This window comes from Tetrao urogallus, assembly GCF_951394365.1.
Source record: "Tetrao urogallus genome assembly, chromosome: 9".
Classification (NCBI taxonomy): domain Eukaryota; kingdom Metazoa; phylum Chordata; class Aves; order Galliformes; family Phasianidae; genus Tetrao; species Tetrao urogallus.
The window spans coordinates 1,132,166-1,276,344 of NC_136822.1; the positions used below are offsets into that span (position 1 = coordinate 1,132,166).

Sequence of the window (144,179 nt, forward strand, 5' to 3'; positions counted from 1 at the left end):
TTTCTCCTCTTGTGCTCACCTTCCCCCACCCTGACTGCCTGTGTGGGAGGAGCACTGCATTTCCTGCCTGGCCAGACAGCATGCGTTGGAAGGCAGGAGTCTTACATGACAAGCAATAGCTTCCTTGTGACAAGGCAAAGCAGTTGTGATGTGCCTCCGTGTTCTTGCTCAGTGGTGGTGGGGACACCTTGGACCTGTATGGTGGTGGCAGTGAAGACTGGGGAGCTCCGTTGCATCTTGCTGCTGGTTTACGTTGCAGAAATTGCTGGAACTGTAAAGTCTCTTCAGTCCCAGTGTCTGTGGCTAAGTGTGAGTTTTGGCTGATACAGCAAACTGATGAGTGAAAACTGAAGATTCCTTAAGAACTATTCTCCCATCTTTGGATATGAAAGGTTAGAGGATTTTTACAAGCCTGCTTTCAGCTGCCTCCTTCGAAGAAACAATGAAGAAGTTTTCAGGGCACGTGAAGCCCAGACAGAGCGTGGTATTACAGAGGTTTCAGTTCAGGCAGCGGGCGCAACAGCCAGGTGAGACTTTTATGACCTTTGCTTTGGCATTGCAAGAATTGGCATCAGCCTGTGATTTTGGCTGTTGGCAGGAGGAGCTGATCCTGGAGCAGCTAATTGACAAAGCAGCAGACTGGAGAATTCGGGAGAAGCTCTTGATGGAACTTGACAGCTTGACTCTGGCCCGGGCAGTGGAGCTGGGATCACAAATGGAGAGAATGTTGCAGAAGACTTACCCGAGGCTTATTTCTGCACTGACAAAGCAGTGGGAGGACTGGAGTGACAGGAGTAAAATCTGGAAGATAAGACCAGGTAATTGCTGTAAACTGTCGTACTGCTGGGAACAGAAAAGATTCCCAGCCCTCACAACAAAGTATCACCAAGAGAAGCGAAGCCAATTCATCCCATCTTATCACAGCCCAGTGTCATCTGCAGCAGTTATGGGGATGCAGCACTTGGGCCGGCAATTGAGTCCTGCCACTTCAAATACAACACACAGGAGAGCCGGGAACTGCAAGGTAGGCAGATGGTTGCAGAGGGACTGGAAAGGAGTGATGGAAAACTGGACAAGGGACTGGACAGTGGAAAATGTGGGTCTGATGCTTTTATACGGTACTGACTCTAGACCATGTTACAGTCGTAGCTTATATTCAATTACCTGAACACTTACATGAAAACCTTTCCCCTCTAGAATTAAGTTATTATCTGTGTGATGTTACATTCCACGCTTTTGACTTTTGTCATTTGCAAGAGTTAAATTTTGTGTGAAGGCTTTAGGTGAGATATTGACAATTGTGAAAGCAGTGCCTGCACTTGTGGTGTGTTGCTGTGTTGGCTGGAGACTTCTACTAGAAGCTGTCAGAGAAATATTGCTATTCATGGAGTGTTGGATTTCTACTAGACAAAGCTGTCTGCTGTCTTTGGAAAATATTTGTAGCCTGTAGGAGCAGAGTTCCCTTCTATAAGAGCTAGGATTTGTAGAAACCTCCATCACTTCATACCAGTGTGCTTTGGAATATAAAGGTTGTGTGATCAGATTTATACAGATATCTGTAAATGAAGAACATAATTAATAACATAAAAGGAGGAGACAGGCCAATGAGCATCATAGATTTGACTTTGTATCTAGCTGAGGTACCTGTGGAATAAGATCATAGAATCTTGGAATCATAGAATTGTTTGAGTTGGAAGGGCCCCTTAAAGTCATCCAGTCCAACTCCTGTGGAATAAACAGGGACATCTGCAGCTGGATCAGGTGCTCAGAGCCCCATCCAGCCTGGCCTTGAATGCCTCTAAGGATGGGGCATCCACCACATCTCTGGACAAACTGTGCCAACGTCTCACTGCCCTTATTGTAAAAATCTTTTTCTTTATATCCAACTTAAATCTCCACTCTTTTAATCTGAAATGATTTCCCCTTGTTCTGTCACAACAGACCCTGCTAAAGAGTCTGTCCCCTTCTTTCCTGTCACTCCCCTTTAGATGCTGACAGGCTGCCCTCAGCTCTCCCCCTGCCTTCTCTTCTCCATCTGCACAGCCCCAGCTCTCTCAGCCTGTCCTGTAGGAGAGCTGTTCCATCCCTGGCATCATTTCTGTGGCCCTCCTCTGGCTGTGCTCCAACAGCTCCATGTCTCTCCTGTGCTGAGGACTCCACATCTGGACGCAGTGCTCCAGGTGAGGCCTCAGAACAGAGCAGAGGGGCAGGACCACCTCCCTGACCTGCTGGCCATGCTTCTTTTGGTGCAGCCCAGGATATGGTTGGATTTGTGGAGCGTGAGGGCACAGTGCTGGTTCATGTCCAGCTGCCATCCACCAGTACCCCCAGGTCTTTTTCAGCAGGGCTGCTTTCTATCCTTACATCCTCCAGTGTGTACTGATAGTGGGAGGTGCCACAACCCAGGTTCAAGACCTTGCACTTATTCTAGTCATAGAAGTTCTGCTCAATGTATGTCTGTTCACAGTACTCTGCTCTACTTTAGTCTAAGAAGAAGACAGGAGGATCAGTTCCTCCTTCTGCCTCTCTTTTTAAATTTTTTTTTAAATTAAAAATGATGTGATTCTAACAACCACTCTTTGCTTGGTTTCTCTCTGTCAGTTAAGTGGAAATAGCCATGTGTGTAATAAAATCAAAGGGTTGGGAAGACAGTGTTAGTACTCCTAAAGGAAAATTTATGGAGCCAGATCTCAGGGTAGGACAGTTGTTTGCAGAAGTGAAAATGGAAGAAGAGAAGCCAAAGCACAGTCTGTGTGGAATTGGGCACTTTTTAAACAAAGTGATCATCAGTGGGCTGCACAGAAGCAACCTGAAGTGTTCTCTCTCTAATATCCTAAGAAGAAATAGGGTTTCTGTGTGGTTTTAAGAGGTATGTCAGTGCACTGCTTCCTTTGTTATTACTGAATTCCATGCTGTGAGCCAAAAGGCAAGCTGCATCCCCTTTCAGTTGCCCTGTCTTCGCCAAGGCAATTATCTGTGATAAGCTACCACATTGCAATTAAATGTTTAGACTGGCTTGAACAATACTGTACCTCTAACATGACCATGATATAATAATTCCTGTTGTTAGTGCTGCTCCTGACAGGTAATGAAAAAAATATTGAGGTTTACAATGACTGATGTACGTTGCATAGTCAGCAGTGAAACAAGCAAAAAGGCTGACTGCAGAGAAATGAGCAGCACTGAGGAGTGCTCTGACCCGGAGCAATGCCAGCCGGGATCTTCAAAGACATCAACACTTGTGATTTGCATCTTTTTGTTTCCTTTCAAATGCCAATCGAACTTTGTGGTTAAGACCAATGTTGAGGTCTGCTTTGTTAAGTGAAGTTTACAGCTTTTGGGATGTTCATGAGGTCTGTGTGCCATTTTTCTTGAAATGACCTTGAAAATAGTATCAAATGAGACACGACTTCTGCACGGCTTTCTTTTGGCCAAGTGATGATTTGGAATTAGTGCTGTGCTAAGTCAAATCACCTGGTGGGAGGCTGTAGCTGCTGTATTTGTGATTCTTCAGGGCTGAAAGCGGGCTTTGTGCTTACACAGCACACCTCCAAGGTTGAACTGGTAAGCTTCCAAATCTTTCTATGTGTTCAGATTAGCTGAAGTGAGGCACTGTGGAATGGATCGAGTGGCTGGAACTCAATCTCCTTTGGCTGTGTGTTCCCTAGCTCTTGGAATGGCTGCTTGCTGATCCCTAGGTAGATATGCAGGACATCTATGAGCCCAGGAACAGGTGAAGAACAAATACCTTGGTGTGACGCAGCCCTGCCTTTTGCTCACAGATCTATTGCACTGGGTTTTCTTCTGAAAGACCTTTTCCTCTTTTCTACACGTTGTCAAGTTGGAGAAATTGAGTGGGATGCGTTACTGCAGTTTGTCTCACCTCCCCCCATCCCATCCCCAGCCTTGTAATACTAAACACCAAATCCTTGTCACTGAGCTAATTAGTGAGTGGTCATCAAAGTAACACTTTTCAGGGACAGCAATTTCTATTCAGTTTTTATTCTGTCTATAAGAATCAAGCAAACAGCCAACCATACCCCACAAAAACTAGTAAAACTAGTACTTCTTTGGTAAAATTTAGGGAAACCAAAATAAACACTGCCATTTTGCATGAGATCCTTTCTGGACTAAGAAGTGGAGTGGTTCTTTCAGTCTTTCTTCATATGTTATTCTTTCTAAACCTTTCTTTTCTTTTCCAAGATGTTCTTGAGTTCTTTCTGAGCTCTGCAACTAGCACATGGTTACCTACATTTGCAGGGCAGCCCGGGTTACTCGTAGATCTGAACTGCTAAAGGACTTCTTTGCTAATGACTGTTCCTCCTTGTCACCTCTGTGTTACAATGACATATGAGTTCCACAGTAAAGCAAGCAAATAATCATCTGCAAGTTAGTAATTATTGAATTAGAGGGCTGCAAGGAGCCAGAAGGGGCCTTCTCATCTGTCTTTCCACTGGTGATCAGCTCTACCAATGTCATTCCTGCCAGATGGGCATCTAATCTGTACTTAAAGACTGAAAGTGATGGCTTCTCCATACTAGCCTCTAGACAATCCATGCCCATTCATATTTTGTCTTGTTTTAGCTTTTATCTAGCAAGAATCTACTTCAATTTTAGGTTCTCTATTTACCCTTCTTGTTTTATCCATTCCAAGAGATCACAACCTTGTAGCAGCAGTTAGTCTTTTCACATTGATTTCTCTCTATAGATTACTGCTGGTCTTTTCCCACAGTTTATTCACCTTGGTTCATTCTTGCTCTTTTGGGTATTGTCAGTTGCTTCTTGTATTCTGATGTAGGTTACACATCAAGCTTCCTTGAACAATTCCAGCTGAGGCCTTGCCCATCACAAGTTTTTCATGCCACTGTAACTTCTGTATGTGTTGTTTTAGCCATGTGTGCAGTTGGGAATGTCAGCAAATCCCTTGGAGACACTGACATGAATGAGGCATGAATCTCGTGGGAAAAGCTCAGCTGGTAGTTACACTGATTCAATGACATAGTGAGTGAGTATAAATGATTCAAGTCAAATCGTGTGACATCATCAAATGAATTCATGGATGGGATAAAAAGTTCCAAGGATAAGCAGAATCCCACAGGATTTTATGTGAAAGGCTTTTTGGTCATGAAGAATCACACATCCCTTGTGGGTCTTGAAGTATAAGGCAGGGCCTCAATTCATCTCATGAGTCAGGAGTCATGATTTCAGGAGTCAGGATTTCATTCTCCTCTGCCCAGTCACTTAAACTTGTATTTACGGCTTAGCCCTCAGGTAGGGAGGTGTTACCATTGTTTTACACAGGTGAAATCAAATGCTCTCGTAGTCAGAGCAGAAGCGAAGCATTATGTTGCACACTGAGCAACTATTCCAAAAAAGACAGTGGAATCATTTCCTGAGCCCCAGGAGCTAAAGGGCTTGTGCCCACAGGTCACAGTGTGCAGTACCCCTCATCTTCACTCCAGATCTGAAGCCCTGGCAAGCACTCAGTAGCAAAGGCTTGCTTTGATCCTTGCAGTGTGCCACATGGACACAGAAGGAGTTTGAGCCTGAGCAGCAGCAGTGCTGCCTGATTACGTTTCAGCTGCAGAGCAGGCCTAGAGCTGATGCAGTTCTCTTGCCTCCAATGATGGAGTTTAAAATACCTGTAAATAGCCCTTCTTCTTCCTGTCATGCGAGAAGAGCAGTGAAAACAGTGAGCAAAATAACTTTTTTCATGTGGAACAACTTCATGTGGCTGAGTCTGTGTCTTGCAACAGCCTTGCAACTAAGTTCTTGTTGAAGGTTATTACCCTGTGCTAACCGTCCTGTGTAACCCTGTTCTGCCTGTGAAAACTTGAGGAGGAGATTTTTCTCAGCCACTGTGTAGAGAGGAAGAAGGGAGCAAGCACACTGTTTGCCCTGGAAGATCTCACACTAGGCTGAGCTCAAATAAAGTGTGAGGATGCAAAGTTGTGCTGGATTCAAGTCCTTCCTGAACTCAGGAGGAAGAGAACTTTAATCTCATGTCACAAACTCATCCTTCCCATAGACTGCTGACACCAGATCTGATGCAGTCTGTTTATAAGAGCTGTCTCTGGCTGCAAAGCCTGTAAACTCAATTTCTGTGCAAGAGCCTCAGAAGAAGACAGATTATACTCTTCAGGGCAAGCATGTAAATGGCAGCTACTAAAGGTCATCAGGGGCTGCTGATGAGGAGAACTCCTCAGGAGTTTTATGCATATGGAGTGATGTGGACCAGGACTTAGCCTGAAGGTGAAGGGCAGTGACAAGAAAAGGGAGGAAAAACCTCACCTGACTGTCAAAAGGCAGGCTGACCTTATTAGCAAGCTATTACATAAAGTATCAAAAACATGCAATTAGTGATGGTAAGTCAGACTGAGACACGTGAAAGAATAATGCTTCTATTACTGACATCTCGTGACAGGGTGCAGGGTGCATACAGCATCCCACTGGGTCTCACTGAATTCATTCCAACTGATACAAAATCACAAATTTGGAGAAAAAAGGGTAGTATTCTCTGTCGTTCTATATACTTTATTCCCATCGATGCCCATCTCTTATCTGCTTTTTTGGGCCCATTCTTTCTTAGAATGCAGTTCAGAAACAACCTGAAAAGGTGCATTTCTTTTCTGTCACCCCTGTGAGTCCCTGGCTGACCTACATACATACATATCTTTTAGTTATTGTCTTTCCTTGCTGCCCTTGAAGTTTTTTTTCTCTGTTTACATAGTAATCTGTGTGAGGAGTGCAGTCCTCAGCCCTCGGAAAGACATTAGATTCAACTGAGAAATGAAGAGACAAAAATAATGAGCTGAGATGGGCTCAGCTGCAGATGCCTTTGTATGTCTTGAGAGAGTCATTTATGAATATGTAAAACAAAGGGATTACTTCCTCCCTCTCCCTATTCTCCTCCCTTTATCTTACATTGTAAACACTTTGGGGCAAAGGCTCCTGCCGTGTTTATCAAGCACATAGCACAATTAGGTCATAGGCTTCATAGCATCCAGGAACCCAGCAGCAAAATGTGTCAGCAAAAGAGTGTTTGGGGTTATTATATTGCGACTGGCCTGATCTAAAGGAGTGGCAAGACCACAGAGATAATAGTTCAAAAACAAACAGCTTAATGGAGAGGGAGATGTGGTGGCTGAGCGTAATGGGCAATCTGTGACGGTGCTTCCATCGCAAGGAGGTCAAGGCACATGAGGAGATCAAGACATGCACTATCAGACACAGCCTTGTGTCTCCCAGGCTTCACCGAGACCCTTTCCATCAAAGTGCTCTTTTAATTAAGTCTGACTTGAAGTATCTGCAGGCTGATCTTCTTGATCAAACAAAGAAAACCTATGGTTCTCAAAGCTGAGTGAGTGACTGGATTAATGTATAGAACAAACAAGCCCTGTATCTCAACCCTTTTCACCTGACCTCCAACTTCACTGCTTGGACACTGAATAGCTGGGCACTGGGGAGCATCAGCTCATGTCTTGTGGCTATGGTTGCACACAGGAAATTTCTTGGACCACACCTTATCTTTAATGAAGTTTTTTTATTCAGCAGCTTTCTTCTTCAGATGAAATTGTCTTGTCTGCAGAGTATTTAGTGCCTTCCTGCTCCTCAAATTCAGCATTCCTGGTATAATTTCTCAGTAGATTTAAATAAAGTGAATATGTTTGAGCTAAAGTGTACTTACAGAATGGATTGAAGCAAGTTTATGGAAAGACAGAAGTTAAGAAATACACGATACATGGCATGCTCTGCTGCCCCAGAGCTTTCCAGTTCTAGCAAGAATCTTACAGGTTCCCAGTCAGCAAATTACTCGTGCATGTCCTTAGATACTCTTGACATAGCAGTAACTGCGTTCTGTTCATCGAGCAGGACCAGTATCACTTTCCTTTGGTAGAAGGCTGGCAGTACTTCTTGCTATCTATCAGAATAGCTCAAGAGTTCAGTGTGTGCCCTGTCTTTCCAGAAGGATTCACAAAGTCCTTGTGCAGGACTTTTGGTCTGTACAGAGCTGACTGTTGCTTCTGGCAGGGAGTTTAAGCCTCACGTAAGTGTGTCTACCTTAGAGAATGAAGAATAATAGAATTATAGAAAAGCAGATGTACATTTGCTTCTGTAACTGTGAAGCAGGAGCTTCCCTGTGGCCAAGTACGTTGCATTTCTGTGTTGGCAGAAATCGTTTTCAGTGAGGCTTTGTTTCCTGGGAACTACCCATCTCTTCTCACTATATATTGTGATTATACATCACTGTGATATAACGTGATCATAGCAACTTCTGAGGTCTACCTTTTTCTTCTGAAGTACTTCCAAGCTTTTATCTGTTTGAAATGCAGGAAGGGTGGTAGAATATTAACTTGTAAGGCAAGCAAAACATACTCCTATTTTCATGAGAAGGAAATAAAATCTACCAACGTAGGCCTTCCGTGTGTCGATGCTAGTACAGCAAAGCAATGTACTCCTTTTCAAATCAGCCAGCAGAGGGAGTATTGCAATGCAACAAAAACAGAGTTTTGAAGTGCAGTGAAGCTGCTTGAGTCTTTATTTTTTGCTATTCAGATTCCAGATTGTATTCACCATCATATATTGGTGGGTTTTTTTTTAATAAAGAAATTATATATTTATATTTCAGAACTGTTACAGCATTAATAATTCATACGGTTTAATATTTTACATTTTGAGAGTGAGCCGATGCTGTTTGAGCTTTTGCTGAAATCCAGGATTTGCTTTCATGCAAATGAGCTGTCAGTTTTGAATGTGGTTGTGAGAACAAATCTGCAAATATTGTCACAATACTGGTGTCTGATATTGCCACACTGATAAAAATGTACTGCTGCTGCAAACAGTCTGCTTGCATATTTCTCTTCTACGTAACACAGTGAATCTTTAGCCCTCTTCAGTGCCTCATCTCCTCATCTGCTGGGCAGTCCTCCTGAAGCTAAAGCTAATTTCTTGTTGAGCTCTGTGACCTGCAGCGCAGTAAGAGACTGGAATGCAGTTTGCATTTATTGAAGGGAGTATGAATTTCTCTGTTGAGTCTGATCAGGCAGCCTCTAGATGGCACCCAGCCTACAAAGACACAACGGGTTGGCCAACATGTTTGATCTTGGCCAGAAATCCTGCTAAGCTGTTTGCACAGAAGTGTTAATGTCAAAGGAGGGAGGTAATGGCTTTGGCTTTGAGCTGTAGCAATGTTTTCATGTTGGATTGGCTTGCTGAAAGAAATCAGAGAAGCCGTGTGAAGTGCAGCAGGCCACCTGCTTGTGGCAGTGTTCTGCTGACCAAGTCCTGCACGATCCAAGTGTCAGGGAGACAACACTGCATTGGGCAGGTTCACCTCTGGGCCAGGAGCCTGGGCTGCAATGCAGAAGCACTCACTGAGCAGAAATGCCATGCTGCCCTCGAGCTGACGAGAGGGCAACGTGCACTGAGTTTTCCTCAGCTGCTCTCAGAGTATTCAGATACTTCACTGATTTTGCACGTTTCTTTTCACCTTCGGTTGCAACCCCTTCTCTCTCTTGCCTTCACTGGCTCTACCAACTCGAATAGCTGCCAGAGCCTTGTGCAATTCCTTGTATATTGCTGCTAATTTTTGGAATTGCTTAACCATTGGGAGGATTTCTGGTGAAGGCACTAAGCACAGCTAGAGCAAGACATCAGACAGAGGACATCTGTGTGTTGTTTCTTCCTGTTGCTAGCATAGTGCAAGTTCTCACAAATCAACAGAATTGGCTTTGAGGTCTTCTGTTTCAGCAAAAAGCAACAGTACTGTTTGGGAACAGCAGCAAGGTCACCTATCTCTTGCAAAAGAGTGAGATACGTTGTTGTATTGACTCCATATATGTATGGCTCCATATATAGAAATGTAACGGCTTATGAATTAAATATCCTACAGCAGAAGACGCATATAATGCAAATACAGAATCTGGTCTCAATAAACAATGATGCAAGACTTCATCTCGAAATAAAACACTTCCTGCTGCTCCAATGGGAGCAAATATCATTCGGCAGCATTGCCAGCCCTCAGTTTGCTTTGGTTTGTCATTGTAAAGTGGCAAAACCTTCTGTTTCGAAAGTGCTGTTATATAAAAGTCACTTCCTGTAGGTCAGCATGCTCAAATCAGAACAAAGTTTCAGGGAGAACGAATGCAATTAAAAGACCTGTTGCAAATCAAAACTCAGTTAGCAATTCTGACCTGGCTTTGATGGAGAGTGCTGTCAAGATTGTGATTGGTGTTCCAGGGGAAATGTAGTTTACTTTCAGGATTCAACATGTACACTGGAGGTGCAGACCTTCAGATCACTTCTGTAGCTCTGCTTTTGACTTGTCAAACCTGGCGAACAGCCCCTGTTTTTCAGTTTGAAGACCATTTCCCTTGCCTGGCTCAAGTTGTACATACTGTTTGAAGGTGAACAGTAGCAATCTGAGATATTCTTATTGTATACCCGCACAGCCATCCAGGGAATCAATGCCATCTTTACACATAGCAGACTTTGTGTGGATACTTGGTGGATATTTTGAAGCTTCCGGCTTTCTAATTGTAACTTCATGCAAATTAATGCTGATCAGCATCTTAGCTGAGAATCACTACCACATGTCTACTCATATCTCAGGCTCATGATTGTAAGGAGAGGACAGGGCTACATCAAAGGAGCTGTCTCCATTCCACAAATCCTATCAGTGTACACACATTGCCAGTCAGGAGAAAAACAAACTGTATGACAGCTGGCTGGAGCAAAGGTCTGTCCTAGAAGAGGCACTGAGAAGTGAGAGACAACAGATGAAAGTCAGGATGGCCCATGTTCAGGGCTGGGCCTGTCCCAGGGATGATGGCTGATGTTATTAACTGCTGTCCTTCATAGCTAGAACTAGATTTCTCCTCTCCCACAAGGTTGGGAGGCCTCCCTTTTGATTACATAAATTTTCCAAATACCCATAAAAAAAAAAAACAAATAATGAATTTGGTGGCGGGGTGGTCGCACTCTGAATATCCCAGCATAGCTCAGTTTGGAAAGATAGCTAGACTGCAAGAGATCTTTGCGTTATTTTTTTTATAATTTAATTCATAATTATCCTTGGGGACAGTTGGACATCTTCATTACTTTGTTCCTACTTGCCTGAACAGTTTTTATCTTAGTTCATTGCCATCTGTAAATCTGTGCACAGAACGCTGTTGGAGAGGCAGCGCTGTCGCCGTGGAACAGCTGCTGCTGTACTCACTGCTGGGTGAGCCAACTGCTCACAGTTTGTGCTGCTCACTCGTTATGGGAAATGCTGCTCTTTGCTGCCTTGATGCTGGTTCCTTGATGGCAGTGGGATTTGACATTCTTGAAGGACCTCAGCTCCATGTATTGCTGATAGCAAGCAGTAAAGGACACATTGCTGGTGACATGACTCAGGCTGCAGTTATCTGCACTTTGGCCAAGTTGATTTGTTTGATCTGTGAACCACTGAATCCTCCTCTCCCTCCTCCATTCAGTTCATATTTTTCTTTGTTTGTCAAGAGAAAACACCAGTCTTTTCATTGAGTCTTGACAGAGATGCCTCGAGTTTTCAAAACTGCATGAGAGAAAAAGGGTAAAAACACTCCCATGAAAGGCTCTCAGTGCTGTTGCAGATCTCCCTTCTCTCTCCAGCTTTTTATCTGTTTCGAATCTATTCTGTTTCCTCAGCTTATCACAACTCCCTTTGGAGGTAACCCTATTTTCCTAGCGCTTTCCTTTCTCTAATTTACCTTCTCTATTTTGGAGTCTAATAAATTCTGATTCTGATAAATATCATAAATTCTGTGATGTATCCTCTGATATGATTTGTAATTTGGCTTCCTGTGAGTGTGAAGACTCAGTTCTCTGGGATGAAGCATCCTGATGGGGGTGACATGCAACCGAGGCCAAGGGAGCTCGTGTTCTAACTTATGGCTGCTGCTTATTTGTGCTTTGTTCTTGATGGGTTGTTTTGTTTTCTTTCTTTCTGTGCTGTTGTTTGTTTGTTTGTTTTTAAATATCTTTCACTGCTCAGTATTTCATCTATTTTTGGATTTTGAAATGTGCTGAGCATTCTGGTGATGACTGTAATCACAAGCTGGTGAAAGAGGCCTCCAGCGTTAGGGTTCAAAGGCTACTGATAATATAACTTCTCAATCTGCATACTACTGGACTGGCTGGAGTCAGCTAAATATTTTAGTCCAACTTCTGTTGAACTTCCACAAGAGCTGTGCCTAAAGCTGACAGACTGCAAATGCTATTTTTACCTGAGGAAATATTGTGATTTCATTGTCTACTTTAAACTTAAGCAATATGCAGGCTTCTTTCTGATGGTTAAAGAACAGAAGGTCAATGCTCCCGCAGGATGGGACAAAGACGTTTCCTAAAGTTGACGGTGTGGCTTTCATCTTTTTGCTCACAGTAAATGATTTGTGTGTGCACTGATAACTTAAGCATGTGATGCTTAATCCTTCTCATAAATGAAATCAAAGATTTCTTTCACCTTTGGTTCAGGCTTTGGTATGGGTGGTATCCAGTTAGAACAGCTTTGCACCTGGATGTGTATGTGTAAGCACGTTTGTTTAATTTGGACAGTAACAACGGCTCTGGTTTATGGCAGAAACTGCCTCCTCAGATATGAAGATGGATTTTTAGATCTACTTGCAAGGGATGGTTTCCATTTGACTTTTTTGAATTAAGAAACATTAAGAAAAGAAAACTGTGGATTTAATACATGCTGATACCTTTGGAAGTTATACTTGACAATTTGCTTATTGATGGTCCTGAAGTCTTTTTATTTATTGTTTTTTTTCTAAGTCTCCTTTCTATAAATCACTGATAAATAATTCTTTGCTGTTTATTCATAGAGCCCAGAGCCAGCTGACAACTACGTCAGTGAAGGAGAGTTTGAAGATGATCTGAGTTCTTCTGCTCCAAGTACAATAGAGCTGGAGATACGTGGATCCAGCCAAGACACCGATGAAGACTATTTTGAGACCCTGTCACATCAGAGTGGATCTTTGTCAGATGTAAAAACTGAGCTTTATGAGAGTGCATCAGAGACAGAATCTGTTGCCAGTGATGTAACAGGAGAGACTTGCTTGGATTCAAACTGCCGTTTTACAGAAAAAACAAATCTGTCCTGTAGTGCTCCTACAGCCCTGTGTGAACTTAAGTGCTCAAGACAAGCAGAATTCAGTCAGCGGGTGCACTTAGACTTGTCTTCCAAAATAAAAGCAGCACCAAGCAAGAATGACTTTTGCACACACACTACAAAGTCAGAATGCAAAGCAGGTGTTAAAGATGTAGCATTAACCAGCAGTACTTCCAACACAGAGAACCAAGTGAGTGAAGAGAGCATTATATCACAGACGGATAGAAAGTTCATAGTAGGGTTGCAAAATAAAACAGAGTTTGACATCAGTAAAACACAGGCCTGTACCAATTCAGTATCTACCAAAGATGCTGTTACAAGACAGAAGGATTGTCCTGCAGTATTAAGCATTGCTTTTTTCAGAACTAACTCAGAAAGTTGTTTGATTTTACCTGAGGTACAGCAACTTTCCTTCCGGTCATATGTAGCATCAAGCTGTAGTTTGCCTAATCTCCATTTTGAAGCAAATGGACCTTACCATAAAAGTTCCACTGAGACATCCAACTATAAATGTGAACTAGAGTCCATGTCTAGTGTAAACTGCAACAGGAGGAGCCCCGCTGACAATGAGGAAACTACAAGTGAAAGGATAAGACATGGCAGTACAGAGGCCATGTTGTCGTCACATTCGTTTTTTTACCAGCACCACTTCAAATCAAAACCTTCAACTTGTGAAGATACAAGTTCAGAGACTATAGGAAGTAAAACATGGCACAGTGTACCTGAAAATATCAGTACTCAAAGCGAGGCAGAATATTTGGTGAACTACGTTCATCCAAAAGATAAATTTAGATGGTCTTGCTCCAGAGTACATCTTCAAGGACTTGATTTTGAATACACTTGGAAAAATTTAGGAAGGGTACCTGTCAGCTCTGAAAAGGCAGTCAGAGTAGAGGGCAAATTTGGCGTTGAAAGACTCCTTATTGAAACTAGCATAGACTCAGATGAGCTTTCTCAACCACCAGGCGCCTTCCAGTGCCCTGATCTTTATTTGCACCCTGAACAAGAGGGCAGTGGCCTTAGTCCAGAAGAAGCAGATACTGGTGGATCCTCATCCACCCAGACCGATGAACGTGAATGTAATCAGAAACAAAAGGAGACTTCATCTACCCTGGGCTGTGAACCAGTGATTTTAAATGCTCACGAACTTTCAAAAAATAATCAGTATAAAGTTGAAAGAGATCTGAAAGCAGACAGATTTCCTTCAGAAATTAATGTTGAATTTGGCACTGATGACACTGAGAACATAGCAACTTGTCATGTAGGTTTTCCTGCTGTTGTGGAAAATGGAGATTGTAATTGGGCTGTAAACTGTGCTGGTACTGGTAGAACACAGCAGAAATGTTCAAAGGAAAATGTTCTGGAATCAGAATTGTCACATATCGAGGTCGTGATAGGAGAAAGAAAGCTAGATGATCCTTCTAACCTTGACTTTGGTTGCAAAGTCCTGGAAACCACATTGCAACCAGGTGTCAGTAACACTGAGATAGAGCACACAGATACAGCACAGCAAAATACAAGTTGCCAGACTGGTGCCTTAAGGAGTCCCTCTGAACCAGTAGGAAATGAATATCCTACTCATCCAGGAGAAGATGGAGACAGTGTCTTTGCCGTGGAAATGACTCCCAGATTAGCTAGTGTGAACCAGGGAAGGCACTTGATGAATCAGTCTGAGTTAAAGCCTGCCCTGATTATAATATCTGTAGAACAGAAGGGATTACAGTCCAAGACTCTGAGTGATGACCTTTGTACTGAAACGGTAACTGGAACACTGAGAAATGCAGTGAGAAAGGATTTGGTGGATCCTCATATTGTCAGCAAAGCTCATCTTGAGCCAGAGAGAGTTCTGAGTGAGTACTGTAGCTGTGAGGAATCAGTTTTGGCCACCTCTACTGGTAATGCAGAACCACTCCATGATGGGGATACAGCTGAAGGAAAAACAGACATTTCACAAGAGCAGAGCAAGAAAGCAGTTTCCTCCTTTGCACTCACCTCTAGTAATTCCACAATAACGAGTGGAAAGGTAGAATTCAGCAGTGTCCCTGCTCCATTGAGCAATGACATGTTTATTGCAGAAAATCCTGCAGATAAATGTGAGGAAGTACTGCTAAAATCTGACAGCAGAAGTGGTGCTATGATCTTTGAGACAGAGCCACACAGAGCAAAGACTGATTTGGAATTAGAACAGTTCAGAAAGCCATGGGCTGAAACAAAGGATGACCAGGTGACTAAGGAAGAGGAATTCCAAGCACATCAAGGCAGAGAGGAAGATGATGGTTATGCAACTAGAGCCATAGTGCTGGAAACATGCAGTGCAAGCAACCTGAATGAGGGAGATGGTGCTTATGAGGACCTTCAGGGGCCCAGCAGCACCTCTGAACAAGTGGTAGGAGATGAAGGCTGCAGTCGTTCAAATGAACCAAGAGGTATTTGTGAAGAATCTCCTCCTAGGGAAGGAATGAAGGCCTCTCCTGCAGAAAACACAGCTAGCTCTAGAAAAGACAGTGCATGGAATCTAGACGTGTGTGACATCTTCAACTATTCTGTGAAAAGGGAGGCCCACAGTGCTTGTTGCATGGGCCTGGATAACATAAGCACCTGCAGCACTAACAGTGAGGAAATGGATGAGAATTCACTCCACGTCCTGGAAAGTAACAGCAGCCTCTATAAAACTGTGCAAAAGCCAACAAAGAATGGGAATAGTGGGAAAGCCTCCAGGTTTTTTGTTTTCTCAAAAATGACATCTTTCAGGAAAACTAAGCCTGTCACAGCTGAAAATCAGGGAAGCAGCAGCATCTTTGGAAGCGGGGCTAAGACAGAAGAACTGGATGGTGGGAAAGAAGATGAAGACACTGAAAGTCTACAGTCTTTCAAAAGTTGTTCGTCTGGTTCTGCTTTCCACAGGAAGGAAAGCTGTGCCTCTGAGTACTCAGACGACGATGATTTATTCTATGAGAGGCCTGCAGGATTATTCAGTAGAATGAGCCTGAGGAAGGCTTCTGGCTCTGGTCGAATACTGATGGAAGATACAGACACAAATTCAACTTCTCCCATATTGCCCGCTGTCAAATATGCAGATGGACTAATTCCAGGTTCATCTGAAAGCAATGACACTGAACCTGTGGAATACACCAGGATTAGAAAGTCCTTTCCTGAAAATGAATGTAAAAGAAACAAAAATCCTGAGGGCAAGAAGTTCAGAACAAGGTTGGCCTTGGCACACAAATCCCTCTCAAGTTTATTTGAGTCCAAATCGCCAGACAAGGAAAACACTGAGCAAAGCTCGAAAATATCACTGAAAAATGAAAAGGAGAAAGCCAAACTTCGCCAGAGCACCTGGAAAGCTTTTCTAAAGAGCAAGGAGACAGATGGACTAAAAAGACCTATCTTGGCAAATTTGTCACCAACACAGGAGAGCGTCAACACAACTAGAGGCCATCTGATGAGAACAGTGTCAGCAGAGCAACAGGATGGTTCTGATGGACATGCACTTTTGAAAACAGAAACAGCAAACGGTTCTTCACTAGACGCCAACTATTTTGACACCTCTGTGGAGCCTGTTGATGTCTCTTCACCTGCAGGTATGTGGAGGAAACGATTACAGTCCCATGACTTGGGCATCAGATACTCACAGAGTTCAGACTGTGATGAAATGCAAGAAGCTCTGGGGAACAGTTTTAATGCTTCTCTGGAGGAGTGCTGGACGAAATCTCCATTTAGCCCCTCTGATGTGCAGTTACCATTTAATCAATCAAGTCCATCGTGTCCCCAGCTTTCAAATTCGGAAGGTAAAGATATGCCTTGCAGGCCCATGAGTCCCAAACCACAGAGTCCAAGGTCTACTTCCCAACGCAAGAGCTTCCGTTATCCTGGAAGAATATGTGCCACGTCGATGATCTCTCTTGGGAACAGCTCTGCAGTTGACTGTGGATTGGAGGCTCCTGAGAGACCAAAGACACTGAAACCCAGAGGTAGTCTCTTGCTTTCTGTACATTCGTTGGACAACGAATACCAGAGGGATGACAGTGGGATAAGCAGTCAATCCCAGATCAGCTTAAACACAGCTTCTTCCATTAGTGACGTGCTCAGAGATGAGGTGAGTTGTCTGCAAATGATGAGGTGGTGCTTTGGTTTGCAGAATCTTTTGTTTCAATGTGGTTTATGAATACCAGTGAAACTTTAATGGCTAAGTGAACGCATTGGTTAGATTGGTGCATAAATATTTCTCTTTGTCTAAGGTAGGTGGCCCTACTTAGTCTGTCATAGACTACAGGGACTGATGTTTTATTTAAGGGAGGGTTTACCACAGAAATCTAAATGAATAGATTAATCACAGCGCTGCTGATGCAGAGTACATTTCTGACATGCTACATAGAAGTGACCTGTGACCCCAGGCTATTGGTGGAAAGGAAAGGAGGAATCAAGCATTGTAACTGTTATATATACTAAATAAGGATCTCAAAGTGAAAAACAATACAGAAATCAATTCTTGCAGTTACTGAGAAGAGAAGCCTTTGTTTCTTTAGACAGTGAGCAGCTGTTTTTCAAAGTATCACCAGACTTCTGAAGTCACCATAACTATCCTTGAGGAGCCACTAGGAATTGTGTTCTGCCTTTTCTACAGCAAATGGGAAAAAAACATGGACTCTCTCTGGCTCTCCTTGTGATACTGCATTATATTCTAATCCTGGTCACAAATTAGTTTCCCCTTGGTAGCTCAGATCTCAATGAAAAGAGTTTATCTCTAGTAGGGGTCTCTCAACTGATTGAGCCCTTTAAAAGCAGAGACTTCCTATTTCTGGAAAAAGGCTTTTAATCCCAGAGACAATTTCCCAAATCAGAAGTGGCCATGAGTTTAGGAATCTCAGTGGCTAAGCACAAACCACCAGAGTGACTGAGCTTGAGGTGAGATCCCAGGACCTGGCTTTTCTAGTATTGCTGCTGATGACTTTTGACACTATGAGGTTGGCAGCAGTATTTTGTTGAGCAAATTTTCAAAAATGTCATTTGAGATTCTCAGTCAGTTGCCTCTCCCCAACCAGGTACTTTTTCATGAATCTGGAGCTGCTCAATCAGTTCTGCGGCTGGGGGCTGGTTGTGTGCAGCTCACATGTGCCGTGCACAGCTTTTACAGTTGATGCTGCCTTTTGTTCGTCACATCCCAGCTTGTATTAGAAATTTAAGATACCCTTCAAAATGATCATGGCCTATGCTTACCCCTGTTGGTATATTACCCTTAAAAAAAAAAGGAAGAACAAGCTGAATTGATTGATTGGAACAGACTGTGGGAGGTCACCCAATTCCATGTACTTCTTCTGATAGGACTGGTGGCAACGCAGGGCAGATAAACTGTGACTTGTTTAACCAAGTCTTGAAAACCTCTCATGCTTGGGATTTCACCATCTCTTTGGGAAACGTGTTCCTGGAGAAATTCTTTTCCTGATTCCCAACCAGGACTTTCCAAGCTACAGTTCCTGGTTACTTCTGGCATCATAAAAGAATTCAGATTCATCATCCGTGTAACTACAAATTTCTTTCAGACTGCTCTCACATTGCCCTTAGTGCCATTTTTTCACCTTGAATAAACTCAGTTCCCTCAATTTCTCCTCACGTATTTCCAGTGAAAAGTTTTTGATTGTTTGTGGTGTTTTTTTGTTTTGTGGTGGTTTTTTGTTTTTGTTTGTGGTTTTTTTTTTTTTTTTTTTTTTGTGGCTAATGCTGTCTGGAATCCAAAGAAGATGTGGGTGGCAGTAAGGGCAGTGAGGGCTGCAGTTCTGGAATTGCTGTGGGCAGAAGGGGAAGAGAATTTGCTTGAAAATCTTTTGTTTTCATGGGCATCAACTTAACTTACAAACTTAATACCACCTTCTGAACAAGACGCCTGCAGTGTTACAGCAGCCTAGGGAAACGCAAGGTACTCAGCCTATGGAAAGTACTCTTAAAACATTGCCAACAGATGAGGCCTTTCAGAGGATGAATAAATAATTGACCTGTAAGTCATAACCAAAAAGGACATCTAGAAAAGAGTAGAAAGATGAGGCATGTATGAAGATTTCAAAAGGCAAGCTCAACTACGTGATCTTAAAGGTCCCTTCCAACCCAAACCATTCTATGATTCCAGGATGTGACCACTAGGAGCAAATAAATAGCCAGTTAAATTGATTGCTAGATGAAATAATTAAAACTGCGAAAAATGTAAATGGTGCCTCAGTCGTATAAAACCAGTTTAATTTTACTGATACATCTGGAGGCTGCAGAAAGCCATCTCAGACTGGATAAATGTAGCTGGCGCCTTGAACGAAAGCAAATGTCCCAGCTTTCAGGACACATCTTCTCATCTGTTTGAGTACATAGGGCTTTTTCCATTTTCATGACACTGTGAATGTCATGTGAAAGATCCTGATGATCTTTCTTATGTATGTGGATAAGTGAAAAAGTCATAAAATTAAGTTTAATGGTGAAATTAGAGAAATCCCTTTCTGTTCCACATCAGTAAAGGCATCATTGCTAGATGAAGGAGCAGGTGTGAACTTCCTTGAGGCTTTATCTGTGTTATAGTACTGTATCAGACTGCAATGGCTCAGCTCCCTCCTGAGATGTACCACGTAGGTAAGTAACCCTTCTCAGCATGATGGGGCACAGGACATCCCCTCTGTCATTATGTACTAATGGTTGTTAGCATTGTTCAGGTTGTAACCAGGACAAAGATTTTGTGCTGGAAACTTTGGGACAAAAGAACTCTATGGAATTACCATTTGCCCACTATTAAGGCAGGGCCTTAATTGCATGTTTGCAACATGGTTTCACTCAGGAGGCAAGAGCAAACTATTGTGTTATGTTTGATGTTTGGAGTCTGTGCAAGGTCTTCTTGCTTTTCTAGGCACAGAAAAGCCAGCAGGATACACTTCCATTTCTGCAGAGCATCTAATAGATAAGAAGCCTGCCTAGACTATGGCATCTCTTCCCAGTGGCAATAAAAAATTGATCTGGGATTGTTGGCTAATTGAAGAGGGAAGTGCCTGCTGTGGTTTAGGAGCCTCATTGTTTGGGTTCTTCAAATAAACTGTGAGAAACTGGAGATGTTGTCAGGATGCAGCATTTTCTTAGCAGAAAAGGAGACTCCATTCATTCCTTAATACTGTTATCTCCCACCAGTTCCAGTATAAAAGCTGTAGTTTTGTGCAAGCATGCTATAAAAGCAAGTGGGAATGAAAGATGAAACTGTGCAATTCCTTTATCTCAGGCCAACATCAAGCAAATATAATGGATGGCAAATAAAAAGAGCACCATCAGAAAGCACAGGGATTAATATATCAGACCTGCAGGCATCAAGGAAGCATTTTCACTTTGTGTAACTGAAGCGGGAGAAGCACAGATGAACAGGACTGGGAGTTACGATATTTTCAGAGACGCTATCTGTGTAAATAATATGCAGAGTGACCTAAATCCCAGTAATGTTACTGTAACATGCCATCTAGAATGAGGGTGAAAAGGGCATTGTGCTGTGCAGAGGGAGTGTGTATCAGCTGTCTCAAAGGGCAGCAGAGCTGCTGTTTCAGGGTAGGTACCCCTGAGCCCATAGAGGATGCTGAGGGTGGTTTCAGCCATACTTCTGTGGCAGCATTTTCCTTTGAGTGCTTCTGGGGCTACATGACTGAGTGTTGCATCTTCTGTTCAATCTGATTTGAAGCGGAGGACAGAATTTCCTGTGAACAAACTGTGTGTTTTCACCTGCTGTTTGTAAAACAGGACTCTAGACAGCAATGTCCAACACCGCCTGAAAAGAGGCCAAATGAAAAAGGGGTTCCCCATCGCAAAAGGAGGTCCCCCCAGGTTCCAACGTCCCCACGCCCTTTCTCCACCCATGAGAACAAAGCCTGGAGGCTTTCATTCCTTGCTCCAGATGAAAAAGCCAAGGAGATTCCGGAGAGGAGGAGGAAGAGACCTAAATCCCTCTATAAGTGCTTCAGCTTCGATGATATTTGGATGCAGAGGAACCAAAAAAGGAAGCTAGAGAAGGAGACACAGCCAGAGAGAGGGACTCAATTGCAACATTTCCCAGAGGACCAGTTAAAAGTAAGAGCCCACACACTGTCCTCCTCCTCCCCTGGCACTGTCTTCCTCTCTCTGCTCTGGCTGTTTTCTATCATTAATCATGTTCATGTCCTTCTGCTTTGTCTGGTACCAGTTCTCACTGCTTCTCTTTGGGTATGGCAGCTATGGATGGAGAGTGATTATTTAAACACTAAACTCTCCCATCTCTAGAGGAGGTGGGTTTTGTAGTCACTGCAAGCGAGCAGCTCCTGCCCTGAGCCCTGTTGGACAACGGGATTGCCCCTGCAAGTTGCAGGCACACTTGCATGTGCCTGCAAGACAGAGAGAGCAGGGACAAATCACAGTTGCCTTAAATCAGTGTAAATGAAACTTGAAATCTCCTTCAGTGCCCTGTGGTATTGCTGTATAACTTCAAAAAGAGATTTCAACATCAGATTTCCCTTGGAGGCCAACTCCACGCATCTTACTGGGTTAAGTTCCCACTATGAAGTGCCTGAGAGAGTACTGTCATTGGAGTTTTAGCAAAGGGTAATCTCCTGTCCACTGGGGAACACTTCTAGGTCAGCATTATGATTTCTCATGACAAACTTTGTGGCTGTTATGACTCACGCTGATGACATCTGTTACTCTTGGATCCAGAGCTAAGGTCTGTTCCCTTTAGGGAGAGCCAGGATTCTGTACCCAAGAGCCAAATTTAGAATTTCTGAGGACAAAAAAAAAAAAGATCAGAGGGACACCTCGTGCAGCTTCTGCTGATAATATTGAGAAAGCTTCTAAGAATGCCAGACATTGGCTGGTAGTCTTCTCAAGACAAGGGCCTGAGTCTGTGCTATTCTGTGCTTATAGGGTTCTTCAAAAGAAAACGTTGTGAGTGCCGGTTCTGGAGTGTTTGTCTGCTCTGTTCAGTGAGGGTGCTTTCATGCCTATGTGTTGAAGATAAAGAATATTGCTCCTGAGGCAAAAGCGTATATTATGAGCTCTTAAAAACAGAAATTACATTCTTTTTCTGCCTTGCTTAGACTTCCAAAGGATTGCTCTGCACTGACAGGAAAATGCATCGCTGGGCTAGTTAGGCTCACTAGTGAACAGAAGCCAGTAGAATAAGCTAAAAATATTCCTTACAATTGCTTAACAAGCATGGATAGTGATGGAAATACAGCCCATGCTGCAGGGCATGCTCACCAACGCAGAGACCATAAGAGCCTCTGAGAGGAGTAGGCAGTTACCTCAATAGCATCCCTGGAGCCATCAGATGATGCAGCTTGCAAGCTGCCTGCTTTGCTGATTGACCACACATTTTGATACTGCCAGAAAACAGCCTCTTCCTTAAGCATTTCCACCCTCCTTTCCTGGTGCAAGCTTAGTTCTCAGTGGTGATGAGCTGTGTAATGGGCAGCGCTGCCCTGCTCCCATTGAGCTCCCCTCACTTAACAACACGTGCCTGGGGGGCTGAGTGGCTTTTCTGGTTTATTCTCCTTTGGGTAGCAGAGGTGAGTAAAAACAGAGCAAGCTTCAGAGGAGAAGATGCCTAGCAGTTTGTAGTTAGATTGGTTTGGTTTTGTTTCTTACTATTTCTGTTGATTTTAGTGTTACTGATCCTTTTTATCTTTGTGAGCAGGCCGAATTTCATCAAAACAAGTGTGGAGATTTGAGGGCTCTTTCCAGTCTGCCCATATGAATGCATTCCTTGGTCTGTACTTTTTATTCATCGTAGTCCTTGTGTAGTTTATTTTTCCTGTAGTGTTCTGTTTTGTGCAGTGCTCTATTCATGCCCTCAGATGCAGTGGGAGTGCTGTCACAAGCTGCAGTGTTTGGGTGCAGCTTTAGGAGGATGCCAAAAATCCTTCTAATAAGGAGAACGAAATAAACTACCACAAAAGAAGCTTTGTAAGGTTTTTCATTGTCTGCTGCGCTTTTGCAATTGAAACAAGGCAAATACAAGGAGCTTTGGAGATCTGAAAATGCAAGTCTGATGTTTCCTGCCACATGGCTGCCTGGGGACGCGTGGCTTCAGCTATGATAAGTCATACTGTGCCAAGTCAAGCTCGGGTCAACGTACAAGGTGATGTAATGCTGCAATATTGGGGAAACAACAGAACAGAGCAGGAAAGGGAGGAACAAAAGGCGAATTCTTAACCTGAATGGTGATTTCTGATAGTATATCATTGAGATCAGTGCAGACAAATGAGTACATTGGTTATACAAAGCCATTCTGAAGGCTGGCCTTTGGGATTCAGAGGGAGGGGAACAACAGAGTAGCTTTTAGATAACAAATGCCAGTCAGAAACAATTCTGTTTGTTCTGCTGAGGCACAAGCAGGTTGCTGATCTGCCTCAGGTGGGAACAGCCTGTGGAAATCCCTCGAGCCAAACTCAAAGCTTGACCCAGCTGTCCCTTATAACAAAATACTACCACTAACAAGCTGGCAGCTTCTGATCTTTTACCTCGAGATGCTAACATTTAGCTGGTTGTGGCAAACCTTTGAAGGTTCTCCAACGTGGAACAAGAGAAACTTCTTTTTTTTAATACAGTATAAATTTCCTGGCTGGAACACAGACAGTGCCCCAAAACACTGATGAATGTAATGGTGACAGGCTCTGTTTTGAGATTTATTTTTGCAAGTTGCTTTAGTGGTATCTTCCAGCTGCCTGTCTGCTCCCATCCTTTTCCTTCCTGTCATAATAAAATGGTGGAACCTGACTGTTTGAGCCTGATGCTTCTCTAGCACACAGCAATAGAAGCAGAGATGTGGTTGCTATATGCATTTGTTAAAGCACAGTTTCTGCACTGACAAATTAGAGAGATTCCTAAAAGGGGCATTGGGGACTGAAGCCATTAGGGTACAGTGCAGCAGAAGCTCTATTTTATATTTCAAAAGACAAATGCGAGGCAGTGAAAAAGAGCTCTTTAGCTTATTGCCCCCAATAGGGCACCTGAAAACCTAATTCTTTACCCCATCTGAAATAAGGAAGCAAAGTTTTGCTGTGCACTACCATAGCTATGAACTCTGTGGGCACCTCAGATACACTTCAAGTGGGCAATGAATCCTCTTTTGGAGAGGGGTCTCATGAATGAGATGTCTTCCCATGGACAAGGTACAGGCATGCAACAGAGGTAAATGCCTCACCCAGACTGTGCAAAAGAGCACAATCTTAATCCAAAGCAGAGAATGTAGAAGAGAGGATCTTTACTCAGTTCTTGTCCCTCCTTTCCCCTCCCCTGTAGGGTGGGGAAAACTCTGCCTGCTTTTACTAACATTCCTGCAAGCATTTCCCTTCCTGGCTTTGGGCTGTACAAACCTGCCTCCTCTGCTGCACAAATGAAACACTGCCTGTACCTGAGACCTGCTCTGATGTCCTGGGGGGCAGTAAGAATAAACCCTGCCTTTGTTGCTGCAATAGCCCTGCTGCAGTACAGTATGCTTTCTATCACATTTAACATAAATAATCTAGGCTTTGATATACTATATGTGATAGCAAACATTGTTCTGCTTAAAACTAGGGGGCAGGATATTCATGCACACACACACATATATGTACTGAGCTATAGCTCAGTATGTTGTCTGTTTTTGTTGATGTTGCTGTCCCTGGAATGGCAGGTGTTCCCACGCGGGGCTCTGGTGTGCTTTTCTAGATGAACAGGTACTGCTGAGGTTAATTTGAGCACAGTTCTTGCTTCTCCTCTGATGGTATCCTATTTGTTTCAGTACAGAAGCTCCAGGAAGAATTAAACTGAGCAGAGAGCAGGTGGGTCACTGCAGCAGAAGGAAAGGGCTGTAGGCACACAGAGCTGCTAGATGACTGTGCCCATGGCAGATCTGCAACATGCATTAATGACTTGCAAGTGTCAGTGACTTTCATTACAATCTGCATTGCTTGTCCTGACCGGGCTGTGAGCACCCTGATCTACCTGCTGGTGTCCCTGTCCATTGCAGGGGAGTTGGACCATTTGGCCTTTAAAGGTCCCTTCCATCTCAACCAGTTCTATGGGTCCGTGATTGTCAGATGTTCTGTGATGTTGTAGGGTCTTGCTCATTTTTGGATATCTGATGAGAAAGTAGGTTAGTCTGGGTGGCTTAATGGCAGTGTTTTGTATGATTTCTTTAAAACAAATATACAAAAAAAAAAATCTCATTTTTGTTTATATTAAGGCTGACCTACTTCAGCAGTAGATACATTGAGCTGTCTGTATGTATGCTGTCTACCCATGTTGTTTCCCTCTCAAAGCAGCAGAAGTTATAAAGTTATAAATTCAGTGAGATATGTCAATGGTTTGGAGTTTTCAATGTTTTAAGAAGTCCTCAAAGTTTTATAAAAACTAACCAACCAGGCAGAGGGGATCCTATTTATAACTGAAAGGAAGGATGTAGTGTCAGATGTGTCCTGTATGGCTAGGTACTGTTACTAACAGATCTTTGAAGGGAAAAGCTCTATTTACTCTTTAAATGCCAGAACAAAATTATGCCACAAAGTCATAGGAAATAAGACTTAATTAGTTCTGTTGGTGAGACTTCTTGTGGTGTGCTTCCTTCTCCCACACTGCGTACTTCAAAGGAAAGAGTGTAACTTCCCATGAGTACAGGTATGCATGGTGCTATGCTAACTGTAAATCCAGAACCCGGTTATCCTCTTCTGTTGTTACTACCTTGCAGCTTTCTTTGCCTTCTCACTGTTTTCTGTCTTCTCTAGCCACCCATGTGTCTACTAACAGACTACTTATACGACCAGGTATGAGAGGGGAAAGGAGGTGCTCTGTGATCAATGCTGTGTTTTGTTCAGCAAGGTATATATGTGTACTATATGTTGGTTTTGTTTTCCCTCTCTTGTTGAAGGCTGGAAGAAGTCCATCCATCACATCCACCATTGCTCTTGACATCCTACCACTGAAACTGCATCCATTTTCCCAGAGTACTCCGACAGGCCTGGACTGCGTGGGCTGGAAGCGACGCGTCACCTTCCCTGGTGTGTACACTAGTCTTACTTCAGTGTGAATTGTTAGAGGATTAAACTCTACTTCAGTGAGTATGGCAATTCGTAAATGCTCTAACTTATTTTTGCTGAACGTTCCATCCATGTCTCAGCACAAGTCTGCTTAAAGGCAACGGTTAGCGTTATAGCAAAGGAAAGGTCACTAATGGCAATGATAGCGTGCTTGACACAGAAACATTTCTGTTGTCTCTAAGAACTCCATCTTAACCTGGGATGATGTCATCTATATCACTCTCTTGAATTAGGTTTCTACAGACTCCCTGCTGTATATTTGCTGGAGAGTGCTTACGGTAGATATGGTGAGGCTCTTCTCAAGTTGCTAATTAGGAACTAAAGTAACTGAACGAGCCTCTAGAGGTAGAATTTCCTGTACTTAAAACAAATCATCTTAACAAGCATACTGTATTTTCACAAGAACTGTATGTGAGATTTGCTGCCTGCTTCATTTTCAGTCACATATAGTTTTTAATGTAAGCCACAGATTGTTAAACAATAAGATGCATTTTTGCTAGGTTTGTAAATTCTCCAGTGGGCGGTGCTGACCCAAACACTGCAGCAATCTTTGCATAGAACTTTGGGGTAGGATAAGAGAAACATTGCAGAAGAGTTGTTTGGTAGGTAGGAACCTGGGCAGGAGAAGCCGAGTTCAGTTGGATGCCAACCTGCCATTTCTGCCTCAGAAAGTCTCTTTGTAACACTGATTAAACACTACTAGGCTTAAATTAAGGGACCATAACTCTGTGCTAATTACATCAGAACTGAATGGACTATTTTGCTTTCCAGTGTTTTGTAAGACTTGTGCACAGAATCACAAAGTTCCACCTGGAAATAAGTAAACAAACTGCTTGTTATTGTGGTGTCAGGAGCCCAGTCTCTGCTCTCTCAGCACTGAGGGCTTTGATCATTTGCTGTCACATACATCTGGCATTGCCCCCACGCTTATGACCAGCTCCCTGGCTGAAGTCAGCTTCTGCTCTTGGAAATCCCAGGTGGAAACCTGCCACTGTCAAGATGTCAGTGCATCTCTGACTTAAGCTAGAATCCCTAAGTGCCACTGCCATAGAAGTGAGTCACAGCTGATAGAAATTTAATGATAACTCCCTCAGGTCCCAGTTGGGAACTAAAGCTGAGGCACCCAAATTCAAACACAGATGAGGAGGAATAAGGGGAAATGTAAATGTAGATAGATCCATTGCTAGTCTTCTAGTTGTTTACATGCCATCCAGAAATGAGACACAAAACCTGAATCACCTACAATTCATACAGTATTCTCAAGAAACAAGTGAGTTTTGCATGGTGACTTCAATAATTGAGTGTAAATGCACCAAAACATGCTGTATGTGATTCTTGCACAGCTTTGTTGTGATAAATGTTGCTTTTCATAAGCTTGTAAATAATGTCAAACAAAGGTAAAGTGAAATGATTCACTGGTCCATTTAATTGAATTTTAAGGTTCTTAACTCTGAAGTTGCAACTACTTGCATTAATGATCCCAGCATGTTCTTTAACCATAAAAGACACTGGATATGAAAGTGCTATGAAGTATAAAGCTGTTTCATATACTTCCATGTTGAAAATACAAGCAAAGTACTCTTCCCCCAGATTTGCTCATTCACTTAGTCAGCTTTTTAAGGGAATGCTGCAGTGGCTGTTGGGTACAGGGTATGGAGTCCTCTCTAGTTTTTCTTGACTTTTTTGACAATATCCCAGCCAGAAAGGTAGCATGCACTGCTATGGAACTTGTCATGCATTTGGCTATTTACCTGAGGACAAGAGCACAGCTGGGTACAAGCTCACCTGTTTTAGACCAGGCCACCTGTTCCCACTGTTCCCAACTAGAACATATCATGACTGCTGGGAGAAAGGCTTGATTTTTGACATCGTATCTGTTGTGCTTCCCATGGCTTCTGGCTTCCTATGACCAGACGCTGGCGTTAGAGCATTGAGACACTGTTCTCTCTGCCTGTATGTCAAACTGGGACAAATGAGACAAACTCAAACTTATCATATTCCAAGACTTGGATTCAGTCATACTGTGGAGCTCTGATCAAGTTTTGCATACTGCCTTCTGTCAACTTTTCTGTCCAGAGCAGCCATTTGAGAAAACTTTAACAAGCCAGTAGATGGCTCTAACATCTGTGAAATACAGAGCACCTGAGGTGGTGCTAATCTCTACTCAGTGAAGATGACTCAGTCTTGATACTCTTCTAGGGAAGTATAGAGGTTAGCACCCCTGGCCCCAAGGTTAGCAAAAAAGTTGACTCTGCTCGGTCAGGAAGGCTTAAATAATTTGGAAGGACCTACTTGGCTTTATCATGTGCTTCAGCAGGCACTACTGATGAATATCAAGTCTTTCAAACCCTGCAGTTGTATTGTTATACCCATGTCTTCAGTCTGCATCTTGCGGTAGATATCTGTCCTCTGTTGCCTGGCTTACCACACTGCTTGAATAAGCTGAGCTACAGTGAAATATTGGTCTGGGACACAAACCACTTCCCACTGTAGGCACAGGAACGCTTTTCTTGCTTCTGGGCAGCTTCTAAAATCTTAGGAAGAGAAAACAGCTGACAGAGGGGGCCCAAAACTTACAGTAGAGAGCAATGATAACAGGGCTTTGGGTTTTAAGCAATGGACCAGCATTTTCTTTTGCTTCTTTTATGTATGCTTCTTCCATGTCTCTCTGCTGAGCATGATACCTGTTCATTTGCGTTCCCCATCTCTCTGCTGAGATACTTTCTTATGCCCTGTACTTTCTTATTTGCAACTGAAGATAGTGCCTACAGTTGGGTTGCATTGCTGGGAAGCTGTTTGATGGATGGTGAATGCATCTGTGAGGATGTAGCTGAGCCTGGGCCCTGGTTAGGGGGTGGGCAGTTCAGAGGTTGGAAGCTTCCAGCCCACAGGTCTAGAGCAGAGAGGTGCTGCCATCTCTGAACTTCTCCACAGGGACCTACCAGCAGGAGACAGACACAAGGTGACCCAATGACAGACGTGGGCAATTATGTGAGAGTTGGATGTGTGTTTCCTAGAAGTCCATTCTCTCCCTGCTCTCTGTACTTTACAGCTAGAGAATATTCTTGTTTCTTACCTGACTGTTATCTTCTTACAGATGTTTCACCCATGCTGTTTTGCAGAGAATCTGTGGAATTTTTAGGTAGGGTCATATATATGACCTTACACTTTTGAGGTCTGTCATCTCCACGTAAAGAGAGAAACTCATAACTAGTGTGTTGCAAGATCTGGTTCGTCTCATATCACTGTGCTAAACCAGAACCTAAACCTGTATTATCTAAAATAATCATTTAAATGCAGGCTGGATCTTCCCAGCAATTTTCCCCATGTCTTGTCAGATTTAAATAGCCACAGATCTTTAACTTTCCTGCTGTGCTGTCTACAAGAGATGCCCTGATATCTGTGGCTGTGCTGATGTTGGTTATAGCAGCCAAAAAAGCACAAGGTTGTTCTGACAGATCTGTTCTGATGGTGAATGTACTGGGGGGCCTCGGAAATCTTGTATGACCAATAAGAGTAAGCAAACCAAATTCTCAACATCTGAGTCTTTAGTGGAGAGCATGGAAAACAGTGACCACTTAATAACTCTGAGTTATCTTCTGTCCTCATTGGTATAATGGAAAGTTTTTATCAGAAGCAGAGACTGTTTGTTTACTCAGCATCATGTGGCCAACTTTCATCTTCTTTTCCCAGCTATAGATGGGCTGTTAAGCTCACACTTGGCAACAGTTAATGTGAAGATGTTTGACAGCCACTGGAGAATCTATTCAAGAGGGAAAATATTAGCTTTAGTAACAAGACTTTGTTATGTCCTATAAATATTTAGCAGTCCTGTAGTTCAGCAGAATAGCAGAGCTATTTATTCCCATTCTCGTCAGTTTGGTTCTTGAAGGACACAGAAAAAAAGCGATGTGCAAATCTTCAGTAGTGCATCACTATAGCTATAGCAAGAAATGTCAATTCCATTCTGATTAACCCATGGAAGTACTGTTGAATTCAAGTGGTTAAGAAGTAGTCTCATTACCTACTGTATTTTCACTCTACCTGTGGATCACAGCAGAGATATCAGGCCTTGTTTAATCCCAGCTCTGTGCTGTCTCTGACAGCGTGTGTTTGCTCAGATTTTCATCCAGCATTAAAAGCTGGGCCAAGCTATGGCTGAGTTCCTGAACATTTTGTCGTAGCTGGTTGGGTGGGATTGTGTACATCAGCTATTGGGTAAAAGACTCAGGATGTCCATAAATACTTTCTGTGGGGGTGAAGAGTAGAAAAGAAGATCCTATCAACCCCCAAGTGACTTTGCTGGTTAAAGGTACAGAAACTACAGCAGAATCCACCAGAGACTGAAGCTTCCAGCAGGTATCCCAGCTCAGCTGCCAAGGGCTGGGGCTGGCTCCCCTAGCTTGACCATGCTGCACGGTGCCAGCCTTAAGCTGTAACTGGAGACAGCTGCTGCTTTGGCAACTTAACAGTACCTCTCATCTCTATCAAATGTCACAGAACATCACTGTGCACTGAGAAAAAATAAGCCGTGAGGTCCGTGTGAAGGTGGAACACCTCTGTGACAGCAGATTTTAAACTCTAAGATCATGGTTTCCACTGATTTCCAAAGTCTGGCTTTGAAGCATTTTCCCTTCCTTCCCATTGCGCTGCAGCACGCCTTTCCAGTGCGCGCACACGGTGTGCGTGCTGCAGCAGCACCTTCGGCTAGGATTACAGCACGCTGCCACTGAATAAATGCATTCTGGTATTTGCCAAGAGCATTTAGGCCAGAGCGTGGGAGGGGTAGTGGAAAAACAGGTGGAGTGTCCTGAGCAGGCTGGGGGCAGAGATCTGCAGGGTGAGTGCAGAGCTGCAGGGCCTCTGAGTGCCGTCTGGTTCAGTACCGTAATCAAAAACTGATAAAGGCACTTCGAGTTTTCTTCCTTCATGTGACCCAAGCATGGATTTGAAGGAGTGAGAAGTGCAGCTGGGGCTGAATTGTAGCCTCTTATTGCCTCTCTTGTCTTCAAGAGCTGCCCCATCACTTCCCCTTCTTGATGCACTATGCTCTAAGTCCAGCAGACAGCTGCATTCAGCTCTGTGGTTTTAACTTACCTTCCCCCCTGTTCTTATGGTCAAGCAGTGTTTTTCTCAATTTGTATCTTAGTGCAAACAGTTCTATGAGGACCTGAAAGGATCAGATCAATGGAGAGGTGTGGTGCTATTGCAGGCAGCAGACACCAAATTTCCTTTTCTGTGCTGGGAGTCATTAGAGGAAGGTATTCTGGTGCAAGCAGCTACATTCAGAAGACCATTGGAGGAATTTTTTTGTTAACAGGCTACTGCAGAGATGCTGTACTTTTTTCCTGTTACTGCAGATGTGTTTCTTGTAAGGAACAGATAGAATGTTAAGGACTCAGAAGTTGCCTCGGTGTGTTTGGATGCTCTCAGTGATGGCGAGCAAAGGACATTTTTTTCATTAAGTATTTAATAAGAAACATAATGGCCTGAAGTATGATATCACACAGATTGATGGGGTCTCTGTTGGAGAAGGCTGTGATGGCCACATGAGAATGTGGCTTTCTTCAGACAGGATTACCTACCACAGGCACAGGGCAGGTCCTTCTGTATTCTTTCAGGCTTCATTTTATAGGGACGTGCTGCATCACGTGAGGACATCAGTGAGGACATCAGACCTCTGAACTGAAACAGCATCACTGGCTACTCTGCACTTGAGGCTGAGCTCTGACAAAGATCGCGTGCTGAAACAGAGCCCATCCCAAGGCTACAGTTCAGGAGTGGGTATTGAATCGCTCAAAGCTTGCAGCTGCAGCCTCCCCAAGTCTCAATTTGTGTTTTTCCGGCTTTGATTTCATTTTGAATTCTTTTTCTGAGGACTTATAAAAATAGTTTTTTAATAGCAGCAGCAGCCACAGCCAGCTCTAAACATGATTAGTTTATATGTTAAGTCCTTTCTGAGTTCTCAGGGGAAGCAGACAACACAAGGTCTCTCTCACTTGGGCTTTTTTAGAAATGCATGAAATTCTACTATTCCCACTTATTTATTTTTAATCTGACAATTCCACTAAATCAAGAGCAAAGATTTCTGTCCCACCCTCGCCTTTTTTCATGTCTTGAAATCGGCTTTAATAAAAATCATCTGCGGGAAGCTGCAGCTGAGAGCAGCTGAGCTGCCACAGCCGGAGCCTCCTTAGTGGACCCCTATGATGTCAGGATGCATCGAGATGAGCAGAGAGGAGGATAGGAATCCAGCTCAGTCCTCAGACAGCGCTACCAGGTACCACTGCCCTGCCAGCAGCTACAGAGCGCTCAGCCCATTTCCTCCCAGCACAGCAGAGCCCCTGGCTCTCCCTCCTACCTGCCTGCATGAGGACCCAGCAGTGCCCCAGTGAGTCCAGTGGGGCACACAGTGGAGAAAACTGCAGCAGCAGTGGAAGCTCTGGGCTCTCTCCAGGTTCGGATTCGGACAGCAGTGGGGTGGTGTGCGGTGGTGGTGGGATGAGAGGTGTCCTGTCCAGGTACTGGAGCTTGGAGAGTCTTCACTCTGCCACAGGTAAGAGCTGCTTCCTTTTTTTGTTTTTAATGCTATTGCACTGACCTTGAGAAACCAAATGAAGCCTTCTGGAAAAGAGTATGCCATTGGGAAACGCAGTCTGTGAGTCATGAGAAATTAAAAAAAATAATAACAAAGTTGTTTGCTAGCTGACCCCTCTGCAGACTTGCAACTGAAGCAGAGCAACACCGAAATACTTCTTAGGTCAGAAGGCAAGAAACATTTTCTTCATGGCTTTGGAAATAGTGTTTAGGCTTCTACCTGATAAAAGCTTTACAGCATTTCATATTTCAGCTTAAATTTATAGAGCCCAGCATCAGAGCTGACCCTTCTGTGTGAATGCTAGCAGAGAGTATTGCTGCCTTCGGATGCAAGTGAGGTGCTGTGCAGCACAGGAGGGCTGAGGGCATTTGCACTGCTGCATGCAGAGAGAAGCAAAGGAGGTTCCCTGAGCCAGCTGTTCTAGTTCTGTTTGTATTTTCCTGTCCTTGGTTTAAATCATTTTTGCACCAGGGATTTTGGAAATACGTTCACACAGCCCGCAAATGTTCTCTGTTGTCTGCATCCAACATCCTAATTCTTAGTAACTGATGTGCATTCTCAGGGTGTGGGTGCTGGAACCCCAAGCATGGGAAGGAAGCTTCCTTATTCCCAGCTGATACTGGCAGAAGAGCCTGGCAATGATTTTAGTGGCCAGCGATCACTGAGCTGTTCAGTTTGTTGCTTGCTCATTGCAGTTCAGAGAGATTTTTAGCAGAGCTGCATTAAATTAAATGAAATTCACAGTCTGATAGTGGTAGGACAACAGGGAATGGCTTGAAAGTGAAAGAGGGAGATTTAGGTTAGATGGTAGGGGGAAATTTTCTACTCAGAGGGGATGAGGTCCTGGCACTGCTGTCCGGAGCTGTGGGTGCCCCATCCCTGGAGATGCACAGGGCCACACTGGATGGAATTATGGGCAGCCTGATTTAGGGGTTGGCAACCCTGCCCATGGCAGAGGGTTGGAGGGGTTCAAGGTCCCCTCCAACTTATGCCATTCTGTGATGAATTAGTTTCTCTCTCAGATAAATTCACGAGTGCCTTTGAGGCCACCAGTGTGTGCCATTTCCTTCATAGAAATACTGGATGCTTCCAGCTAGAGGCAAGGCTTAGTAAGGGTTTTAGGTGTAGTTCAGTGTAATCCACCGTAGCAGCACATTCTTCTAATTAATGAAAACTCTTATAGCTGCACCTACTACTGCACATTTTAGGCTGTTTAATACAGATTCCATTGCTGCTTTGGAGTCCTCAGCTGAAGTGCAAGAAACTGCAGAAGGGCAGCCGGCCTGATTTCCTAACCCCACACCTGAGCTTCCAGGTGCTCAAGAAACTCAAAACACCTATGGTGGTGTCCTGAGAAACCAAGGCCAGGAAAAAAAGGTCAGCAGGGTGAGATCAGACCGTTGGCTCTCTGTTTTGGGGAAAGATCTGTTCTGGGAATGCAAATGATGCAGCTCTGAGTCTTGGCAGCATCTGCTGACTCCTTTTCTCCTGTACCTGGAAACTCCCAGTAAATAACTCCCAGCATAGCTCTGACATTGGCATAAAGTAGCCCTGGCACTGGAGCCTTTTAAAAGTGTTTGAGAATTGCATATAGGGCAATAGCTTTAGCTTCAGTTACCTCTGTCTTAGAGGATTTGCTGCCAGCTGTCCTCCACGGATGCACTTTTGGGCTTAATCAGGTCAGTTGCTATAAATGATGTACAGCGATAAAAATGATGTGAGGCTGATAACAAAAGAAAACTTTGCAGCTGAGCTTCTTTTCCTAAAAGACCTTCTGTTTCTACAGCCTTCTTGTTCCCAGGAATGTGGGGCACGGAGTCATGTAGTGGTGCTGCATGCATTTAGCACATAATGTAGAGATAAGAGGAGATGGAAGGATATGAGAGAAACCAAATCAAGTTTCATAGTTATGACATCAATATATCAATACATTAAAAAAAGTACTACAGACTCCTTGATACCTCAAAAATACTATGGCTAGTGAGCATCTTGTCACATATGAATGATGTGGGTTACCTCTAGATATGAATAATACTTGTGTCAGAGCAGTGCATCTCCCAGAAGAACTTACAGCAGTAGCCAAAATGCATGGCCCTTTCCAAGATGTCTCCTCACCTGAACCAGGGAAGCACAGAAATCTTCAGCCTCCCAGTTTGTTTGGCATCAGGAATTCAGGGAGAAGGTCTGAAGTGTCTGCATCACAAACTGCCCAAACTGCTGCCTTTTATAAAGCTGTGAGATGAGTCGGTCCCTGCTTTCAGTTTATTTCTAAGGGGTTCTGCATTTTCAGGAGTGCCCTGAGGCTGGCAGGGGGACTTGCAGGGTGCTTGGTGGTGATTTTTCCCCCCATTTTGAACAAAAACTTGTCTAGAGGGATCTTCATACTGAGATTGTTCTTCTCTGATGCTTCAGAGGAAGAAACTGGGCAGTTGGAACGTGGAGGTGAAAGGGAGAGAGGAGGTCTTCAGTACAACTGGAACACAGTAGTCTGAGTTTCTTTTGTATAATTTACATTTCAAGAGTGAAAAGACAGAATATGTGTGTTTACACAGAAATATATTTGAGAATGTAAGTCCTCAGAAATACGAGCTGACATCTCCTGCACAGAAAAGATGGGTGGTGTTCTCCCAAATTCACAAGGGGGGAAAGTGCAGTTTTCGTTCAGTCCTACTCTGCAATCAGTAATGGAGTACAATTTCTTTTGCTTTGAAATGGACTTTTTGGTAATGCACTGATCAATAAAGTAAGTTATATGAGACAAAGAAATAAGAAAGAAAAGATCTGTTCATGCAACTCAAATGCCATTTGGAAAAAAAAAAAAAAAAAGAAAGAAAAAAAAGACTGTATTGTATTAAATGAGAGAGTCTATTTTTTTTTTTTTTTTTAATGCCAGTCAATGGCATTTTTGGTCTAAATGTCAATATATGTTACATTACATGGGAGAGTCCTTCTCCCTGCAGCTAAATATAATCATGAAAAGAGGGAATGCTATGCAGTTCTCCTGAGCTCTCCATTTGAGGATGCCAGAGGACTTCATAAAAGTTAATAACCCTTAGATAGGGCCCAAGAGGCTTCCAGAATTTGATTTAGAGTAGAAGAGGTGTGGGTCATTTATCACTTGGGACGGTAGCCTTGCTGTTTAAATACCTGCCTTTAAATACTTGTGGGCAGTTTCTGAATGTATGTATTCCTATGCAGTGCTCCATTGAGAAAATGAGTGGGAGCTCTGGTTGCTCAGCAGTTCTGAAAAGTCATCCAAATCAAAGGTCAGTGGTGACAGTGCTCCAGCAAGTGACTCAGTGCCACTCTGGGCACTCGACTCCGTTTCTGAGGCCAGGCACCAAATCCCAGTGCTCACTTGGTATCCCAGGCTCACGCTGCATACATCCCCTCAGCCCTGTTGTACAGCCCTGCTGAAAACTTGTTTCCTTTAGAGTATTTCCAGAATCGAGCTTGTGAGAACATCTCTCTTTTTCCAGCTCCTTTGTTCCTAGTCCAACTCCAACATCATTTATAGTCTGTTTATTATTTTGCTTGTCCAAGCTGAGAAGAACTGAAAGAGCATAGAAAGGTGGGGACAGAGGGGGGTCACAGCTGGTAAGCTGGTGGTGGCTGAAGCTTCTGTGTCTTTGTGAGTATGCAGCAGTTGTATGGACTGTGCTTCAGTGCTCCTCTGCTCCGTTTTATCTTCCTAAAAGCGGATGTGCTCATCTGCTGCTCTTGGGAATACAGCCTTTAAACCACAAGAAAACGAAGCATGGGCAGGGAGTTATGTTTTCATATGGAACTTAAACATAACCAAACATAAGTCTTCTCCAAATAAGTGTTTTTAAGGCATACATTTCATTATTATTGCTGATGAGGGAGTCAGCAACAGAGCTGTGGCAAATGGTTTGCAACTTTTTCGTTTGGAAAGAGTTTTTCTTTTGAGCTTGCTTTTTTTCCCCTTGTCCTTCCCTTAGTCCTGCCTGTGGGCACTGATGTCTGCAGCTGTGTCCATGGGCTGTGGTGCATAATTCAGTGCCTTGTCTTTTTCCAGAGTCACCTAAACAGCAGGAGCTAAAGAGGTCACACAATGGGAGACTGGGAGACTGATTTAAGGTTCACAGTGTTTCAGAATTCTTCCAAAGACCAAAAAATAATAATAATAATATAATCCTGAAAGCGTGCACTGTAGCATGTCGATCATGGTGATGTTATATTTCAACTCAGAGATACAGCTGGGTTCATGGATTGTGTTGTAGCATGACCAGTGTGTTCCACCTCACCCAATATATTTCTGCTGTCACCTGCACAAACAATTTCCATTCATCTTCTGAACAATGATTTTTTATTGTTTTTAAGTATGGTGATTCATTTCTAATGGCAACCAATGCAGGTAGGTAAACCTCAGGTAGATGGTGAATGGGAAACCTGGTCTAGTATTAAATGGGGAGGTTGGTGGCCCTGCCTGTGGCAGGGGAGTTGGGGATTCGTGTTCCTTCAGGCCCCTTCCAACCCAGGCCATTCTGTGATTCTGTAAATTAGAGGAAGAATTACAGTATTAATGTTCCTTGGCTGAACTAATGAGCCAACCTAAGGATTAAGTAGAAGTTTCTTCTTTGAAAAATGCTGCTTCAAAATGACGTGTTGTGTTGCCAGGCTGTGACTGGTCAAATAGTGAGGGCATCTAACCACCATCGTAGTGCTTGAGTTCAGTCCAGTGGATGCAAGCTCAGTAAATGCTGACTGTCTGTAAACGTGGCCACCTAATACATTCAGTACACTTACAGAAGTATATTTTTCAGTGCAAAATGTTTTCCAGCTTCATGATAGAAAATAAACTTATTCAGATAGTGTTAATGTGGGAAGAAAATCACATTTCTATTCCTCTGTGTGCAACAGAACTGCCTTATGTCAGTGCCATTATTTCGTTGTTCTAATTATGCTTTAATATACTGAGTGGTTTCTTTTTTCAGTTGACTTTCCCTTGAGATTTTTTGCTTTGTTTTAAAGGAGCAAATGCTTATTCTCACTGCATCCCAGTGAGGTGCAGATAGGCGCCTGTGCCTATGGGGAGATAAATGTCCCCATTTTGCTAATGCATGATGGTAAATCTCTGACAAACCGTGTGAAGCTTCCATGGGTGCACATCATCTTGATCTTCTTATGTTCGTTTTTCCATTCCTCTATCTGCTCTCAAAACAACCCCCATGAAGAATGTTTGGGTGGTGAGTAATATTCCCTTTTCTGAGGAATACGACATCCTCTAAGTCCGTATTTCCTCAAAGATTCATTTACCTTTAAAGCAGACATTGAGATCAACACTTCCTTTCAGGTTCATCCATGCTTCAGTTGCTCTTGTATTTTAAGATGGAAGTGAAACAGCTGTAAATCACCCAATTTGGGTGCTGCCAGCACCGCAGCTCTTGAAGCAGGAAACTCACTTGGTCCAAGAGAGTAAATGGAAAGGGGAGTGAGGTGTGAAGCCTACCTGATGGGCAGAGGCTTGGAGGAACTGCTGCACATGCTGCTTCATCTGCACCTACATCATGTTGGTAACAAAAGCAGTAAAAAAAACAGTGCTTGCAAATAGCACATACATTGAAATGCCATGAAGAATGTATGTAATTGCCTATAAATTATGAACATTCACTATTGTGGCTTAGCAGTTAGAATAAATGTAACAGAGAATCGTTTCTTTACTTTGCCATGGGGATATACCCTTCAACTCTTCAAACACGTCTGTAAGTAAGGTTCTTCCCCAATAAGGTTTTGTTCTCCAGTTCATCTGAGACACAATAAATATTTTTGAAGGATTAGAAAAACATAGCCCTCTTCTGAAGGTCAGTACTCACCTGTGAAGATTTCTACCCTAATTAAAATCTTGCCTTCTCTCAAAATCCTTTGTAGTCTGGGGTTTGTTTAAGCCAACCAGCTAGTTCAGTAGTTTGCCTAAAAGCATTAGTGATGAGTTGGGTGTGCTAAGGTGCACGGGGTGCTGTTCTTCTCAGCAAATCCAAAGCTGTTTTTGTAAGTGGGAACGCTGAATGCCTTAGGTGGCTGGCCACAGAACCCAGGTAAAGGTGGTGTGTATGCACATGAAAGCAAGACATTAGCTGATGTGGCCATGGCTTTCTCCCGGTGAGCTGCCTTTGATCATGTTGTGTGAACACACAAGTGTTGTCAGCTGTCAGTACAAATATACCATGGGGTGTATTTGTCTATACATGTAGAGAGCTGTGTTGTTTTCCTCAATGCCCTCTAATCCAGGAGCAGGAGATTGCCTGGACTGAAACGCTGGCCCGAAAGAGCACAACCTTGTTTGCCAGGGAGTACAGACAGTCCTTCTGCAATCCTTTTGCTAGAGTAATACTGTGCTCCTGAACTCATGCGTATCCCAAGCAGCCAGCTTCCATGTGTGTGGAAGCTCCAGTGCATCAGCCCTGTATGGAAGCAGATTTCTATTAATGTGTTTGGTACCACCCTCTTGTATTGGAAGGTAAGCTTACGTGCAAGTGTTTATTAAATAACTTAAAGAAGTTTTTGTTTCAGTTGAACTAGAAAGATGCACACCCTTGATATTATCACAGTAATGCATTATGGTGAGAATAAATGAAGATAAGGCTGCCTATGCTTTCCTAACAGCTGGTAGAGATGCGTTTCTAGGTGGGAGTGAAATAGCAGGAGTTTCCCTTTTGGTTCATAGGAATGGTTTCTGTGAGATGGTTTTGTATTAGCCTCTCTTTTATTGAAGTGCCTCCTTGTAGAGGTGGGCAAAAGATGATGTGATAGGAGTATGTTGACGTGATGTGATAATGATATATTAACACCAAGTGATCGGTTTAAATGGGAAGAATTAAGCTGTTTATGCTCTTCCCCTGCCAATGAAATCTTTCCATGCCAGGTATTAAAAGCACTCAGCTAAGTATGAACCAAGGTCACTACTCAGATGCACACACAAAAAGACATACTTGGCATTTAGAAACTACAGTTCATAAACTGCTTCAAAAAAGCAAAGGAAGAATGCATGCAGTGAGCGTGCACTCACTGGACTGAAAGAAGCTTTGGCAGTAATCCTTTTAAGAGAGTTTATTATGAACAGACAGTGTTAGTAATATACCAGAAAAAATGGATTTGAAATATGTTAATCGTAACAGCCTTGAAAGCATGAATAAATTAAAAATATGCAGAAACCATCTGTATTGAAGCTTGCTGCCTGGATCTGCCCTCTTTGGAGAGAGCAAAATAATTTTGGGGGGGCCTTTATCTAATTCCAGTTCTGCCATGATGGTTTAATGTTGGTAGATTCCATAGAATTCAGGGAGTTGATCAGGCTTTCTCCTATGCACCTATGGCCAACATTGTTGGTATAATGCTCACCTGTGTTCATGCTGCCTTTCCTGGCTTGCATGAAAGCATGCACACAGGACAGCTGAGACTTCACTTGTCCCCCAAACTCTGCTTGTCCATCACCTCAAGGGCATTGGAGGAGTTCTTCAAAGTTACTCTGTGCAGGACAACTTAGGCATCCTGAAGGCTCTCGCCTCTGATGGTCAGCTGTAGATAACTGCTCTCTCTGGACAGCTTAGCTTTCTCAGTAAAAAAATATGCTTCCAAGGAAAAAAAAGACTTGAGACTTGACCCTTGAACAGAATTATTGAAAAAGCCACTGAATTAGTAGCAGCACTTGATAGTTGTTAGTTTTGTGTTAATTATTCCTGATATCTCTGGAATCACAAATGTAAATGAGTGTGAGCACTGCTGGGTCAGCTCCTGAGATTTTGCTTGGCCACATACAGGGTGTTTTACAATTAAAGATGGGGACTGTGGCTTGGCACTCTGCCTTCCTCCCAGGCTTGCCTTTCCTTTTCTCAGTTCTTGTTTTTGAGAAAGGCATCCCGAATCCAAATGTTTTCCAGCTGTAATAAAAATAAAAGATGAGGGTAACTATTTATTTATATGTTTGATTTTTATGGGGATATACAGCCAATCCAGGGAAGAGGAGAACCCTTCTTCCACTTGTCAGAGGGCTTGTCAGCTACTGTTATGCTTTATATCTTCTGTTAGGGCATTCACTGATGGGCAGTACCAACAGTGCTTTAACCTTGTGACTGGATGTGACCCAGTTCCTCTTCTATACCAAGCAAAGAAGGGTCAGTTCATGAGTTTCTCAGTGCATCTTGGCTGGGAGCAAGCTGTGTGCAGATGAGGGCTGAAGCAGTTTCTTCTGGTTAATTTCCAGCCTTTACATACGCCTGAGGCTTTTCACTTGTGTGGTTCACTGTGCTGGGTGGAGTATTGATCCTTTTCCCTGACCAGGCAGCAGTGGGGAGATGGAAGCTTTTCCCACCTCCTTCCTGCTATAGTTGGTGAGGAGGTTGGCTGGTTGACTAATCTGATAGGTACTAATTTTCTTTAATCATACTCTTGCTCTTGGAGAACTGAAGCATCCTCCACTTCAGCTGCTCCTGGAAACTTTGCCTCCCACAGTAAGTTTTAGTTTTGCTTTTAAAGTTTGGGCTTCTGAAGTAGGTCTTTCCCCACCTTGAATCTCTGAATGTTTTAGGGCATCTCTGGAGACCAGCTGGGCCAGGTGCCCTGCTCCAAGTAGGATCACCTACAGTGTGCTGCTCAGGGCTTAGCCAGCTGTGCTTTGAATACCTCTGGGAGAAACTCCATGATTTCTCTGGGCAACTCATTTCAGGCTCTGACAACCATTACTGTAAAGTTTTATGTTTAAATAGAACTTAATGCATTTCAGTAAGTTATTGCCATCACCAAGCAGCCTGGTTTTGCCTTCTTTGCCCTCATTCCTAGCAGATACTTATACAAATTAAGATCTGCCTGAGCCTTCTCTTTTCCAAGCTGAGCAACATTAGTTCACTCAGCCTCTCCTTGTATGTCAAATGCCGTAATCATCCCTGTGACCATTTGCTGGATCCACTCCAGTACGTTCCTATTTTCCTTGCAGTCTCATTGGCATTGGTTGTCAGCTGACTCCTGGCTGAGTTTAATATGCTCTTTTTTTGTGTCCTGGCCACCTTAATGATCATTTTTCTCCTTGTGGGCAACAGAGCAACTGGTACCACATCTGAGGCTTTATGTGGTAAGTGCTTTCTTTGGCAGAGAGGGGAGGTAGATTGAATTTTCCGAAAACAAAGCAGAAGCAAATCTTTTCTGTCACAGTCCTGAGGATCAGAGTTTGCTGACTATTAACGCCACTGAAGGCGTCCCAACTTGCATCCTATTTTATCAGATGAGGACATAGCAGAGAAGAAGCTTTGTGAAGACAAGATGGAGTCGCTCAGTTGCAGCAGATCTTGTAGCTGATGGCTTGTTGGTGACGTGCACCTGTACAGACAGTGTTTGGTGCCTAAAGCTTTGATAAAATAGCGTTTCATTCTGTAGTCTGTGATTTGCATGCTGGGTGTGGGGGTTTTTTGTTGTTGTTTCTGTTTGCTTGCATTTTGTGGCTTCTTACTGCACGGTTCTGCACTCGCTAAGCATGCCGATGTAAATTGAGAGCTACCAGCTGTCCAGGGCTGCTCCTGCTTTTCTGGAGTTATGCAGGGTACTTGCTGTAACGCAGACTCAGGCACGGTGTGCCTGTGAAAAGGATCTGGCTGCACAGACAATTTATGCAGAGGTGAGGACTTGTGTGAAGTATCTCCAGAAAGCACTGAGGCAATGTGCTCTTCCATCAAGTCTTGCATGTGGTTTCTGTGCTATATACACTGAGACTCATTCAGCCTCTCTATTTATAGCACTCAAGAAGTAACAAGTCATGGCACAGAAGGGACCTACCACGCTGGACACAACAGCAGATTGTTTCACTGCTGTAGTGCTCTAATTATTAATCCCAGAAACCTATGTTAGAGGCCAGTGTGCTTGTTAGAATGAGCATTTATGAGTAAATGCCATGAATAGCCCAGTTTAAACACAGCATCCCTCGGCTGTGTTTAAGAATGTCATCCTTGTTGCCCAGCCTGTGGCAAGTACACAGGTGACCTAGCAATGGCTCTGACATGATTAAAAGTATCGCTAAAGGAACAATTAAATCAGACTCTCTCCTATAAGCACTGATCCAGTCTGTTTGCTCCTTGTCTAAGGATTTTAGGAGGCTCTGAGCAGAGGTTTGGGAAGTAGATAAGAATGCTGGAGGAAAAGGGGGTTGTTAATTTCTGGCTTTGAGTGCTCCACCCATGGCAAGCAGGCATGTTAGCTCCATTCGTACTCTTTTCCTCTCCTAGGATGCCTACAAATAAGGGACAGGCTTATGTGGGTTGCTAGGCACTGTCTGTAAGATAATCAAAAGGAAAACAGAGCTGGGCCATAGACCAAAAACATTGCTACAAGTGCCCTACTAGGGCCATCACAGAGCTCTAACTCTGATGCAGGTTGGAATTTCCTGGCTCTGCACGCAGCACTGAAGGAGTTGCTCAGAGCCAGGGACTGGGAGAGTCCTAATGGGCTCAAACACTGTCTGTGTGTACCCAGTCGTGGTGAACCTTGCTCAGCTGTGAGGAGGAGGAGGAAAGCTCTGGCAAACCCTGCTGTTGAATCTGAAGATGTCAGTTCTTTGCTTCTGCTGGTTTTCTACCTTATGAGAATGGGAAACAAGTTAAACCTTTCATCAGCTCTGGCCGTGTACCAGAGAAGTGAGGGTGAAGCTCAGCAGTATTTCCTTCCCTTCTGCAGCAGGACAATGTGAGTGATGGGTGGCAGAAATGTGGTGATGGACAAGCACAGAGCATCAGTATCTCAAAGGGCCACCGCTGATTCTTCTCTTCTTCTTTGGCCACGGTCATAAGGAAGGAATTGAGTTTAAATACAGTGCAGCAGAACACCCTCTAGTCAAGTCTCTTCCTTCTCTTTGTTGAAGGCAAATATCTATATTTGGCACATCCTAGACTGTTGTCATGGAAATGGCTGTATTGACACATCCATAGCAGAGCAGATCTGCTCGGTACAAAAGGATCAGAATGATGATGGGTGAGAAAGGAAGAGAAGAGGCCTGTTCTAAACATCTTAGTGTTTGTGATATCTGTTCTTCAGCTTCTTAGCTCCAATTGGAAGGAAGCATATGGCTGCTAGATTAGGTTTGAGCCAATACTGAAAAAATTCTGTAGAGCATTACTGAACATTATACTCGATATACTCAACCCCAGTTACAACAGCTACTTCCTCCTAACTAGTGTTAACGTCACTGCAGCACAGCAACAACTCTACTTAGTCCTTTTACCTCATATTTTAGCTTTGATGAGATATTGCATGCTCTTACAATGAGAGAATGCTCCTAGCATTCTGAAATGGAATCCCCTTTTATCTCATTCTTTGTGCTCCCCACTTAAATATTGTAACTGGAAACTTCAGGGAATGTCAGATGTTTCTCCCTTAGCAAATGGAAAAGAGTCATATCTGAGGCATAAGTGAAGGATAATTTAACTTACAGGACTTTTGGCAGGCAGATTTCATGCCTAATGCGCTTCCTGCAGCTGCCAGGTCACCCCGTGCTTCCTACAGGACAGAAGGTCAATAGTGAAAAGGGGAAGGAATAGAAGAAGGAACATTGAATGGACTTGCCTTGTGTCAGAGTATTTTCACAACCTGGCGCTACTGGGAGCTTCATGCCAAGGAGAATCAAGAGATAGGAAACTTCAGAGGCAGCGAGAGAAGCTGCATCCTGTGTTTCAGGACTGGGCTCTGCAGGGGTCTGTTCTTCAGTGCCTGGATCTGTGGGGAGAGTTCCGTTGCATTATTATTATTATTTTCTGTTAAGCACACAAATGGAGGCTGGTACACGCTTAGTAAAAGCCATGCTGTTTCTCTTGCTGTGTATCTGCTGTAACTCAGATACTCCCCAGGTATGCCAGAGACCACAAATCATTACATCCACACTGTAGATAAGAATGCCCTTTTCTGGTTTCATGTCAAATATCTTCATTTTTCATAATGACCCAGCTGATTTGATAGAATGCAAGTAAAGGTAATACCTAGCCCTGTATGACAGCTGTGGCATGGGCAGTCATAAGCAGCTAGACCCTAATCCTGCCATGCTCCCAACAAAGTCCAAGTGCTTTAGTGGCTTCCATCCTTTCCAGTTGCAGGAATGTTTTTACCTGAATTCCCAAGAAGTGGAATTCCTGGACTCTCATGAACTACCTGTAGTAATTAGATGGGTAAAAGGTATTTGTACTTAAATTCCTCAAAACTGAAGTGTCCAAAGACTGTGCTGCACCCATTTCTGAATGGAAAGTACATACTTGATATAAAAAAAGAAGGGAAAAAAAAAACTGTGGTGTTTTGCTGAAGGTTTTAAGGCAGACAGCCTCTGTCCTGGTGATTTCTTTGTTCCTCTGTGCATAAGGGGAACTAGATTGGATTTTACATTTGTGCAGAAATTTGCTAGGTTAAGGGAAACACTTCAATTTTGCAGTTACTTCTGTCTATGACAGCTGCTCTGCCTTAGGAAGTTTCTGCTTCCTTTGGGTTTCTGTGGGCCTATTGTGAGCTGGCCACTCTGTAAACATGGGTAGATTAAGGTTATGGAACCCATTATATTGCTTGTGTTCGACCAAGGAATATCAACAGCAACCTGGAACTTTGTTGTTTATCTTTGATAAAACCTAATACTGAGAAATATTTTGTAAACTTGACCCTTGACTGTCACAGCAAATGAAATGAAAGATGGTCAGTGCTTTGGCTTCATAACCCAAGGATAAAGTGCAGATTAATTTCTCCTTCATGTTTCTAGTCAGATAGTGTTCTTGATCAGAGGCAGCATATCTGTATTGCTGCCCTGGGCACAGCTGGCAAGAGCTTTGGACTGCCGGATATGGTTGTAGCTGAAAAACAGAATGAACAAAATAGAAAAGGAAATCTAATCTGAAGAAGTCCCCAGGCAGTTTGTATTTCATGTTAGAAACAGGGGGAGACACTGAGATGAAATGTTTTCCCTAAAAAAGTGACTTCCTTATATCTTTTCCAGTTTCTTGGAGCAAAGGGTCTTCTCATCTATGAAGTAATCTTTCCGGATCAAATTAAAGAAACCCCATTCCTTAGAAAAGCATGGCCAGTTGGCTGCTTTCAGTTCACGTATCTGGGGAACTTCTTTTCTATCTTGCCACGGTAGTGTAGTAACTATATGTATATATATATATTTATGTGACTACCTTTGAGGCAAATGCCAAATGAATATTAACTGTGCTGTTTACATAGCCTGGTAGAAAAGCTGGAAGAAACCTCTGGAACTTACGCATCCTGATGAGCTGTATGTTGACCTTGGTGGTAAATGAAGACATTTTGCAAACTAACCATTTTAAACACGTAGAAAAGGTGTGGAACTACTGTCCTTTACTGTCTTCTTTCAGCAGAAGCAGATAGAAATCTCTCCTGATGCTGCAGTGAAAATTCTTACAGGGCGCAGAAGGAGAAAATACAAATGCAAAAATGCCCTCATTTGTGCTGCAGGATGCCAAGTTGGCTAATGCAGAACGTCCAGCTCCATTACTTCACAGTGTGAAGCATCTGATGCACAAGCAAGTCAGCCTGGCCAAAACTTGTTCAGTTAGGCATTACAGTTCTCACCAGTTTCAAACAGGCAATGCTTTCTCCTTCTGCTCTTTGGTGGATCCAGTCTGTGTTTAGTGGTGGCTGCAAGTGTGGTAGATGTTGTCTTTGAGGAGCTCAGAAACACTTTAATTCACCAGATTTTAAGGGCTGGGAGGCATTATCAGGAGGTGCAAGGTTAAACTTTGTGATCAGATTCACATAGGCAACTACTTATGGGTGAACCTGTGAAGTGTTTTACTGGCTTGTTTCATTTGCCCCCAACTTCCCTGAGTGGGTGCTGTGACTGCTGTCATCTTCAGTTCTTCTCAGACGTGCTGATTTCCAATTCCTGTCATCCCTACGTGGCCAACTTCTCTCCCCTCTCTTTCCCTCCCAAACTTCCTCCATCATCACTTTCCCACTGCAGAATGCCAGTCTCACTTCTATACAACCCGTCATTTGGATTTGATTAGGTAAGAGTAAATGGGAAAAGACCCTTCAATTTTACTTGGGCTTCATGAAAACTCTGTTCCCTGCAGCCCTGTAGCCTGGAGACCTATCCCTGTGGCATAACTGCATTCCTCTATTGGAGGCACCTTCGTCTCATGGCTGCTTGTCTTGAAATAAAGCTGTGGCTTTATTGCAGGAGTTGGACTCATCTCACATGGTGCTGCTGGCCTCTGCTGTAAGCAGTGCTGTAGCCTCTGCTGTTAGTTGTGCAAAGCTTCCTTCAGTTTCAAGTCCAGATAAACTATAAAGAGAGCACAACTGAGATTTTGCTAGCTGGAAAGCACCAAAGCTTTGTAAGTTCAGGAGTGCTGGGTGCTCAGAGTGCATCCTGTGTTTTACAGTGCTCAGGGTAGCCTGTAAGCATATCGCTAGCTGACTTTAGCTGGCTTTTATTTTTTCAAAAGTGAATCTTGGAAGTGTGCCTGGAATTACAATTATGCTTTTCAATAGGTCTTTATATTGCTTCTGTTGCTATGAACTGAAGTCAGCTTCTGCAGGAAAGAACAGTAGATGTGCTGATGCATGTGAGAAGATGCTATCTTATGGAAAGAGAAAGTTTCCAAAACAATTGCATGGTGTAAGGTGACAGGGAAAACTAAGAGCTAACTTGCCTGAGAAGTTAGCTCTGACTCACTAAATCTTGCTCTGTTTAACACTTAAAATCAAAATTCAAAATAGAGATTTTTTTTCCCATTAGATATCTCATTCCCATTCTAAGATCCTTGTGCTCTGGAAAGTAATTCTGTGATCAGATAGCCTTCTTCAACAGCTGAATGCAATTGTAGATATTAGCAAATGTAATATATAAGACATAACTTGGGAGTGTCTTCTGCCATGTCTTCTGTTCACTTTGCCATGCAGGAAAATTTTGCATGAAACTGGTTTTGTGCTTTAAATCTAATTTTAATGGCTTTGCCCTTACAAAGACTGAAGTAGACTGAAGTAACCACATAAAATAAAAACCCACTCAACTGTCTGATGTAGGGGTCTCATGTAATGGGGAATGCATTTAAAATTGGTGACTCGAGCAGTGAAAAAGCAATTAGCACTGTGTGTCAGAGAAATGAGTTAGCTGCACTGAGCACATGGAAGTGGAGAATTTCTGTGATATTAACAGAAAATATCAATGGTTTACAGTGGGCAGCTTCTCACCATTATTATAATGGCACGAGGCACGAATCGAGTGGTTACTGCTGGGGGAAGCTCTTAACTGAGACATAAAAAAAGAGGCAGGCATGCAGAAGGATCGTTTCAAGTAGAGCGCTCAGTACTAGAGAGAAAAGTACACTACTAATTAGACTGTGCCTTAAGCATAGCTCTGGTCTGCATGCACTGCAGATTTTTGTAATAAATAGACACGATGGCCAGTCAGGTTATTTGCAGTTAATGCTAATTTATGATTTAGAACAATCTTATCTCTGCTTTGTGTCAGATGTTGCTTGGGAGACTGGATTAAGTAAGGACAACACAAGGAAAGAATGAGATTTGTGCTGTACAGTGCAGGTTTTATGAGTCAGGTCCACTGATAGAGAAGTATTCCAGCCTTTCTGGTGCATATCTTGTGCCTCTGGTTTGGAGTTGATAAGCTCACTGTCAGGCTGGCATAGCTGGCTGCAACCCTTCCTGCAGACTGCAGTCAGAAGCATTTAACCTCTGGCATTGCTCATGTGGAAAGGAATTCAAGGAGTGGTCAGTATCCATCTCAGATACATTTTCACACTTGAGGTGGCAGTAAATACAGAAGCTAGCATACAGTGCTCTAAGTTAATGAGGAATGGTGTGTTTTATTTCTATGGATGCTTTTTTATTTCTATCTCAGATGAAGATTGCAACTCATTTCTAAAATGAAGCACCTATTACTGGATGGGACTATTGGAGTGATGGCAGGAAATAGATTGATATCTCAGGAACTCAGTTCTACCCACATGTTTTTGTGCTGGAGTTCTGAACTCTGTGCATTCTCTCTCTAGCAGCAGCAGACTATGAGGTAGTGAAAAATACTGATTTTTGTGCTGGGACTTTTCTTTGGCTGCATAATGAAAGCTTTTAATCTCAGGTTTAATGTCATTTCCCCAGCATTTCCAGTCTGCCTTCATAAATCAAGGGAGTAGGTTGTTATATGTGAGCGCCTGCCAGAGGAAGACTATCTTCCAGCCCTCAGAGCCATGAGCCAGTGAATGGATGTCTCACATGTGCTTCAACTGGATCACAAAGCACCATTCATTCACCATGGAAGATCCTCCGGTGTTTACAGGCAGCTGGCTCTTCGTCAAGGCCCTGAGTCAGCTAGTGCAGGCACCTGAAGCACAGGAGCTTGAGAGGGATGAAGTTGTATGAATCTGAGCACTAATCCCCATTTCCCTCTGTGTTCTCACTGGGGTTCTGTGGTACTGGTTAGTCTACATGCTAAGGCGGTCTTGGGTGCTAAAGCTGAAAGGTAGGAGGCAGTGGAATATATTTTCTTTGCACTGACTTTCAGAAGTTCTGTGCTGCCAGGACAGCCACAACCAAAAGAATCTCTTTTCTCTGAGATGCTGGTGGATCTGGGTTCGATTTAGTCCTTGCAGAAAGGAGGATCTGCCACCCTGGCTGTATCCTGTGACCTGGGCTGGTGGGACATGCCAACCTGCCTCTGGTTGTGTAGCCTTCCCTGTAGCACCATGAACAGAAGTAGGACTGCAATTGCTTAGCGGAGACAATTTGGAGTAAAGTCTGTTTCTTCTTTGACTAAGAATAGATGCGATGCTTTGCCATCTAAATGATACTCACCATAGCTGGATATGTTTTCTTGGAGACAAAGGATCACCTGTCTGTGGTCACACTTTCTGTTTGATCTGATGGATCGCACAGGCTTGGCTTTGCGATGAGAGAAGGAGAGCTGGAAACACCCTGCACCTTGTCATTCCTGAATGGGCACCAGGACCTCCATTGCATTTTGATTTTGGAGACTTTGTTGTTGTTACTGATGGGTTTTTTTAGCTGCTAGTTAAACTCTTGAATGATTCTGTGCAGTTTATCTTGCAGAGCAGTAGAGTTTTTAATTATATCCTTATTACCTGAGGAACTGAGTTGAGACATCTTAGCTTGACACCAAAAATGGGTTACTTGATAGAGCAATCATCCACAGCAGAGATAGAAGAACCAAAAGTGTCAGCCTCTGGAGCCAGTGTGACAGCACATTATTGTTTTTTATTTTATTACTGTTGTCTTTAGAAACTAAGATGTACTTGCTCAAGTTTATTCAGTTTCTGAGACTAATTTATGTTCTGAGCTCACCCGTGATGTTTTCCTTAGTGCTATGGAATTTGGTTGTGCTAACAGTGAAGGAAAAATCCAGGAGGTTGATCTGGAGACGGTCATAATTTATGGAAGGGGGAAACACAGTGAGAAATGTCATCATTCTGGCTTTCAGTTACATAAGAAAACTGTGAGATTCTTTTTGCCCAGATATTACGGCAGCCAGAGCTCCAGACTTTGGCTTCGACTATTGCACAAAACAGAGTTAATCACTTTGGAACCTGGGAAGCTAATTTACTATTTGGCTCTGAAAAATGAGAAGCCTGGGAATCTTTATGCAAAGCATATTTGGGAGGAAATAACTGTAACAAAGTGAAAAAATAATGAGCGAGCCCTAAATGAACACTTTTGGAAAAATGTTTCAGATCAAACTGTTCTAAGACTTCAGGAGGTGGGCTATCAATCCAAGGCTCTTACTTTGAACAAATGTTCATTACTGCATACAAAAGCTACATAGGCCAAGGTGGCAAATACCATTTCTGTTTCCTGCACTTTTCTAAAGAAACTTTGCTATAAAAGCACAACTTTTTTTTTGTTATTGTACTGTGACCGGTGAAGAGCAAGGGAACAAGAACATGAGAATTTGAAGACCTTTCTGTTTGTACATTACAGAAGGAGTTGCTTTAAATTTAGAAACTGGACAAGCTGTGTAAACTTCTCCTGCATTCTTGGTTATTTGGTAGGATTGCTTGGATTGCACAAAATTTGTTCAGAACTCTGTCCTGCTTCTGAATGTTCTTGGCTCTGGTTGGCTTCACTGGCAGCTGTAAAACGTGCAGTTCTGTCCCAGTTATGCTGAACACGTGATAAGAATGAGGTGATGATTGAGCTCAAAAATTAAATATATTTCCAACAAAGATAAGATCCTTCTGTTTGTATTTTACATTGTAATCTCTGCCTCCACATTTCAGACAGCTTCCAGTGGTTTCAGGATGGAAGACAATATCTCTGTCTTGAGTCAGTCATCAACTGGCTGTCGTTGTCAGGAACAACAAACACTTGGGAGGAAAAGAAAGTATTATAGCTGATTATAGGTTAATGCACTAAGGCAAGTTGATTGCATTTCTACAGTTGAAGAACATCACTGCAAAACATCTGAAAGGTCAGATCCTCCACCATTACCAGTGACCGAAATTAGCAGAAACTTGACCTAAATTAAGATTGTAGGAATTCAGTGTTTGTAACTGGTGTCAAGGAAAGATTTCAGAGCTTGATGAGGGAAATCAACTTTCACATGGGTAGATAGTGATAGGACACAGGAGAATGGCTTCAGACTAAATGAAAGGAGATTTAGATTAGATGTTAGGGGGAAGATCTGTACTAAGAGAGTGGTGAGGTCCTGGCACAGGTTGCCCAGAGAGGCTGTGGATGCCCCATCCCTGGGGGTAATAGAGCCAGATTGGATGGGGCCCTGGGAAACCAAATCTAGAGCTTGATCTAGCAGCTGGCAGCCTGCCTGCAGGTCCCTCCCTACCCAAGCCATTCTGTGATTAAAAAAGGCAGTGCCAACATTTGAGGTGTCAGTAAAGACTTGGAACATGATCATTGGTTGAAAAAGAAAATAGTAAATTTGTCCATACGTAATAGGCATGAGTCAGCAACGTATCACCTTATAGCTGTGTTAGGTCTGTAAAACTAACGGGAAAGGAGAATGTCATCTTTTAATTAAAATAAATAGGTCTCATCAAATGCGCCCACCATACATTTCAATAAGGATTCCTACTTTAAGATCATCTTTCTGCTCTTAAGTAGCATTTTTTTTTTTAAATTAAGGCTTTAAATGATTCAGCTCTAAAGACTCAGCTCTTCCACACAGGAAAAGCAGAATGTTGTGTTTTTATTGTGGCACGGGTTCTTTTTTTTTCTCTGACTGTATTGCAGAGTCACAGAGTTGGGTCTGGCACCGTGTATAGAAGAGCTCAGTTAAGCTGACTTTTCAGGTTGTTTGGCAACTGCTGAGTCACAGCCTGAACCACTGATTGAGCACCTGGGGAAAGGAGCCATCAGCCCTGGGAGCACAGATGAAGGCAATGCAGCTGTGGGACCAGCAGGGGTAGAGCCTGGCTGCATCTCTCTTAGACCTCATTGAAGGGCTGACTGCCACTGAGGAAGGATTTTTGGCTGGAGATCCCTCCTTAGTGGAGTTTTCCCTGCAAACCTAGATGTTCAGAGACAGGCGAGCACCTTTCCTTTTCCTCTGTAGCACTATTCCATCTACGTTAGTCCCTTTGCTATTATGCTCCTGTATCTCCCTTTTGCTACATGGGCCTTTCTGATTGTAACATAGGTAGATGAGAACTTTATTTAGCTGTGCTGTGCAAAATATCCTGATTGTCTCAGCCCTATCCCCAGGAACAAGTGTCCACATAGAATCACAGAATCAAGGTTGGAAGAGACTTCCATCATCCAGTCCAACTGTTCACCTGCCACCAATGTTTCCTCACTAAATCACATCCCTCAGTACAACACCTAAAGGTTTCTTCAAAACCTCCAGGTTCAGTGACACAACCACCTCTCTGGGCAGCCTGTTCCAGCACTTCACCACTCCTTAGGAGGGGAAATTTTTCCTGACATCAAACCTGAACCTTCCCTGCTGCAAGTTGAACCCACCCCCTTGTCCTATTGCTAGTAACACAGGAGAGGCTGACTCCCATCTCACCACAACCTCCTTTCAGAGAGCTGTAGAGAGCAACGAGGCCTCCCTCGAGCCTCCTCTTCTCCAGACTAAACAAGATAAATGAAAACAGGCATTCCTTGTCATGTGCTGAAGCAGGCATTTATTCACCACATCATCCCAGTAGGTTCGTTCCTAAATAGGATTGAGGATCTGTGAGCTCCTGCATGCAGCTCAGACGGCCTCTGCTCCACGTGCTCTGCAAACAGATGATGAACATGTTAAGTGGTTTGGCACTATACTCATTTTTCTCAAGTGCTTACTTCCATCAGAGCTGAAGGTACTGCCTGGGGATGTGCCCTTGCTAACCTTGAAATGATCACAGCAAGAAAATGAATGAATTCCTTTTACTTCTAAGTGTTCTCCATGCCTTCCTCTGTCCACGGATAGGCAGAAGATTGTTGGCTCTTCTTTCCATCTCATCTTTTTTCTCTTTCATCTGGATTCACTGGCACTTACTTTTAGATATTTAGGTTTTGATTTCTGAAAGGGAAGAAAAGGAGTTTCTGATGAAGGAAGTAGGCATGACCATCCTTTTACAAAAGAAGGTAAAGTGAAGTATTTCATAGTATGAATGTTCGCTGAAGGAGAGCAGGCTATTCAGTGACACAGACTATTTGTAGCTTTACTGTGAAGCAGAATGAAATTCCCATTGGTCAGAGATCAGACCCAGAGGAGCTGCTTTTAGACAATAGCAGCAGCCCTGCTAGGAAAGTATTTTTTCAGAGATTTTTCTACTTGAATAAATTCAGTTTGCACAATGGAGTGAGGAATACCTCTTTTTTTAGCTGACCTCTTTTTGGCTTCTCAGCTTCTTTCACTGTGTAATAGCCAGAGACAAGTGCTATCTGAAATTCCTACAGTTCTTTATCCCTTTCATTCTCTGGCCACCTAGCAAATACTTGCTATTTCTGGATTAGTGCTGGGAAAAAGACATCTGGGGAACTTTAGGATAAGAGAGTACGTGTCAGACAGATGTCAGGTTGACTAGAGCTGGAAGATGAGGTATAAATGTCTGACAATACCAAAGTCCTTTGGTATGCAGTGATACATAGAGGGCAGAAGTAATGGATAACCAGAATGTTCTCAAATTTATGGCTGTTTTACTGCAATTCTGGGATAGAATTGGGAGCCATGAAATCTCCCATAGCTCTGTATGTCTATGCACTGTAGCTGCAGAATTCCTCCTTTTCTGGATGTTCTTTTTTTTCTTTTTTAAATACTCATAACTGTGCTAGAATTTGTGTCTTGAACAAAAGATCCAGACCTGGTGATCTGATTCTGATTCCTGTACTAACCTCCTGCACTGCCTTTGGGAGTTACACCTGATCTCTTTAAATAAAGGAGAAGAGAAAGATGTTAGAGCCATGTTGGGATACCTTACCTGCAACCTTTACCCTGCCCTTTAAATCTGGAGAAGCTAAAAACAGGGAGGAGTAAAAATACAGTATTTAGAGCCATATCTTGTTTTATAAGCATTCTGTAACTGCTGAATTAGGCTGCTTTGTACCATCAGAACAACTGTTTGCTTTTTGTTTGTTTTTTTTTTTTCCCCCATGGAACAGTAGTTAGCTGATTGTGTTTGAGCCCAATTGCCAAGACCAATTCATTAACACATTTAAGATGCACTGAAGAAAATTACCTTATCTGACCTGTTCTTGCTTAGTAAGCGTGTTATTTAGCAGCACCATTAGGTTTGGGGAGCAGCCTTTTGCTGTAGCGTTTTCTGTGAGATTATAACTTCTCCTGAGTCACTCATCATTATTTAATACATGCTTTGGGCTCTTTTCTTGCACTACTGCAACCTGCATCCAGTGTTGATCTGCAGGCAGAACTCTCTTCATCCTGTTTGAGATGACAGCTGGTGGTTCTAGAGAGTTTCCTGAGAGAAATGCATTTGAACTCAGGTTCAGCAATGTCTGTCTAGATCCAGGCAGCTTCTGTGCCTTCTGCTCCGAGGTGGTCACCAAATACCATGCAAATTTGTGTTGCTGCTTAGAATGCTTTCCTTTGGATTTACTACAAGGTGAGCTCTGCAACATATGAAAGTTTGTCTCATAAAGACTTATGTCAAGGCTGCTGGGGTATTTTTATTACTCCGTGGAAATTGCTTGTAGAATGTAGATCATAATTTCACAGGGAAAAGTGAGTCAAAGTTCCTACTGAAACACCGAGGGTCTCCTGATACTTGATGTATGTGGAGCTGATACATCCTGTACACGTTTAGTATACATGCCATCATGGGATCTGCATCTCGTCCACTGAAAGCATGAGTAGGTCTAAGCTTATAATTGGAAGACTGTACCCAGTGCTGCTCCTATCCAACAGACTGGATGGCCTCAGGGGAAGTCTGTGATGCACAAGGAATGTGGGTCTGCTGCCAAGTGCTATAAAATGCAGGGATGACAGCTCCGTTCCACATAGCACAGTCTAGAAGGATGCACAGAAATATCTTATGTGATGCTGGTGTCTTTGTTTTGAGCAAAAGCAGTAGTAAAGATTGCTGAAGGTCTGTATCATCTTAAGTGTAAACTTCTATTGTGCCTTACATTTGAATTTAAAAAAAACAGAGGAATAATTTTGGAGTCTCTGCTATAGTTTTCTAATGGTTTGTTTCTGTTGTGATGACAGACTTCTTTATTACATGGCATTGCTGACTTTTGCTAGATTAAGGTCTATTAAAATGATGCATCGTTTTAATAGCTCTTACTGTATTTAGTCAGAATTACTGTGTAAGTCTAAGTGCAGACCTAGTCACATTGATTAGGCTGTTGATCAGAGTGAGGTTTTTGAATAATTGAAACCAGTTTCACACCACTTAATCACCAAGTCTTGCTGAAATAGCCATTAATATCATAGCCTCTGGTAAAGCAAGAGCAACCCTTGCAAATTCTCCCTTCCTAGGCAGAAAGAGAGATTGAAGCATACATTAGATTTTCAGTGGTAAATGGTGTGGGTGTGATTTCACAGAATCACACAGAATTTTAGAGGTTAGAAGGGACCTCAAGAGATCCTCATGTCTAGCCCTCCTGCTAAACCCTCCTGTAGCTCATACAAGAAGGCTCCCAGATGGGTCTTGAATATCTCCAGAAAAGGAGACTCCACAACCTCTCCGGGCAGCCCGTGCCAGTGCTCCATCACTGAGACAGTGAAGAAGTTTTTCCTTGTGTTAGCATGGAACTCCATGTTCCAATTTCTGCTCACTGCCCCTTGTTTTACATGTTACTTGCCACTGATAAGAGTCCAGCCCCATCAACCTGACTCCCATGCTTTACAGATATATAAACAATTGTGAGATCTCCTCTCCACCTTTTCTGTTCCAACTCAGGAGCCCCAGGTCTCTCAGCCTTTCCTCATCTGGGAGGTGCTCCAGGCCCCTAATAATCTCTGTGGCCCTCCGTTGGAGGGAGGAAGATCTCTGTTGGATCTTCTAGGAGATCCCTGTCTTTTTTGAGCTGGGGAGACCAGAACTCACCTTCAGATCTGTCCAGGTGTTTGTGAAATTTGAGTGCTTGATATTTTAGTCTCTGTTGAAACAGCACACAGTTTTCCAGAGGACCTATTCTGCAAAACCAGGCTGGGGTCTGTTATCCATCTTTCAGCAAAGTCATCCTTCTAGTGGTGTGAGCGTTTTCACTCACTGTTGTCTCGGAGTCTGAATTCTGAACGGGCAGATTTCGAGATGCTTTTTAGTAAAGTATGTGTGTATATATATATATAGCCCTCTCTGTTCCCAGCAGAACTGTTGTAAAGCCAGTATGTCAAGTGCTTTTCCTGCACACATCACTAACGATGTGGTTTCAGATAGCTGACTGCATGTCCCTCGTTTGCCTGTCAGATGCTACAGGGAATTTGTGGAGTATGAGCTTCCTTTGGGACAGACCTTCAGGCTGAGAGTGCTAATTAGCACTGCAGAAAAGGGAAGTCTGGGGAACCGTTCAGAAGGAGACTTCAGAAGTAGGCTGGCTTGTTGTTTTCTTCTCTTGGTAAAGACCATCTTTTCCACTGTTTAGTAGTATTTGTAAAGAGAAATGCTACTTGAGCAAATGGCTGCAGTGACACTGTTAGCAGCGATGCCTGTGCTCTGTGCTGAAAAATCCACTTTGTTGAACGTGGTGTCTGAGCCTCTACCACATGTTAACAAGTGGGGATGGAAAATGTTGCTCTGTCTGCACGGGGCCAAAAGATGGGGAAGGTCAGGAGTCAAAATGTTCTCTTTCCCCTAGAGAACAGACCAACTCGCATAGCTCATTCCCACACATCAGTCCTGAGTCTATGGTCCTGCTGTGTCTTGGAGGCAGTTCTGGCCTGCCTTTGAGGTTAAAAGTTAGCTTAAGCTTCAAGTAAGCTTCCTTCTGGCAGCTCTCCCATGCCTTTCCCTGCAGCACACCGACAGACCTCTTCAGTAATTAGTGACTGTTCACTTGGAGTGACAAATGCTATTCCAGGATGATCTTCTTTTGCCAGGTGATGCATGAGTATGAAGAACTGGCTGTTAGGAGTTCTGCATCATTGCCTTTGCTGGCTTTGTGGCATTTCTTTGTGATACTCCTGTAGTGCACGACCCAGAATCTCTTGAAAAGGCTGCAGAACAGAGGAAGGGGAGAAACTAGTTCTCTCCTGTTTGAAAATACCCATGTGTTGATTGTTTTATGTCAGAAAATTTGCTAGTTCCCTGAATCTGAAAACTTGTTACTAGCATTTGCTAGTAATCTGTTATCTTTTTTAAATTATATTTTATATTTTAAAGACATTAAAGAGATACTGAACTCATCAAAACAATGTACATACTTTTCTCACGAAGACAGCTATGATGACTCTTAAGAGCTTTTCCCTCTATCTGCTTGAACTTTTAAACCAATACAAAAGTGGTTGGTTAGGTTTTATTTGTTTATTTATTTGAAAAAGATACAAGTAGATAGTGGTCAAGAGGAGCAAACCATGATGTGAAGATAGCCATCATGTGAATGTGAATGGCAGACACTGAATTCAGTCTTAATTCTGTCAACAACTCCTTTTTCTTGCCCTGGAATTTATCCTCTGAAAAGCTCCCTACACATGATCTGAACTTGGCAGCTGGCTATTTCTTCTTAAACTAATCAAGAATTTCTATGCCATACAAGCAAGTCAAGCTTTGCTTTGCTGTACTAATAATGACATCACAGAATCTCAGAATGACAGAATGGTTGGGTTGGAAGGGATCCAACCCCCTGCCACATGCAGGGCCATCAACCTCCCCATTTAATACCAGGCCAGGCTGCCCAGGGCCCCATCCAACCTGGCCTTGAACACCTCCAGGGATGGACGGGGCATCCACAGCTTCTCTGGGCAGCTGTTCCAACCTCACCACTCTGTATAATCAAGATGCTATAATTGCAATATAGTTGTTTAATCAACAGATATCAAGATGTTGTAATCACAATATAATCGAGAGAATCAAGCAAGGTAGACAATGATCACAAAGAGAATAAGCGGAAGAGCTTACCCTTCGGCTGAGCTCACCAGAAGACACCAAGAGAGGGGATCTCCAGAAGAGATCCTTCCCCTCTGATAGCCAGCTCTTAAATAGGTCTAGGAGGGGTGGAGCCTGGCTCCACCCCTTCCGGCAGCACAGGTGAATTGTCTTCACCTGTGCTCCTCTGGCTGACTCATGGCTCGCCTCAGGTGATTAATCAGAGGTTCAGGCCGTGACTCAGCAGTTCCCATACACCACTCTCATATCAAAGAACTTCCCCCTGACATCCAACCTACATTTTCCCTCCCTCAACTTAAAACCATTTCCCCTTGTGCTGCAGTTATCTGCCCTTTCAAAGAGTTGACTCCCCTCCTGTTTATAGGCTCCCTTTACGTACTGAAAGGTTGCAATGAGGTCACCCTGCAACCTTCTTTTCTCCATGCCTTTGTTTCCTGAATTACAGATCAATTTGCAATGTGTTATCTTCAGCAAGGGTAGGATAAAGCCCTACAAGAGCATCTCCTATAGGTTAATAACAGTGCAATAGTTAGTGGAGAGATAAATGCCTATTACTGTGAATCATTTGTTGAATCAATTTTATTTCATCTTCTTCTAGATAGTGGTATCTAAAATGTCCAGAGGGAACAATTTGGTAATTCATCTGTAATTGATATGAGCATTTTGTACAAATAAAATGCCTGATCTGATAGCAGGTTCGCAAACTGAAAGAGCAGGTTGTCAGTAAGTGGGAATGAATATGAAATAATTTTCTTGCTGCCACCCTTATTTTTGAAAACTGATTGGAAGCCAAAAATGTCCATTGGAAATGTTCATTAAAACAATCCCCAAAGTGGATTAGTCAGCTAGTTCTGGAAAAACACTAACAATTCTGTTCTGTGCTGCTGGCCTCCTTGCATCACTATTAATTATGAAATTTAGCTCTTTAGCAGACTGCTAATTAAATTGGGCTGCATTGATACAGACAAGTATTGTACCTCTTTGTATTCTCTGCCGACATGGTCTCATATCCTGGGGATGTCACAAGGAAAAGCCAACCAGTTTGCCAGTTTCCCTTCCTCTAGGGATGCCATGTCACACTTCATTTGACTGCTTGTCTGTTACAGTGATTTTTCTCCCTTCTTTTCTGTAATTTTAGAATTGTTTATCTAATCTTTTTTCAAGGCGAGAGTTCAGCTTGACAGTGCCTTTTTGACTTGGTTTAAGGGCTTTCAAGCAGTCAATTCTGTGATTCATTCTGTTCTGAAGGTGGTGTTGGCTGTAGAAACCCAAGGCAAGGACAAGAAGTTGCCACTAGTAACTCCTCTGTAATTGTAAATACTGTCCCAGTTCTATAAATGTGTTGAACTCTGAACTCTGACCGTCTTCTCTTGTGAGACTTCCGTAAGCTCTGAGTGCCTCACAGTGCTTTGGTCAGACTGTGCCTCATTTCTCCGACCTCACTGGGAAAAGGTATTCCTTTCTTTGTTGTATCGTGGGATTTGTTTTCCTCTCGTAGCTAAAGCAGCTGAATGATGGAAGCTGAGCGTTCTCTAACTTCACTCTGTGATTTCCTGATGATGAAAGGATGCTGAAGGAGACAGTGGTAGCAAAAGTGTATTTTTTGTGTCATCTCGATGAAGGAAGCCAACAAATGCATGCCAAGCTGTGACTTGCATCCTGTTGCACAGCTCTCTACCTTGACATCTTCATAAGATAAGGCAATGGTCACAACACTCTGATTCAGACATTTCTGTTAGAAGAGTTACTGTGATAGGAAAATGCCTACAGTGTCCCACCAAAACTGGATATTAGTGTGGATTAAAAATGGTATGCTAAACTAAATGGTCTTAAAACATTTAGCACAAGAGGATGACGTAGTTGTGTTTAGAAAAATGTATGCCTTTAGCGAGTCTGCTGTACTGAGATCCCAAGGTCAGCATGCACATAGAAACAAGGAGCAAGCTGGCTGAAGGAGATTCTTCATTCCATAAATTCAGAATTCCCAACCTAAAAACCAGTGAACTTGAGTGCAGATTTTGAACAAAAAGACCCACTGCAAATAAAAGCACCGATTAATCAGGACTTTATAACATACCTAAAGGAAGTAGCACGTAGTTACTTTCAAACAGGTTTCAAGGTGTTTTTTAGGGCAAAATTTTGTTTTGATTTCTTCTAACTTCTGTGGAGAACTCAATGGGTGCTCATCAAACAGAGAAGGCTCAGATCCATTGGAAAAAATGGGTATTTCCAATGTAGTCTTTACTGGGAAATTGTCATTTTTGCTCTGGACTGCAGAAAGAATTCTTGCCTCAAGAAACTTTTTGCATTTACTGCTTTTTGCTGGAGTGGCAGTGCTGACTGCTGCCTGCTAGCTGCAGCTGGCCACTTCCAAGCCTGGGGTCCATGGTTTGTTCCGCTATGTGCAGCTCCAGAACTCAGCATAACGCAATATCTTGCGCAGGACAGCATGGTGGATAGAAAGGTGAGGCCAAGCAGGTCAGACTGCACTACACGGTAGACCAAATCTAAGCTTTGTCTCTCTGTATTATCAGTTCCCTACCTAATGCTTGCGTTTCTCCCTTCTGTTTTGCACTTGTGAACAGGTTACTTTGTGGATTACTTTGCTCCAGCTGTAACTGTTCTGTTTGTGCCGTGCATTCCCCATTCTATATTTGGACAGGCTTTTAGGTTTTTTCCAACCTTAGTGATTCTATGATTCTATTAGTGAGCTGGGGTTCGGCCCCGTCAATCACTAATTGACCCCTGAAAGGCTCATAGTCTCAAATAATCCAGGGACTTATTAAATAATCGGAAGTAACCTTTTTCTGTTGTCAGCAAACTGATCTAGGTTGTGTCCGTAACTTATTTTTCAGTGATGTCTCAAAGCCCAGTAGGTTGTCCTGTCCTCATGGCTGCTGTTTAGAAGGTTGTCCCATGGCCTTTCTGCTCAGAAGTATAAACCTTCTGCAATCAAAATGTCTTCACAGTCTTAAATTGTCTTGCATGATTGTGCTTGTGCCCGGTAGTTCGTACAGTTAAGTAGCTTCCTTTGTCACCTCAGGGTTACATGGGCATTCCTCTTCCAAGAAGCCCCTGTTAATCTGCTGATCATGGGGCATCATTCATGCCAGGAGAACTGGGCTTTGGGCTTAAAGATTGTTTCCTCAAACAAGGATACTTCTGGGATTTAGGAATTTTACAGTTGAAAAGAACCTCAACTTCCTTTGACTGGTGGGAGTTGTCCTCACAGAATAGGTCCTTAAATAAAAATCCTCCATGTGGGAATCTCCATACTCCTATTAGTTTTCATAGTCTTGCAACAAAGAGAATCCTCAGGTAACTCACAAGCCGGATGTTTCTGAGCAGAAGAGGTTAGAGTGCTGGGGATTTGTGGGTGTTGCAGTTGAGCAATAATTAACTGCCATCAGTTAATGCTCCTTCTGCACTGAAGAGACTCTTACCATTGCATTTGCATAAGAAATGTAAATTTCTTCTAGAAACACAGTGAAAAATAAGATGTTTGGGTTGTTGCATCTGGCAGCTTCTGTCTTGCATGCTTCTGTGACAGTTACAGCTAATGCTGTAAAAGTTAAAGATTTGGACCTCCTAGGCTCTGCATTAATGGCCCTGTTGATTTCTTTGTATTCCTCGAGATATGCTTATCATGATGGAGGAGATGATATGTTAATTCAAGCTGTGTGGGGGAAAAGTGAATTCCAGCCTTCCTGGTGTGTATTTGGTTGGCTTATACTGAGAATCACACAGGGCTTTCCCTCATCAGTGTAAACAAGTAATTCCCATTCTGTTTTCAAGATATTGCTGTTCTATCGGCCATCACGTGTAGGTGATTTTCTTGGACACTTGAATATAATCTTTGCTTTGATGTCATTAAAAAAATAATTTGTTTATCCTCCTTAAAAGCAAGATATCAACATTTGGAAGGATGAGAGGTTGGACTAATGATTGGCTGATGGATTTGCATTTGTATCCAGCTTTTTTACAGAGTAAGAGACTCTGAGGAGGGATTTCTCTCAGACTGAGACAAACTGTGGCTTTCTGTTTACTAATCAGCTTTGGATTTTAGCTATATTTCATGTGCAACTGAAAGTTAAAGGTTTTTACATCTGCTGACATAATGTGGCATTTATTACCTGTGATATAAGTGTTGTAGACTCCATAAATGTAGTAGAACTTGAGCTCCCTTTCTTTGAGTTTGCTTAATTGTGTGTACGCTGTTGAAGGAAACGTGTCTCTATTCTCACTTCCCAGCCACTCAAGGAGAAGCGTTCTCATAGATAAGGTACAAAAAATGTGAAGCAACATCAGAAGAATAGAAAACACTGGCTGAGAATCATCTTTACCAAGTTAGGCTGTTAGTACTGAGTTATCTCCTACCTATTTCCTCTCCAACCCTGCCTTTAGTGGGTTTGTTGTGATTAAGGCTCTTTGTGCCTTTCTAAGGCTGCTGAAAGCCTTTTGAGTTCCAACCAGCAAACTGAAGCTAAGCAGAGGACCACCAGGTGTGTGGCAATTTGTGTGCGTCTGATACTCGTTCAGCATCTGTGATGTGTTTGGGATAGAGGAGTTTTTGAACACTGGGAAATAAGAGCTTTTATCTTAGAGTCCTTTGTGAGTTCGGGAGTATTGGGAGAGATCATGCCAGCATGAGTCCAATAGAACAATAACATCCTGGCCTGCTGCTAGCGAAACAGCATGCATGTGTGCATTAGGAAGCATCCCGAACGTGACTGCTGGCAAGGCACTTGTATTCCCAAGCAAAGTCACAGGAATATCCTGGCTTGAGTACAGACCAAAGGGATAATGTGTAAGCTGAATTGCAGAGAGCTGATTCTGTGGGTGTTTTGAAACCCAGAAGTGTATGGTTCTGGCACCACACCAACTGATTCTGGATATTGTCCTCTTCCCTACTGTTTTTTTTTCCTATACTGTCATTACTTCTAGGTGTGTGACCCAGCTTGCTAGCCTTGGTGTCATACCTTTTTGCAAGGAAGCAGGGAGACATCCTGGGTGTTTGCCTCTACTGAAAGAGAAAGCGAGGTTGAGGCATGCATAGCAATGGCAGGGCCAGTAAATGCTACAAACCTCAGCTCTGGCTTCCCATTTTGCAAACCAACAGTTGGGTGCTTGCTGCACTTTTTCCTTTGGGTAGACTAGATGTGTGACCATTCTTCCACCCGGGTGTCCTTGTGCAGACAAAACAGCAAATTTTAGTCTACTAAAGAGAAGTCCCCTCCAAGTTGCAGCCTCATTCCAGTCTCCATGGTACAAGCAGCCCTTGGGGGTGAGGCTGTTCTAGGGAGGGTGTTTTCCAGTGCAGTACAAAAGAGTCCTGCTGCTGACCTGATCATGCAATAACTGGGTCAGTAAAACTGGAATCCCGCTGGCCGGGCTTCTTGAAAAGTAGCCTTTTTGTTTAACCTCTACCGATAACATCAAGTACTTAGGTACTTTTATTAATATTTTTACATGTGGTAGAAGAGTAACCTTAGGCAAGTCTTTTCTGTCTGCATGTCACAGGACATTATGATCTGAAAGGATGCTGTCATGGCTGATCGCCATTGGATAAGATGATTACAAAAACAAGTCTGCTTTCAGGCCTGTTTACAAGAGCCCTGACTTGGTGAGTCTCTCTCAGTGCTAAGAGCTCCAGGGTTTGATTGACTGGGGGTGCAGTGGGGCAGTGGGCAGAAATTACTCTTAGTTCTGTCTGTGGGCATGATTGCAGCTGACATGCGTGAGATGATATCACAGCAAAACTTAGAGAAGTAAGAGTGATGAGATCTTGCTTCAGTTTCACCACTATTAGGAGCAAATTCCTTCATCTGTTTTCATTATCGGTGTTGTATCACAGCTTATTCTCTTCTGTACTCCCACCTTGCAGTCCTTAAATTGCCCTGGAGAATGTGTTGTGATACACTCTGAAGTTTCTTTTGAGTAGTACAAGGAGCTCTTCAAAGCTTTTTGGAAAAGAATTCCTGTTATGGTTCTGGAATAGGCTCCCTGAGCACATGCCTTAAGCTGGAAGGAGTAATTGTATGCTTGGGGTAAATGGGCAGCAGATTGGTTTCCACAGGGACGTTATAGACCATGACTAAGAAGTGACTTCTGCAGAGCTTTGTTTAATGACAGTGTGTTGCTGTGTGTAAAATGCATTTTATAAATTGAGGCAAACTCATCTGCATTGGCACTGGCATCTGAGAGGTTATTGTGCATTCACTGTAACCAGAGAGGCACAATAACGATTTTATTCCTAGTTGGCCTGTAAGCAGCTTTGAGATTATATTGCAAAAAGCTCTGTGGTGCCAGGATTTTATGTATTTGCATTAAACCCCAGCAACTTCAGGAAGCGTCTGAGTTCTCATGCTGTTGATCGCTTGTCTCTTCACTGAGGGCTAAATGGAAAAGTACGTGGCTGCAGGTATGGCCTGCATCATCCAAACAAGTGAAAGAATGTTGCTTTCAACACATGGGTTGCTTAAGCAAGATCAGAAAACTGTAAGCTTCCAGGTCTTCTGGGCTCATGGTCCCCACTGGCTAGGTATGACTGCAAGGTTGCATCAAGTACAGGAGCAACACTGTGCACCTCAATTTGAGAACAGGATAACAGCTGAAGAGGACAGCTGAGGTCTGGTTTCCAGCACCCAGGGCTGGGAGGAGCTGGGTGCTGCCTCAGACCCACACTGCAGCACAGCACATGTATCCGTCTGCTGAGTGAAGTGCAACTGCAGGCAGGGTTGATGTAGCAATGTGAGCATTAGAACCCACAGTTTAGCCTTGGATGCTAGATTTGCGGTTGTTGTAGGCTGTATTTCTCTGGAACTTCACATGGAAATCAGTATTTCCTTCCTGGAAAGATGTGTGGATAAAAGTCTTGAAAGTTAACTTCCACCTGTCAGAGCAGAGCACTGTTAAAGACTTCCAAGGTAGTTCTGCATGAGCAGATATGTCTCTGTGAGTTAAACCTTAGTAGCCAGGTTGTGCCAGGGGCAATGATTAACAACCTGGATAATTAACCTGTCTGAAACAGTGAATTGCTGGATCTATGGTCCAGGAGCAAGGTTACTGTGGGCTGGCTTGGGCATTGCTCTTTCCAGTTTTAATTTAAAAACTTTAAAATCAATTTGTGCTTCCAGAAACGCATGCTGTGACTGTAAGCTGAGGCACTGCCTTAAACTAACAGCCTCATTCCTGGCCCTGGCACAGCCGTGCTGTGCTGGTTGACCACAAGGTATCAGGTGCAACACAACTGGCAAAGCTGCAGTGTTTGCTGCTCGTCCCTGGACTTGGAAAAATGTAGATGAGAGTCTGGGTGAATTGTTAGCTGGCTCCAAGATCTGCCAGCATCAGCCAGGTGCCTTTTGTTGAGGAGTGGCTTCAGGCCCTTGTGTTCTCCATTCCCTGCAGCACAGGCACGATCCCACATGTAAGCAAAATCTCTGCGAAAAACAGGCGTATTTACTGAGAGAGAAAAAAAAGCGAGCTGCAGCTTGGCCAGAGCCACTTCTTAATGGTGCTTGGAATGAGGCTAGGAGCGCTCCAAATGCAGACTGCTGTTTGCAGGGCAGCGGCGTCGTGCGCAGCTCTGAGCGAACTGGAACAGGGCGGCATTATCAAGCACAGCTGTTCCATCACACAGCAAACAGCGCAGCGCAGACCTTGCCGGCCATAGCCTTTCGATCCTGATGAGGGCTGAGCGCTGTGTGGGCGCTGCTCTGCTCCCTCCAGCAGCTGCTCCACATGGCTGCAGGCAAAGCTGGGCAGGAGGGTTCTGCTCAACGCCAAGCGTTCATCCCTCCCTCCCCACTGTGCCCTGCTGGCCCAGGCTGTGCTCATCCTGCTTCCCATGGCCGCTTCCCTCTGGGGGCCGGAGCAGCCTGGGCGTGAGCATGGTCTGCTTTGGACCCCGCTGGGCAGTGCTGCATGGCCTGGGCTTTGCAGGGGCAAGCAGCAGCTCCTCGGCATGGCCTGCCACTGCCCCCACGGTGGGATATCTGGGAGGCAGCTGTTGTATCTGGGGGATGTTTGAGCCGACACTAGTAATAGCACCTGAATGCTTTTTTGGTGGTGACTGCATGTAATTAAAAGCGAAATGTCACACAGCAGTGCTGGCTGCACTTCTCTAGTGAAAATGTGACGTGGCAGCAATTAATTAGCTTGGGCAAACGATCTCTTGCTGTGGATGTTTATCAGTGTTATTGTATTTATAGTCAAGCTGACTGGGTAGGAAAAAGGGAAAGGAGTGCTGTCTGCCCTTTTGCATTAGGACAAGCAGATCATCAAGCTGTGGGACTCCCCGCAAGGCAGGGAACTTTGTCCTGTGCCTTTTTACTCCGATCTTTGATTTTAAAAAAGCGACAGGAAAGCTCGTCAGTAAGAGTGTCTCCTGAAGGGCACTGAGCTGCATGCAACAAGAACTGACAAGGCTCTTTCGAGGGCCTGAGTGAGCCGCAGTCAGTAAGGGATGACGGGAGATGATGGGTTCAGCAGGGCTCTGAGTGCATGGGAAGATCGGGCCCCAATGCGTGCCAGCAGCTGCACGTGGTGTTCTGAGTGCGGTGCAGGGAGGTGCAGTAAGAGCGCTTCCAAACCAGAGAGCAGGACTGCTGAACACACTGTGCTGGGCTTTCAGCAGGTGTCAGGCGCCTTTCCAAGTGAACTGTGCTGACTTTGCATGAAGTGAGCAATGCCTACTGGTGCCCAAAATGCAGTGCCCGTAATTTAAGTGAATTTGGCTGAGTTCTTGAGCATATCCTTGTTGAGGAGGCTAGTCTAAAATGCACTACATAATCTTCTCTATCATTTTAAACAATGCAAGCTTGAACTCATAGCATTACCATTTGAATATACATAGCTTGAAGCATGAAATACAGTGAGTAGGTATGAAATAGTGTGTGGGCTGACTTGTTCAGCTTATGTGTCATTGTTTAAAGGATATATAGTGCTTATCTTTTAGTACCACAGTTAAAAATGAACTGGAGAGGTTCCAGTAGTAAGTAATGAGAGTAATCTGAGGAATTTGATCTATGGCAGATATTTGGATGATTTAAGAGCGCAGTAGAGGAAAAAGGGGGAAGATGTGAATCTTGAAATACCCCCCCCCCCCCCCCCAAACAAACAAACAAACAAAAAAGCATTGCAAAGGAAGGAAGAGTGGGAGGAGTGGAAGAGGCAGGGAAATCTGTAGTGAAGAAAGCACAGATTGGACATTAGGATAACCACTGAAAAAATGTCATCTGGACAGATGATGAATTCTTGGTGAAGGTCTTGAGGAATAGTTTCATAGAATCACAGCATGGCCTGGGTTGAAAAAGAGTACAACGCTCATCCAGCTCCAACCCCTGCTGTGTGCAGGTCGCCAACCAGCAGCCCAGGCTGCCCAGAGCCACATCCAGCCTGGCCTCGAATGCCTGCAGGGATGGGGCATCCACAGCCTCCTTGGGCAACCTGTGCCAGTGCCTCACCACCCTCTGGGGGAAAATCTTCCTCCTAATATCCAACCTAAACCTCCCCTGTCTCACTTTAAAACCATTCCCCTTGTCCTATCACTATCCACCCTCGCAAACAGTTGTTACCCCTCCTGTTTATAAGCTCCCTTCGAATGGAAGGGAGTTGGAAGGCCACAGTGAGGTCTCCCTGGAGGTTGTATAAATCTTTCCCAAAAACTACTGCGACAGTAGATAGAGCTTTGTAGTAAACTAATGGGCAAGAGGAAACTGAGGTTTCGTTTCAGCTCTGGCTCTTGTAGGCAAGGTCAGAATGAACTTTTAGATACAATTTAAGGAATTTATTAAATTGATATTTTTGTTTTATTACTTTACAGTAGATAAGTTTAGTTGCATTCCAAAATTCCTCAGTCTAGAAAAACGTCTGTAAAATCCTTTCTGCAGAGTTAGGAGACAATAGCTATGGTTTAAAGCTATTTCCTGCTCATTTCTTATATATTTAAAGGTATTTTATACATTTTTAAATGTTGAAGAAGACTTTACAGCCCCTTTCCTTTCCACATCCACTGAAATTTGTAGATGTTTGATTTGTGACTAGTGGAGAACTCAGTTGTTTGTCCAGATGGTCTCACAGATATTCGAACTATGTGAGTCATGCAGGGAGCAAGTCCTAAATTGTGTAGGGTTCTAGGAGACTTAATGCCCAGTCTTGGGGAACTTATCTGTGGAGAGCCTTCCTACTGTTCCATAAAGTAACAAAACGCATCGCTCGTGACTAATTTAGATGTGACAGCATTTAATCTTTTTACTGACATCGTCCATCTGTAGTGTGTGAGACAGAATCCAGATGCCAAGTGCTATCAGGGAATGTTTCAGCAGCAGGGCGCTGCTTAGTGGTTAGTGGCACATGCAGATTTTGGTGGCTTGTCTTCCAGCAGCGCTGTGCTGTGTCTGTGTTTTCTTGCCTTCCTGATCCCATTCTTCCTCTAACACGGGTCAACAGCCACTAAAAGTGGTAGTGTGTGCCCATGGGGTTTGAGGATTCCAGATTCTCCTCAGAAGCTTCAGAGGCTGTTTCCATGTGTTGTGTTTTTCTAAGTCCCTGCATACAACTGCAGATTTAGTCATCTTGCAACAGGGAGATAACTGGAAAAGATGGAAGAAAATAAAAATTAATCTCTGGAGCAAGAGAAAACTGAAGCCAGCTGTCAGCAGCCTTCTCACTGGGACCACTAGACCATGGAGCCTAGGAACAGAATTTTAAAGTTGGACTCTCAAGTCAGAGTTTATATGCTTCTCACCGCTGGATAAATGCCATCCATTGGTCAGAGAGTAAAGGGGCTTGTTCCAGTTCTTGAGTTGTTTCAAACTGGTCTCTGGAACCTATTTATGTGGCTTCATATCTTGCTAATCAAATACTTTCACTACAGAGAGGATTGCTGGGGATTATATTCAACTAGGTTGCAGCAGGAGGGAAGCTGCCCCACCTACAGCGTGCTGTGGGTGTGAGTGGGGAGCCGTGCTCCTTTCCTGGGATAGCAGTAGGAAAACAAGCTGAACGCCTTGCTGGCATCACTTTGCAAAAGCCTATGTCTGAGACAGGGGTAAGGAGTGTGCTGATTTGGTCAAAGAGCCTCTCTTCACCGCATCAGTCCCTTACCCATTAATCCCTAGGAGGAAAGCTGCTGGATAAGGAGGAATTCTAGAGTGTCTTGAGTTCAGATACCATAGCATTTATAGTTTTAGGGGATGATTCTTGCATTCTTTTTTTTTTTCTTAGAAAAACTGAATTAAAGTGGTAGAAGAACAAAGAGAGACATATTGTGGGAGCCTTACTCTGTTGCTGCACTGTTGGGGATGTGTTCAGAAAACACTCTGCTCCCCCACCCCAGTATATGGGGGATGTGGATCCTGCCTCATCAGAGAAAGAGACCTCTATGACTCATAGAGGTATTATGGAGATGGGTGGAAGGGGATTTAGGCTGAGTACACATTTTTAGTCTCTTTCTTAAAAGCAGAAAATAATTTTTTCTGCAGATTTGTAGATGTGCTGTAGTAAAGGAGAAGAAAATGATGTCACTTGGAGTAACACAATAGTGTGATGCTTTGTGCTCTGCCTCTCCTCCTGTTCAATGGTATGTTTGGCCTTACTTTGCTTTTTTCCACATCCCATTGAGGAAAGCAAGAATTTGCTTGAGCATGGTAACAGCCTCGCTCACTGATGTCTGACTGTAAATGAATAATTGAGGGGGTGGGAAGGGGATGTTTTATGCTATGGGCCCTTTTGGGGGCATCCTCCCCTTTACTTTTTAATATTACATAAAGTTGTTGCTGTCTGTTTTTGAGTAGAAGAGAAAGAGGTCACCTGTGAGTCTGCCAGGCAGTTCTGCATGCTTGCTTATCTTGCTACTGACATTGGTGGCATTTTGCATCTGTGGTGGCTTAAGGACAGTGTCTGCTTTGGAATCTCTATGCACACTGTATCATCTGGGCTTTTGTTGTTTTCTGGATCGAGGAGATAGCAGAGATTTTAGCACGAGGACTTTGTTCTCCCTAAAACTCCCATTTCTAGATAATAAATTCTGACTGTCACAGTGCCAAAGATGTAGCTTTTTGTGCTTAGGGAGATACTGACAGAAAGCTGACTTAGATACAAGCGTAAAATCCTACAGCAATTCCATCTTCCTGCAGTTGTATTTCAATCTGCTTTCAAAAGGGAGATCTAATTGTTATTATTGTAAGGAAGAAGACAGATGCTCAGTTGAGCAAGTAGCATCAATTACAGTAAGGTGGAGTTCCTACTATTTCTATTCCCCCAGAGGAATGGGAAAATAATAACAGCAATAGAAGCCACTTCACACAGACCAAACTTGGCTCTCACTTGGGACTGTGATTTTGTTGGTCAGCTTTTCACATGTTCTAGCAATTGCTGGGGAGCGAGCAGGTGTGTGACAGCCCGGAATACCCAGTGTTTTGTACAACAGCTGTGCTGTAAAGTTGCCACTGGGGAGCATAGAAGCCTTCTTGTAATTTCCAGGCTAATTCTTCAGTTGACATAATTTTGGAGCTGCAAAAAATGTACTGACTTCTTCCTCAATCCCTAATCTCTTCTACCAGTCTGAGAACACACTGCTGGGGATAACATCCTGATAATAAACTTCTCTGCTTCCTAAAGGCTGCATTGAAACAGAGTTGTTTCAACAATGAAGTTGTAGATTGAGTGGTGGAGTCTTTGGAACCGTGACTCTCTTGGACCATAGCATCTGAGTGCCAAACATTGCTGGACTCCAGGTGTCTGCACACAAGCCATCTGCCTGCATGACAAATTGTACCTCTGGTGATCCCAGCCACTGCAGAAGGTGATGAGCAATGATGAGTACAAGTAAAAATGCACGTATTTTGCCTATGACATTGCTGTCACCTGGGGTGAAAAACAGGAAGGCTAACCTCAGGGGAGGCTGTCGTGTGTTTTTGGAGTGGGAATACTGGTGATCATAGTGTATGCATTTGTGTGCCAGCCTGTTTTTCATAATTTCCCTGCTAATCCCTTGTCTAGCTATGAATCTGTCTTCATCCTTCCCACCTAATTTCAGTCTGTTCACCACTGAGAGATGTATACGAGGAGAGCACTTTTCCTTCATCGCTGAAAGGAATTTCTAATCAGTATGACACTGGAAATGCCACGCTGTGCTGAACCCAGGCGAGCACAGTTATGCTTGCTTCGATTGCCTTGCCATTGGCATTACACAGTTGTGAAATTACAGAACCAAGGATCTGTGCAATTTGGTGACGAGAATTGATTCAATTTTTTAAGATTGCTGCGAGGTTAGCAGTGAAAACTCAAACAACTTGGAAAATGTCCTGGAATCAATTGGAGACAGTGCTGTGTACAGAGCAATTACTCCCAAGAACGATTTCCAGTTCAAACAAGCTCAGGCTGCATTTGCAAGCAAAGGACACTGGAGTCAAGGGGATTGTGTAAGTTCTGATACACTTTGACATCCGCTAGGTTTTCAGCAGGAAAGATAAGCAGGCGCCAGGAACACAGTCTAGGAATGGTAGGGTTTCCTGCCTTCTGTAGAGCTGCACCTGCTGTGTTCAGAGAGGAAAAGCGTCCCACTTTCAGAGTGTGTGCCTTGCATTTGGGCTCGAAAGGAAAGGAGGCAGACAGAAACGTAATTAATCAAGGTGGGAGGAAACAGGATTGTAAAGAGATTCATATGCATCATTTGCTTGTCTAATGGCTCAAAGTCAGCTGTATGACAGCCTCCACGACTGTCTGTAGTCTGGTGGAACTTGGAGCTCAGCAAAGCTGAGGCAGGGGAAGATCGGGAGGATGCAGCTGGCTGTGATGCTGGTCCCCGTTCTCCTCATCCTTGGTCTTATTGTGAGCACTGCAGAATCTGGAGGAGGGGATAGCAGAGTTCAGCACCATTTGTTCATCTCAACAAACTGGTGATTTGTAAAGCTTTTCCAGTGCACCTTGGGATATTTTGTCAGTAGAAAGCACAAACTGAATGACTTGAGGTGTCTTTTCTTTGCATGTGTGCCATTGCCCTGAAAAGCATTGCTGGCAGGGATGTCTGTTTCCATCAAGTCCAAGTGCTGAGGTCTGTTAATCATTTTGCTTTTCTAGGCTGTGGCACTGCCACCTAAGTCAGGCTGATAATATGTGCCGCATGCTCTGAATGCAGCGTGTCAAATATAAATGTGTGTGTGCTGCATTCACACGGCTTTGTGGACTTAAAATGCATCCTGATTATTTCTTTTTCATGCATTTTACAGCACGATAAACCTCCATGATCCCCAGTACATGCCTCGCTCACTGGTTTAATCACTAGAATAATCCTCCGCTAAAGCTCCTTTAGAATACAGCAGCAATACTCTAACTGTTCTCTTATGCCCCTAAATTCTGGGTTTTGTTAAAAAATATATATCAGTAGGCCAGAATCTTCTGTCACCTCTTCTGGGGAAAATCTGCAGGAATTAAGGAGGGACGCTGCAGAGCTGCCTTGGTGTGCACAGCAGTGCTGCAAGCAGCACGTGCCCAGCCTTGCTGCTTCTCTTCCTCCTCTTGTCTCTCTTTACATACTCTGTACTTGTCAAATAAAACAAATGTTTGAGATGCTGAGAGCACCGGTCACTGCCACAGCTGGGATAAATGGCTTTCCGGGCAGACGGACACCTTCTGGGGATTTGTTTTAGGGGTTGTTTTTCCTATTGGAGGAAGGAATTTATTTCTTTTGACAGTAATCTCCTGAGGGACTCTTTCCTTTATTGATAACTTCAGTGTTGTCCTCTGAGTTAACAACCCCGCGTTGCATAGTCTGTCACACAGAAATGAAGTTGGGCTTCTGGTGTAGAGGAATGCCACATATAAAATCTATGAGACGGGGACAACAGCTGTGCCTTCACTTAGAGGAAGGTGCGACTGCACAGAACCATTCAGTTGAACATGAAAACAAGGCAGCAGCTTGATTTCACAGAAATACAATCTGAACAGACGGATTCTGTGTTTACACTTCATCCAGGTTATGTCATCAGCCAACTGAGAACACACAGATACTTACAAGTATTCCTGTTGTTGCATAATTTTTTTTTAAATATGCCTGAACTGTACCCTGCTCTTGGAGCAGCTTTCTGTCAGAAGAAAATCATTTGTTTGGGAATATGGGGTGATTGCTTGCTTTTGTTTCCCTGGGCACCTCATTTTGAAATATGCAATTAAAATACTAAGATTATCAGCCCATAGGATTTGAGCCAGGAGAGCCTGTTGCTTTTCTCAAAAGATTTTGATATCCAAGAGTAAAGCTGCACTTTTATGATTTGATTCAGTAGCCTTAAAAGATAAATCTAGCATATTTTGAGGAAGCAATAGCTATGCCAAGTGGTATGGGTCTGTCCAAGGTCTCATGGCAGATCTTCAAGCTCTGTCTGCCTCTGTGATCACCTAAGATTTTTGAATGTTAACATTTAGCTGACTTGAGTTCTTGCATTGTATTATACGGAAATTAAACTTTGGGTTTGAATGAATGTTAATGAACATTCTTCCAGTTCTCTACACCTTACTGTTCTTTTTGAATCTGTATTTCAACTAAAGCTCTGCTGACAGCATCTTCCTCTGACCTGCGAGCACCGCACTCTGTCTCACATGCAGTGTCAGGAAGGAACTCAGAAGGAACACAGAAGGATTCTATAAAAGAAACAGTTTCTAGCAGAGAAAAATTAAACAATGACTCTCTGTATATCATCTGCACATTATAGCAACAGATGCTTCCATACAAGATATCCAGGTTTGGATTCATCCAGCAGCAGGGAGGCTCTGCTTAGCCGTTGAGATCTTTGGTAGGTGAAGGTGGGGAAGGGAGGGAGGTCAGGTCCCTGCTACACGTCTTCAAGTTCTTTCTCTACTGGTCCTGTGTAGATGCATTCACCATTGTTTTTCTCATTTGCACACTTGGAACTTTTGTTCTCTATTATAGACAACTAGTTGTAAGAAAACAAGTTGTTTTCTTTCTTGTTGGCAGCCTGTGTGAGAGGCACGTTTCCTGTGCTCCTGTCCCATCTGAGATTCAGACCTTGGGACTACAAGGTGTATTTCAAAGGCTTGTTTGGCTTGCAGAGGGTTGGTTTTGGTATGCAGCTGTGGTTTTTATCACTAAAGGAAATGTATGGAAAAGCACATAGAGTTATTGTACTTAGCTGTGCAGCAGTGAGATCTGATTTTGTAAAATGCAGTACTGGATGATCTTTTAGGTCTTTTCCAACCTGGTGATTCTATGATTCTACTTGTAAAATAGTGTCCCCAGTTTTTGGGGGGTTTCATTATCCTGCTCTGTTTAAAGACAAATACAAATAATGCTAGTATAACTTTCATGAGTATATAAAAATCTGAGTCTACCTCATATGTTTAGCTGACAGTCTATAATATGAAATTAGGAAAGCAAACCCCAGCATTAATTGTGTAAGACTTCTATGTGCACTCCTGAACTCCAGAACATAGGTCGTATTTTATGGTAAAGGTGCCATCTATTGGCACGTGGCAATATTTGGTGCAAGTAGAACAAGAAGTTCAGTAAAGTTGCTGTTCCCATCTCAGACTGCTTCCTGGCCAGGGGTGCTGGGAGTACAGTATGAGTATGTGCTGCCTCATCCACGCTCACAGTGCACACAGAGCAGCCTCGGAGGAATATGCAGTGTGGGGGATGCTGATACGTAACTTTAAGCACTGACATTCAGAAAGGCATTTTAAAATTCAGCATTACCAGCAGGAGCAGACTTGTAAGGGAAATTTGTAAGAGCAGGCACAGGGTATAGCGCTTCCAGCAGTGCCTGCTCTGCCGTAACTAAACACAGGGGAAACTGAACAGAAGAAACTGAACACTTAAATTTATCATTCTGCATGAACATGCGTCATGTTTAAGACTTTTGGAAAACAAGGTTAATTTAAATTTAATTTCACTTGGCATGATGCTCCTGGAAGAAATCCTTTGCCATTTACTTTAGTTCTGAGAAAGCGACTTCAGGCACTGAAGGAGCAAATCATTGTGTAAGTAATAAATCACAGAGTGTACTTGAGGATAGAGGTATATTTTATACATTGCGTACCTTTTGTAGGTGGTGTGGGGGTTAGGTTTTTTGTTTCTTCTTCCTCCATCGGTCAGGCGGATGACCATTGTGGCTGGAGAGAAGTTGGGAAAGCCAGAACATAGAATCATAGAATCACAGAATCCTTAGAGTTGGAAGGGACTCCTAAAAACATCTGGTCCAACCCCCCTGCAATGCACAGGGACACCTGCAGCTCCATCAGTGCTCAGAGCCCCATCCAGCCTGACCTTGGGTGTCTGCAGGAATGGGGCATCCGCCACATCTCTGGGCAACCTGTGCCAGTATCTCATCGCCCTCATTTTTTCCTTATATACAACCTAAATCTCCCCTCTTTTACCTTTGAAACCATTTCCCCTTGTCCTGTCACCACAGACCCTGCTAAAGAGTCTGTCCCCTTCTTTCCTGTCACTCCCCTTTAGATGCTGACAGGCTGCCCTCAGCTCTCCCCCTGCCTTCTCTTCTCCATCTGCACAGCCCCAGCTCTCTCAGCCTGTCCCGGAGGAGAGCTGTTCCATCCCTGGCATCATTTCTGTGGCCCTCCTCTGGCTGTGCTCCAACAGCTCCATGTCTCTCCTGTGCTGAGGACTCCACATCTGGACGCAGTGCTCCAGGTGAGGCCTCACAGCACAGAGCAGAGGGGCAGGACCACCTCCCTGACCTGCTGGCCGCACTTTTTTTGGTGCAGTCCAGAATACGGTTGTCTTTCTGGGCTGGTTTTGTTTTATTAATCCTTTCTGGATGGGACAACTCCTCTGTTTTGGAAAGGCTAAGGGTTGGGAATTCATAAGCATCCAATTCTGTGCAGTAGATTAAAGATGTGAATTTACCAAAGGGAAAAAAACTGCTTTCAATCAACTGCTTCTTCAGCATGGGTGACTGGTGTGCTGACTTTGGTTTGTTAGCCCAGCTTTCCATCAGTCCTGTTTACATTTTTAATTTTGCTATTTCATTTAATTACAGAAACAAAGCATTTTCTCTTCTCATTATATTGGCATATAGGACCTAAACAAGAATCATTTCTTAAATGGAAACAATAACAGCAGCACTGTGGAATTATTTTTTTTATTTTGGGGAGGTAATCACAGGAAAGGTCAGATTTGTCATCTTTGCCTTATTATGTTTATTTTATAAGCTCAAGCAATGTAGTGCTTGTCGTGGCAATGATGATGAGGAGGCAGTTGGACTAGATGATCTTATGGGTCGTTTCCAACCTTGTGATTCTATGAAGAACTTCAGGTTTGTCGTCCAGCTGTACACTGGAACGTGCAATCTGAATTGCTCTGGAAGGCACTGTCCTTGTATCAGCCGTGGTTTTGCAAAGCTACACATTCACGTCAAGTTTCCAGATATTGTTTTGACTGCTTCACCCACCTCCTTCCAGAAGAATGTCCGTTTTCTGACATGTGCCTTAGGTAGAGCTGTGTTTGGCTGTGCATCGTGTAAGGGTGGGAAAGGCTTCACCTGCTTTACCCTCTCTTACCTTTTTAAGAGATCTTGCTCAATTTAGTTGCTGCTAATCAGCAGTGATTTTCTTTTTATAATTGAGACTATTGAGATTATGTTGCTGCCTGCGTTAATATACACCTGTCTCTTAATTTTGCCATCTTCAGCTGGGGTTAGCTTTTATGCACACCTCCAGAGCATCCAAAAGATTATTTCTGTCCAATGATTTGCAAGTGCTAATGTGCCGTTTTGAATTCACGGTTCAGAACGCACACAGCATCTCAGACCTGTGATTTTGCTGAACTGCTGATCTTACCAATTTTGCTATTCTTATTTCTGTGTTGCAGCTTCCAGTAAACATTTTAAGTAATTAATTTAATGATTAGAGGAGCGCTGACCAACGTGACCTTGCCAGAATGCTTTCTTCTTTTAAAGAAGATGATTAATTATGGCTTCGAAAGGAATTATTCCAAGAGGAATACTGTTTCCCTTGGAAGAGTTTTCTTGCTGTAGCATAAGGTTGCATCTGACATGTTCAGCTCTAATTCAGACCTGAAGCTGAATGTTATGAAGTCTCTTCTAATAATGTACCTTACGCCAGTTTTCTGGGAAACTTGGAACTGTTGAATGTGAAGTCTGTTTCTTTCGTGATATTTGAAAACTTGTTGAAATACATCAATCAGCAAGTTCAGCATCTAAGGTTAATTATAATTGGCCTGCAGTAATTTATTCTGCATCGTCGGATTCCCAGGGAGCAGGTAGCTGATGACAGGCAGCTCTCTTCCTACTATAGCATGAACAGTATTGATTGCGTAAGGCTGCTAGACTTGTCCTTGACTTCTTCAATATATTTCCTAAGAGTGTTGCTGTCCACCTACAGTTTGAAATTTCGGCGCAGTCTCTTTCATTTTCACATATATCAGGTAGTGTTGCTGACTGGAGGGAACACAATCCAGCCGTACCAGGACAGGTACAGTCTTCTCTAGGTCTCTGTGCTCCAGCGTTCTTCACCCATCTGTTTATAGAGCTTGTCTTCTATACATGTGACTATCAGTATTAGATAGCAAAACCAATCAGTCTTGGACTTTTACAGTGAAGTCTGCACTCCCAGAAATGTAAATATCCAATATTTGAGTGAATTTGACATTTCCATCTTATTTCCCTCCGTAAGCTCCCTCTAAACTGAATTACTGTGGCTATCCTGCACCTGTCTACCAGTGGAGATGCTCTCCTGCCTTTGTTCACTCAGAACAGAAAGACGGAATAGCGCTTGGCCACGTCAGGCATCTCTCCTGTAGTTTGTTTGGAGCTGCTCTCTCAGATCTGTTCTCATTAACACGAAGGAGGGATCACCGTGGCCGCTCAGAGCTGAGTTCTGCCTCCTTTGTGCAGCGTTGTGCGACCCAAAGATGTGCACTACAAAAAGCTTGATCCCCAAGCTGTCATGGCAATTGCAATTAAATAACGTAAATCCTTGATTTCCTGTTTTCCCTTTGGAAATATTTGCCAGCTTGATCTCAGGGATTTTCTTAGAACTGAGATTAAAGTAAAATAGGGGCAGAGGGATTTCTGAAAGGTGAAACATTTCTGCCAGTACTGTTAATGAGAAGACTGTAGCCCTAGTATGAAACCAGGTCTGTTGCATGTTGCATGAAGGCTGGTCATTCGAAATAATGTCAGCGAAACAATCTTATTGCCTCTTGAGACTTACACTTGATAAATGCACAAGAGCAATTGAGAGCCTTCTCATGGCATTCATTTTTAATTACTTCTGTGGTACAAGGTCATAGATATAAGCCACGTGTCAGCCTGGATAGCTTCACAAAGATAAAGACTAGATGTATAGCATTATGCAGAATTCTGGGAAAGAAAGAAAGGTCACATTTTTCAAATTTAAATGTTCAAAGTTAGCCTGTTAAATCTGTCTTCAGACACTTACATAAGCAACCTGCTTTTCGGAAGTGCCAGGCAGTGGCTCCTTCTGCTGGCTTTGCTGGCAGTGGTATGTGCACTGTGAGCCTGTGTTCGTTGTATTGATCAGCCATAGCTGTAGGAGATGGGCCTCACTTCAAGTTCTACTCTCAAATAGTTTTATCTTAACCAAAGGTGGCTGCTTCTGAACTGTTATCAAAATAATTCTTCATTCTTTATCATTAATTTTATAACATAAATTAGTCCATCATAAGGAGCTCCCATGCCTCTTTCTTTCTGCTGCAAGTTTGACTGTTGTGAAAGTAGTGTAGGGAAGTTGCAAAGTTGGCCTGAGCGGGTGCAACGTTTGAAAGTCATCTCTGATGTGAATCGTTCTACCTCCTATTGAGTGTTCTTCATAAAGATGACTGTAGCTGCTCTTTACAAAGTGATCTTCCCCAGGCTGGTAGGAAAAGTTTGGTGCATTGTGCAATTTTCTTTTTTCCAGACTGTGACTGGAAGAAAGCTCTGTGCTTTTTCGCAGCTTCGCTTCCAAGCTCTCAGTCTTCTGAGGGGTGAACTGAGATGTAGAGACACAAAAGCACTGCAATTTTGGAAATGTAAATTAACTGGAGGTTCTTATAGCATGTTTACATTCTTTCCTTTCTTTAAAAAGCAGTGTAGGAACCTATGACAGCCTGGTTTTCTGACATAGTACTGTGAATTTTCTTAGGTAGTTGTTTTAGAGGTGAAGCCCAATGTCACAGCTGGATCAATTTAATTAAAGCAGACGAGGGCAGCGTGAGACTTGGGAGCTAACATCAGCACCTGCATTAAGAAACTCCAAGTGCCTGGAGAGTAGCTGCAGAAGGAGGAGGAATAACGCCTTCTGAGAGGGCATGGGAGGAATTTTTTCAATTCAAGGTTCTCATTTGAAATCTGATTATGATTTTCCAATCATGGCTTTGTCTAAACAGTGCTAACTACGTTTGTCCGCGTTGAACAGCGAGAGCAGATGCACTCCTAAAAGCAAATACAAACAGATGAAGTCTTACTGAAAAGCCCTTTCAGATTCACATTTGTTAGGCCTGTCAGCTGCAGTAACACTCTTTGATGTTGCTTTTACCTTCTAGATTTGCTACGTTAGACGTTGTCCACAATAAAGAACTATTGTATTCATTTCCCGGTTTGTTTACTCAAATTTCCTTGGCTGTTACACATCTGGGTAAGAATACGTAGGTGTAGAGATGAACGTGGTAGTTTCATCTTTGCAGTTGAATTGAAAGCTTGCTTGAGGTTACTGCTGATCTGAGTTGACTGTACTATACTATGCAGCCTCAAATATATTTGAGGACAACAGCATGAACAGTAATTGACGTACCAGACTTCCCAACCAGTACCTCCTACTGAGGACACAGTGAAGAATGTGCCTGGATTCTAGAATGGATTTGACTGGGAGTTTTGATGGCTACAGTTGATTTCATGCTTAGATTGTGCTAAGGTTTAAGGGACTAAACTGGAGTTGGCCCCCACCACTTTCAGCACTGTCCAGCTGTAAAGTAAATAGCATTTCCAAAGACATCCGTCTGAAAAAAATGAGTGCAAACAGGACTGTATGGATGAGTAATCAGACCTGAGCAAACAATCAACAAATGGAGTAGGAGGACATGCCTGCTTCTTTCCACATCAGTAGCTGTGACTGGAGCACAGCCAGTGAATTAGTTGTTTGTTCAGCAGAGGTGCTTTCCAACAAAGGAGCATGCTTTGTGTCAGGACCATAGATTTATGTTATTTTCTATCTGTTTTTCCCATCATTTTCACAATTTCACCATTACAACGCTCCCCCATCCCTCCCACCTGCAATGTAGCTCAGTGAGCGAGGTATGCTGCACACGGGCATGGTGGGCATGGAGCAAGGGCTACCGTGGGAGGCAGAGCTGTAGAGCCACCCCTTTTCCCCATATCTCTGCTGACCGAGGGAGCCGAGAGCTCTTTCTTAAGCCTCACTGCAAGTCATTCAGTTCCTAAGTGGGATTTGAAAACTTTTTGAAACCTGGGTGGGTGACTCAGCGCGTTATTGGTGATGAGAGTTACCATGGGTGACCTGCAGAGCTGAAGAGCTGTCTGTCTCCTTTTGGTTTCAGTTGTGGACTCGTTCATTGCTTTGGCTAATTGGAAACTGGTTTCATTCACAACAGGAATGCCATTAGTGGCATTGTACCAAACTGCTGATTTCATTTTGATGTGCTGAGCACTTTCCTTTACTAATTTTTCTTTATTATAGGAAGATGAAGCATGCTTTCTCCCCTTAAATATTTTCTGTCTCTCTTCCTTACGCTCTATTTTTACTTTTCTTTCCCCCCTGCAGATTCACTTTCGTTACCTGTTCATAAATGTAATGTAATCACAAAGGTCTTAGCTCTGTAAGGCTTGGCGTTGCAGGCCCATGTTTGTGGTGTTGCTTTTTGTTGGTTTCTTTCCCATTATGAAGTTCATACTAATGGGTCATTGTCTGCTTTTTGCTAAATCCCCCCTGTCCTTCCCTCTTCCTGTTAAACCAGCCCACAGCCATAAGCACAACGACGTGAGAGGATCCCTCAGCACAGCAAAGAGCTGCAGAATGGCACTGCTGGGGCAGAAGTGGGATGACATCACTGATGGATTTCACTGTGGCAGCTGCACAGGGACCTGTGTAGATCAAGCAGCTGATAAATGATGCACGCCATTCAGAGCGGGGTGGGTGGGTGCTGCAGCACAGCAGTGGCAGCTATGGCAAAGAGAGGAAGGTGGAGGGCTGTTCTTCACCTGTGCAGGGGCTCCCAGGTTTGTTTCCCACCTCACACAACCCTTCTGTCTGCTTGGTGTGTTGCATCTCCTGAGCTCCCCTCCTCCAGCTGCAGCTCCCTGCGGGTGCACGTAACTGCAGCCTTCTCTGCTCAGTGAGGCGGTGGGAATGATGTTGTTAGCTCTGAATTAATTTGCTCTCTGAGTGTAAATCAGGCTCCTACTGTTATTCCAGTGAATTATTTTAAATGTAAATGCCACATAGAGACAAATGTGTGGATGCGACGCTGGATGAGCATACTTGAAGAGAGATATTTCCAGTACACAGTTGTTGTTCCCTTTGTCATTAATATGTACTTTTAATAAACTGTGGATGCTGTTGGCTTCCAAAGCTGGCTGCAGCCATTCCTTGTTTCCTGTCCTCACCCCAAAAGCTGCGGGCTGGCTGGCTTTGGGGGAGCTGCCTGTGACCTATTTTCCATCAGTTCTGGGTTACTGCTGAGGGCTGTGAGCCAGACCATGGCAGGAGCTCCCCGCCAACAGGCAGCCCCAGGGTTCAGTCCTGCTGAGCCGTAACTCCGGAGGCACGGAGCTCTCTGGAATGAGGTGGGCTGTGCCTGGGGCCCAGCTGCTCTGGGGAAGCTGTGCTGGAGATATATCCTGTTTCTCCAGGGAGGGTGGGAATCTGTTTTGATGGTTCTAGGTTTTTGGGTTTGGGCTTTCTAGCTATTTATGTCGTGTTCACTAATTCTTTGCACTTAGAATGTGTAAGCAGGTCCTTGCTTTTGGAGAGGAGCTATGAACAAATTCATCTCTCCTTGGGTCTCTGGAATATGTTTGCTGTTCCTCATCACTCAGTGCCATTCAGCCCTTCGGCAAGTATCAGCCAGCAACTTCTGGCTGCTCATCTGTAAGATGAGCATCACAAGGCCCCACTCCTCTTTTCCTCTCCACCACTCTCTGTTAGGCTCTCTTGTTCTCCAGGCTCAAGTCAGCTGATGAGTCCCAGGAACAAGCAAGCACTCTACATGCAGGCAGGTCCCTGCAGACAGTAAGCATGCCATTCCCATGGCCCAGGGGCAGCAGTGACCCTACAGGCAGGGTGCAGCCAGCAGGCTGGGCTGGCAGGGCCATGCAGGAGGAGCTCATCCCACTGTGAGCAGTGTCCTTTTGTGGGAAGCCCCAAGCTGCAGGGCATGTAGAGCAGTGTGAGAATGAACCATGTACCTCATTCCTCCATTTTGATCAAGGTTTATTTACCCATGCTCTTCTCCAGGATGCTCTCACTGCTCTGTGTCCTTAAGGTTATTCCTCGTGCAGACACCTTACTCTCTATTCAAATACAAAAAAAGGGTTTGTGCACACTCTTGTCAGTTGGCATTGGAAACGTTATCCATCAGCTTTTGTGCTCCTGTACCATGAATTCTGAGCATGCTCCTGGATTAACAACAGCAGAATACGGAGTAGTAATGCTTGCAGAGAAGAATGTTGTACCACTGTTTGTGACACCCCCTCCCTACATTCCTCTGTATGGGATTTGTTGCCATATTTAACAGAATCTAGCATGACAGCCATATGAAATGTGGAGAAATCTGCTTGAGCTAATTGGATGTAACTTGGAGCTCAGTGTTATTTTTAACAAAGTGTTGCTCTCTGCTGTCTGATTGCCAGTGCCAGGTCAGATCCATGGCTTTGGGAGGACACAGAAGCCAGCTGTGGCCACATCAGTGGACTGCAGTGTGACATGGAGATGAACATTTGGACGGGAGGGGAAGTATGGCACCCAGACCAACTCCTGCACAGTAAAATACTTGTCTGTCCTACTAGTACTGTGCAGTTGAGAAGCTGATAGACTGTTTTAGCCATTTCAGCTAACTTGTTTTCAAAGATTTTTGTACGGTTCTTGCTTCTTTTCTACTTGACCTAGTTTATACTGTGCATGTTGAGTCATTACCTACATTTAAAGCCTTCATTCTCCCACTTCCCTGATGGATTTTTAGTGCAATGGGTCACCGTTTCAGACTGTTGTTTTATTTATTTGTTTGTAATCTTTTCTCCCATGTAAGTTGCTTCAGTGCAAATTCTGGTCTTTTTTCAGTTCTTCCCTGGAACATAGTGTTTGTGGGAAAACATCTAATGACTATCTTGGACCATTCTGTCTTAAAGGACTGAGAACTTCTGAGTGATTATGGACTTCATTTTTTTGGTGGAGTATGTGCATGTGGACTTGTTTTTTTTTAAGAGGAGTGGAAGAAGGAACTTGACTCTTTTCTGAGAGGCAGGTCAAATCAAGGCATAGAGACTAGAACTGTGTTAGATCATGGCTCAGCAGGAATTGAAAAGAATGCTACCTGATGAAAGCCTCAAGCTAGGTACCATTAAGCTCCTTGCTGAGAACGAAGGGTTAAGGACATCGTTTTCTAACTTGAGAGAAGCTAAAATATTTTCCTAGATTAAGATAGATGATCATTCTGAGTGAAGGAGAAGTGGTTCATGCTTTCTCTGTTCTTCCTCTTTCTCTGCAATATTTTCTTCCTGACTTGTCTTCAAAGACTTTTGTATCATTCTTGCTTCTTTTCTATTTGGCCTAGAAAGCTCTGCTTTCATTATAAGCTCTTGTTCACCTCTGTGTCCTGAGCTTCCATTAGTCTTGGATGAGTTTCCAGGTTCAGGTGATGAGTATCTTTGCAGTGCTGTATTTGATTGTTTATATTTTGAATTCAATAAATATTTAGTTCAAAAGCAGCTCATAAACTTGTCATGTAAAAGTTAAGTAACTGCACTGAACTGATCGATGCTAGACCTCACTCTTATTAGGCATATTTTTGATGCAGCCTTAATGTATAATGAACAATTTCACATGTAAGGAAAGCATTGGCAAGGATGATGTTTGGTAGGTCTTGCCACAAATGGAATGAAGTGAGAGCTCAAAACTAGTCCAACCAATGCTTTCCCTCTCCAAGCTGTACAGGATCAACCTAAATGCTGTTCTTTCACTTGTTCTGCAAACGATTTAAGTATGACATGATATATAACTTTGACAGGAGTAATGATGGCAGTGTCTGTATTTTCACTTCACTCAGTCCCTATAGAGAAGCCATGTAAAGTCTGTTAAACTCAAATTATTAATTACATCAGCTGCTGTCCTCTGCATCATGTGTGTCTTTCTATTAGCTGCTTATTTCATGCATGGAAATTTTCTGTGAAGCCCACTTCTTTGTCATGGAAACCATTTTTCTAGCAGTTGCTATTCCAGAAGAATATGACTTCAAATGTTTTCTTTAATCATTAGCATTTTTCACAGATTTTGAGAACTCTTGCCTAGGCAGGTATGGGATGAATCATCAACTTGCTCTCAAGTGTATTTGCTCTCTTTTGTATTTCTTGAGGAGACCTTAGAAAAAGGCTCCTGCCCGTGAAAGAGAGGAACTGCCATTTTCTTCTATGCAACAAGTGTAGATAAGTGTGGATATCATATTTTCAGTGTCATGCTTGTGTCTTGAGACTTCAGTGCAGGTGCTCTCTGCAGACTGCTGAGCCTCAGCTACCTGCAGCTTATTCCATGTTACTTCATGCAGAGCAGCCCTTCTGTGCTGGTGCTGCTAGAGGATACCTCTATAGCAAGCACTCTTTTAGGGAACGAAGGGGGTTCTTGAACTGAATGGGTGTACAAAGAGGAAGGTGAATGTTTTCCAAAGGCTTAGAGTTTCCTTGGCCTGAATTGGCAGACACAAGCCTTTTACCTTGCCATTTTTTCTGTAAAATCACATCTGTGTTCTTTGTCACGGGCATGTCTCATTTCCTTGTCTCTTCTCTATGCTGTTACTGCCTCCCTTACCCCTACCAAGTTCATATTATTGGTGCAGCACTTCTGAGGACCTTGTGGTGTATGACCAATGAGTTCTTTTTGCTGTTGCAGTGATTGCTGATGGAGCCCTGGACAAGACAGCTCTGACAGATGATGTGGGAAGTGAGGAGGATCTGTACGAGGACTTCCGCAGCTCCAACCACCGCTATGGCCACCCTGGGGGAGGAGGAGAGCAGCTCGCCATCAATGAGGTACTGTGCTGGCAGCTTCTGGTGGGCAGGGGGAGGAAGGATGTCAGTCATGAACTGTAAGATGGATTCAAGACCATGCTGGTCCTGGCAGAGAGGATGAGTCTTCAAATGTCACTTACAGCTGGTTAGTGGTAGAGTCTGAGCTTTCCTTGAAGGCACTCTCCCTAGGAGTGGAGGACAATGAGCAACATAATAATAGGATCTAGGAGTATTTTTTTCTGCAAAAGTATAATGGAATTGTCTAATGCATTAGAACTGGCATCCTGTTAACACAGAGTGCTTTTTCAGTGGGGTGAATTAATAAGCTTTTCTGTTTGAAGAGTGAAGCATGTTTCTTACGCTCATACATACACAGACATTCTTCTCTTCCCCATACATTGGTACTTTTACATGACCTTCATTAAATGAGAAGGCAGGGATAAGATATTTGTTACGTTTTCTTGTGGCTGAGCTATAACTGAGATGATGTTGACTGAAGCTCAGTGCCTGTATGTCACATGCACACAGTGATCGTGGCCTGAGATCTCCAAAAGTGAACTGCATAGTGAGGATAACATCTTTTCTTCAAAACAACAGCAAATATTCTTCGAGCAGTTTTCCTGCTGCTTGTGCTCAGAATTCATGACTGCAGCCCTGGGATGTTGGGGTAAGGAATAGACTTGCTGTATTTTCTTCCCGTGTTGTTTACGTGCAGAGATTGCCAAACCATGGCCAGAGCTTTCGCTTTAACCTCAGCAGTTTTGATTGGTTTTGCCCTAAACAGAAGAAGTTTAACTTCAGTAATTTTTTTATTTTTCTTAATTTCCTGCACCCAGTGTGTTACACTGAAAGGAAATGCAGCTTACCTGTGTATTGCGTTTGTTGAGTTGCATTCTCTCCCATTAATCTGATATGTTTTTGAGAGAGGCCCAGGCACCACAGAAGACAACCCCATACTGTGTGCTGAGATTGTCATGGGAGAATTTGGCTTTCCTGCCATTCAGCTTTTTGACTTGGCAACTCTCTTCATTGTGGCTCATGAAACATGAGCGTCCTCTTGATATTTTTTTTTTTTCTTTTTTAAAGGGGAATGCAAAATATTTTCCTTCTTTCCTTTTATTTGCGCTTTATTTTTAAAGGAAATCTTCACAGCTCTTTAAAATCAGAAAAATTATTTAACTTGGCAGTAGATCTCTGTAACCATCATATATGTTGTGTTTTTCTCTCCATCGTTCTCTGTTATTGAGGACATTTGGTTTTCTTTTTTTATTAGTTCATTTTATTTGAGTAAAATCCCATCATATAACCCCTAATAAGGAAAACAAGTGGATGTGTCCAAAGCAGGTATCATTTGTATCCTCTTTGAAGTATGTGTGGGTTTGTTGGCTGATTGACTGGAAGAGACTAGTTTATCTCTGGCACATTTCCTAGAAGCTTGCCTGTTCGGGGGCCAACAACGCTGTAAGAACAGGCAGTACATCGTTTACTTTGTCAACAGATTTCTAGGGGTAATGAATCCATCATTTACCTTTGCTGAGCATTAGCACAGTGCTTTCCTGTGCAATTACTTCCTGGAACAAAAGAGTGCAGTGACATAAAATCTCTCAGAGGTGAAATACTAAATCTGTGAGGTACGGATTTTACATGAAGAGAAATCTTAAGTGCTGGAGCTGAACCATCTCCAATAGCTGGGAATCAGAAAAGCATGAGCCTTCAGTTTGATTGCTGGACCAGAATCTGGGTGCAGATTAATCCTAACTATTTCCAGTACTAACACTAGGAGCAATCTATAGTGTAGACACCAATGTCCAGTTGTTTAGTGAAGTCTGCTGAGCAGTCTTGTCCTTGTTGCATTTTATTCCAAATTGCATTTTATTGGTCATGGATAAGGAAACTATGGTAACGCCGTGATTCTCAAACCTCTCAGAAGGAGCAGCTTTCAAATAAACAGAGAAGGCTAAAATAAATTTTTAAGGCATTTGGCAGTACAAATGTTGCATTAAAAAAAAAAAAAAATAAAGCAACTGCTGAGCTTAAGTTCATTTTGGATCAAGAGAAAATGGTTGTGGAATAAAAAGAAAGAAGCCTTTCGTAAAACTCGAATAATTTGTTGGCAGGAAGACAAGAGGAATAAAAGAGCTTGGGAAGGTTGTACAGAGCCCACCTAGGAAGATCAGCATGAGTCAGTGTAGGAGCCAAGAAAAATCAGTCAAAAAGTAATAAAAAGGGTTTGGGATGGGAAAAGAGGCAGGGGAAGCAATTTTCTGGGGAAGTGTGTCTGGTGCTCTTTCAGATGTAGATCATGAAAAGAGATTTTTGTTTTCTGATTGTCCTTGGTGGAGCTTACTTGGTGGCTGCTCTAGGTAAAGACTCCACCCTTTTCTTCTGCAGCATAAGCTGGTAAAATGTGGCAAGAGAAAGTCTGTGTTCTACATGCATGGTGGTTCTGACTTTGCACTACAGAACAGTATGCACGGGGTAGGCACAGTGTAAGGCAGCATGAAATATGGTACCTGGAGGCTGAAGCGGAGGAGTTAATGAATTAAGCGTGTAAAAGCCTGCCTGCTGAGCTCTCAAGTGATGCCAGAGATAATGAGGAAAAGTGCTGTTTATCAAATAGTTGGCCTTTGCAAATGGTCTTAGCTGCGTTTGCTCGGACATTTCTGATAGGCACCAAAGAGTCTGTTCTGCCCTGCTGCTGTGCAAGGGGTTCCTTACAGCTACGGGCTTTGGGAAAAATGCTGTTGCAATTCAGCGCAGAGGTGGAGTATTTGCCTTCTTTCAGCCCTGAAAGCAAAGCAATAAAGGTTTGGAAAACAGTAGCGAGACTCCCTCTATTTTCCTTATCTCTTCTGACTCTACGTTTGATAAGCTTGGAATTTGGAATCTGAAGTCTTGTTCCTGAGGAAATGCAGGGACATGCTGGAATCAGCAGTTCAGGATTTTATGATTTTATCTGAGATGTGTAACATTGTTGCCTCACGTTTTAAAATGAGAGTATTGCAATATGTTACATTTGTTCGTGTTTTTTACCAGTGCTTGTTGACAGGATGCCATTAAGCTGATTAATCTAATGTTCATATTCCTGATTTAACAAAATAATGCATACAGAAAAATGTTCAGGAAATGGTGTAAACAAAAATCATCTCTCATTTACCAAAGGCAGCAAATGTTCTAACAGTCCTATTTTGTCTTGCCAAGCAACATGCAACCGTGGCTGATGAGGCTCTACAGCATTTTTCTTGTGCTAAACTCTCATCTCTCACTGAGAATTTATCCTTGTGGAGTAACTCAGAGCTCACCCAGGCACACCCAAGGGTAACAAGTAAGATACGTAAACTGTAAGGGGATCCACTGAAAAGATACGAATAAATGCAGTTTTAAAATACCAAAGAAATGCTCATGCAGGTCAGAACAAAGCGTTCCAACTTTGTCCAATGCAAACGACCTCCTTCATGGAGCATTGTAGTCAGCTCCTTGCTGTAGAGGACAAGAATTAATGTTTTCCCTGATGGACATGAATCTTTACAGGATCTGAGTTTCTGGTCTTATGTGCTTGCATACCTTGTATATGAGAGTGTTCAGGGCAGAACTGGAGCAGAATTGCAGCAGTTTTTGATACCCTATGAGTTTAGTTTTTACAGTCATCTGATCTGAAACTTCCGATGTCATTGCAGAGGGCTTTAAGCAATGAAATTAGATGAAATCGGTATATCCAAACACTATATGGCAATTGTGTCTCCCCAAAGGCCAGGATCAGGAGCCAAGTGCTGCTGGGGGTCGCTAGAGCCATATTCCCATTTTGCTATGAGCAGCTGCAGCTGTCCTGAGCTGCTTTCCCCTTCCCTAGCATCAGGACATCGCTGAGGCAGGAGTATGCATACAGGCTGCCAACACGCATTAAATACACACAGAAGTCTTTCTTCAACACATAATTTTTTTTTTTGCTGAACTACACCAGACTTTCTCTAAAATAGCCCTGCTAATCTGATACTTATTAGAAACAAAACAACAGAAAAACCAGCTTAGCTTAGTTCTTGGGGCAAGGATAGCACTCAGGGGATCTGTCACACTTCTAGAAAAATGCTGAGGTGTTACAGCAGAAGAAGGGGCTTTGCTCATACACAAGGAAATGCCTGCTTTGAGGGGACAACTGCTGCCTTCCAGGAGCAGAGCTGAGGAGGGAGCCTCTGTGTTTAGCCTCTCCGTGGTGTGTGCGCTCCAACATGGACAGACATGCTGAAAGAGGGGGTTGCACTGCCCAGACTTTTCTCTGTGGCTGTAAAACAGACCTAAATATGTCACTCAAAGGCAATAACTGGAGGCTGCATGACGGCTTTGGATTTCTTACGTCAGCCCTGCCAGCTGTTTAATTGCAAAGACTAACAGCTTCTGTTCTGTTCACACTTGTTAATGATGCCTGTGTGTACTGGGGACTTGTAATGCCAGCAAACAGCAGACATTATTAAATGTATTCCTGGTTACCGGCCTGTAGAGTCAGGCCTGGCTCCACAAACATCCTTCCCTTTGAAGAAGAAATGATCCAACATTTAACTCCTGAAGTTACTTTTGCCAGACCGTCTCCAAGCCTGCCTGTGTTTTTTTCAGCATATCCATAGGTTGCTAGCACTCTGCCCAATCTTTCTCATCGCTTAGAGAAAACACAGCACGACTGCTGATGCTAATAACAAGTTGTCTCTTTATGGTGAAGGCTCCAACCATCTTCAAGTGTTTTGGCAGTGCCTTACAAAAAGCTCCAGTGGCACAGTGCTCCCTAGGGCTAAGGGTTACGTTGGCAAGACCCCAGCTGCTCTCTGCACACAAGGGCATCCACCTCATTGCTACTGGGATCTTCAGTCCTTGCTGTGCGGCGCTGGAGGTGGTGTGGCAGGCAGGCCTGGCAGTGCTACCTGCACAGGGCTCTCAGCTGCACCTGACGGCAGGCTCTGTGATCCATGTGCTTCCAATAGTGCTTCCCAGAGTGCTGTTGCTCAGTCAGCTCTGCACAAGGACAGCCAGTGCTGATCTGAAAGTGCATGGAGAGGGGTGGCACCGTTCATAGGTGGGGCCTAGCTTTCAGTTGTGCCCTGCCTGATACAGTGCAGGACTTGCCCTGCTCTCTGTGTCACTCACCTACTTTGGGCACTTGCTTCTTGATTTTCAGAGTCCATAGTGACACCTCACTCCCTGTTCCGTGATAGGACGTGTGTCAGCAGCGCGGTGACATTTGCATTTGGAGTGTAAGTTAACCTGCAGTTTGCAAACTCTAGAAATTGTAGCATGATGGTATACAAGAGCAAGTAGAGCAAGTCTGTCGTGCAAAATCTTGCTCTTACAATTCACTCGGCCAGCCAGTGTCTTTATTTTTAAAATAGTTAGGGATGTCTGCACTCAGTTTGCCAGTTCAGGAAACACTTGCATCAGATAACTACAATAACAAAGTGGATGTCAGAGTACAAAGGTCTGCTGAGAGAAGGGGATAAAGGAGGAATGTGATGGAGCAGGAATGCTGGGTAAAGATTAGTGTAGAGGTTATTCCAGGTTTAAGTGCTTGCAGAGAGAGGAGTGAGGATATCTGGAACGAACTGGTTTTATACCATGCCTCAGGTTCCTCTCAGCATGCCTCTGACATTAAAAACTTCTTGTATTTGTTCTCCTCTCTCCAAATCCTGACTTAGAGCAGCTCCTCTCTGCGAGCTCTCCTTTTTCCCCCTAATCTCCAGAATGCATTTGAATCCTGTGGTGGAAAAATAAAGTCCCTCCTGACTCTTCTGGCCCTTCAGGAAGCACTGCTAATCCCTCCAAAGATCCCTTCTTCATCTTCAGCCCTGTCCACCGACTGAGGGCCCTGGTCCTACCCTGGCTGGGGAGGGAACAGAGAGAGCAGCAAATTCAGCCATGTTTTAAAGAAGGAGCATGTTCCTTGCAGCTGCATTTTCCTGCTTTGATAATAGCTGCAGAACTGTAGGAGCTGTTGAAAGAAGAAATATCTGTGAGAGCTGGGCATGCCAGCCCCGCTTGTCTTGGGAAATGCTCCATCCCCTGGGACACTCGGTGCCCCCAGCGTGTCCCATTTGGGCTGGTTCTACGCCTGCTCCTGGCAGAGCCAGGAAATGTCACTGGCAGTAACCCCACTGCTCCCACACACAGCACACGTGACCACTGATGGCAAACACAGCAGCCCTTATCTCCAGCAGCACGGGGCAGGCTGGTGATCCCTGCGCAGCATGTGCCTGCCAGGCAGGCCTGCACAGGGCAGTGGGGAGCGCTCAGGGCCTCGCAGCAGCAGTAGGGTTGTGCTGCTTCACAGCTGTTGGATGCCACGTGCAGGTTCTCCGAGCTTCTGGGCTGAGGGCAGGTGTGATTGAAGAGAGCAGCAACCTAAGAAGGTCTTGATGGGAGCTCTTTTTTAGTGCTTCATCTATCATCTGTGGGAGGATCCTGCATCTGGACATCTTGCTGCTGGCAGGTCTTCGTGTCAGCAGGCTTTGTCAAAGAAAAAAGCAGTCTGCTCGAACGATAGACCGAACATCCCATCTCTTCGTGCTCGTATCTCTAACAGATGCTTTGCGAGGAGAGCAGAGGAGCACCTTGTGTGTTAGCATGGAACGACAGTGCTGGGGCAATCCATTTTGCATTTTCACTTTGTCGATCATTTTGAAAGCCACTGTTAGACTGCATTTACTTCCCTGCTGATGGGGCAGCTCCTGGAGAACAGCCCATTGAGAGCTGCTCTCCAGGGCCTGTTGTTCTGCTGCCTTGGGCAGCATGACATGAGCACAGAGCACAGGGACGTGCTGTCTGGGGATGTGAAGTGGCAGTAACAGAGGACCTTACAGCATTAGACATTGTGAAATTCCAAGCAAACTGGGGACCTTCAACAGATGGTTTTCCATTTTAGAAATACATGATCACATGCAGTTTAAGAAGCTGTACTTGTTCTGATGCTTTTAGGTTGTGGCTCAGCGGTGGTTTCAGTTCAACTGGGAGCTGCAGTTGTTGCCAAGGGTTAACTCAATACAGAAGAGCCTGGGTTTTTGCTTAGTTTGGATGCTGGGCAAAGCGTAATAGTGAGATATTTTGAAGTTTCATAAATTCTTTGAGCAGATGTGTTTTTCAGGTAGCAGTGCTTTCTCCTCCTCCATTCCATTAGCAGTCCTTGTTTTCAGTTGCTGAACTGTGATAGAGGTCCATCCATTGAACATGCAACCAAAGCTTGATTTCTTCTATTTGCCCATCCATTGAACATGCAACCAAAGCTTGATTTCTTCTATTTGCAAGATGCACTGAAGTCCATGGCAGCCGGTGTACCACACTGAGCTGTGCTGTGCAGTCGTGCTGTGCAGGCCCACTGTGAGCTGGGGAGCCAGGGTGTGTATAGCACTTCCCTGTCCTTGTCTGCTGTTAGTTACTGGCATATTCTGCTGAAGCACCTGCACTGTTTATTACACTTATCCATTTTTCACTTTTTTGTACATAAAGCTTTCAGTTTCCAGCTCAGCTGTGACAGTATTAGCACACTCCATTCATCAGACAGGCAGAATTGTCCAAATGCTTCTGACCTTATAAAGCTGAAAACTCAGCCTAAGCCTTGTTTACTCCACTTGCAAGCAAGGTGGCAGCTTGGGGCTGGACAAATAACTACTGCTATTTTGGTAAAAAGTAAAGGAAAGGATGCTTCTGTTCTTATATGAGTCCAACTGCTGTGGACTGTGTGCACCATTGGGCTCAAGCTGCTCTGCCTTCACCACTGGCACTGCTTTGAGTGACAGCATCATTCCCTCAGAGTGCTTCTGTTCCCATCAGACTGAGGAGAGCTCTTAGAGGAAGGCTTGGAAGTAAATGATTGCAAATCAGATTCCAGTGAGGACTCTGCAATCATTATACAAACTAAATCCTACTTTCCAACAAGCTACGAGATAAAACCTTCCTCATTTTATGGATGCCACCTATTACAGAAGGTTGTCTGATCAGTGAGGAGGAGGATTGAGAATTTATTTGTGTAAGGGAGAGCGCTGCATGGCATTCCGCAGCACGTGGCAGGAGTTGTGCTTTGTGGCACTGTGCATTATCATGGGAGTAGCACCCTCATGCACAGACCTTGCAAGGGTGATTCAGTGCATGGGGTTGGTGACAGAAGCCAGGTTGCAGTTGGTGTCAGTCCCAAACTTCTTCTTCCACAAGGTCTGGATGTAGCATCCAAGAAGGAACCTACTTTCTCTTCTCAGATAGCTTTTCAGGTGTTCAGTCAAACTTCCTGTGCTTTTGCCTTCAAATACTTAAATGTATTCGTGAGCTCCCAAGACTTCAGGAGGTGACTGCAGAATGATAGCATACTGGATTTCAGAAGTGGCCCAAAATCATGTGGCACCAGCAGGGCAGCGGCCAGCCTACCCATCTGGTGTGTGTCTTGGTGAGTTGCTGGGCTCTGCTTCTGATCAGCTGCACCAAGAGGCTGGAGAAGATGCTACTGCTGCTTTCAGATGTGCACAGCATATGTGGCCATGCTTCCTTTTCACTTGGACTGCCTTCTCCTAAAGGCCCCAGCCTCAAAACACTGTTCAGTGGCTTATGCCCAAATTCTGTCTGCTGTCAGACAAACAAGACTTACAGAATTCCCAGGAACTGAACAATACTATGAATCAACTCTAACCTTGAAGAACTTTCATTAAATGGAAGCCCACAAGCTCAGGGAGCCAGCATTGGGCTGTAGAACGTACGGGAGAGAGCTGTTATTTCAAAGCTCTTAAGGAAACACAGGGAAAAAGCTCAGGAATGCCCAGGAGCTCAGGCAGCCTGCAGGTCCTTGAGCTCGGTGTGGAAGGTTCAGGGCCTGGGCCTGAACAAGGGGAGAAGTCTCACACCTGGTGTTCTTTGTTCTGTAAGTAGACTAGAGATAGGATGTGCAGGATCTTTAAGCTCAGAAAATGGCACACTGATGTACTTAGAATCATAGGATCATGGAATCCTTGGCCATGTAGTCCAACTGCCCGCAGTGCACAGGAACGCCACAGCTGGATCAGGTTGCCCAGGGCCTGATCAGCCTGGCCTTGAAAGTCTCCATGGATGGAGCACCCACCACATCTCTGGGCAGCCTGTGCCGGTGCCTCACCACCCTCCATGTGAAAGACTTTCTTCATATCTAGCCTAAACCTACTGTGTGGGCTTGATTTTTGTTTTATGACACCTTATGATCACATCTTAATCGTTCCATAAGCACATGGTGACACTGCTGATTTTGCACTTTCTGCAGAAACTGAAATGAAAGGAAGCACCCAGCTAGGCTGTCACTGAAACCTGTATCCTTCCGGATCTCTCAGCTGCTGTGCACCAGGATGCAGGCAGTGGTGATGCAGGCAGTGGTGTTGCAGGCCTTGGTGCCAACACCCGAAAGCACCGAGCTGCTTCTGCGGGCAGTCGCACGGGGAAGAGGGCTCTGCTCTGCTTTGGGTGGCTGTGCTCAGCACCCCGCCCGAGGGGCAGCTGCCCAAACAGCTGCGCGGCTGAAGGATGGGTGAAGTGCCGAGTCATCCTCTTCCTACCATTCATCCGCCGCGCTCCCGCAGAGGGCCGACGAGCTCCTGGAGCGCGCAGGTGCGGCAGCGGCAGCTCCCCGGCGCCGGCCGCCCCTCACCGCGCCCGCCGTGGCCCCGCCCGCGGTTCCGCCGCTCTCGGCAGCGCCTGTGGGTGCCGCTCGGGCGCCGCGCTGCCGCCGTTGCCCGCGGCTTTGCCCCCAGCGCTCCGCCGCCCGGCCGACTTCCCTGCCCGGCAGCGCGCCGTTCAGCTCCGCAGAGCTGCCTGCAGGAGGCTCCCGGCTGCGGAGGCGGCCTCGCCCCCCGGCTCCGACATCCGTCCGTCCCCGCTCCGCGCTCCTCGGGCTGCCGGCGCGGTGCGGTGCCGAGGGCTCCGCCGCCCGCTCGTGCCGCCCCCCGCTCCCCGCGCCGCGTTGCCAAGGCCCGCGCGTATCCTGGAAACGGCGCAGCAAATCGCCGCGGCCGGAACGCAGCGCCGCTCCTCGCGGGAGGGATCCGCACCGCTCCGGGGCCGCGGCAGGCGGGGTGCTGCGGGGTCCCGCAGGTGCCATGGCCGGGCCGAGCCCCTGAGAGCTGCGCCGCTGCTCGCAGCGCTCTGCCCCAGCGCTCCTCTAAGAAGGGCGCTATTTTTTTTTTCCACCCCTTTTTTTTTATTTTTATTTTTATTTTTATTTTTTTTAATTCTGTCCCTGGGCTGAAGCCATGGCAAAGGTCCCTGAACGCAGCAGGCACAAGTGGAGCGCGCTTCACACCTTCCTCCGCTGCAACATGAATCCGGAGACCCAGCGGGTGGTGGTCTTTGTCATCCTCCTTTTCCTCATCGTCGTCAACGTGGTGCTCATGTTCCTCCTGGCGTTCCATTGAGGGCTGCCGGCCGCCAGCTGCGGGCGCGGGGCCCCCCCAGCAGGTCAGCATGTGGCTCTGTGCCCCGTCTGCTGTCACCCTGTGTCTCGGAGCATCCCTGTCTCGTGAGCCCTCGCTCCCTCCCCGCTCCCCTCCCGTCACTGCCTGTGCCTTGCGCTCTGAGCCGGAGAGGGGACTGCCCGGGGCTGTGCCAAGCGAGCGGCCTCAGCCCCCCGATGGCAGCACAGGGTCGCCCGCTGCCCCACCGGCCCGGTTGTTCCCTTCGTGCTGCTGCCCGTCTGACGAGAGATGGCTGTCCCGCACGGAGCCCTGCACCCACAGGCCGTGCGCCGCTGCAGAAGCTGAGCCCGCAGTGCTCCCGGCCCTGCGAGTGGTGCTCCATTAGCAGAAGTGATCGATGGTCGGCGTGCACGGTGAGCCGGGGCCGAGCAAACGCTGCAGCAGCGTTGAAGAAGCATTGCACCGGTGTTTATCCTCTTCCCTTTGTTATACCTCAGAGCTTAGTGCTGTGTGTACGTGCACGGAGCTGCGGAGCTCCTTCTCCAGGCCGGCAGCATCCGTGCTCCTTCTCCAGGCCGGCAGCATCCGTGCTCGGCAGGGAGCAGTGCAAGGAGTGCTCCTGTGGGGCTATGGGAGGGAGAGCCCCGCATCTCACTGACTGCCTGCCTGCAGCCCCACAGCTCTGCCGGGCCGGGCACGGGGCCCACACTGCCCAACCTCACCAACAGGAATGGGGCCTGCAGGAGGGCGACCTGAGAGGAACCACCGCGTGCTGCTCATGTCGGTGCTGGGGGCTGAGGTCAGCATCCTCCATGCTGCCCACTGGGCAGAGCTCAGCTGGAGCTCAGCCTTCACCAGGGCAGCGCGTTCCCGTACCGATGGCCGAGGTCACTGCAGGCTCAGTGCGCAGAGCCGAGTGCTGATGCTCCAGGAGTGGTGATGCTGTCTGGTGTCTCGTGGCGATGTTCTCTGTACCACCTCTCTGTGTGACTGTGTGTCATGCGCTAACGTCGAGCGACCACGTTGGCTTAGCACGAAGAAATGCAGTGTGTATGGGCTAAGTGCTGTTCTGTTCCACCAGAGCGCGGGCTGTATTGTATGGAGGGCAGTGTGGTGCTGGGCATGGGCAACACCGGCCCTGGCTCCTCGCCTTGCTGGGAATCCCTCGTGTACAGGGAGACTCGGAATTATTAAAGATATCTGACTTGACTATTAATTCTAAATAGTAATTCTATTAATTCTAGCTAGGCTCTGCCCGGGAAGGTGGTGGGTATGGCACAGGCATGAGGTGAAAAAAAATAAGAGCGCTTAATGGAGAGGACAAGTTCTGCGTCAGTATGAAAGCGTGGCTCAGTCCTCACGTGGCAGACGGGGACCCAGGTGTGCCAGGGCTCGGGGATGGCAAACACTTTGGGGAGCAGCTGCAGAGGCAGAACTGCAGGCAGGGCTGGAGCAGGCTCAGAACATTGCAGCATTTCAGCAGCATTTTGCTGTCAGGAGAAGGGAGAGGTCTCAGCTCTACGCAGACCCTGAGTGTTAGAACTGCCAGTTACTGCTCTGAAGCTTGAACAGCTCAAAGCATCAGATGAACTGGGTGAGAACTGCAGGAGTGCACAGGGTCTGCACACACACACACAGCTCTAGAGTGCTAGGTAGGTCAGTTCTGCTCAGTGTTTGGCTCACACAGGGTGGTGCGGGCAGCTGGGGAGCTGAGCACAGCATTCTGACCAAGAGCTGAGCTGGGATGCTCAGCAATCCATGCTTTCATCCAGCCAAGCATCGTGTTGCTGCGCTGCTCCTCAGGTGGCTTTTGTTGCCAAACAGGGCTGTCGCTGCCTGCTATGCTGTGCCTGGAAATGGGGTGCTGCTGGGAGGCTCTGCAGGAATTCCTCCTTCATCCTGGCACAGAACTGATGCAGCTGAGGCTGATGTGGCACAGTGAGGAAACTAACCCCGTGCTGCTGGGGATCACAAACTGTGAGCAGGCACAAGTCGACCTGCTCCCTCCTCTCTTTCTAGCCCACTCTTAACAGCTCTTGCTGTACCTGGGGCAGTGTCCTCATTTCCGAAAATCCATCTGTGCTCTGCCCAGCTGCTTCCCTTTGCTTCTGTGACACAGCAAAGCTCCTGTGGAATGGACCTGTGTGTGCCATGGAGGGGTGACTGGCAGCCACTGCAAAGCGTCCCAGAATGGCCCTGTTGTCTCCAAGGGCTGGGGGCAGGAACCACCTGGAAGAATCATGGAATCACAAGGTTGGAAAAAGATCTCTGAGCTCATCCAGTCCAGCTGTCAGCCTACCACCAATATTTTCCCACTAAAACATGTCCCTTGAAGTGCAGCCCCAGGGAAAGTGCCTTCCCCTTCCTCATATGGGGCAATTTCACCAGATTACGGGCACCCAAATACTGTGAGAGAAAATTTAAAAAACGTAGAAGAATTCCTGCATTTAAAAATGATGAGACAAACTGCAAGATCACAGAGCACTGATTGGAGATGTATGTTACAGTGCCTGCCGCAGGTGGTAACACTGGTTGCTAAGGGCATGAGAACGATCTTCCTCCTAACATTTCATGTTAGATTACTTCTCATTTTCTCTTCCCACTGCCTAGCTGGGTACTGGATAACTAATTCTGACATACTGTGTGCATACCGTTATGGCAAGCCCCTTGTTTACCTCTCTCCTTGACCTTACAGCAGACACATACACCCAATCGCCAGATAACGAATTCTGCATGGCTCTTTCAGGACAGGGAGAGCATCACTGAGAGCCAGGCCTGGAAACTGCAGCCTCCAAACAGGAGTGTGAGCAGCACCTCGTTCCCAGAGGACTGGGGGCTTTAGATTCTATCTTTCTCCTTAATTTGTTCTCTCAGGCTAAGCTCATTTCTGTGGTGATATGTGGTATCTGCTGTCTTTGTGATTTATTCGTGGAATCTAAGGCATGAGCTGGCCAGATAAGAAGCACAGTAAGCATTTAGAATGATACCATCAACAATTAATTTTAATTAATGCTTCCAGTGTTTTGACTAGAAAAAAAAAGTCCCATTGCACAGCTTAAAGACATTTTAAAAAGAGGGAGTGCTTGTTTATACCATTCATTGGCTGGTTAACTGCAAAATGTGCTGGGAACTGCAGAATAAAATGATGCTGTCCTTGTGTCTTTGTACCTGCTCTCTGGCTGGGATGGCCATGCAGACATGGCTGAGGCTCACAGTGCTCCCACGCTGTCTGCCTGGCGCTGGCTGAGCTGGGACGTGCAGCTGCTGGTGGCCCAGTGCGTTGCTCTCTGTCCCATTGCACTGCTGCAGGGTTCTGTGCTGTGGCACGCAGTGCAAGGCGGCTCTCCTGGGCTGACAGTGCCAGAGGGAAACTATCCACCCCAGCTCATCCCACCCAGCACACTTTCCCTTCAGAGATTACCAGCTCTCATCAGGCACCTCGATCCCTGCTGTAGGAAAGTGGCAGAGCCAGCACAGTCTGGGGGATGGAGCTGCCTTCTCCTCCTGCTCTGTGCACTGAGCAGCTGCTGGGCCGGGCAAGTGGCAGGGAGCAAGCCAGCATGGTGTCTGCGCTTAGAGATCTTGTGCTTGTTCGGTTTTAAATCCATCTGGCATATTGATACAAGAAAAGAACCAGCATGGTGTCTCTTACCTGGCAGTGTGTTCCCACTGCGGGGTTGTAGCGAGCATCCTTCAGGGGGTATGTGAATATTACAGGCTCAGTTTGTTAGCCTTGATGCTAAGGCAGCTGAGAGCAGCACAGCAGAGCAGGGTTTGACCACTGCTAACTGTTCCAAATCGTGGTCTGGGTGTCTGCAGAGCTGGGGAAAAATTGTATGGAAATACAAATACCATCAGTAGGGATCACATGTGAACCTGAAGAGCTGTTATCACATGCTCTCGTCAGCAACTTCACATAGGTTTCCTCACCTCACCAAGCAAGATAGCTATGCCAAGGAGACTAAGAAATGCTGGGCTGATGAGTTGTGACCTGACATTTTAGTTGGGTAGCGAGGAAATTTGCACTAGGCACCAATGGAAAGGTGCTGTGTTCTGCAGGAGGAACTGCATGTGCTGCATTCTCCCATAGAGAGGGGCTTGTTTGCAGTATGGGTTTGGAAATGGGAGCATGGCTCTGGCCTGAGGCTCTGGCTCTGCTGAAGCCATTAGCTCACTTCATCCAGATGGCATGGACTTGAGAAAAGTTAAGAAAATGGAAATACTCAAAAGTAATACTGGCATTTCAGAAGATCCCAGAAATCTGCTGCTGCTTGAATGGGTCTTCTTTACTTAGCATGGGATATTTGGTGGTTTGGGTTTCTGAGAGTGTAATTAGCTTGAAGAACCATCTGCAGAACTACAAAAGAAATGACTAATTTTTACATTCACAGGTATCAAGCAGAAACAAATGCTGGGCAGCTTCCTTTGCCCAACAGTGACAGAACATCAAAGATTTTTGTTCTTTGCCTTCTCTATCAGTGCTGCTGATGTTCAGATTTTCTTCTGTGCTGTTTTCAAAGCAAAGTGTGCACAGTGGTTCTTGGTTTAGTGAAAAGATCTGAAACATTTTGCATTGGGAAGGAGATGACTGGGAAAAGACAAAACAGCCTCAAGTTTTGGGTCACCAAAAGCCTGCGAGGCTTTTCACCTGGAAAAGGTGAGGAAAGGAAGCAGAGAGCGAATTCTGCATGGTTCTTTTAGGGCAGGGAGAACATCACTGAGAGCCAGGTCTGGAAACTGCTAAGGGATCTCGGTTGGCTTTGGTGTCTGCCAGCACCTACTGGTGTTAGGCAGACTTTGGCACAACGCTGTTAATCCAAAGATATTTTCACAGGACATAGCGGCAATAGAAGGCATTTTATCCTGTTCTGTGCTGTGTGTTCCATTAAAATTAAATGGTGCATGCACACGGAGAGCAGAGCCGTGCCTTGAGTGTCTGGCTTACTGCCTGCTGTGAGCTCAAAGCGACACTGACCTTTCGATAATTCAGAGCGGTTTGCTAGCAATGCAGTTTGTATCAGCTTTACAATGTTTTCTTTAACCTTATTTGTAAAACAAATTCAGATTAATTTCTCTTGAGGATACAACTGATCGTGTAGCAGCAATCATCAGAGGGCCTGAGGCTCTGGGACCTGCATGGTTCCCTCTCCTTGCTTTCTGCAAAGAGCAGGGTGCCACACTTGTGCTCGCTGAACTTGGATGCACTGGGCATGGTGGTGGTGTTCAAAGGCCCTTGTCAGCAGGGGAAAGAGGCAGAAGGGCAAGAATCTTGGCTTTAAGTCACGGTCGTGGGAAACACGGTGCAAGTGGGAGCTGTCTTGCAGAGGGAAGGGGATGGGAAAGGTGAGTGGCAGCGCACAATGGGACAGTAATCCTACAGATAGTGGGGAGAGGAGAATGGGGACAGCTTGTCACTTAAGTGACAAAATCGTGTGTTAATATCCTGTCATATCTTTTCTAAATAAAAAAGTTTCTATTTCCAGTCCTCATTAAAACTAAGGCATCAGAAAATATAGGACTTGTGCTGACTAGGTATTTGTTTGCTATCCTGCAGTGAATGAAGACTTCAGAACTGCTGGTGAGCTGAAGAGGGAGTCAGTAGGTCTGCTGTCCTCACCTACAGCCAGACTGGAACTGACACCTCGTAGTTCTGTGTGTGCCCCAGAATGGGTCCTGTTCAAATCTGAGCACTCAGTCCCAGCCTCACTCCTTCCCCATCTTTGAAAATAAGGGAGGAAAGCGTGGCCAATTTCAGGTTCTGTCCCAGCACCTGCCCGGCCCTGCTGCCATCAGGTGAGCAGCTGCAGAGGGGCTGCAGCATTCCCCAAAGCACCAGAGCACCCATCAATGGCACTAGGAAGAGAGGTTCTGCCATAGCCGTGCATTTGGGCCTGAACCTGGAGCTACAGGTGCTGTGTGAGTGGAAGAGGTGTGAGAAGTGGGTTAGCCTGAAGTTGGAGACACTTAAATCACTTTTAAGCCTCAGAGCGTTTAAAGCTCCTTAAGCCATTTAAAGGCTTTAGATGGGTTTAAAATGCTTAAAACACTTTAAGGCCTTAGATGAGTTTAAGCTGTTTAAGCTGATTTAGAGCTTTAGAATGACTTAAGTTCCCTTTGTGAGCTAAAGGAGGTTTTTAGGTCCTTCAAGCTCTTAATTGTGGAGGCCTTCTTGAGCAGCCCTCAGTGGGGATGCAGCACCTGCCCATCCTGTAGCCTGTGCTCAGGGACTGCTCTCTGAGTGCATCCCTGGAAATTCCTTGGCTACGCTTTGGTCCACCTTTATTTCCCTCCACTTTTTCTCATTTGGGCAGAAAAAAAAAAGCAGCCAGGGGTTGAAGAGCAGCGGCTGGTCAAGGAGCAAGATGTGGCCTTGCTCGGTGTGTCTTGCGAGCGGTGCTGTGTGGGATCTGCTCTGAGCTGCACGGAGTGCTGTGGTGGTGATGCTAAATGAAGGGCTGAAGCAGTGATTGAGTGCCTGGTGGGAAGGCAAGGCCAACCCAGGGGAGCTCAGGTGTATGAGTGTACTGGAAGGGCTGGATCCAGGATTCACCCCTTCCCAGACCTCATTTAAGAATGAGGACATCTCTTGCTGGAGATCCCTGCTTATTTGAGCCCTTCTGAAGGTGAGCAGCTCTTTTCCTTTGCTTCTGTATCTGTGGCTGCTCCCTTGCTGTAGCCAAAACTTTGCCACCCTGTTATTATTGCAGTACTTTCCATCCCATTATGGCACTGCAAGTGCTAAGCTCACTTCTGCCTAAGAAGCCGTGGCAGGAAGATGGCAGCCCTGCCCAGAGGACATCTTAATGTCCTTGTAATTACTGCGTTAGCAACTGCTAATTTTCCAGCTGAACGAGAGTGTTTCTGTACCTCAGGGAACTTATCTGTCTGTGTCAAATTAACTTTTTTGGGACTCACCTTTTCAAGAAGCAGGTAATACAAATAGCCAAAATGGAAGATAATACGCTGGCTTTCTTCATTGTTTGTTACTAAATTCATTCTGTAAGATCTGTTCTGTAGGGCTGGTCAGGAACACTTTCAGATATAACTTGGGATAAGTATGGCTTGGTTCCTTCCCTTGTATTTAAGATTCTGCATGTGCTAGAGATTGTATCCAGATACAGAGTGGCCTTGCCTAATCTCCATGTGAAGCTATCTGTGTTTGTCTGTATGGCATCCTGTGGTACAGCTTCGTCATGCACCACAGGAAGAAGTGCTGCTTTTATGCTGAACTTCTCACTGGGCACCACAGGCCTTGCATTAGGAGCTTGCCCCTCCTTTCACAGACCTTCATCTTGTGCTCAGCCTCTGCTAACCTTACTCTGTTGCAGCTTCAAAGTCTGCCAAGCTTGTGCTGGCCCGGAAGCCCTTCCAGTCTTTGGATTAATGTTGCTCTTTGTGCCTTTTATAGTTCTCTGCCTCTTTCTTTTGAGTCATTCCTGACATTCAGACTCTCTGACCCTGATGCTCCAGGCTGATGGTTTCCTAAATCTGTCTGCAGAGACATTCCTGAGGAGCAGCTCATTTAGAATCAGTCGTCTGTGTCAGATGCAGCTTGTTCTACATTTGTCAGCACAGAATTTCATTTGCTATTTTATCACTCAACTCAGTCAGCGTTGTATCTGTTTGTTTGAAAAGAATATGAAAGTCTATTTCACTTACACCAGAAAATAAACGTCTTAGGCTTAAGTTTAAATAACCATCCTCTAGAAATGTGCATGAAAGATTTAAATGGAAGCTGTTTAACAGCTTTATTTACTCTAGACACTACCAGCAACTGCTGGAAGCAATGAACATTTAACCACTAGATGTGATGCAAAGATAACCTTTTGCAGAGTGCTATCAAGTTTGATAAGGACTCGGCTCTTGTTTCTTCAGTGCCAAAGCTTAAGGACGTTAGTTCCACAGATTAGTAGGCTTTTAATGTACAGGTCATGGGAAAGTGATGCTCAGGGTACTGAGGGCACCAAAGGACCTAGCTGAGCAAACAGCATCCCTGGCTGCGAGTGACTGACCCATGCTTCCATTGGAGCTTTCCTAGCCTATTTCAGCTGAAAGTAAAATGGTCTAAAGCAATTCCTGCCTATTTGCTTTGCATTAAAATAATCAGCTGCTGTACCTTAGGTGAGGAATTGGGAACTTCTTGCATCTCTTTGGTCCTTGAAAAGCCACGTGTGCCTGGGTTCACAGCTGGGAGGCCCAGTGCTGTGCCCTCAATGCCTGGAGGACAGCCCTGTCTCTGGTCTTCTGCCAGGCTGCTGCCCTCCTGCAGTGCTCTGAGGCTTCTCCTGGCCACTGTGTGGGGACCTTCACCTCTTCTCATCAGCTTAAAGCACTTCTGAGCGGGAGCCTGCACTCAGATGGTATAAACAGAAGGGAACGATATACTTGGTGCTAGTCTGAATGGTTTCGTGGAAAGCTGTTGTTACCAAATAAATGGTTCTCTACATGCTGACACAGTACCTCAATGCCCACCATAGGCCAACAGAGGTCTGTGAGATAAACAGCCCTTGTCCACCATTAAACAACAAAGCTACTGGTTTTGAGAGGAAACAAGAGTGAGCTGTCAGGGTGATTTGAGAACTATCCCATCGGGTTTTGGCTCAAGGGCAAGGCAGGCTGACTTCTCTAGCTGCTCAGTAAAGCAGCCATCTGTGTGCATGAAGCACTACCGTGGGACAGGAGGAAAGTGGAATCTTTTTTCTGACTCCTCTGCTGCACTTCGCATGAGAGAATGTGGGAGAGGGACTCTGTGAACAGAGCAGCAGTGTTGGGGTCTGTACTGCAGGGCCAGGGCTGCTGCAGGTGGCAGAACTGTGTGTGCTGACCTGGCTCAGCCATTCCTTGGGGAATGCAGCCCTCCTAGCACCCATTCAGCTCCCTAGGAAGCGCTCCAGCAGTGCTCTGCTCATCATGAAAGGAGCCTGGTTTGGTGTCACAGAACATTCCATTTCATTGGCACCCTGTTCCTGAGCTGTCTTGCTCCTACTCTCTGCATTTGCACTCCTTTTTTGCTGTATGTAGTACAGTGTAATTAACATCAAAAGAAAGCTATTCAAATTTTATTCAGATAGAGCCAAGTAGCTCAAAGATGCATGCTTCTTAAAGCAGTCTCCATCCCTCCTTCTGTAAGCTGTCTAGATCTTTTATCTCTGCATGGATTGCCTGGAGCTCCTGTCAGAACAGGGAATTGCATTGAGGTGTTCAGCCTGAGACAAAGGGGCTGAGCAGCCGGCATGTGAACACACAAAGAAGACAAGGGCTGTGGCGTGCCAGCTCCATTTCATGTCCTGGACTTCATTTGGGGCAGCTATGTGCAACAGCCCCAAGTGCATCTCCTCTTTGGCATGGCTTGCAGTAGCAGTACAGCAATTCCTCCACCTCACACCCTCTTGCCATGCTAGCTCGAGTAACCTGCACAGCACTTTCTGGTGCCTGCCTTTAGCGTCAGTTGTCTGCAAATGAGCAGCGAGGCTGCAGCTGCGCGAGCTGTAAAGCAAGCAGCTGTAGATGCACAGCAATGCTAATGCAGTGTTAGAGCTCCAGCTGATTTTCAGAACATCTGCGTTAGCACTGCCTCTGGGTTGCAAACAGTGCTGCCTGCAGACTTGCCATAAACAAAGGCAAACTTGTCTGTTTTGCTGCCAGCTGTAGTAGTTCCAGCAGCTGAAGGTGGCTGGGTTTGTGTTCTTCATATTCTAATGCTTCTCTTCTAGGGTCTGGTTCGGGGCAGGAGATGGTGGCTCTTCAAGAACGTGCATTGAATTGTTCTTGATGTTACGGAGCCAACACGTAGATGTCATTTCATATGGACAGAATAGTTGTTTTTCAAACCTTGCTGTAATTGCAAAGATCAAAACCAATGGTAAGATGAGCCGTCTTGGGCCTAGGAGCTGCTATGCCTAGAAATGAGGAGCGTTCCCTTTAACATATGCTCCTCTGGAAGATGAACAGCTTTTGAAATATAGCCAGATGATTGTGCTGTGCTCTACCACATTTTGCAGAAAATCTTTTTTCTGATGGCATGTATAGTCCTTCCAGGGGTGGGGAGTAAGAGCTACAGACCTTTATTCCCCAATTAACAGGATGCTCCTCACTGGGGATGCTGCAGCTGCTTGCAGTGCTGCACAGTGACACGGATGCCCAGAGCTGCCCCACAGTAATCACTCTGGGAATAGGCTGTCACATTGAGTGTGTCTGGCGTTTCTGTACGAGCCCGGGAACTGCACTTGGGTACAAGTGCAGAAATAGTGTAAGACACAGATTTGTACAGGCTGAGGGCTAATAGAAAAACAAGCACTGACTGTGGTGATCGTTAAATGCTTTGCATTGCTCCTGTGCCTGCTCTGCTGCTCCAGCACCCCGGTGTGTGACCCCAGATGGAGCAATAGAGGGAGGAGACAGCCTGCAGGCATGTCTGTTTGAAGTGGTGTTTGGATAAACTCAGTAAGATAATCCAAAGCATATATAACATTTTTTCTTTATTTCTTGCTTTACTCTGTATTGATCATTCCTCCCTACAAACATGGTGTTTGCTGTCTGTCAGCCCCTAACCTGCCTCTCAGGTGTTGTTTCAGACCTTCCTTTGGATGAGGGCTGCTCATCTGATCTATCTGCTTGCCTGTGGTATTTGGCCAGGTGATGGTAGGTCAGTCCTGACTTTCTGTATTTGGCAAACATATTCACAGTTTGTTCTTGAACGCAGAAAATATAGGGCAGGAGCAGTCCTGGGCTCCTTCTCTCATTGAGGTGCTGAGCCCCAGCAGGCTGGTACCACAGGTATTGATACCATCAAACCACTGGTGCACTGCTGTGCGATCGCCACAGCGCTGCAGAGGACGTCTGCTTGATCTCCCTCTGGCCGCAGGTATGCCACATGTGCCAGCTGCTGCCCCATGCTTACACAGTGCACACCAAAGATACTTGATCTTGGAAAGAGCCGTATTCTTTCTGCACTGGTCAGGGGCTGTGTGCTCTAGAGCTTGCTAACGCTGTTCTCTGCAGGGAATTACGCGCTGCTGTGGGCGCTCACAGAGCCACAGCCCCTGCCCGTGGGAGCACAGCCCTGTGTGTGACAGCAGCTCCCACAGAGCCTTTGCTGAGCTTCTGCTCCCCTGTTGTCCACTCTGCGGCTCAGCTGCTGTTCCTGTGACAAGCTACATTTATGCCCACCTGCAGCTGTTTGTTTTGCCAGGGTTATCCTCTGCCACTGCAGCCTAGGCTGCTTTAAGGCATGCAGTTTGGTCCTGCTGTGTTGCTGGCTGGGTTGTAGGAGCACAGCTCTGCGTTCCCTGCTGGTGGGACCACACCTCAGTGACTGCTTGGCCCGCAGGCAGCAGAAAGTGGGCAGTGTGGGCAGCTGGGAACCTCCCACCCTCCCCTTCCCCATCACCCTGATGTTATTTTTGTCAAAATGGATGCGCTGCATTAAGCTGCTTCTGGTTCAGTGAAGGGGCATTTGCTATCCAAAGGCAGACTGTATTTGATTTTTTTTTTCCCCGTATGCCTCCAGTTAACTGTCTCCTGATTCACTGTACTGTGATTATCCTGACATTCTTTTATAACATGCATCTTTTTATAGCTGAGAGGAACAGTAACCTAGAGCAGCAGGTAACTATGAGGGAGCTAACCTAAGATGCACATCATGGATTACGCCTGCAATACGTAGCAGGGGTGACACTGCTGCAATGTAGGATACAGTCATGGACAGTGGTTTTTCTCTTCCTTATGCCTCCTTGACTCCTCTTTCCATTATCTTCCCAGAATTTATCAGTGTACCATTTATTTTTTCTTAGAAATACAGCACTTTGCAGCCACTGTAGAACAACCAAGCCCCTTTTCTAGTGGTACGTGCTGCTTTGCTGGGGAAATGTTGGTGTTTGGAGCCTCATTTTGCCCAGGCTTTGAGGTCGGTGCATGATCTGTAGTTGCAGTTCAGCAGAGGCTCTGACATGGCAACCCATAGGTGCTGGGCAGGTCTGTCACAGAGCAGCAGCACCAGGTTACAACCAGCTGCACCACAACTAAGGTGGATGACTGGGAATGGCATCAGCTACCTACAGACACCATCATCACTGCCTTCAAGAGCTCCCTCCCAGTCATGTTGACACTTTGGTTTGGATTATGTATTTAATTGCTGAGGATTCCTTTTTTCTAGAATAGGCCCTCTATGAGATGTGTTGTAAATAACTGCTGGACCTCAGCATAATTACTTGAACTCTCCAGGAGACTTACTTTAAGCGGCTTAAGTGCTATGTTTAACCACTCTAAAGATTTAAAGCTCTCTCTGTCCTAGGCCAGCTCTGAGGCCTCAGAATACTTTCTGCTCTGAAGTACGTCTCTAAAAATATTGACACTCAAGCTTTTATTTCAAGGCTCTCCATAGCAGGGCTGTGCTAGCAGCACAAGAGCATCCTCCACTGGCAATGTGCTACTGCGGAGCCCTGTTTGCTCACAGAGGCACTAATTCCAGAATATCAAATTTACACTTGTGTCCGAGGGATTGGGAACGAGTGCTATTGAGAGCAAGGTCAGCCAAGGCACGTGCCAGCCTGGCACCAGCTCCTTCTCACGTGTGTGGTGGCGAGCGAGCAATAGGCAGCGCTCACCTGGTTTGGCTCAGCAGCGATCGCCCCAGAGCTGCGGCCGCTCTGACTGCACTGCTGTTGTTGGGCAGCTAACAGCCTCACCTGCTCTGTCCACAGCTCATCAGCGATGGCAGCGTGGTGTATGCAGAAGCCCTCTGGGACCATGTCACGATGGACGACCAAGAGCTGGGGTTCAAGGCTGGCGACGTCATTGAAGTAATGGATGCTACCAACAAGGAGTGGTGGTGGGGAAGGATTCTGGACAGCGAAGGCTGGTTTCCAGCCAGCTTTGTACGGGTAAGATTTTGATGGCTTTTTCCATACCTCTTCGTTACCACTGGATGTTCCTTTCCCCCAGATTTTGAGTTCCTCAGTGAGTGCTGAGCACTGTGACTTCTGGGATAGTTGTTCCACATGTGCTTGTCACTGTTGCTCTGTGCTGGGTCACTGTACGTTGAGCCCTCCCAGATGAGTGTGGAGAACTCCCTCTTTGCAGTAAATCAGAGCAAAGGCGGTTTAGTTTATGCTCTGGAGCTAAGCTGAGCTGTGCCAGCTGAGGAGCTGCCCGCATGGTGGTTTGACACCCTGGGCTCCTTACCCAGGGTGTAAACTTGGCTAGTCTGCATCTAAGCTCCCAGCATCACCTTTAGGAGCGAGCAACAAATGCTCCTAGAAGAGTCCCACACATAGCAGACAGGTCTTTGCTCTAGGGGTCACTTCAGACAGTACAGATGAGCAGGGCACCAATAGGTGTCTATACAGAGACAGCTGTGTAGAGCAATCCAGACAGCCTCCGCTTACACAGAGCAGAGGTAAGATCCATTTCCAGCACTGCTTTCTATAACACATCTGAATTCTCTGTACAAGTTGGGGAGGTAAAATTAGAGCCTGGGCACTCCTTTCCTTCTGCAAGGAGAAAGACTGCTGTCCTTTGTTCAGGCTTTGCCTGTTGGTGAGGATGTCTGAATGCATTCACTGTGTTAGGGTGTGAGCGCTGCACAGGCGATTAGGTGCCTAAGGGCAGAGGGATTCTTAGCAGCTCAGCTTCTAATCTGGGTCACTTTAGATCATAAGTGACCCAAAATCAGGTGAAGCATGAAAGGAAGTAATATGGTGTATGTAGCAAAGGTCCTTGGAGAAGCAGAGCAGAAGCTCTAGAAGCTGTGAAACACTTGGTATAGCTTCTGAGAAGCTGTCTCAGCTGGATAATTATTCCAAACAGTGTATGGTTTTGCAAGTAAGATTGCTAAGACCAAATTCTCAGCAGTAGTGGGGACAGAACTGCTTTTTCACACTCAAAACACGCTCCTTTTTTATTTTCATATTACCGACAAGCTGTTGTCCTGGCTGGCAAAAACCTCTAGCAGTATTCCAGGGGAAATCAGACTGGTGCTACCCTGCAGGGATGCAGAATAACAAGTTATTTTAGCAGAGCAATTACACCACTTACTCTTAGCAACCAACTGAAGATTTCCTGCTAATTATCACCATGTCTCAAGCTTACTGCTGGGAGGGGCAGGGTGTTTTGGGGCTTGGGTAAAACTGCAGGGCTCTCAGTTACTCCAAACAAATTTCAGGCTGAAGTCTGAGCTTAAGACCAGCCATGTCGTTCCACTCACAGTGAAAGAAAGGCCGGATTGCACGTCTGGGGGGCTTCACCCACTGTAGGCAGTGAATCAGTGCAATCTATGCCTACGTTGGCGAGGGATGGGTATGCATCTTTTATAGAGATATGTGTACACAAAGAGGTAAATAATCCTGACTAGAAGAGGCTACATGAAAAGCTTACAGCAGATCTGTTACTGTACCAAAACTGCTTTTATTTACACATGTTGCTGCCTCAGAGCTTTTCACTTGTTCTTTGTGCTGAGATTGATGATTTGTGTACAGAATATTCCCATGGGCACTCTGAGAGCTACTGAATATGCAGCAGCAATGCTTCTATGGAAATAAAGCTTGCAAGTGGAATGCACAAATAAATTTCTCACTATTAATTAAGGTACTTTGGTACTGCTAACAAAACAGATTCTGCAGAGCAGGTCTACAAATTGCTGGTGTTTGGCTCTGCTCACACTGTGCTGCCATCTCATGGGCAATGTGAAGGAACCACGAGTTGCACACACAGCTCTGTAATGTAATGCCATTCTGCACTGCACTGCATGCTCACTGGCATCTGTATTTGTTTGAAAATTAAAGAACAAGTTATCTGTAGATAATCTTGGGGAAGCGGGTACTGAGAGGGCCTCTGTTATGTACAGTATGGGAATAACAATAAAACTGCTCCAAAAAAAAGCAAATATTTACTTGTTCCCTTCTCTTTCCCTAAGAGCCCCCTCGTGAGTACACAGGCAGATTTCTCTTGATAAGCCATTTCCTGTCCTGATTTTGTATGTAGTGTAGACAGAACTTCATCTGTCTGGCCTTACATTCTGGGGAAATACGCTTACATACTGCTTATCATGGGAAAATATTTTATAGGTAATATTACCTCAGTGTTACACAGCATTCCCCTTCACTCCCTTCCCAGCTCAATCCTTGTCCAGCACTCAGTCAGCTCTCCTTTCTCTGGATGAGCTGTATGTAGCAATGTGAATGGCAATGTGTTGTATGTCCGGTCCAGCTCCGAGTGAACCAGGATGAACCCATGGAAGATTACCCTGTAAAGGTGGAGGGTGGCAAAGACGACGACTCCAGCAGTGGCACCCGGCGCTTTGGGATGGGGCAGACCACCAAAGACCAGATGAGGACCAACGTTATCAACGAGATCATAAGCACAGAACGAGACTACATCAAGCATCTGAAGGACATTTGTGAGGTAAAGGAATAAGGGGGAAGTGAATGCAAGGACTTCTGTAAAGGAAACTATAGGGTGTTCTGTTTTGTGCCCACGTTGAGGGTTCCTGAGTGGGTAACTTTCCTCCTCTGAATACTAATGGCATTTCCATCAGTGTCTGCTCTGCTACATGACATTGCACGCTCAGAAAACAGAAGCTGATTCATTACAGCAATATCCCAAATGCCTCTGTTTTGGGAGCATCCAGTTGGGCTCTGATTAAACGGAATTAATTGCATTTCCCAAGACAGAGAAAAGTAAACGTCTAGCACTGCTGTCCTCCTTAATACATGTTCTGAGGTAATACAGTCAGCAACTCCAGCCTTCAGGCAAGTTATGCTCAGATCGAAACAACTGGGGGACATTCAGCCAATAAGATCTTTCACTTCCAAATATGCTGAGTATTCTGACACCTCTTCCAGAAGTGACACTGTGTCAGATACACTGGGGCAAATTAAGGTAATTGAGAAAGGAGTTTGAAGGAACATAGATTTTTTTCACTACAATGACACAAAACCGTGCCCTCCAGGAGAGCCAGCTGGGGAAAAGCAGCATACACCAAACCCCCTTTCCTCCGGGTGAGTCCAGAATTCCCTTTGTCACCTCCTTCTCCCTTGATTCAACCAGGCCTTTGCAAACGTGAGCATCCAAACCAGATCCTCAGCTGGATTTAGTTGTCAGTGCAGTGGCCAGCACAACCCCATAGCCTGCAGACAAAGTTGTTTTCCACAGGAGAGAAAGCAGCTCTGGAATCCTTCAAGTGCGGGTTACAGCATTGTTTAAGGCAGTGATATGACTGTGGGCTGATTCCTATTTCTACCATATTTTGGGTGGCATTAGAAGAAATAATAGCCTAAGGCATGGATGCATATGAAGGAAGGGGTAGCTGAAGCACAGCTAATTGCAGTACTGGGGTTTTCTCCTGAAATCCTAGCACCTCTGAGTCAGTGCCCAGCTTTCTCATTTGGTTTCCTCTTAGGGTTACATAAAGCAGTGCCGCAAAAGAGCCGACATGTTTACAGAAGAACAGCTGAAGACAATCTTTGGGAATATTGAAGACATCTACAGGTGCCAGAAGAAATTTGTTAAAGCACTGGAGAAGAAATTCAACAAAGACCACCCACATTTAAGTGAGGTTGGCTCCTGTTTCTTGGAATATGTAAGTACATTTGACTTACGGGCAGGGGTAGCTGAGCAGGGATTAGGACAGAGGAAATTGATCTGACAAGTTCTGTTTAACCTCCCCCCAGCCAAGTATTCCCTAGTTCTCCTGGCTGCAGGTTGAGCTCTCTCTCAGGTAAGCTGTGCAAGCACTCTGCTAGCCACCAACCTCAGGTCTGACAGCTTCAGAATGCCAGGGGAGCACATCATTTATCCCACAGCCCGCTGTGAGAGATTCAGAGCCATCACTCAGAGAAAGACAGATAGTAAATCCCCTCATTTCCTTCCAATACTTGAAGGGAGGGTATAAACAGGAGGGGGAATGGCTGTTTACAAGGGTGGATAGCGATAGGACAAGGAGGCATGGTTTTAAAGTGAGACAGGGGAGGTTTAGGTTGGATATTAGGAGGAAGTTTTTCAGCCAGAGGGTGGTGAGGCACTGGAACAGGTTGCCCAAGGAGGCTGTGGAAGCCCCATCCCTGCAGGCATTCAAGGCCAGGCTGGATGTGGCTCTGGGCAGCCTGGGCTGCTGGTTGGCGACCTGCACACAGCAGGGGGTTGGAACTGGGTGATCATCGTGGTCCTTTTCAACCCAGGCCATTCTGTGATCCTGTGATTCTTCACAGCAAACAGAGTTTCAGATCTACTCTGAGTACTGCAACAACCACCCCAACGCCTGCATGGAGCTGTCCCGCCTCACCAAAGTTAACAAGTACGTCTACTTCTTCGAAGCCTGCCGCTTGCTGCAGAAGATGATTGACATCTCTCTGGATGGGTTTCTGCTGACACCAGTGCAGAAAATCTGCAAGTACCCACTGCAGCTGGCTGAACTGCTCAAATACACCAACCCTCAGCACAGGTAGGTCAGCGTGGTGGGAAGCAGAATGGCAACACCTGTCTCGTGGAAACAGGCTGACGCATAATTGCATGCTGAGGGCAGCTTGCTGAGTGCAGCCAGTGCTGTGATTCTGCTGTTATCTTGTAGGAACCAGGAAAAAAAAAAGCATTCTTTGATCAAATACGTAACTTTCAATGACAGTAGCACTGGGCTTCCCTGTCTGTTAGAGACCTGATGTTACTAAGTTCCTTTCATTGTGGTGCTTTTCTGGTTTCCTTGGCCCACATATCTGAGATACCAGCACACACAGGCTTTGGAGTTTGTTCCTGGGATGATATTATTGACAGCTTTGCCTCCAAAAGCACTGGTTATTATAGCCCAGAACATCCATGTGCCCACACATGTACAGCATGTCAAGGCTGAGAGGCAGTCTTGAGTTCTGTTTGGTGCTTTCCCTGAGGGAACTCATGGCCTACAACATCAGGCCACGTGCGCTCAGTGAATTCTTGCCCTAGCTCAGAAGCCCACAAACCCAGAGCTCCATTTCAGGGTAAAGGCATTGCTTTTGCCTCAATTAATTGTGCAAGAAAAATAATTAGCCACAGAAATAAAGCACGAAAAACTATATTAAGGAGAGTGTTGCTAACGGCCCACTGTGACAACTTATTTAATTTCAACACCTGATTTACAGCACTGCTATTTCTCAACTGCTTTATGTGTAAGTTATTAAATCTATAAGCATGCTGTTCTGATGTTGATCTTGTAAGATACAGCTCCTTAATGCAGCACCTGGATGTCTGAAAATTGCATTAAGCTGTGCTGTGCAGAGCAGCTCCTTCCAGGGCGGTGTATAGGGAGTGCATTGGCTTCTGCCCTATCCTCCCAAACACTCCAACAGCCCCCATTTGAAATCAAGCCAAATCTGAACGGTCTTACCTGTATGTGACAGAATCAATCCTTATATGAAAGCAATAGTGTTATGAATCTGTTGTATCATGATGGGTAACAAGCAAAGCCTTGAAGATCGATTCATCCACAAGTGTTTACAGCTCTGCAGCTGAATGTTGTTACTCGCCTCCTGCCCTTCCACACACTGGTCCTGAATTTGTAACAACTGTATAAATCTGCGTGTCCAAAGCAGCATGCTTCTGAAAAGCTGCCTGCAGCAAGGCATCCCTCTCACACACGCTCTGCCCTACCCTAGGGATTTTAAAGACGTTGAAGCTGCCTTAAATGCCATGAAGAACGTTGCTCGGCTCATCAACGAGAGAAAGCGGCGACTGGAGAACATCGACAAAATTGCTCAGTGGCAAAGCTCCATAGAAGACTGGGAGGTAAGGCAGACTTACTTTTCCTAGGAACTGAATGCATTGCTTTCATTTCCCTCCCAGTTGCCTCCTGTAAGAGCTCTGTGAGGTTCTGCTCAGTTCTGCTACTCTGTGAATTGCTTTTCTGATGTTTTATTGCTTCAAAGCTGTCATCTTTCAGTACAAATGAAAAGGTCTACCACATAACCCATCTAGACCAGCCACCTTCTCCCTGACCCCTGGGATTCTTTGTTTTCCCATTTTCCTTCTGAAATAAAATTAGAGGGTGGTCTGACAAAATCGTGTTTTTCTCTTTTTCTCACCCATTTTACTGAGGTCAAAATGGTCAGTGTGGACAGAATCAACCCTTAGTGCTTAATAAGGCACATTGTTCTTCAGAAGATGGAAGAATAAAATGCCTGTAGGCTCAACATGAAAATGATTTAAAAGAAAAAAAAAAAAATAATCACAGAATCACAGCACAGCCTGGGTTGCAAAGGAGCACAGCGCTCATCCAGCTCCAACCCCCTGCTGTGTGCAGGTCGCCAACCAGCAGCCCAGGCTGCCCAGAGCCACATCCAGCCTGGCCTTGAATGCCTGCAGGGATGGGGCTTCCACAGCCTCCTTGGGCAACCTGTTCCAGTGCTTCACCACCCTGTGTGTGGAAAAACTTCCCAACCCCAAGAGACCCCAATCTTCTCATTTTTTTGAAGCCTAAACTCAATAATACCAGCCCTTCTCTATCCGAAATGTCAGGCTAAATTATCAGCTATCTTCTTATGTGGTTTCTTTAATGCCAGCGATGGAGCAGCTGCTTGGGGCTTTTCCCTTGCAAAGGAGAGTTTTCATTTAACATATTATTGCTGTAATCGTACAGCATCACAGAACCATAGGGGTTGGAAGGGACCTCTGGAGCTCCCGTAAGTCCAACGCCCTGCTAAAACAGCTTCCCTAGAGCAGGTTGTGCCAGAAAGCAAGTCAAATTCAGTTTCCATTCACTGGGTACCAAGAGTACAGCAACTGTCTTGATATAAAAAGGCCTTTTCTCCAGCACAGCGGCCCCTTCTCGCTCCTGGAAAAGTGTTTCACTAGCAGGGTTTTAGGCTGCAATGACCACACTGACCTTGCCTTGTGAGATTACAGGCTTATGTCTCCTCGCTTGTTTCGGGATGGCACAGGCCAGTCACCAGGCTCTTCTTTGTGCTGCTCTCAGGGTGAAGATGTTCTCGTTAGAAGCTCAGAACTCATCTATTCTGGAGAATTAACCAAAGTCTCCCACCCTCAAGCCAAGAGCCAACAGAGGATGTTCTTCCTCTTTGATCACCAGCTTGTCTGCTGCAAGAAGGTAACTTGGGTAGTCAAACACAAACACTATTACAATGCTGAACATTTGAGTCCACTTCCCCTGTTCATTTCCAGTTGTTCTCTATCTGAATCCATAATACTTAATTCTGCTTGCATCGTGTGTGCTTCTTGCACAGATTGATGTGCATTCAGTGTGGCTTTTCCTCTGGTGCCCCAGAGCCAGGTGCACCTGAGCAGAGCAATACACTAACTGCTGGCCAAGTCCTTATAGAGGAGACAGAAGCACCGCCTCGCTGTTGTTCACACACAGTGCAGGTGTGTATCTGTGTGCACCTATTTGAACAGTAAAAGAAATATTCTTTGGTCGAGCAAAGGTAAGGTATCTTCCACTGGAATTTCAGAACTGAACATGCCATTTTCTTCCATACTGTGTGGCAAGCAGGTAGCTCCTGGTAACTCAGGAATCATTTTATTGCTGCTGTTGACACTTTTCATGCTCTTAACACATTTAATGGGCAATGTGAAAAATAAAAACTAATTAGGATTTCTTTTTTGCTGACATGGAAAGCAGCAATATGAAAAAAAAAGCAGCAAATACTGCTCTCTAAAGCAGCTTAATGGGGATTTGAGACCACATCCAGAGTGCTTGAATGTAGCTGATGGCATCCCAAAAGTGGAGATGCCAGCCTGTTATCCTGACCCCACCAACAGAAGAAATCAAATTATTCCAGTCAATGCAAACAGTAGGAGCTTAGCACTCTTCAGTTCCAGAGATTAAAATCCAGCATCATCTTTTCTTACAGCATTACAGTGCCCAACAAAAAGATTGAGTATTCCAGCATCTCAAAGAAAATGTATGCTTATGACACGGAGAGGTGAAGAAACACAAATCTGTATAATTTGTGATCTCTTACAGGACCTTCTGCGCCGGGACATCTTGTATTATAAAAGTCGGATCAACATGGATGACATGGAAATCCTGGACATAGAAGATGGAAAGGACAAGGACTTCAGCATCAGTGTGAAAAATGCATTTAAATTACACTGCCGTGACACTGAGGAGGTCCACTTATTCTGTGCAAAAAAGCCTGAGCAGAAACAGCGCTGGCTGAAGGCCTTTGAGAATGAAAGGAGACAGGTTCAGCTCGACCAGGAGACAGGTACAAAAAGCAGAGCTGTGATTCAGTGGGGGCAATGTGTTTTTTTGAATGCTGACCATTGCACAGGAGTTAGGGGGCCGTGGGGGTGTAATCCATGCTCTGGACTGCTGACTGTAATATGCTGAATGAATTTATGCAGTTGAATAAGGTACAAACCACAGTGCTCACAGACACTGCAGTACGCTGTCCTCGCAGAGCTCAGTGTCTTTAATGAGTTCAGGTAGGACTGTCAAATACTCAATGCAGTCACACAGAACCTCGATTATTTTGTGGTATAGCATGTGAGCTTGTGTTGTGGTTTCACCCAGCAGGCAGCTGAGCACCACACAACCCTTTGCACTGCTCCCCGTCCCAGGGGGATGGGGGTGGGGGGGAGAACAGGGGAGAAAAAAATAAGATTCTGGGGTTGAAATAAAACTGTTCACTAAGAGAGGGAGAAGGAGGAGGATAGTAGTTATGGCTATGTGTGTGTGTGTAATATGAATGTATGTAACAAGTGATGCACAAGCAGTTGTTCCCCAATAGTGGAAGAGAGAGAGAGAGAGAGAGAGCACGAGAGAGAGAGATGAACCCCATTCAAAATCCCTTCCACACATTGCCATGTGTTACAGAATAGCCCTTTGGCCAGGTTAAGGCAGCTGTCCTCACTCTGTTCCTTCCCAGCTCCTTAGATCCTTTGCTGAGAACAGCCTTGGCTCTGTACAACACTGCTTAGCAGCAGCTGTAAACATTGATGTGTTATCAATGCTGTTTCTCTCACAGAACCAAAGCAGCATCATACCAGGCACTGAAGAAAACCAGTTCTATCCCAGCTGAAAGCGAGACAGCTTGACATAGCAGCATCTGCACAGAATACATTCAGTCAGAGGTGCAAGAGGATTTTCAAGTTTTTGTCCAATTAGTGCTTAGTTCAGACATGGAATCTAATGAGATCTGAGCTGCAACTGCTCTGGCCTGGTTCTGTCAGGCAGCAGGGAGGGGTGCAGGCAGGCAGGGAGCCTTGCAGCACAGGTAAGGGGAGCTGTGCACCTCTGGGAGGAATTTTGACTCATGACCTCCCACCTCAGACACATTCCAACCTGTTTTTCCTACTGCCTCTGCAAGCATGCTCCCCTGAGGTACAACGTGATGAGCTGCTGCTGACAGCCCTTCTTTTTATCTTCAAGGTTTTTCAATCACAGAGATGCAGAAGAAGCAAGCAATGCTAAATGCCAGCAAGCAGCACCACACTGGGAAGCCAAAGGGTGAGTCACTCCTGAGCACAGAAATGCTGCTAGCTCTGGTGATGGCATTTCTGTTTTACAGTGCTGCTGTTTAATATATGTCCTTTGAAGGCTTTGCCTCTTTTTTTTTTTAATATATATTTTAAAGACTTAAGGTAGTGACTACTTGCTGCTGTGTTACAGTGCTTGGGTTTGGGTTCTCATGGTCACAGAGTTGTGAAACAGGTAGGGAGCAAATTGAAGCAGTCACTCTCAGCTTGCAGATCTACAGAAAACTGAAATCATTCTCATCCAAGAATGAAGAACTGTAAACAAGGCATCTTATATTTACCAGCACAATCCATCAAGGAGACTGAAGGCCATACACTGATGAATATTTAGCATCCGAGAACTGCTTGATATATAATCAGATCGCTCTGTAATCTCTCCACAATTGTTTTCAGTCCTGCCATTTAATTTTCCATATTGCAAATCACTCTTGCTCTTTCTAGTAAGTTCCAAACATTCCATCATTCCTACCAGCACCGTCCCTTCAGCTGTCTTCAAAGGAATATTGTCTCCAGATGGGACTCCACAGTCCTGTCTCTACCAAGTCCCAGTGGCCATGAGCCTCTATTAGATCCAGTTGGTTACCTCTCTTGCTGTGGCTGCTACAGCTCTCTTCTACTGAGTTCAAACTAAGAGTTCATAGCATTACCTGGGGACCAGTGTCAGAAAGAAGCACTTCATCCAGTACCCAGAACAAGTCTGTTTTTTTGTTTCTTTTCTGAACTGTATGGACAGTGCTCAGACATGGCTCTTCAGGTTCAATAGAGCAATTCTGCCTGCTAAAACTCCACTGCTGTGGATTTCCCCATGCTTTTACCAGTACAGGATGTCATAAAGAAGTAAAGGCACATGAGTATGCTCATCAGTTTGTCACTAGCAATGAGCTACAGCTGTTTAGCTGCCCCTAATTGTTGACAGAACATCTGTCAGCTACGCTTGGCATTTCTGGGACTTCCGTAACACCAACACTGCTGAAATTGAGAGCAATGCTGAGGCAAATCAAATTCACTGTCCCTCAGCTTTAATGGGTATGGGGAGGGATTGTGTGCTCAACTCACGTGCTTTGCTATCTCCTTGCTGTCACAGCTGTCACCAGGCCATACTATGACTTCCTGATGCGACAGAAGCATCCCACCCTGCCTACCACGCTCCCACAGCAGCAGGTCTTCATGCTGGCAGAGCCCAAGCGCAAACCCTCGAACTTCTGGCAGAACATCAGCAGGCTGACACCCTTCCGGAAATGAGGACAGCCCCGCGTTTGTGCCTGAACCCCTTCTGAGAAAGCACTTTATCCACCAGTCCTAGGAGGTGGAGCCCAGGTTCTTCCAATCCTTTGTTTACAGAGGATGGCACGTGTGCTCCTGCCTTCTCTATTTATCTTGCAGACCAACTGACCCCCTGGCTCTGAGGTGAGAGGCCGCATGCGTGCTCGCACACGTGTGCATCTGTGCTAGGTCCCAGCGAGCCAGCCTTGCACAGCACTCAAAAGACAGACTTCCAGGAAGAGATGAGAATGGAGCCTGATCTGTTTCATCTGAAAAGGTTTTGCCTGTCAGCTGTACTTTGAATCATTCCATTCTGCTGTGAACGCCGCTGCTGTCTGGCAGCTGCTCAGCCTACCAGCTCTGCCCCCCGCTGACATGCTCAGAACAACAGCTCAGTGTTGCTGACATTGTATGTTTTGCAGGGAGGAGCAAAACCCTTCCGTTCTCTGTTCCCCACCTTTCACCTCAAGGACACGATCCTCCTCCACCCTTCTAACTAACTCAGTTAGCCTCTGCTGGCACTCAGACGAGACAACAGTGAGTATTGCACTGTGACCCTTTTCTTCCCTTTAATTCAACAACACTGATGAACAATATAGTTTGTTAAACGGTGCCAACCAACCTGCAGCATGAGTAACGTTCAGGAATCGCTCTAGTGGGTTCGTTACAGAAGTTAGAGAAAAATGTGCCTAAATTGATACTGTACTCAACTCCTTAGATTCTCTTCTATCATTCTGCCATATTTCCTGGCCAATGAAAATGCTCATTGTTTGTAATGTGTTTATTTATGGTATAAAACCAGAACTGTGTATTTTGTAAGTCTGTAATTGTTCTTGTCAGTTGTTAACTCAATGCCTGTTTTGTCTGTTTTATTTTTATTTTTTAAATAACAAAAGATCAATATTTGCAAACCGCTCCCAGAAGTCAGAGTCTGCAGTTCAATGGCAAAAGAAGGACTGAAACCACAACTGTTATGCAAACTCCTACAGACTCAAATTATTAGAGGGTTTTGATACCTTTACAAACAGACATCCTAAAGCTACTTACAACTGGCCAAGTTTTGGCACTGAAAGCCTCACTTTAGGTACCCAAGTTTCAAACGGTGGCCAAGAGAAACTCATCTGTACCTTGGTTAGCAAAAAGAAAGATTTGCCTTGCCTTAGTGAGCGTTAGAAGCCATACTGACCTAATTCCCTAGCTTAGAGACATCTTGTGACAGCAGAAAGTAGGCACTCCTTTGTTCCAACATGATGCTACTGTAAATGAGCACTAACTGCCTGCTGAGCTCCCAGGTCTGGTGTTTGATGCTGTAGCTTACTGAAGTTTGGTCATCCAGGGACATCTGAATTTAGTAGCATGTACAAAGTCATTCTTGCACTATATCTTCTCCCCAGACCAGGGGCTACATTTAATTTCATAAAGAAACTTGTAAAAGTGACTCTGTCTGTGTCTGACGTGTCTTATCCATGTAAAATTGTTTTTCTTCAAAATCATTGTTCCTCTCGTAACCTAGAATGTGCTGCTCAGCAGCAGAACCATGCTAGAAGGCCTCAGTGAAGCCAACCACAGAGGGCAGGCAGGTGGAAGTGAGACATAGTACAAGAGATGCACCCTCCCATCACTCAGAACATGGATTAAGGTTAGCAAGTCAGCAGCACCTAACTCCCAGCCTCCTGCTAGTTAAAAATGATGAGGAAACATCAATAAAACCTTAGGTGATAAGTAAGCTTACTCTGAGTAATATGGAATTAGAGAGGATCAGCAAGCTGAAGGTTGGACGAGAACACAACTGCTCCTTATGGGCCCTACCCACCTGCAGTCTGCTGTCACTGCTTCCAGGAAAACACACAACTCCACGCTCTTCTGCAAGGCAGAACCAGATGCAACATCCCCACTTGATGCAGTGCTTCAGAGAGTGGTAATAAGAAACCACATGAGAAAACCCTTCCACTCTCAAAGCTGCCTGCCTGTGAAGGTGCAGTGCTCTCCCTCCCCCTCCACATCTCTCCAAGCAGCAGGAAAACAGGGTTTACCAAGCAGGACACATTCTTGAGCTGCTTTCTGCCTGCCTTGCAGTAACTTGAACCAGTATAATCATTTGCAGATCTGTTCTGGCATTGCCAAAAATGCATCTGTGGTGGCACGCAGCAGTCAGAAAACCAAGGCACTGGGGCATTTACAGAAACGACCTTTAAACACTGCATAACCAAGCATAGTTCAGTGAACACAAACGGGGAAAAAAACAGGAAAATCTGCACTGCTAACCTCACAGTGCTCAGCACCTTCCCCTCTCAGCAGCTCCTGCTCCTTCAGCCTGCACACCTTGTGCCCCCTCTCCATGCTCCCCATGGCCTGGAGCACCCTGCAGTCAGAGCTGACAGCACCCAGCACAAAAGCAGCAGTTGGGCTGGGCTGCCTGAAATAAGAAACAAAAGTCTTGATCACTGGAAGGAAAGAGGTTTCAGGACTTTGGGGGTGCGTGGTGGGAGGAATCCGACTCCGTAAGAAGGCACTGCAGTAAAGCCCCGCTATTTCCTCCTCAGCAAATAGCAAAATTTGAAGTGCCAGGCCCATGCCCTGTATGCCCTGAGTCGCCTCCTGCGCTGAACTGCACACAGGCCTGTCAGCAGCCATGGGGACGTGGCCACAACCCCAGCTGCAGCTGCACCATTGCCCGGTGTGAGCACAGCGCCATTTCTCATTCACCCTTTGCACGTGCACACTTGTTTTTCTGGGGAACGGGCCACCATTACCAGGCTTGCATGAGTGAGTTTCATCCTCCGAAGTGCTGAGCACAGAAACATTCCTGTTGGACTTCACAGCACCCAGAATGCTGAATGATTACCCTCAGTGCACTGCACCCACCACGACAGGGTCAGCTTTGCAGAAAGCATGCATAAATAACAGAAAGCAATCGTTAACTTTTGTGTTTACCCTGAATGTCTGCACCTCTCCTTTCCTCTTCCATGTCTGTTTTGATTGGCCAGGAAGAAAAATGCATTGGCACGGATCGATCCATTTTCTGAGGTTAGGGGCTCTGTACTCGAGGGAGGGGGAGGAATGCTGGATTAAGGCAGCCTGACCCAGGCCAGAAGGGGCTTTGGGAGTCGATGTGGTGCAATCCCAACACCACGTCCTGGAATAAGCCTCAGTGGCACGCTGCTTCAGGTTGCTCACAGCCAAGGCTGCTGCGAGTGCTCAAGGATGAAGGTTCTCCAGAAACTCTGGGTCCCAGTTGAGCAAAGGACCAGCCATACTCTGAAAAAAGTTACTGCACCCATTTGAGGGCCTATTTGCACCTTCTGATACCTGTTTTTAATGCGTATTTTGTACTACACGACACTTTTAAGTCTACACTGAAGTCACTCCAGTACAAATTCCCATCTATTCTACTGAATGAAATGGCACAAACTACACAGCACCCAATGCTCTGCAGGTTCTTGGTGCACTAAAAGACATCCCCACACCAACACTCAGCTAAGAGCTGGCTACTGGCACCTCTGTACATATGCATCAAATCACTGAAGTTGCCAGATTACTTGCCACCTTTTCCAGAACTCGTTTCATATCTCATCTCACCGGTGCACACAGAAAATTTATATAGAGAGACTTTATAGAAATATTTGTAAGTGCCAAAACAGACTTCTCCAGTCAAACATCATCCCAGTGAAAGGAAAGTTATTTATTTACAGCAGAGAGAAATACGTTCTCCCTGAGACTGCCTATCAGTAATATTCTTAATGAAGTGGCTTCAGTTGGGATCCTGCTCTTGTAAGGAAAAATTGGAGAGAGGATCTGATTCCCTATGCAAGACTGAAATCAGGTACAAAAGTTGATCACACAGAAAGAGTGGCAAGCTTGTAACATAGCAGGTGGAGTTACAGCAGTAATTAACAGGTAAGAATCCAAATTGCTTTGCTCAGCTTAACCACAACCCCACATCTGTACACCCATCTGTGCATCTGCACGGGATTTCATCAAGGAATGACCTCCTTCTTTCCTATCCAGTACCAACTTCACCAACACCTGTTATTTCCTGAGTGAACCGCGTATCCAATCTCGTGTTACCTCCACTGATTTCAGATGGCCATGCACTCAAGCCATCTCATCTCCTAAATTCTTACTGAATCAATGGTCAAGTGTACATGTGCTATAAAGATGTGCTAAGCAAAGTAACCGATACTGCACTTCCCTGCTCATCTTTCACCTGGATTTTCAATGGAGGCATTCAGCATTGTACTGTCAAGTAGAATTGTCAGAGAGAATGCATGCAAAGGACGCAAGCTTTACGAGCTTTCTGTGTGTGCACGCTAGGTGATGACCTTGTAGACCTTCCCAAACTCATCATAAAGGGGTTTTCTGACATATGAGCAACAGGCTAAGTGACAAGCTTCAAGCTTTCTGAGCATACCAGGCAGAACCGTCTCAGATTCACCAGAGAAGTCCACCTGAAGCATGACCAAGCAGAGAGACAAAACTGCAATACTCACCTCCCCTCCTTTGGAGATGAACCCTCCGCATGACCAGAAACATACGTTTCCATGCAAAACAACCAAACAAACAAAAACTCATAAAAACAAAACCCAAACCAAACCAAAATGAGAAATCCAAAGTTCCTGCACTGAGTCTGAACAGCAACCACTCCACTCGAGCCAGGGGTTGTTGGGTTGTCCTGGTTGTTTCTGGCTGTGTCTGCCCTCTTCCCTCCTGTAGTTAAGTGCATGGGAAAAATCTTGTGAAAAGCAGTTGTGTTTCCCAATGAGCAAAGCCTGGGCAGACTCCACTCAGGCAATGCATGGGTTTATGTGAACCAGTCACAAGAACGGCTCGCTGAAGCTGCCACTCCAACCAAGAGTGGCTGCTAATAACTCAGTTTCTACCTTTTAAAGAAAAAAAAGAATCTCTATTTTGTGTTATCGGTCTGGAATTATGGAGTTGGACACTGGAAAAAAGAATGCTTCCAGTTATGACAGCATCAAAAGCAGTACAAGTCTTTTTTTTTTTTTAACATTTAAATCAGGTTCAAAGACATCTGTTCCCATAGAGCCAATCACTTCCAAGAAGCAACATTTAAGATCTAGGATTCTATAATCTTTAAGATCTTTACCTGAAATGCTGTGGGGTGCAGGGAGGTGAAAGCCCTTCTTTTATCTGGCCTCATCCATGGCCTCGCTGTGAACAACCCCAGCTGTCTGGGCACTGCCTGCATCTGGGTGGCTGAGCTTCCTAAATCTCTCAGTAAGCCAGGCCTCCATGGCAGTCATCTGTGAGTAATGGGCATCCAAGGCAATCCTGGATTCAGACTGAAAACACTGCATGTCTTTGGATGCCTGGAGACAGAAATGAGCTTTTCTTAAGTTCCTTCATCTTTTGCAGTACAGAAAAAGAAGAACATTGTCAGCATCTGTGAGGTGCTACAGCTTACAGCAAATCCCACTTCTGATGTTACTCTTATTGCTACAACTGTCTTCAAACCTCACCACCTGCCTACAAATGAGGATTGTGGGTTGACAGGTTGTCGCAGCGAATACAGGACAGCATCAAGTCCAAAGGCTGTAAGAATGAAGCTCTTCTGGCTTCATTCAACTGCTAGAGCCTCACCTGCACCTGCAGTGACTCCAGCTTTCTGCCTGAGCCAGCAGGACCTGACACAGCAGCTGGTCTGAGATCTCAGCCACAACATCTGATACAAACAGAAGGTCCCCATCTCCAATGCTCCTGCTTACATAAGGCCGTAGTGTCAAGTTTTCAGGTAAGTAATGGGTTAAAAAGTGAGAACTCTGGTAACGGACAGAAGTGGAAAAAATCGATGTGTTTTCAGTTGATTTGAACCTACTGAAGGTGCAGTTTTGTTCATTTAATACTGTGGGGCAGGGAATCAGTGTTGGAAACAGTGCAGACAGATCAATGCAGCTCCTTTCAGAACTCAGCCAGCATAAGACCACAGCCAAAAACACGGCCTGGCAGAAACTAGAACGCATCCCCACGTCTCTGCTGAGTGCCCAGAGATGGGGGAGGTGGGAGGACGACCTCCTGTGTGCTCAGGAACAGCAGCAGCGTGGGCTTCACTTGCCTTTACATTCACAGCTGCCTATTTTGGGCTCGGGAAAGTCCAAAGGGTTCTTCTTGGCCATGCAGCAATCACAGCTTCCCCTGCCTTGGGATTAACACTGCACACCGTATTCCATTTCTCACCACGGCTCCCACGTTTCCTTCACAAGCTACATTACTGAAATCCCATGGCTTTGGCAACGCTGGTAACTATTAGCAAGTAGAGGCTGCTTGTTCCTTCTGCCTAACTGCCACTTTCCTCCCTGCAACTACTCCACCCTGGTGTGCATGGTGAGCTTCTCTTTTGCACAACTTTGCTACCAAAGCAGCTCTGTTTCACAGCCTGTGCAAATAAGATACCCACATACTGACCCCAGACTTGTATACCTTTGTGTGTGACTGTTTACATATATATCTGTGAGTTGGGAAATAAACAAGTTATCAACTCTACTCCTGCCTGATTCTGTCATCTTCCCATAACACACTGCAGACACAACATCTGCCTTTATACCCACGACGATCAAACGCAGCCCTGTAACTGTGTTCTGCACAACTGGTTCCCCCATTTGCCAGAAGCAGCAGCCTGCCTGCACATCCATTACCCAGCCCTGCTAGGTTTGGGGTTTGACATTCAGCAACCTGAAGCAATACACCTCCTACATAAATCTTAACGTCAAAATAAACTGACACTTCTGCTTTAGCCACGTTAGCACTCTAGCAACAAAAGAAGATACAGCACTCATCTCCACTTCATAGTTTCTCACTTTCATCCTTGTTAAGGTAACGCTGGTAAAAGCGTAACTGCAGACAAGTGTTCCCCCCCTCCTATTTCTGAAGTTTCACATTGTCCAGCACCATTCCTGCCCAGAAAAAACTCAAGCTATTGTGAAACGCTACAAAATAGATGTACATAGCCCCAAACCAAAGGTCATTCCTCCAGCACACAGAAACTGCAGCACTACAGCCCCCTGCAGCCACCAAACGCCTCTTCCTGCTGTACATTCCCCTAGTTATCACATCGATCCCATCTTAACCTGGGCTACCAGGACAGGATAGTTATCAGGCTATCTGGACTTTGGAATAAAATACAACAGAGCAATTGCTTGCCCCGCATGTCAGTGTAAATAGGTAATGCAAAAAACCCTTTTCTACACCAGCACTGTGATGGATGTCTCCTACAAAACCCCCAGCTATTGAGGATCAGAACACAGCTCCTAACTGCAGCACAGCTATCGCCAAAACTATTTCTGCTGCCTGGATCAATGAACCAACGAGCATTAGAGCTTAAAATGTAATAACGTGTGTTAGAGAAATAAGAATGTGTAGTAGAAAAAGCCAAACTTGCTTTTTGTCCCTAATTTTTAACAGGAAAACCTGGAACTTAAAACTTGCAGCTTTATTTCTGATGGTCTCTAATGGAATAGTTGTTTTTCTAGAAATGGCTTTGGCTGCTACCAAGTGTTCAAAGCTGCCTCTACAACAAGGGCAGCCCTTGTCAGTACACCTGCCTTCAGAGAGCCAACAGCCACTCACACCAATCAGCAGCAGAGGAACAGGCATTATGAAATGAAATGGGGAAGCGGGAAAAAGCAGACCTGGGCTGACCTTCCATCTTGGGAGTCCCACAGACATTTAAACAAACAAAAAAATCCCTCACACCAAGAAGCCACGTCAAGAACAGGATCCCTTCAATATTCTCCTCTTCCACACATGTTGCTTCTCACAGCACTGTTCCTCGGTATGCTATTTCTGGGTTCCTAGAATGAACAAGGACAGCCTGTCAGTCCACGCAGCACCGCATGCCATTGGTATCCCTCCTCCCCTGGGATGCTCATAGTGCCACTGCTGTGCCATTCACACCCATCCATCCCCTCTAAAGAAATAGCAGACTGCCCATGCATTGCACCTACTTATTCTTTTCCCTCTGGGGAATAATCAAAACACTGACTTCGAGGTTTATCTGTTCGACACCTGTCATCTCAGGGACACCGGTAACCCGACATCAAGTAAATTCCGTGGTGTTGTGAAATGTTAAGAGTTTTATTTGCTTTGTTTTAAACTTCTTTGATGCCCAGAAACATCAATAAAAGCGCCACCAAACCCCAGGAAGCGCCTCGAAAAGGAGCCAGGCAGAGTTGCAGCATCTTCGCAGTTTTGTCAGGCAATGCAAACGTTCCACCCTGGCAAGACTCATCACTGAGCTCTGTGAGCCACAGAGAAATCCTACTGAGAAAGCCCACTTTGGCACCTCGCTTCGATTTCATTCATTTAAAGGCAGAACATCTCCTAAATGGACCACGTCACCGAAAAACAACCCCACAATAAGCAACACAAGTCAATCTTTATTGAAAACTGAAGTATTAATACATAACAATTCTTGTTACAATAAACGTGCTTTTAAGAATTTAAATCTGAGCTCATCTACTCATTGAATTGCATAAAAAATAAAAAAAGTATGAATTTTCACAATTGAACTGGCTCAGAATGGGATCTCCACTCTTTGTGTTGATGTGGTAGTTCAATGCAGGAGTGAGTGATGCCTTAAAACTTATCCTGGAAGACAACATTGACCTAAACTTAAAAAAAAAATAATGTACCAATACAACTGTTTGTAAGACAGTTTTTAAAAAGTCATAAAAAGGAAACCTGTGTCTATTTCATAACAAACATGGAGAACTATTACTGGGGCCTCTTGCACTTCCATTGCATGCACTCACTTTTCCAATTCTTAGACATGAGGGCAGCCAATAATAGCATTACAATTAAAAAAGAAACACACTAACAAATTCATTCTACTTAAAACAAGTCTGTACAGCAGCCAGCTAAAAAAGCTTTCCCAGTTTGCCTGCTAAGTGCCCAAAAGTCACAACAGTTTAGAAAAGTCATGTTCACTTTCTTGGTGTTGAAACTTCAGAGCCCATACACTTTTTAGAACTTTGCTTTTTTATACACAAATGGACCCTTACTACTACCTGTGGAATTCAGATGTTTAAGTGTTATATTCAACATACAAAAGAAAAGGTTTCCTCATCCCCCAGATAAACACTGTTCTTCTTCCTTCTTTTCCCCTCTGCAAAACCCACCTTACCTTCTCCCAGCACACACACCCCCTTAAAAGTTGTCCTCACTACTTCAGAAACAACTCGGTGCTCTTTGAGGCTTGCACAATGCTAGCTTTGCTGCAGTCGCTCCTTTTAATTGCATTCTAACTCAACAAATCTCATTAGAATTGATAAGACACAAAATTAGCAAGCTGACACGTTGTGTAAGAACCATCTCAACGAGCTTTACTCTGCACTGTTTTTTGGACAAGTGCTCACAAACACTTCAACGTGAGGACTCATGGATTGCTTCTGACCCTCAGCAAACATGAAGGTTGGCCAGTGACACCTGCTGGAGAAAACCACACACGGATCATACCAACTACCAGCTACCTACCAACTACTGCACAAACCACATCTGGGCAACTGCAAAGAACGACGACCACAGCTGTCCTCTTTCCCCACACGTTCCAGCTGAAGCATCACTACTGCTCATGTTCCTTACATGGGAGATTTCACATTACCACTCTCTGGTATGACTTGAAGCCTGGAGTTAAGCGGTGGCATCAGCTACTCAAGAAAAAATATGTTGCAAACCCAAATGAATGGTGCCTAATACCACGCTTAAGCACTGGGGAGCAATTCCAAGCCAGTTCTGACCATTTCTTGCTCAGATCCCTTCAGCAGCCTACAGCCCAAGTGACAGCGAAGCCACCCCACCGTGTGAAGAGCAGTCAGTGTTGGGTATCCTGGCATGCAACTCTGTACCATGAAGCATCTTCAGACAACGCTACGACACTGTGGTACTTACAGTTTGTTTCTTCCTCCAGTGGATGAAGCGACACGAGGAAGGACTAAAGGAAAGGATTTTTCTTCCCTATCTACCACTGCCATCTCAGCTTTTAAGCATAGCAAGATCTAGTAGTAGGCTCTCTGTTCTCCCTCCAATTGCCTGGTTAATAACCACCGTGCCACTGACTAGGGCTACGTGCTTTTGGTGCCAATTATTAGCTATTTATATTTTGCTGCTGCTACATTTAAAAGACACTTTCATCAGTTGTCACTGACGTAGGGAATACTTCAGTCTTTAAAAAATATTTTACCTAAATTGAACACTTGAAATTTGAATTGGAAAAAAAAAAAAAAAAAAAAGAAAAAGAAAAAGAAAAATCTATTTTGGACTTCTCTCTGTTATTGCTGCAGTTATCTCTTCAGTTCCAGGTTTGAAGTAGTACATTTTTTTTTTTTTTAATCATATAAAGCTGCCATAAAAGTTTTTTTTTTTTTTCTTTTTTTTTCTTTTTTTTTTTTTTAAAGAGAAGCTTGATCTGAAATGTCTCTACAGCACGAGCTCTTCTCATTGTCAAAGAGCTCTCGTGCAAACATACTGCGCATTCATTTATAAAGGAATTCTAAATAGGGAATGTTATATAAAAAGCAGGAGAGAACGTTTCGTAAGACCCTCACTGTGTAAACGCCTATTAAATGATGTACAGCTTCCCCCTCTGCTGTTTTGTATCCATGCTTTCTACTATTTGCAACAAAATACCATTAAGATAGTTATATACACACACTCCCCTCCTGTCCCCTCCGCACTGTGCTTCTGGTAACTTCCCATATCAAACTGCTGGAGATGTGCTCCACCCTCCCAGTACATTACAGCTCATCAGAACTGGAAGGTGTGGTACCTCTTTTTTTTTTTTTTAATAAGGAAAAAAAGGTAGTTTCCCCCTCGTGGATGAATCCCATGATGCAACTTAGGAAAAAAAAAAAAAAAAGTGCTCAAGCGTGACTGCCTAAAAGTTACAGAATGTTATAGGGACCAATTCCAAGATGGCATTTAGGAATCTGAATTGAGAGCAAAGAAGCAGGATGTTATGTTCATTCCTCAACCACTTTTCTAATGCAGCATTCACCGAATTTAACTCCTATGATTCACAAAGCTTTAGTCTATAGGGTGATGAGACGGGAGACAGCGAAGCTCTGAGCCTGTTCTGCACAGCTTCTCCTCAGCATAGCACTTGTTCACACCTGAACTCTCGTTAAAATCATGCTAAGACAACCAAAATGTCACACTACTTGCAAACTGAACAAATGGCCTGGATTCACATTCGCTGTACCACCCAGCACACCTGGCTACTCAAACCTGCTACACCAAAGGAATCGTTGAACAGACCTGACCCAAGGCAGCACAGATTCAAAATGGTTTGTCTGGGGTAATTTTCTGCTCCATATGGAAACATATGGAAATCCCTAAGCTGCAGTAAGTGCTCATGAGTAAGGTTTAAAGTACTTATTCCAACATCATTAATATTCAAGGCATTAAAACTAAAGGGGCTGTCTGTCCTCCGACAGTGATTCCTGAAAAATCATCCTAAACTTTATTTAAAAAACGTAGTAAAAAAATTACAGAGAGTGCTTATTGTAAAAAATAAAGTTACTGAAGGCTCCAACCCCAGTTCACAAGGATCCCACCAGGGCAGAGTACTGGAATGGCAGCATCACATCAGCTCTGAAGCTACCCCAAGGTAGCTGCCAAACCTACAGAGGAGCAGAACACCCCAGAAAAACATTAATTAGATAGAGAATTAGAGAAAAAAAATTATCACTTCTGAATGGAAATTAGACTACGAGAACGATACAGCCTGATACACCTCTCTGTAAAGGCTTAAAAGGGAACAACATTTTATTATCATTTACTGCATAATTTATTGCAGGCAGAATGTATATTAAAAAAACAAAAAAAAAGTTGCATTTTTCTGACACTGTAAGTAAGCAGGTCTAAGAAAAACCTTGATTTCATGTGCAACATTTTACTTTGAAAATTTAAAATCTTCCTGGTGACAATTTTGGTACAGAAATGGGTTCTAAGGCTAGCCCTTTATCACCACTGCATTTGCTTTGAGGTACTGTTTTAAAAACTGAAGTTGCAAGAAAGAATACCAGAAATGACTCATTGCAATGAAATGCTAATCTGCAGTCAGTCTTATTTGTACGTGCTTCCAAGTGCAATTTAGGAAGTTTAAAAAAAAAAAAAAAAATGCTACAAAAGTACATCAAAACGCTGCAACCACCGAATGGCTCCCACTTCAATTACAAATATTTTCAGGAAAAAAAAATAAAACAACCAAACTATCTGAAACCTCCATATTCTGGCAGCCCTCTACAGCATATCTGTAGTCCGTACTGCAAGTAGCTAACAAGGAAATTGTGTTAGAATGATTTGTTCCCCTTTAACAGACTCGTCAGGCACAGCAGCTTTCCTCAGGATAGCACGCAGCTGATCTCCCCATCTGCCACAGAAAGCCCTAATACTTCTTAAACATCAGGAAAGCACGCTGGGTCAACTGCACCTAAGTTTGCAACTGACTACAACATTCTTTAGGAAAAACAACAGCGATCTCTCCAACGGAGATCTGAAGGAAAGTGTTATTCTATCAGCCTGTGTGGCAGTCTCACTTTGACACATCTTGCATCGTATGAAAGGTAGTACTGGATATGTATCTCCCCAGGGCATGCAATTCATTACACAGGTCGTCTCCTACTATTCCTAACGGCAAGTTTTGCCTCAAGGAAGCTTGCTTTATTTACTCGCACACACAGCATTACCTTTGTCATTTCATTCTGACCCTTGAGAACAGCTCTATAACACTGAATCCGTGTAACAAAAACGTAAAGGTATGAAGTAAACTAATGGCGTGCGGGATTCCTACAGCTTTTCTGCCTCATTTTCCAGTCACTCCAATTTAGTACTTGAATTTGAACAGAATACATCACTTAAATTAACAAAAAAAGTGCCCCTTTTAAACTGGCAATCCCATCAACCCAAAAAAGGTTGAAGCTCTTATCTACTGTATCTTACGGTAGTCTACAAAGAAACTCACTTCCATGATTCTACCTTTTAAGACCCTGCATACATTACAACAGTGCATTAGTGATACAAGTTGTAAAATACTTCTCGGTTCCTTTGGATTTGCATATGATGGTTTTTGCATCAGTCACTGCAGGTAGATTGAGCAAGCTTTGTTTTTGTGTTTTAACATGCATTCAACTAGATATGGATCAGAATAAATTTATACTCCCTTTTTATCATTATAATTAGCTAAAAAATTGCAAGACAGTCCACAAAACAGGATTTGCTTTAAGACTAACTGCTGGAGTTCCAAGATGTAAGATATGCAGCACTGGAAAATCTTCAGTGATCAGGAATTAGTAGTGTTTAGCCAAGTGTTGAAAGCATTCAGAAGAAGAGTCCTGGTTGGAGGCATGAGGGCTTCAGCACCAACTTTTAAACCTCAATTTCTTGATTGCATATCTCCCATCTTCAAACCTACATCGAGGGGAGGGAAGATATTCGATTAAGCGAGATACTATTAGAGGGTGGTAAGACATCCTACAACTGCATGCCCCACAGAGACAATACAAACACATCAGACATTCAGAAGTACCACACAATGCTATTCCAGCACTCATCCACTGAAATCTACAGGCCTCTATGTTAAAAATTCATTACGCTGATTTTCTCCCATCATCTGTGCTCCAGCTTTCTACTGCCACAGCAGTTTTGTCTTAGAAGAAGGTGTAATCCTAAAAAGGTATTTTAAGCCTAATTAAATTACCTTAGGTTAGATACAGTGAAATTCTCACTTTTTGCACTAATGTAACTTGACATTTTTGGCTGAAACAGTGAAACGTTTCAGGTCTGTGTTCTGTAGCATAGCATCAAAGCAAAGCCCAACACAGATGCTGCTCTGTTAACTCAAAAGGCAAATTCTGAACTCCCAATCACTGGCACAGAAATCCAAAGACAGTTAGAACAAAGTTAATAATGTTACCATAAACTACAGTGACAAAGTGACCAACCGAAACTAGAATTTTCCATTTCATTTCAAATGGAGCAGTTACTGATACAGACTCAAAAAACAACAACCAGCAGCAAAAAAGTGAGGATCCCCAAAACATGAATCTTTGTGTTTATTTGACATACACACTACACTCCCCCAAATCCCACTTCATAGTAAGACTTCAAAAATAAAATCTCTTTCCTCAAACCCACAATCTAATTTATGGTCCCTGTCAGAACTCCTCCTCCCACAGTGACTACAAGAAGCATGAGCTGAAGCTTATCCCCCCCAAACAAATTTTTACTAATAAATAACAACAACAAACTGCTTTCAGTCTAAACCAACAACTTACACTGACTGCCAGGATGATCACCACTGTGGGGGCACATAACTATAGGTTGGTGTTCCTGGAGCCCGATATGTGGGCATAGTAACTGGATGAGGGGCTACTGGAGTTGGGGAATGAGTTGTCAACAAAGTTCCTAGGAAGAAGAGGACATACATATATTTAAAAGGAAGCACACATTCTGGTATAGAAAAACATACAGGAGAAACTAAAAATCTTACAGATTGTTCATATTCCCATTTAAAATTACCAGCCTCATTTTGCACTCCAGACTTAATCTTCCTTCAAACATTTAAGCAACTGTATCATTTTGATGCTTAGTCCAACACAAAGATGCTCATGACTTACAAACAGCTTTAGCAGAAGCCTTGCAACATAAGCAGATTATTCACTGAAATACTTTTTCCCACAGCCAGCATTACAGGCCAGAAGAATATTTGATGGTGGAGATAACTCGACTGACAAATCAGAATAAATTACTTCTCGTTTGCATTAGCACAGATACAGGTTGTTGTTTTTTTTTTTTTTTTAAAGACAAAGAGGGGGTTCAGAAGCAGGCTGAGATAACAGGATCTTAACAGCTTCACTCTGCAGTGCTTTGTAATAATAAAAAATACCTGGCATAAGCATGCCCACACACGAAACTGAAAGCCTTCTAGTTAGTTCAGTTTGTGTCACTTCCCTAGATCTGAGATTCCCCCAGATTAAGTGATCAATTTGATGAGATAAAGAATAATCTGGAAACAAGCTCATGGCACTCATTTTTTAAACTACCAAACTGAGAATCATTTGAGAGAATGTGGACATTCCTCAGTGAGTTACACTGAGTAACAAAGCACAGCACTCCTCAGAAAAAGACTCACAGATGAGTCTACATAGCAGTTAAACATCATCTCCAAAACTCTGTAACTCAAAGTCTGCAGAGTTAGGAAGCAAGCTTTCCTAACAATTGTCCATGACAGAAAGGACCCCCGTGCAGTGCAAACATAGAATTGTTCTATCTCAACACACAGAGGTCAGCAACAGAAGGGCAGGCCGAGAGCAAGGGTTCAGCCTTTAGAGGCTGCCGTCTTCATCCAGGTACAGAGAAAGGTTTGGAGAGGAGGAATTCAGAGCCTTTACGTTGATTAGAAGCAAGGGATACAAAAACAGATGAAATTCCATAAAGATACACACAATTACCATACTACTGTAACACCAGTATCTGAAACAATAATGCTAATATCCCCATCACTACAGATGATCAAATCAGTGGAGAAGTAACCACCCAGATCTAGGCTGGAGGCAGTGTGAAGATGCTGGTCTGGATAACCTACAGAAGTCCCTTCTAATAGCACTAAGTTTATGATTCTGCACAACACGTCTCTGGCATCACATTTTATAACGAAGTAATGTTTTCCTTCAAATAAAGCAGAGCTTCATCAAGAAGACACAAGGGTTACAAGTCCACCTACCTGCTGACATTGCCATAGTAGTCCCAGCCACCATCCCCATGGTCACACCGTTTCCTCTTGGTGGTGGAATAGGAGCAGGGTACATGGTTGCTGGCATGCCATTAGGCTGCACAACTGTGGTGTGGTGAATTACGTGGGGTGGTGCTGCATATAAAGGCTGTGTGTAGTAAGTGCCTTGCTGTTGAGAAAAAGCAAGTTAAGCAATTACTGTGTACCTTTTGGGGAAATAAAAAACAGGCTATCTTCTTTCACTAAAACCTGGTAACATTTAGCCCTTCATTTTAAGGCACTTAGTATAACATTCAAACATTCAAGAGGCAAAAGTAGCTCTCCCATGCTGACTGCACCTTCAGCAACAAGGTCTCTTTGTTTCACATCTTTTCATACATTAACACATGAAAGAACATCTTCCACAACTTTTTATTCAACTGTTTTTGGTTAAAGAATCCCAGGTTTCTGACAAATCCAAATACACTGAGCAGTCTGGATAAACCCTGCTACATGCTCACCAATCCCCTTCAACTAACACACCACGTGGATTTCTTCTACAGAAGCACCTACTTCTCCCCCAAATATTGCGTTTATCAAAGCGTCTTCATTCTATCCTTTCTAGCAGTTCTCAACAGTTTGCCTGGTAAAATAGCCTCAACAATTTTCAAGAGTTTTTAAGCCAACTTGATAACTTCTTAAACAGTAACAGAGACATCCTAAAAAAATAAAAAAATAAAAAAAAATAGTGCTAGCTTGTGACCATTTTTGACAAACTGCTGTAGTAGTTACAGCTTCTAGCACTCTGACTCTAACACTAAGCTACTGGAACTAGTCTGTCTTCAAACACTGAACATTTGATCAGTGAGCAGAGTGTAACCATAGAATCATAGAATCATAGAATCACCAAGGTTGGAAAAGACCTAAGAGATCATCCAGTCCAACCGTTCACCTATTCCCAATAGCTCCCACTAAACCATGTCCCTCAACACAACATCCAGTCTTTCCTTGAACACCCCCAGGCTCGGTGACTCCACCACCTCCCTGGGCAGTCCATTCCAGTGCTTGACCACCCTTTCTGAAAAGTAATACTTCCTCATGTCCAGCCTGAATCTCCCCTGCCATAGCTTGAAGCCATTCCCTCTGGTCCTATCACTAATGACACGAGAGAAGAGGCCGACCCCCAGCTCACTACAACCTCCCTTCAGGAAGTTATAGAGAGCAATAAGGTCTCCCCTGAGCCTCCTCTTCTCCAGGCTGAACATTCCCAGCTCCTTCAGCCTCTCCTCATATGGCCTGTGTTCCAGACCCCTCACCAGCTTTGTTGCCCTCCTCTGAACACGTTCCAGGGCCTCAATATCTTTCTTGCAGTGAGGGGCCCAAAACTGGACACAGTACTTGAGGTGCGGCCTCACTAGTGTTGAATATAGGGGAACAATCACCTCTCTGCTCCTGCTTGCAACACTGTTTTTGATGCAAGCCAGGATGCCATTGGCCTTCTTGGCCACCTGGGCACATTGTCGGCTTATGTTCAGCTGAGCATCAATCAATACCCCCAGGTCCGTTTCCTCTACGCAGTCCTCCAGCCACACCGCCCCAAGCCTGTAGCGTCGCCTGGGGTTGTTGTAGCCGAAGTGCAGGACCCGGCATTTGGCCTTGTTGAAACTCATCCTATTGGCTTCAGCCATATTCAGCCATCAACCATCATGTAAAATGAAACATAAAACTGCACAGATGTAACACTGTAAATGACTGCATTAAGAATTCTCACTGTTGGCAGCTAATTATTCTTTTCAACCCCACGAAGGAATAAAATGCAAGCAGATATTCCAGTGTAGGCAAAGCACTACCCAACCAGATAGCAGTTGCTTGGTTTTGGTCACTTACCTGTGCATATGGATTCTGCTGTGGATAGGCACTTCGGACTGGATACACAGCAGTCTGGTAGGGATTTGGTGATGAGGAATACGGCGGGACTGCACCACTAGTGGGTGAACAAGACACTTTATAAGGAGTGCCTGGTGTATAACCTGGAAACAAAGGTAAATCTGCATTAAAAATACAAAAAAAGTACACTGCTTTAGATGTCACATCCTGGGCAGCAATTTTCTTAATTCCTGATTTCCTTTATCTTCATGTGAGTACTTAGTAGCCTAGCCTTAATATCCATGCACAAGTTATATCTCACAGTCAGTACTGGTAACATCTGTATGTAACACCTGACTGTCTCAACTAAGAATGAGGAGCTACTGTATTATTGCATCCACCTGCTTTTCCACTCACTGGATTCTGTATAAAAAGTGGCTTCGGATTTCAGTAGTAGTATTGTTAGACATCTGGATTCAGTGTATTAGACAGTAGTCCTACACAGGAGAATTTGGTACATGTTACCATCAGCCCATCTCGGCACAACCAATGTTGTAATGACAGGAGATGATGGGTAGCTACCTTCTCCAGAAGAAGAAACAAAGCACAAGAAAAACAATTTCTAAGGTCAGAACTTTTCTAAGACCTCAAGATGGCCTTTTGAAGAACAGAGACAAAAATATGTTTCCTCCACTTCAAATGAAGTTTATTCATATTTGCTTGTTGGCATTTTATGGACTACCTAAGGCAAGTATGAAAGAGATCCTACCTTTAAAATATCAATGTTGTGGTTCACTACAACTGCAAACTAGACTCCAAAGGCACCTGAGTATCTTTAAACCTCCTTTCAGTATACTCCAGATATAGTCATACCCTTAATAATAACTTAAGAATAATTTTTATAAATTACAGCAAGATGACAACTCCACTTCTGCAGGTACAAGTAGCAACTTCTGGCTCAGGTTCTACCTAAAGACAGACAATCCTTTCACAATTCCTGCAGCCCTCATCACAGGCACAGTCTCAGGATTTCATGAAGAATGCAACAGACTCATGAAAAGCACCACTGCTGCCACAGTACCCTGCATACTACAACCCCTAAATTATACTATGAGAGTGGAAATACATTAGCTGAAGCACCCAGCACTAATGGTAGATAAAAAACAGCTGTGACCTACTCCAACAAAGTACCTGCGCACTGAAGAAATCTCAGGTCTCACGTGGGCCCACAGAGCAGGAGTTACTGTAAGCCCCAACAGCTTTTCCTTATTCTTAGCTCTTGGCTCCAGTAACTTCTGAATTTCAGGCACACCACTTAGACACCCCTATTACACATACCTGTTTGGAAGGTAGGATTTGCTCCAGGATACATATTAGGGGAATAGGCAGGAGCAGCCGCTGCATAGCCCATTGGGAAGCCAGCTGGAAGAGAGAGCACAAAGTTATTTTCTAGACTGACTGAAAAGCCTAACCAAACTTTATTCTTCCTGTGCACCCTTCAATAGAGATGAACCAGCAGATGCCTTCTGATGATGCTTTCTCAGCGTGCCCCTCCTCTCTGAAGCCACCTGAAGCTGAGGGGACCCCTCAGGAGTCACAAGGGCCATTCTCTTCAGCAAACCTTGGGCACACAGCTATTAAGTTAGACAGACAACAGAGTCCTGTGCAACTATCCAAAATTCCCTAAGTTTTATGACCTGATGAAAATGTTCATCTGGTAAAAAAAAAAAAAACAAAAACAAAAACAAAAAACCACCTCTACTTCACATAAATAATGAAATCCCTCAAAGTCAGAGCACCTCTGACTTCCCAGTGAGAGAGGTCACAAGCAGAAAGTACAAAGCAGCCTCAGCTGCTTTTGATACAGATACAGCACACTCAGGTGTGACAGAAGACATTGTTTTAGCACTGTGCTATGATACTCAACAGAAACAATAAGTGATCCACTCAGGCAACAGCAAAACACAGGGAAACACTTCTGCACCAGCATTCGTGAACCACTAGGGCTAAATTATTACGCACCCGATATTTCAAAGATACAAAGTTTGCTAGATTTTAATTGAATCATTTCCTTTAGATATTTCAAATTCTATGGATAAAATGCAATGACTATTCACATCATCACTGTCAGTTTCAAAACGCTTCTCACATTTGAAACATCCCTGCTTTCTCCAACTCCGAAGTGCTCAGAGTTACTCTCTGCAACAAAAGCTATGCTTACCTTTGGACTGACTGAGCACCCTTAGCTTTATAAAGCACTTTGCAAATGTATCAAGCTGCATGAAACTGGCATTACTGTGAGCCAGATCCATTCTGACCACTTAAGAGAAGCGTCAAGCTTAAAATCAAAGATAACACACGAATCATAACAACTTTTCAGAGTGTAAACAGCTCTGAAGATTTCAAACTCCCCATCTCCTAGCGAAGTCCTCCATACAGTTCTACACCTGACTTCATAACTGCAGCATTATTTCTTGCATCATTTTTCAGTTCTCCATTCTTCACAGGTTTAGCTCCACAAAGAGCTCTGAACCAGAGAAGTTCAGTTACACCAAACAGCAGCTTTAACTTCTAGATACAACTTTAATCCACGTGAGAACACTTGGATATTGATTCCTTGCTACTGTAAACCAATCCAACGACTTCAAACAGATGTAGTGCAATACAAGCAGCTATTAAATATGCAACAGCTTTACAAACACAGCGCCTTCAAATCATACACTCCTCCTAACTGTATGCTCACTACTTTCTATTATCATGCAGTCCATGTAAATTCAATGATCCTGAAAGGAGAATCTGCAGTTTCTATATTAGTAGAGGCAAGAGAAGGAGACTTAGTCATGCAATTATTTTAAAGAAAAAAACCTAATGTCTTAGAATCATAGAATGGTTTGGGTTGGAAGGGTCCTTTGAAGATCATCTAGTTCCATGCCCCCCATGTCTATGGGGATATGCTAGCCTACTTTTCACTTTACACGATGCTTTGTGTTTATCCCATGGTCTTTAAGTGTGGATGAGAGAGCTCAGTAAGCTCCATCAGCATCACGGGCAGAACCAACTGACAAGGCTGAACTCAGGAGTCACATTTCCAGAAACTGACTAACTTCTGCAGGCAAGAATGTAAAGCCACCAGCTTGAAATACGGCAATTCCAGCACATTTATACCAACTGTCTTTAAATCCCATGTATTTCAGTTATGCCAGTTTATGGCAATGCAAAGACCAGCAGATCTATCTATGTATGTACAGACAGTTGCATCTGTAACTTCTCATCTGTTATTCTATCGTTCCTGTGTTGTTTAAACTGCTATTTACAGGTCTGTAATAGTCCGTTCTCCTAAGTAAATTGAAGTACTACTTAGATAAGACCAAATGATGACTGAAAAGCAACGTGTGAATGGTTGTAAGTACAAGGGAAACCCTGCTAAATATAAATCTGTGCTTAGAAAATGAAAGGAGATAAAAATATCAGTTAGTATCCAGCACCCTGTTGCATCAAAAGAGCAGTGCTGGCAGGGTAAGGGAGGGGGCAAACCCCCTCTTCTCTGTCCTTACAAGGCCCCACCTGCAGCACAAGAAAGGTGAGCTGCTGGAGCAGGTCCAGAAGAGGCCCACAAAGATGCTCAGAGCTGGAGCACCTCTCCTATGAAGAAAGGTTTAAGAAGTTGGGCTGTTCAGCCTGGAAAAGAGGAGGCTCCTGGGACATTATGGCCGTCTAGCGCTTACTGGGAGCTTATAAACGGGGGACAGCAACTTTTAATAAGGTCTGACAGTGATGGGGACAAGGGAGAATGGATTTTAACTAAAGGAGGAGAGATTCAGACTAGATGTTAGGAAGAAATCAATTACCTATAGAGCAGTGAGGCCATGGCACTGCCGCCCAGAGCTGTGATGCCCCATCCCTGGAAGTGCTCAAGGACAGCCTAAATGGGACCCTGGGCAGCCTGAGCTGGTAGGGGGCAGCCAGCCCATGGCAAGGGGTTGGAAACAGATTATTATTAATGTCCTTTCCAATTGAAGCCATTCTGTGATTCTGTGATGTACGCTGTAATAATCTTTATCTCAATTTGAAGAAAGACTTGACAAATCAATTATGAATATAGAGATAATCGTACTGCAACTGACATTAAGTAACTGCTGCTCACCTTACCATAAAATTATTATAGCCCATATAGCCAATTAAGATGGAGAGTAAAGACCACCCTGCAAGACTTATCAGCTTTACAATTCACAACTGAACCACTCCAGTCACTCAACAGATTTAAACACTGCAATACAGGACTTTTTTGCTTTGTCAACACTGTAGAAGAAATTCATAAAGCTACACTATCTTGAAGATAAAATAAAAGTACCTAAAAGGGAATCAATAGACTGAAAGATAGAAGGGCCTACAGAGATCTAATCAAAAGCCAACTCACACATCACTATTTAAAGAGGAAACACAAAAATGGAAAAGAGGAGCTCCAATACTTGATGAAGTTGCACCACAAATTTTAAAACTGTAGATCAGTAGGAAGACCTAGAACAGAGATCATTAACATTAACTGTTGTGCTGAATGACTTCTAGCTCCCAACACAGATCGATCTGCCTGTGATGGCAACACGTTTTGATACATAAAGTCACAGCACATAAAATTGCAGTTGATCGACCATGCAGACTCTCCTAGAATGGAATAATTAACTTATACCACAAAGGTAAAAAAAAAAAAAAAAAAAAAAAAAAAAGGCTGTCTGAAAAGCTTCACAGAGGAAATGGCTTCTTTTTGGCCTCCTTGGAAAGTTCTGTCTGTCCGCATGTAATTATTGCTTTATTAAACTTCTGAACTACAGAGAGATCAGAAACCAGAACGCTCACACTGAGCATTAGGTAGGAGGGTGGAAAACAGAGAGAAACCTGAAAACAAGTGAGAAGCAAGGAAAGCAAGAAATACTTTTACTTCTCTGTTTTTAAAGTACTTTTTGTCATTTTCTTGTCCAAACTTCAGTGCTGCTTTCTCTTCTAATTCTTGTTAACAGTGTCAGTCAGCTAGAATAAAGAAGACTGGCTCCTCATCTTGCAGGAGATAATTATGTGAGCTCCCCAAGTAAGTTACTTTGCAAGACTTATTAAGATTATTATAAAACAGCACAACTAACACAACTTCTGAAATTCCACCTTTTAAATTAAAAACAAAACAAGAAACCACAAACAAAAGATCACCACACAGAACCCACTAATGAGCAACTACTCCTTGACTGCAGAGACTAGCAGACCAAAGTTTAATTGAAAACAAAAATAAGGGAGTTACCTGGATAACCAATTCCTTTGGCATTTGCATAGGGAACCCCAGAAGATCCAGGGCTATACACAGGATTCATGATTTCAGTAACTATCAGGAAAAAAAAAAAGAAACATAAATTTACTCAAGTACAGTGAAAGCTTGACATCTCAGCAATTAAAAAATGTAAGCAGAACTGAAGAAAAGGAATAAAAAGCAGCAATTCCACTGCTCACACCATCAGAAAACCGCAGTTAGAAAGCAAGACGGAGTTATCACAGAATTATGTTTCCAAGCATCACTAACTCTCATTCAGGTAGAGAGCCTCCTGCAAATGAAGCATTCTCTGCTGCAGCTCACGCTTCCAAAACAGTTCCACCCCAAAGAGCTTCGCATGGCACACAGCTCCACAGCCCACTGCAGGAGCAGCAGCCTTCCCACCACCCTGTCATTTACCACCTCTCGACGTTGGTTTCCTCCCCTTTCTCCACTGAAGCATCCAGCCAAGGGATGCAAATACTCAATCTGTTACTATTTGTAGTACAAGACCAGGATTCCAATCCTTTGCCGCCACTAAATTCAGCCGCTGTCAACAGCCCAAGTATCGTAGAAATAAGTGGAAAGAGACCTATATTTGAAAGGTAGCTCCACTGCTGCTACGTTCTTCAGAGCATGAGATGAGCTGGCAACCGGGTCCACTCATTTCTGGTTCTGTGTATATAGGTACCTTATTGGTGTGTGAATAATTAGCACTGCTGTCAGGAATAAAACCAAGCACCAAGGTTTTCAAGCAGACCTTGCACATAAACACCAAGGAAAGTAAAATGGCATAGCAGATGTGTAAGCCTTTCTAGTAAGTCTGAGTACATCTAGGCACAAATCACATCAGAGCTCACCAAGCGCCTCCTGCAAGAGAACTGCTTGCAACTACTCTTCTAATATTTTACAAAAAAAAAAAATCCCCATATTTTAACCCAATTACCTTCAGCCTTCTGATTCTCTGCGTGTGTTTACAGCTGCTGTGAGTGCAGGTGTCAGTCTGTCACCACAAGCAGGCTCTGATGGCACAAGAGCAGGCTCGCTATGAAAGCAGACTTTCTCACTAAGTGCTGATACCTAGCACTTGAGTCACTTCCTCTTCTGCACCTCAAGATGCACAATCTTAAAGGAACACTGTGTTGTTAAGCAGTTACACCACACTATTTTAATTACAGAATATGTTATGGCAGCAATCTGAGCTAAGTCTATCAAGATAGGTGCCCTGATAAACCTATGGCAAGCAACCACATGAAGCACGTGCAGTTTGCTTTCTAAAATGAGTAACACTAAGAACAGCTCTGCTGCAAGAGTCTTACTATTTTTGCTTTATTCAGGAACTGGGTGAGTTTTAAGGTCGCTCCCAACCCAAATCATTACGTGATTCTATGGAAGGGACTCTAATTTACTTGAGAATTTCCAATCTTCCATTATTAGTTCCCTCCATCTCATTCGCATCTTTGCTTCTCTTCCACTGTTGAATTTGTCACGTTTTTGCCTCCAAGCTTATAAAGCCTCTGAAAGGCTCAATCCTAAACTGAGGGCAAGATACACCCTTCTACTCAAAACAAACACTCTCCACTCTCCCACAAACCCACATCCCTACAAATACCTTCTTGCAGTCCATGTGACTAGAAGGGAAGAGGACCCTTTGATCACACTGCGTCTCT

At 44.4% G+C, this 144,179-nt stretch overlaps 2 protein-coding genes across 2 annotated transcripts; one reads left to right on the forward strand and one right to left on the reverse strand.

Moving 5' to 3' along the window:
• Positions 1-32,691: 32,691 nt before the first annotated feature.
• Positions 32,692-119,605, forward strand: ARHGEF4 (Rho guanine nucleotide exchange factor 4; the record flags this gene model as incomplete). Its single annotated transcript, XM_079539975.1, has 11 exons — positions 32,692-32,746; positions 85,387-85,526; positions 108,604-108,783; positions 111,107-111,301; positions 112,299-112,478; positions 113,107-113,339; positions 114,523-114,652; positions 115,839-115,970; positions 116,847-117,090; positions 118,257-118,334; positions 119,448-119,605. 11 exons carry the CDS (start codon positions 32,692-32,694, stop codon positions 119,603-119,605), a joined length of 1,725 nt encoding a protein of 574 aa, XP_079396101.1.
• A 14,326-nt stretch (positions 119,606-133,931) lies between these two features.
• FAM168B (family with sequence similarity 168 member B) lies at positions 133,932-142,573 on the reverse strand (the record flags this gene model as incomplete). Its single annotated transcript, XM_079539797.1, has 5 exons — positions 133,932-134,044; positions 135,363-135,540; positions 137,238-137,380; positions 138,555-138,638; positions 142,504-142,573. The coding sequence occupies 5 exons, from the start codon at positions 142,571-142,573 to the stop codon at positions 133,932-133,934; spliced, it is 588 nt and encodes a 195-aa protein (XP_079395923.1).
• Positions 142,574-144,179: the final 1,606 nt, after the last annotated feature.